Source organism: Magallana gigas, chromosome 7 (genome assembly GCF_963853765.1).
Source record: "Magallana gigas chromosome 7, xbMagGiga1.1, whole genome shotgun sequence".
In the NCBI taxonomy this organism is placed as follows: Eukaryota; Metazoa; Mollusca; class Bivalvia; order Ostreida; family Ostreidae; genus Magallana; species Magallana gigas.
Window position 1 is genome coordinate 38,212,593 of NC_088859.1, and position 144,179 is coordinate 38,356,771.

General features: G+C 33.3%; 12 protein-coding genes and 1 long non-coding RNA gene across 22 annotated transcripts in view; 5 read left to right on the forward strand and 8 right to left on the reverse strand.

Annotated features, from left to right (window-relative positions):
* Positions 1-23,980: 23,980 nt before the first annotated feature.
* LOC105319810 (uncharacterized) lies at positions 23,981-26,344 on the reverse strand. 3 transcript variants are annotated; one of them, XR_004598007.2, is made up of 4 exons: positions 26,187-26,343; positions 26,019-26,091; positions 25,115-25,444; positions 23,981-24,974 (listed from the first exon to the last, which is right to left on the reverse strand). It is a non-coding gene; the product is annotated as an uncharacterized lncRNA (long non-coding RNA). The 3 variants fall into 3 exon arrangements; XR_010707896.1 differs by lacking the exon at positions 26,019-26,091 and having other exon boundaries at positions 26,128-26,344; XR_010707897.1 differs by lacking the exon at positions 26,019-26,091 and having other exon boundaries at positions 26,124-26,344.
* Positions 26,345-27,970: 1,626 nt separating this feature from the next.
* LOC105319807 (uncharacterized) lies at positions 27,971-32,995 on the forward strand. Its single transcript, XM_011417497.4, has 2 exons — positions 27,971-28,775; positions 29,580-32,995. The coding sequence occupies exons 1-2, from the start codon at positions 28,490-28,492 to the stop codon at positions 32,114-32,116; spliced, it is 2,823 nt and encodes a 940-aa protein (XP_011415799.3). The 5' UTR covers positions 27,971-28,489; the 3' UTR covers positions 32,117-32,995.
* LOC105319808 (protein wntless homolog) lies at positions 32,399-44,903 on the reverse strand. Its single transcript, XM_011417498.4, has 13 exons — positions 44,703-44,903; positions 42,255-42,551; positions 41,975-42,093; positions 41,623-41,787; positions 41,155-41,291; positions 40,911-40,951; positions 40,593-40,720; positions 38,969-39,066; positions 38,386-38,449; positions 37,986-38,129; positions 37,703-37,856; positions 37,053-37,133; positions 32,399-34,085 (listed from the first exon to the last, which is right to left on the reverse strand). Exons 1-13 carry the CDS (start codon positions 44,806-44,808, stop codon positions 33,976-33,978), a joined length of 1,644 nt encoding a protein of 547 aa, XP_011415800.3. The 5' UTR covers positions 44,809-44,903; the 3' UTR covers positions 32,399-33,975.
* A 167-nt stretch (positions 44,904-45,070) lies between these two features.
* LOC105319806 (synaptonemal complex central element protein 2-like) lies at positions 45,071-46,813 on the forward strand. Its single transcript, XM_011417496.4, has 4 exons — positions 45,071-45,227; positions 45,860-45,959; positions 46,141-46,345; positions 46,546-46,813. The coding sequence occupies exons 2-4, from the start codon at positions 45,868-45,870 to the stop codon at positions 46,726-46,728; spliced, it is 480 nt and encodes a 159-aa protein (XP_011415798.3). The 5' UTR covers positions 45,071-45,227; positions 45,860-45,867; the 3' UTR covers positions 46,729-46,813.
* A 2,682-nt stretch (positions 46,814-49,495) lies between these two features.
* Positions 49,496-54,692, reverse strand: LOC105319805 (XK-related protein 6). Its single transcript, XM_011417495.4, has 3 exons — positions 53,978-54,692; positions 53,035-53,285; positions 49,496-52,609 (listed from the first exon to the last, which is right to left on the reverse strand). The coding sequence occupies exons 1-3, from the start codon at positions 54,556-54,558 to the stop codon at positions 51,879-51,881; spliced, it is 1,563 nt and encodes a 520-aa protein (XP_011415797.3). The 5' UTR covers positions 54,559-54,692; the 3' UTR covers positions 49,496-51,878.
* Positions 54,693-55,934: 1,242 nt separating this feature from the next.
* LOC105319803 (multiple epidermal growth factor-like domains protein 11) lies at positions 55,935-68,169 on the forward strand. Of its 2 annotated transcripts, XM_011417487.4 has the most exons (14): positions 55,935-56,038; positions 57,311-57,434; positions 57,842-59,586; positions 59,806-59,943; positions 60,137-60,342; positions 60,670-60,738; positions 62,078-62,279; positions 62,600-62,716; positions 62,893-63,068; positions 63,209-63,322; positions 63,576-63,649; positions 64,741-64,848; positions 65,175-65,271; positions 65,892-68,169. In XM_011417487.4, the coding sequence occupies exons 1-14, from the start codon at positions 55,975-55,977 to the stop codon at positions 65,937-65,939; spliced, it is 3,282 nt and encodes a 1,093-aa protein (XP_011415789.3). In that variant the 5' UTR covers positions 55,935-55,974; the 3' UTR covers positions 65,940-68,169. The 2 variants fall into 2 exon arrangements, with proteins under 2 accessions (XP_011415789.3, XP_065921701.1); XM_066065629.1 differs by lacking the exon at positions 60,670-60,738.
* Positions 68,170-68,339: 170 nt separating this feature from the next.
* LOC105319804 (choline transporter-like protein 1) lies at positions 68,340-85,003 on the reverse strand. 6 transcript variants are annotated; one of them, XM_066065630.1, is made up of 17 exons: positions 84,888-85,003; positions 79,236-79,275; positions 77,699-77,800; positions 76,822-76,970; positions 76,064-76,273; positions 74,185-74,351; positions 72,796-72,885; positions 72,389-72,534; positions 71,921-72,107; positions 71,532-71,700; positions 71,200-71,340; positions 70,965-71,080; positions 70,594-70,631; positions 70,336-70,464; positions 70,150-70,242; positions 69,950-70,045; positions 68,340-69,623 (listed from the first exon to the last, which is right to left on the reverse strand). In XM_066065630.1, exons 1-17 carry the CDS (start codon positions 84,953-84,955, stop codon positions 69,537-69,539), a joined length of 2,028 nt encoding a protein of 675 aa, XP_065921702.1. In that variant the 5' UTR covers positions 84,956-85,003; the 3' UTR covers positions 68,340-69,536. The 6 variants fall into 6 exon arrangements, with proteins under 6 accessions (XP_065921702.1, XP_065921703.1, XP_065921705.1 ...); XM_066065631.1 differs by lacking the exon at positions 74,185-74,351 and adding an exon at positions 74,755-74,921; XM_066065633.1 differs by lacking the exon at positions 84,888-85,003 and adding an exon at positions 82,599-82,676.
* Positions 85,004-91,466: 6,463 nt separating this feature from the next.
* LOC105319801 (uncharacterized) lies at positions 91,467-95,056 on the reverse strand. Of its 2 annotated transcripts, none has more exons than XM_011417486.4 (3): positions 94,908-95,056; positions 94,322-94,660; positions 91,467-92,823 (listed from the first exon to the last, which is right to left on the reverse strand). In XM_011417486.4, the coding sequence occupies exons 2-3, from the start codon at positions 94,656-94,658 to the stop codon at positions 91,997-91,999; spliced, it is 1,164 nt and encodes a 387-aa protein (XP_011415788.1). In that variant the 5' UTR covers positions 94,659-94,660; positions 94,908-95,056; the 3' UTR covers positions 91,467-91,996. The 2 variants fall into 2 exon arrangements, with proteins under 2 accessions (XP_011415788.1, XP_011415787.1); XM_011417485.4 differs by having other exon boundaries at positions 94,322-94,663.
* A 2,572-nt stretch (positions 95,057-97,628) lies between these two features.
* LOC105319799 (uncharacterized) lies at positions 97,629-100,452 on the forward strand. The gene is made up of 2 exons (XM_011417482.4): positions 97,629-98,141; positions 98,447-100,452. Exons 1-2 carry the CDS (start codon positions 97,823-97,825, stop codon positions 99,496-99,498), a joined length of 1,371 nt encoding a protein of 456 aa, XP_011415784.3. The 5' UTR covers positions 97,629-97,822; the 3' UTR covers positions 99,499-100,452.
* On the reverse strand, positions 99,993-106,990 carry LOC105319800 (inositol monophosphatase 3). Its single transcript, XM_011417483.4, has 5 exons — positions 106,646-106,990; positions 105,557-105,722; positions 105,306-105,401; positions 104,258-104,431; positions 99,993-103,825 (listed from the first exon to the last, which is right to left on the reverse strand). Exons 1-5 carry the CDS (start codon positions 106,967-106,969, stop codon positions 103,560-103,562), a joined length of 1,026 nt encoding a protein of 341 aa, XP_011415785.3. The 5' UTR covers positions 106,970-106,990; the 3' UTR covers positions 99,993-103,559.
* A 241-nt stretch (positions 106,991-107,231) lies between these two features.
* LOC105319798 (ubiquitin-conjugating enzyme E2 W) lies at positions 107,232-112,700 on the forward strand. Its single transcript, XM_011417481.4, has 6 exons — positions 107,232-107,376; positions 109,045-109,136; positions 109,261-109,363; positions 109,465-109,620; positions 111,284-111,359; positions 111,749-112,700. Exons 1-6 carry the CDS (start codon positions 107,362-107,364, stop codon positions 111,760-111,762), a joined length of 456 nt encoding a protein of 151 aa, XP_011415783.1. The 5' UTR covers positions 107,232-107,361; the 3' UTR covers positions 111,763-112,700.
* A 2,936-nt stretch (positions 112,701-115,636) lies between these two features.
* On the reverse strand, positions 115,637-120,378 carry LOC105319797 (small ribosomal subunit protein eS7). Its single transcript, XM_011417480.4, has 7 exons — positions 120,220-120,378; positions 119,099-119,173; positions 117,713-117,784; positions 117,433-117,573; positions 117,161-117,222; positions 116,547-116,697; positions 115,637-115,748 (listed from the first exon to the last, which is right to left on the reverse strand). The coding sequence occupies exons 1-7, from the start codon at positions 120,361-120,363 to the stop codon at positions 115,671-115,673; spliced, it is 723 nt and encodes a 240-aa protein (XP_011415782.2). The 5' UTR covers positions 120,364-120,378; the 3' UTR covers positions 115,637-115,670.
* Positions 120,379-128,655: 8,277 nt separating this feature from the next.
* LOC105347469 (TBC1 domain family member 2B) overlaps positions 128,656-144,179 on the reverse strand; it is a 16,050-nt gene continuing 526 nt past the window's right edge. The window contains exons 1-19 of the mRNA XM_034455039.2: positions 144,106-144,179; positions 142,533-142,659; positions 141,204-141,453; positions 140,802-141,019; positions 140,315-140,442; positions 139,964-140,095; positions 139,548-139,764; positions 139,088-139,194; positions 138,911-138,996; positions 138,727-138,826; positions 138,311-138,437; positions 137,950-138,095; positions 136,529-136,637; positions 135,390-135,521; positions 133,425-133,562; positions 132,578-132,754; positions 130,723-130,857; positions 130,139-130,216; positions 128,656-129,653 (exon numbers count right to left, since the gene is read on the reverse strand). The exon at positions 144,106-144,179 is cut by the window's right edge and continues 526 nt beyond it. Of these exons, the coding sequence (XP_034310930.2) occupies positions 129,552-129,653; positions 130,139-130,216; positions 130,723-130,857; positions 132,578-132,754; positions 133,425-133,562; positions 135,390-135,521; positions 136,529-136,637; positions 137,950-138,095; positions 138,311-138,437; positions 138,727-138,826; positions 138,911-138,996; positions 139,088-139,194; positions 139,548-139,764; positions 139,964-140,095; positions 140,315-140,442; positions 140,802-141,019; positions 141,204-141,453; positions 142,533-142,659; positions 144,106-144,179 (2,583 nt within the window). The 3' untranslated portion in view covers positions 128,656-129,551. The remainder of the gene's footprint in view (positions 129,654-130,138; positions 130,217-130,722; positions 130,858-132,577; positions 132,755-133,424; positions 133,563-135,389; positions 135,522-136,528; positions 136,638-137,949; positions 138,096-138,310; positions 138,438-138,726; positions 138,827-138,910; positions 138,997-139,087; positions 139,195-139,547; positions 139,765-139,963; positions 140,096-140,314; positions 140,443-140,801; positions 141,020-141,203; positions 141,454-142,532; positions 142,660-144,105) is intronic.

Consider the following 144,179-nt stretch of genomic DNA (forward strand, 5'->3'; position numbering starts at 1 on the left):
ATCTTTAAAGAGACAGTACAGCTGAAAACATGTGTGAATAACGTCTGATTAACCTATTGTATCGTTAGAAATAACGTTGATTGTAATAGTTGAAATACATAAAAATCCCTTTCACATACTTAATTATCGTAATTATGAGCTTCCGGAAATTTAAGGGTCGTACAAACTGGAATAATCTTATATCGTTTATTTGTACCACGTGGATTTTGATTGACAGTAATTGACACGTGCTGAAATCTACAAGATCTTCGTCCGACTACGATCAAATGGTTATACGAGGTTAAAGGGACACTCTAAACGGAACACATCCTCACTATAAATGGTTTACTGATTTCGGTTCATTTTAAAATAAACAGACAAAAGTATGTCAAATAACCCCTCAAGGGCCATCATTTACAAAAATGAATTTAGGTTGTAGCAACTCCTATGATAAACTGGAAATACAAAAAATAATAATTGTGGTTATTTTAAAAACTTTGAACAATTACTCCCTGGGAGAAGTAGAAAAGACGTATTTTTATCAACAAACATGTCCAGGAGAATCTTCGCGAACCCTGCATGTGTTTTGTTTACAGTAAATACGCATGCGTAATAGTATAGAAGGCTGAACCCCGTAACACGTTCCGATGTAAATATGTGATAGGTTATACTAATTATTAATTTCAATGAAAAAATTAGATTTATTTCATGGAGAACTTTGTAATTTTCTAAAAGTTTATACATTCATGAGTAGTAAAAAAATACCGTACCCGATCGGAAATGTTTTTCGGTTTTTGATAAGATGCGCCGTACTGTCTCTTTAAAAATCTTCTTCTCATAAATCAATCATCCAGGAAAGCTGAAACTTGTGTGGAAGCATCGTCAGATTGAGTAGATTCAAGTTTGTTCAAATCATGATCCCCAGGGGTAGGATAGGGTCACAACGGGGTGGGACAAATTTTTACATAGGAATATATAAAGAAAAATCTTAAAATCATCTACACCATTTGCCTAGAAAAAAGCTGTAATTTAATTATGTGAAAGCAACTTCAGAGTTCAGATAGAGTGGATTCAAATTCGTTAAAATCAAAATTTTGAGGAGTTGGATTGGGCCACATTCGGGATCTTGTTGTACAAAGGAAAACATTATATTTATTCACAAAATCTGTAATGTTATCATGTATGGCTTTACTTATATGCAAGCATTTTGACATATTGCTGATTCTTTAAAACAATTTTAACTTTAGCCCCTAACTGATTCTTGGGCCTCACATGGGATTCTGAGCGATGTGGCCCATGGGCCTCTTGCTTATTATTTCAAGCGATAAGTAGATGCAATAAGCATTACAGCTTAATGATTATAGTAGATTTACTTTTCAATGTATTGTTTTTTATGAATAAGATGCAATTAAATATTTGTTAAGATACTGCTTTGACACAAATGAATCGCTATTCCACAATGTAACTATGTTTCCGTTCATCAAATGTTTCGATTGAAGATTTGTAAATTTTTTGTGTAAAATCTTGTTACATTTAGGAATTACTGCGTGGTTTTGACAAAACCAATGTATATGACAAAGTCTATTAAAACATTTATAAATTGAGAATACAGATTGAAATCAAATTAGTGTTGAAAAGTTGCAATTAAACTTACGTTTGATAAGTTTTAGGTTAAAACATATTTTCCCGATCGAACACGGAATATAATTACATGTGTAAGTTCCTGTGCTGTCTCAATATTCTATAACTTTTATAAATACCACAAGAGAAAATTACATTTTAAAAAAAAAAGGTGGAATGCCAAACCAACGTTTTATCTAATGAACAGTATACGTATCATTTCTGAATCATAATTTTGTTGTTGGTAATATTTATTTTAATTTCATCATGTTATTTCATTTTTTTATATTTGCCTAACATTCTTCCTTATTACACAGTTATCTTTTAATGGTTGTATTAATAAATTCCGTTTTCTCATGAAAAAATACACACTCAAAATGTGTATATTCTATCAACAACGATATCAGAGATGATACTTTGGCGTACCATAAAATAAAATTTTGGCGTAGCATTTTACCTTATATCCAAACTATTGCCAAAATAAATATCTTACAATCTTATTTCATTTTATTTGATAAACATTTCTTAGATTCAATGATGTTAATATATAAAGTATGTTTACCTGGTAATGGTCCAAATTTGATCTATGTAGTAAGACAAAGTAATTGTCCCTCTTTATATACATTCATTTTTTTTATCTAATAATGAATGAAATTAAGAATCACGATACAATATGTTTTGCATGATTTGACAAAATACGGCAATGTTCATTAGTCGGAATGAAAGCTATCGTGAAAAACTCATTTGAACTACCATTATATCCTTCCAAATAACCATATACAGGTTAAGAGACCCCTATTAAGCAATTATAAGGATATCATATGTTGTTTTTCATACAATTTATGGCAGAAAATATTTCTTTTGAATATCCATTAAGTTTTATTTATCCATCCAATATGTAACAAAAGCTGTGCGCTATTGAAATACGTTGAAGCGTGTTATAAACTTATCAGTTTGATATAGATTGTATTGCTTATTAGTATTAAGACCTAAACTTTAGTATAGCTATTCCTTAGGATGAAATAGAAAATAAATATTCCTTTGGATGGAGTTTACTTATGCTCTGATACGGTGGGAGAGTTGTAATTTGAGACCGCATGATATACTAGTAGGGATAGAAATGCATTACTTAGTAAAATAGGTATAGAAGCAAGTTTATGCACCCCTTCCAATGTTCTCCGAATGCTGTCTTTATCGTTGTTGAGTTTCTAGCAGATCCTAAATGATATAACCGCCGACTTTGTTCCGTATTTGGCATTTTCCTTATCGAGCTATTACTAAGGAATAAGATAACACTCGCTGCAGAGCAGGGACGAGCAGGGACTCCAGACCTGCTAGAAAACCAATGAAGTTAACCATAGTATTTGTTTATAACATTTCCTTAAATTGTCGATAGATAATCAACATTTTTTTTATTCTTTAATAATGTGATCGATACACATAGAAAGATGTAGGCCTGATAGAAACATAACGAACATTCTGTAATTCAGATGCATATACACTGTATTTTGAATAACGTGTCAAAATACGGCAAAGTTCAATAGTTTAAAAGATACCGGAAGAACCAATCCTAGCTACCAATACATGTATATCCTTTTAATTAAACCATTAAGAGAGCTGGATGGTAGTGGTAATTTTCAAGTCTTCTTGTGAAAAAGAGCTCTATATAAAAATATAGGGAACCGATCAAACTTAAAAGGTACTTAATAATAGCTGATAACTTAACAAAATATTCTCTTGAATTTAAGGTAGATCTGGTGGTTATTTTGTTCACCACCCAACCTCTTTAACAGGGATTGGAATGTCAAATTTTGTTTGCTACAATTCATGGCAGAAAAATATACCCTGCGAATGTCCGTCAGGTTTTATTTATCTATTCAATAAATAGCAAAAGTCATTGACATATGATGGGGCGTGTCGTGAAGTTATCAGGTTGGTGTAGATCGCTTATATGATTGCTTATTAGTGTTCAGAGTCTTGGGATGTGAACGAGTACTCGACTATCGCTCGGTCACACCGATCATCAACTAAAATTGCTCGTAATAAAGTGTAGTAAAAAGTATTAGATGAGAGCCCGCGCAAGCGCGGGATATAACACTTAAAACATTATCACGATATAATAATGCTTAATTTGTTGAACCATTTTTTTGTTCATTTTTGTATATACTTTGTCTCCTTATCTTATATTCTTTAAAATTGAAAAAAAAAACTGCATTGTTGGATATTTAGAGGAGAGGGCATGGATGAAACATTTAAACTGAGATGGATAATATATACATGTACGTGGCAATAATCCTGTTTGTTACAGCTGACTGAGAAAAAAAACAGTATTTATTGCATTTATTTCAAACCAGTGAATAGGTATTTAATCTCTCTTTCTCTCTCTCTAAATTTGGTTCTTTTTTCTACATAATTTCTATTACTGTCCCAAATAAGAATTTCAGATCAAAGACTGGGGGCATTCCCATTAAACTTCCCCGTTTTATGCATACATCATTTATCCATATAGAGGTAGAATACAAACTTAAGTCCATTAATACAAAAAGTTAATAAATAAAATAGAACAATTAATGCGATTTTAGTATTAATAGAAAGAACTCTTCAGAACGGGGTGCCCAGAAACGGGTTGACTAATTAACATTATGGCGGAAAGTGTAGGGCGCTTATGTTATGTAGTCTATCTATACTACTATATTAAAATAAAAGACTCGAATTTGTGGGCTTCAATACTGAGAAATCGGAAGAGTACTGTCTTTTGTTTTATATATTATAAACATCATTGGTACTTGAAAATTACCAATTTTTTTTAATTTTTTCTCAATCAAGCTTCTTTAATTAATAATCAACAAAAAATCCTTTAAAAAATCGGGAAATCATCTGAATTTTTTGGATTTTACAATCTTGCGCATGCGCATTACATGTATGCTAAATCACGGGAGGCTCTTTAGTTTATGCTTCCACAAAATCACATTTGCATGGATAAACTCAGAAACAATAATACAAATACGTGTAAACTTTCATAGAAAATTTGTCTTATATTCTGTTCATCAAAAGAGATACGGGAGATAACACTAACTCAATACATTTAATATGAAAAATCCCAGAGTTCCGAATGTCAACATGGTGTGTAAATTCGTAGCAAGTAAAAGATCTTTAATTCTTCATTAATATGAATTAAATTTATAGATAAAGGGTATTTTTAGCCTCAAAATGGTTTGTTATGAATAATTTAACTGTCATTTTCAATGCAGCTTCATGAATTTTGTCCTAAATCGTTTCGAAGTGATTCTGCAAATTTGTTGCTACATTACGAATATATGGGAGGCATTTTTACTGTGGTGAAGGCCTTTCCCCAGACACAGTTACATTATTCTAACTAAGCAGAGTGTAGTGAAATTAATAGCATTATTGTACGCTTAAAGTTTGATTATGTAAATGTCAACAATAAGGTGTATCGATGTACCTATTTCGTAATTTAATGTCCGATATCATGTGCAATGTCACATCATGAAAAATAGTACGCTTTTAAATTCTACAAAACGGACACCTGATTTGCCTTAAATTTATTATTAGACAAATACCTAGTCATTCTATGATCCTTCGTAGAACTGCATTATAATCAGGTGACGGATTGGACCATTGGGTTCTCGTTTTATTTTCCTATGTGAGACTTAATACTGTTTAAGATTCGTGTCAAGGAGATCGGAAATCTGCTATAATACCCTTTTTCAACATTTTGTTTTTGTTGTATATTCCGCCTTAACTGTAAATATACGGCGCTTTGTTCTTAACGCCTTTCCTGTCTGCATGAAGCAAACCTGTCATTAATGAGAAGTCGCGAAGAAATCCTTTAGATGTACGTGATTTTTCCTGGGCACACAATTAATTTTTTTAATCATCGGGTTCGGAATTTAATAAAACGGATTCGTTTACCATTATGATGGAACTGACACAAAATGATAGAACACTCCTCAATAATCTTCGTTTTAATAATTACAATTCTCTCCAACACAAGTTTAGAGGACTGACTCAATCTCTCTCTCTCTCTCTCTCTCTCTCTCTCTCTCTCTCTCTCTCTCTCTCTCTCTCTCTCTCTCTCTCTCTCTCTGCAATATACAAAACGTTTTATTACGCATTTTTTGTTTTCAACGACTTTCTTTCTCTTCTGATGTGATAAAAATTTAAGTTTCATAGAGTAATGAAGAGTACCCCGCCTTTAATTCTCTTCTTCTTTCTATGTTCTGCTATGGTCGTTGTTTTATCTGCTGTAAGCCTGCAGGGTGCCTAATAAAGTGGATTATTAAGGACGGTTGCATATAGTGTGTCTATAATTTTTTATTTTAGTTTTGAAAATTCTCTTTGGTCCAGACCTATAAAATTACGATTTTGTTATTAAAATAAAAAGACTAGTACTAATATGTGACTAAATGTGTCAAGTTTAAAAATTGGATTTGTCTGTTAAGCCTTGCCTTTGATTACTTTAATAAATCAATTTTGGGATTGAAGCTGATCTTTTTAAATGTCAAACTGAAAACAATTGTAAAAAGTACACCGTTTAATAAATTGTATTATTCTATATTTATAAAATTGACAAAATATTTGGTGTTACAAGTGTTTGTCAAACTAGTGATATATATAATTACTTAAAAGGAGGCTGAGATCTAACTGAATTCATAAAGCTCCACAACATGTTAAAAGGACTCTCTCTCTCTCTCTCTCTCTCTCTCTCTCTCTTTTTCTCTCTCTCTATGTCTCAATGTAAAAATTTTTATCAGAAATGGTGTTCTTTTGTTCCAGAGTGACTGAAATATCAGCTACGGAATTCCAAAACACCTGTGCCATTCCTTAAAATAAGCAATGTTTTTCAAAGACAATGCTAGGTGCGGCAGCAAATTTCAGCTCTTCGACGTATGGATTGATTTATGTAAGCCCAAAAACTCGCCTTTTTATTCAGATTTAACCCAATTCGTTATATCGACACGTTTCTAGTGTGCGGTCTAGAACGATTCGTACTCACCAGTGACCTGCATTGTACCCGTTATACCGAGTTTAATTTCATGAAAAAAGGAAATGTTTCTTTGTTCAATTACACAAGTGCATATGAATTGTGTTACTTTTTTGGTATTTTTTTGTTGTTGTTTCATTATATGGGCATTGCAAAAATAGTATTACATAATATTTCTTCTTTTATTTTAACAAAATAACAAAAAAGGAAATATAAAACTGTTCAATTTCGTTGAAGTGTGCGACAAAAGCGAGTCACTCTAAACGTCATCATTTTAACCTTTTATCTGGTATTAATGCTACTCTGCTTGTTTCCTCATTTTAGCTCACCTGAGCTGAAAGCTCAAGTGAGCTTTTCTGATCACATTTTGTCTGTCGTCCGTCTGTCCGTAAACTTTTTCACATTTTCAACATCTTCTCAAGAACTACTGGGCCAACTTCAACCAAACTTGGCACAAATCATCTCTAGGCAAAGAGGATTCAAAGTTGTGAAAATTAAGGGTCACACCTTTTTTAAGGGGAGATAATTAGAAATTAATGAAAAATTGTGAGAAATTTTTAAAAATCTTTTTCTGAAGAACCATAAAGCCAGAAAAGCTGAAACTTGTGTGGAAGCATCCTCAGGTAATGTAGATTCAAAGTTGTGAAAATCAAGACCCCCAGGGGGTAGGGTGGGGCCACATTGGGGGGTCGAATTCTTACATAGGAATATATTGAGTAAATCTTTAAAAATCTTCTTCCCAGAAACTAATCAGCTAGGAACTCTGAAACTTGTGTGGAAACATCCTAAGGTAGTGTAGAGTCAAAGTTGTGAAAATCATGACCCCTGGGGTTAGGGTGGGGCACAATGGAGGGTCGAAGTTTTACATAGAAATATATAGAGTAAATTTTAAAAAATCTTCTTCTCAGAACCTATCTGCCAGGAAAGCTGAAACTTGTGTGGAAGCATCCTCAGGTAGTGTAGATTCAAAATTGTAAAAATCATGACCCCCAGGGGTAGGTGGGGGCCACATTCGGGGGTCAAAGTTTTACATAGGAATATATTGAGTAAATCTTTAAAAATCTTCTTCTCAGAAACTAATTAGCCAGGAAAGCTGAAACGTGTGTGGAAGTATACTAAGATAGTGTAGATTCAAAGTTATGAAAATCATGACTCCCGGGGGTAGGATGGGGCAACAATGGGGGGGGGTCAAAGTTTTACATAGAAATATATAGAGTAAATTTTTAAAAATCTTCTCAGAAACTAATCAGCCAGGATAGCTGAAACTTGTGTGAAAGCATCCATAGGTAGTGTAGATTCAAAATTGTAAAAATCATGACCCTCAGGGGGTAGGGTGGGACCACAATGGGGGACGAAGTTTTACATAGGAATATTGGAGTAAATATTTAAAAATCTTCTTCCCAGAAACTAATCATCTAGGAAAGCTGAAACTTGTGTGGAAGCATCCTTAGGTAGTGTAGATTCAAAGTTTTGAAAATCATGATCCCTGGTGGTAGATTGGGGCCACATTGGGGGGGGGGAGTTCAAGTTTTACATACGAATATATAGAGTAAATCTTTAAATATCTTCTTCTCAGAAACTAATCAGCCAGATGATTCTTTATAATTGTTACGACTTTGGTTCCTGGACAATTCTTCGGCCTCACAAGAAGGTTCAGAGTTTGATGTAGCTTTATATCCCATATATAAACAATTGTTAAGGATCTTTTTGAGAACTGCAATACTCAACATGTGATATGACTATAAAATCATCCTGTTAGAAAAGGGACTAATGATTATAAACATAAGAATATCCAGGGGGGGAAATGGATTTTATTTATACAGGATCTACATGTATTATTGAACATTGTTCTATTGTTCCTCAGGTGAGCGATGTGGCCCATGGGCCTCTTGTTTTGGTATGTTACCGCCATTAACACCCACTATATTTGCTTTGTTGAATGTTACTTTATTTTATTCGAGTACGTTATGCCCTACAAAGAAAATCAGACATCAATATGCCAATTTTTCCTTTAATTATTTTCTGTATGTAAATTTAATGACACGGCCCCATAAGCCTAGTGTTACTTTTTGAAGTGTTTTCCGTTCATGACTGAAAATTGTATCAAATTCAATTAAAATCAATATTTGTCGGTTGTATTTTAAAAATTAAAGATAGGTGGCGCATTGGGCTTTGCTTGTGAAATCTAGTGTATAAACAAATACAAAGTACTGTTTGCAAGTGTGAAAGGCAAAAAATAACATAGGGCAGTACAACATAGTGATGATGTATCCCCCGGTCTTGGTGGATTTCTGTCTCAAATATATGACTTCTAGAAAATATGAATTTGAATCAAAACGTATATATGCAGTACAAAGAATTTCTAAACAAAAAAGAAAATCAAACAAAATAATGGGATTTTGAAGGGATATGTTTGTCACGTAAAACAAGATATAACCGTACAATTTGTATGTTCCATTACTTACAGTCGCCTTACTAATATGATTACCAAACTTAGTGCCATGTAATACCATTATTTCATGTTTTAAACAGAATACCGATAGGTCCTATGTGACTATGGGTTCTTTGAATATTAACGGTTGTCCCCTACAAAACTGTTGACGTGTGTCGTACACTAGTAAATACCTTTATCTTGTATAGAAGACACAAAACCATCTGAATATGTAGGAGAATTTAACTCCATTTGTAATTTTTAAAAAAAAAACACTCTTATTTGAATACCTAAAACTAATTGAAAACATTACATCATTAGACATCGGGATATCTAAAATTTGTAAAAACTTTTGTAACAATTGCCACTTTACCTGGAAAGAAGAGAGTGATGATAGAAAACATGCGTTTATTCAGTTGGGTACCAGATACTGACTTCTAATGTTCACAGTACTTACATTAGAGTAACTACGGTAATTTCACAAATCAACATTTAAGTAGCCTGTGGCTTATTAGGGTAAATACGGTAATTTCCCAAAAATCAGTCCTACAGCATTTTAGGTATGCAACAATCTCATGAACAAAAATGAATAGATAAAGAATGTTATTCTCTATTTGACAGATAAGTAATAAGTCTAAATTCCAGTTGAAAATGATAAAAACACCAAAAATACCAATGGCGGGAACATGCGCCGCACATGTGCTTGGCCAAACCCAGTAACATCCCAATTAAATAATATTATTGCGCGACACCACAAAATGTGAATGTAAACATTATCCGCTGGATCTTAGATATAATTCTGCAACATTACAAATACATTACAAGTCTCAAAATATGTAATAATTACCTGGAAAGAAGAGAGTGAAGATAGAAAAACATGCGTTTATTCAGTTTATTCTTTCCATCGACAGTAACGGATTGTTTTATGTTCATGTAAAGTACATGTAAGAATCGTCTTACTCTGTTTTACAATGTTTATGTCCTAATATTCAGGAACCTAGTGTACACCAATTTTTGTTACAAATTAAATTATACCAAGCGATATGTAAATTGCGTAGCAGAAACCAAATAATTTTTAAGGGTAACAAAAACATTTATTTTTTTTAATTTAATAATTTATTTCTTTTTCAAAGAACAGACATGCAGAAACAGACAACAAAAACATAAGTGTTCGATTCAATATACTAGTATATGAAACTTTATAATAACAACACCAGTACTAAAGTGTCAAATCTAATACATCAAGATACTTAGCCAGCCATTTAAATATGGAACACAATTAGTACAAGGTACAAACGTAAGCATTATGTATTTGCTGTTTTTATGATTTAGTTTCCTCTGTAGTTTTAGTTTAAGTACTACTTTTTGTGCATTCATCTTATATGATTTTTTGTCACGAGGAAGGGATTTGCATTATTAATAAAATACTAGATTTTGACCCGTGCGTGCACGAGTTGACATAGCATATGATATCGGACATTTATGAAATAGATACATCGATACACCGTATATTGTTTACATTTGCATAACCAAGCTTTAAGCCTACAATAATGCTATTAATTTCACTACACTCTGCAGAGCTTGAATAATGTAACTGTGTTTGGGGAAATGCCTTCACCACAGAAAAAATGCCTTTCATATACCCGTAATGTAGCAGAAAATTGCAGAATCGTCCCAAAACGATTTGGGAGAACATTAACAAAGTTGCATTTAAAATAACAGTCAAATTATTCGTAATAAATCATTTTGAAGCTGTAAATACTTTTCTTCGAAAAGTGTAATTCTTTGATTGCAGAATTCAATATTTCTTCAACAACGTTTTTTACAGACCATGTTGACATTCAAAACTCTCAGGATTTTATTTAGTTAATGCCCTGTATTAGAGTTATCTCCCGTATTTTCTTTGATGAACAGAAGAAAAAAATTCTAATGAAAATTTACACGCATTTGTTTTATCGTCTTTAAGTTGATCCATGCAAATGTGATATTGTGGAAACATAAAATAAAGAGCCTTGATTGAGCGTAAATATAATGCGCATGCGCAAGATTGTAAAATCCAAAAATATTAGATGATTTTCGGAATTTTTTGAGGAATTTTCGTTGATTATTAATCAGCGCAGTTTGATTGAGAAAAAATAAGAATAAATTGGTAATCTTCAAGTATCAATGATTTTTAGAATATATAAAACAAAAGACAGTACTCTTCCGATTTATCGGTATTAAAGCTCAAAAATTCCAATCTATAATTTTAATTTATTAGTATAGATAGTATAGATTCAACCTATGTTAAGAGAGATAACTCCGGGTCTTATTTAAAGAGAATGTGGTCAAGTTGTGTGCATTTCATTTTTCTAAATTATTTTGGGAAAACTTTATCGTTAAGCAAACGAAGGGTTGATTAATCAGAAGTATTGTTAATCAGTGTGCTGATACGGCTCTTTAATATTTAATTTTTACATTCTACTGTGTTTTTCCATTAAATTCCGTGATGTTTAAATGCCTCTAAATGCAACACCTATTCACTGCGTATGAATTTACGAGTAATATACATAAATAGTTCTTAAACTGTGATTTCTATGTTATCAGTTAAAAAATGTATTTCATGAACGTTGTCAAAACACCATGTTTTATAATTATTAAACAAAAAGTGGACTTTATTGTTAAAAGCAACATTTCAAGAGTTATTTATCATGGATTATACTTTCATGCTCGTCGATCTCATCTCAACAGTCTATGTGAAAACCAGTTTAAACCGGTTTTACAAAACAGCTGTTCTTGCTGTTACTTATTCACTCCCTCCGTGATCTGCACTTTATATCGATTTATTTAAGTAAAACGCGCGTTATTCAATTTGTCTGCTCACCTGACGGCAGTTATTGACACGACGACGTCAAAAATAAATCATTCAATGCTATAATATCAAGCACTTCACTGTGTTACACAGTTTAGGACTGCTATGCAAATGGCATGATTGATAGTATCTCCTGAAAATCTAAGAGATCCATGAATCATCAGAATGGGGTTTTTTTAGTGAATGAGTATGCATAAGGTCCTTCTTCTTTTGAAAGTATCAACATTATGCAAAGAACTGTATTACATACTCGTATCAAAATAACAGCAGATTATGAATATGCTTATATATTTTATTTAAGACTAATCAAAATAGCTTAAATACACATGCAAATGCAGTTTTAAAATAGCAAAAACGAGACAAATGATATATTCTTATATTCTGCCATTTTGTTCTATTTGCACAATATTAATTTTTTAAAATCAAATCACATAAAACGAAATCATTGACTTGTTATAAAAAACATCTTGGTTAAAAACCACGATTAATCATTATTTTTTGTATAACATGGTTTACACTCAACCAATTAACAAAAAGAGCAAGGAAAAATAACTATTTCTAGATTTAACTTTTAAGAAAGTTGTTTTTAAAAGATATGCAGTGGAAAGCAATGTTTCTTTAACTTGATACCAATACCGGATGTGCACATAAAGGACTCACACTGATAAAAACGCAAATAATTACCCAAGTATCATGGACAACATCTTGTCCTTGATCCAAAAACACCACAAATAATTGAAAATCTTTGGTTTTGACTGTATTTTTTTTTAAATTTTCTACATGAATCGAAACTCAATGTGAATACTAGTTAAGTTTCGATTCTAATCAAATTAAGTTTAATTAGATTAATTCTATAATAATTAAAAAATAAATTAATTTCTCGCATTATCAACAGTGTGAGATCAGTCTGTCCAGTGTGAGACAGCAGTGTCTTACACTGTGTATTACTACGCCGCTTTAAAACGTTAACAAACGTCTGCTGTAGAAAAATGCAAAATGATGGATTGAGATTATCCAAGTAATTATCAATCCATTGTTTTGCTAATTAATTACAAATTATCATATTTTTATTTTAAAAAATGTTGTATGCTCTCATTTTAACCTCCACTAATTGAAGCACGCGGAGGGATAAACCGAAAGTAATCATTTGAACGTCGTAACAGAAAGTTGTCATAGCCTCGTCGTAGACCATGAATCTTGTCCCTCGGTGGAATTTTACTATCCCACACCTCGTAATAATGAATGATTCTATCAAGCATTTTTATTGATTAAGAATTCAATTGATAACATTCTAGATGTTTTATTTCTAAAAGCTGAACACTGAAAATTTCTTTGGGAGTAAAAAGTGTTAGATTATTGACCGTTGAAATTACATTTCACAATATACTATTTTATGATAAGCCTATACATTACAATATGCAAGAAAACTACTTCTGTTCCAGTGAATCTCGCTCTCCTGATACAGCAAATATAGATATTGAAATTAACTTCATACACTAAATAATTAAGATTATCAGCGACCAAGCATTTGATACATGAAATGTTTCACAATTATATGTTTCGACCACACAGTTTAAAAACTTCTTGACGAAATTGGTTGTCAGTAAAGAAGTAGACGAATGGATTCAGAATTCCATTAAGAATAATGGCGTCCGGAACATATTCATTCACAACATCTTCGACTTTAGAGATTTCCCTGTTTGGAGACACGTATCTTTCAATTCCTTGAGCCAGATGAAAGATATTCAAAGTTACAAAACTTATCACAAGCATGGAGGTAACAATGGAAAAAGTTATCGCAATCCGTCTGTTCTTGGCCGCTTCCTGGTCTTCGACCGATGGTTGCGGCTTTTTCGCTTCTTCCTGATTTGCTGTTCCCGCGACAACTTTTAATGTTGTCGTGTTTTTCAAATTTTTCATCCTCATTTTTGACTTTGCTTTTTGCACGAGAGCATTCCGTATTTTGATTTGAAATATTAATATAGCAACAATATTGAACGAAACAGATATAAACGTGAAGAGAGGAAATACAAAAGGTAGTACCGAATAGTCATACTTGTTTTTAATATCGCATCTTGTTGCCGTGATGTTATCTACCTTGACAAACCTCACCCCGTATATTTCATAGACGGGGGACACTATGGGAATAGACAGCAAAATGGAAACAATGCACATAATTTTTGAACGCTTGATAGTGATTTGGGGCTTGAACGGGGTACAAATTTTTCTGTATCTCTCAAATGCAATGAAAGTAACAATAGGGAGAGCAGGGACTCCTGCTAAGTAACCTATGTAGTTACCTATTGCACAAAGATGTGTTTGTAACACGTCCTCAAATTGTCGATAGATAATGAACATTCTATTTAATTCTTTATTAATGTGATTGATACACATAGAAAGATCTAGACCTGATAGAGACATAACGAACACTCTGTAGTTTGAGGCCGGCATGCGCGTTAGAAATATGTACAAGACTACGGTGTTGCCGACAATTCCTATGATGTTTAGGAGATAACATAGCGCCCCTAGCGGTGCCCGTTCTTCCCTCCAGTGTATGTTGTCTAGTGGTTGCGATAATTCGAAAGGCGAATGTAGATAATCCATCTTTCAAGGATTATAATTGATCTAACAAATTAAAGGTGAACACATATATTGTACATCTGTAGTTGGAAGAATAAATAAAACAATCATAGTAAAGTCAGAAATCAAAATTTTTTCTACAATTCAGTTTTAGCTCACCTGAACTGAAAACTCAAGTGAGCTATTCTGATCACATTTTGTCTGTCGTCCGTACGTCCGTCTGTCTGTCCGTAAACTTTTCACATTTTCAACACCTTCTCCAGAAGTACTTTACCAATTTCAACCAAACTTGGCACAATGCAACCTTAGGCAAAAGGGACTCAAAGTTGGTGAAGCATCCTCGGGTAGTGTAGAATCAAAGTTGTGAAAATTATGACCCCCGGAGGTAGGGAGGGGCCATCATTGGGGGTCGAATTTTTACATAGGAATATATAGAGTAATCTTTAAATAGACAGTACAGCTGAAAACATGTGTGAATAACTTCTGATTAACCTATTGTATCGTTAGAAATAACGTTGATTGTAATAGTTGAAATACATAAAAATCCCTTTCACATACTTAATTATCGTAATTATGAGCTTCCGGAAATTTAAATGTCGTACAAACCGGAATAATCTGATATCGTTTATGTTTTTCCACGTGGATTTTGATTGACAGTAATTGACACGTGCTGAAATCTACAAGATCTTCGTCCGACTACGATCAAACGGTTATACGAGGTTAAAGGGACACTCCAAACGGAACACATCCTCACTATAAATGGTTTACTGATTTCGGTTCATTTTAAAATGAACAGACAAAATTATGTCAAATAACCCCTCAAGGGCCATCATTTACAAATATGAATTTAGGTTGTAGCAACTCCTATGATAAACACGAAATACAAAAAATAATAATTGTGGTTATTTTAAAAACTTTGAACAATTACTCCCTGGGAGAAGTAGAAAAGACATATTTTTATCAACAAACATGTCCAGGAGAATCTTCGCGAGCCCTGCATGTGTTTTGTTTACAGTAAATACGCATGCGTAATAGTATAGAAGGCTGAACCCTGTAACACGTTCCGATGTAAATATGTGATAGGTTATACTAATTATTGATTTCAATGACATAATTAGGTTTATTTCATGGAGAACTTTGTAATTTTCTAAAAGTTTATACATTCATCAGTAGTACAAAAATACCGTGCCCGATCGGAAATTTTGTTCGGTTTTTTTATAAGATGCGCCGTACTCTCTCTTTAAAAATCTTCTTCTCAGAAATCAATCATCCAGGAAAGCTGAAACTTGTGTGGAAGCATCGTCAGATTGTGTAGATTCAAGTTTGTTCAAATCATGGTCCCCAGGGGTAGGATAGGGTCACAACGGGGTGGGACAAATTTTTAGATAGGAATATATAAAGAAAAATCTTAAAATCTTCTACACCATTTGCCTTGAGGAGTTGGATTGGACCACATTCGGGATCTAGTTGTACAAAGGAAAACATATTATTTATTCACAAAATCTGAAATGTTATCATGTATGGTTTTACTTATATGCAAGCATTTTGACATATTGCTGATTCTTTAAAACAATTTAAACTTTATCCCCTAACTGATTCTTGGGCCTCACATGGGATTCAGAGTGTTTTGTAGGTTTATATCCCGTTTATAAACAATTGTTTAGGATCTTTTTGAGAACTGCAATGCTCAACATGTGATATTACTATGAAACCATCTGGGACGGTATCATAAACACAAGGATATCGGGGGGGGGGGGGGGTGGACTTTTATTTATACAGGATCTACATGTAATATACCACATTGTCCACATATTTTTTATTCTGACTCCATTAAGCTGATTTTATCATGCCTATTGCTGCTCAGGTGAGCGATGTGGCCCATGGGCCTCTTGCTTATTATTTCAAGCGATAAGTACATGCAATAAGCATTACAACCTAATGATTACAGTAGATTTACTTTTCTATGTATCGTTTTTTATGAATAAGATACAATTGAATATTTGTTAAGATACTGCTTGACACAAATGAATCGCTATTCCACATTGTAACTATGTTTCCGTTCATCAAATGTTTCAATTAAAGAATTGTAAATTTTTTGTGTAAAATCTTGTTACATTTAGGAATTACTGCGTGGTTTTGACAAAACCAATGTATATGACAAAGTCTATTAAAACATTTATAAATTTAGAATACAGATTGAAATCAAATTAGTGTTGAAAAGTTGCAATTAAACCTACGTTTGATAAGTTTTAGGTTAAAACATATTTTCCCAATCGAACACGGAATATAATTACATGTGTAAGTTCCTGTGCTGTCTCAATATTCTATAACTTTTATAAATACCACAAGAGAAAATTGCATTTTAAAAAAAAAAGGTGGAATGCCAAACCAACGTTTTATCTAATAAACAGTATACGTATCATTTCTGAATCATAATTTTGTTGTTGGTAATATTTATTTTAATTTCATCATGTTATTTCATTTTTTTATATTTGTCTAACATTCTTCCTTATTACACAGTTATATTTTAATGGTTTTATTAATAAATTCCGTTTTCTCATGAAAAAATACACACACAAAATGCGTATATTCTATCAACAACGATATCAGAGATGATACTTTGGCGAACCATAAAATAAAATTTTGGCGTAGCATTTTACCTTATATCCAAACTATTGCCAAAATAAATATCTTACAATCTTATTTCATTTTATTTGATAAACATTTCTTAGAATCAATGATGTTAGAATATAAAGTATGTTTACCTGGTAATGGTCCAAATTTGGTCTATGTAGTAAGACAAAGTAATTGTTTCTCTTTATATACATTCATTTTTTTTTATCTAATAATGAATGAAATTAAGAATCACGATACAATATGTTTTGCATGATTTGACAAAATACGGCAATGTTCATTAGTCGGAATGAAAGCTATCGTGAAAAACTCATTTGAACTACCAATATATCCTTCCAAATAACCATATACAGGTTAAGAGACCCCTATTAAGCAATTATAAGGATATCATATGTTGTTTTTCATACAATTTATGGCAGAAAATATATCCTTTGAATATCCATTAAGTTTTATTTATCCATCCAATATGTAGCAAAAGCTGTGCGTTATTGAAATACGTTGAAGCGTGTTATAAACTTATCAGTTTGATATAGATTGTATTGCTTATTAGTATTAAGACCTAAACTTTAGTATAGCTATTCCTTAGGATGAAATAGAAAATAGATATTCCTTTGGATGGAGTTTACTTATGCTCTGCTACGGTGGGGAGAGTTGTAATTTGAGACCGCATTATATACTAGTACTAGGGATAGAAATGCATTACTTTGTAAAATAGGTATAGAAGCAAGTTTATGCACCCCTTCCAATGTTCTCCGAATGCTGTCTTTATCGTTGTTGAGTCTCTAGCAGATCCTAAATGATATAACCGCCGACTTTGTTCCGTATTTGGCATTTTCCTTATCGAGCAATTACTAAGGAATAAGATAACACTCGCTGCAGAGCAGGGACGAGCAGGGACTCCAGACATGCTAGAAAACCAATGAAGTTAACCATTGTATTTGTTTATAACATTTCCTTAAATTGTCGATAGATAATCAACATTTTTTTATTCTTTAATAATGTGATGGATACACATAGAAAGATGTAGGCCTGATAGAAACATTACGAACATTCTGTAATTCAGATTGTAATAATTTGTATTCTTATACCCTAACCGTACGAATATATCTAAAGAGGATATACACATATTCTGTAAAATAATGTTTCCTATTTTTGTGTTTGCCGTACCTGGTAATGTTCCAACTTAAGTTCCTGCAGTGAGATAAAGCGATTAAATGTCTCTCTTTATATATTTTCTCCATATAACCCCTTCGACTAAAAATGTATGAATGAAATGTAGAGTCACTAGAATTATGATGCATATACACTGTATTTTGAATAACGTGTCAAAATACGGCAAAGTTCAATAGTTAAAAAGATATCGGAAGAACCAATCCTAGCTACCAATACATGTATATCCTTTTAATTAAACCATTAAGAGAGCTGGATGGTTGTGGCAATTTTCAAGTCTTCGTGTGAAAAAGAGCTCTATATAAAAATATAGAGAAACGATCAAACTTAAAAGGTACTTAATAATAGCTTATAACTTAACAAAAAAAATTCTTGAATATAAGGTAGATCTGGTGGTTATTTTGTTCACCACCCAGCCTCTTTAACAGGGACTGGAATGTCAAATTTTGTTTCCTACAATTCATGGCAGAAAAATATACCCTGCGAATGTCCGTCAGGTTTTATTTATCTATTCAATAAATAGCAGAAGTCATTGACATATGATGGGGCGTGTCGTGAAGTTGTCAGGTTGGTGTAGATCGCTTATATGATTGCTTATAAGTGTTCAGAGTCTAGGGATGTGAACGAGTACTCGACTATCGCTCGGTCACACCGATCATCAACTAAAATTGGTCGATTACTCGTAATAAAGTGAATAAAATAGTTTTAATTTCATAATTTTTTATACCACAACAGGTTGGTTGTAAACCTTAGATATTAATTTGTAAACATGAACGACTAATGAACAGATTATTGTATTCTACGTCTATATGGATAAATGATGTATGCATATAACGGGGAAGTTTAATGGGAATGCCCACAGTCTTTTATCTGAAATTCTTTTTTAGGAACAGTAATAGAAATTATGTAGAAAATAGACCTAAAGAACCAAAGGACTAAGTGCGGTTTTATGCAATTTTTGCCCCCCAAAATCAAAGTTTTAGAAAGAGCTTTAAAATTAGGTGAAAGATAGTTAAAATCATATTGAAAATAAAGGTGTAAAAGGTTATCACCACAGTGACGTCATAATGTAGAAATGACGTTATGAACATTGCATTATTTTGATAAATTGATGATTTGTAGCAAAATATGGGTGTTTTCCGATGGTTTTTCGACTGGGAAACATCGAGCGCAGGCTTGCTCAAGTACCATTTTTTAGTATAATATGTATAACTATCTGAAGAAAAACATATGTTAAAATCGCACTTGAGCAGACCTGCGCTCTATACTTCCGAATGCAAAATATAGAGCAAAAATGAGACTATCTTCATTTGTTTGCAAATTTGCGGGAATTAGGTCATTTAAGTGACGTCATAGATAAACAGCGAGTGAGCAATGATGACTAAAATCAAGATTAAAGTTATAGGCATCCTCTTTACAATGATTTGTGTAGATTTCATTTTCAAACGATACTATTTAAAAATTGGTTGAAATCGGGGGCAGATATTTGACCATACCGCACATAGTCCTTTAGAGAGAGAGAGAGAGAGAGAGAGAGAGAGAGAGAGAGAGAGAGAGATTAAATAGCCATTCACTGGTTTGAAATGAATACAATAAAAAAGTTTTTGGTGGGTTTTTTTCAGTCAGCTGCAACAAACAGGATTAAGGCCACATACATGTATAATTATTATCCATTTCAATTTAGATTTTTCATCCCTGCCCTCTCCTCTAAATATCCAACAATGCATTTTTTTTCTCTCAGTTAAAGAATATAAGATAAGGAAAAAATCGGACAAAGTATATACAAAAATGAACCAAAAAAATGGTTCAACATATTAAGCATTATATTATGATAAATTTAATGTCTTAAGTGTTATTTCCCGCGCTTGCGCGGGCTCTCATCTAGTATAAATATAACAAGAGGCCAATAGGCCTTAACGGTCACCTGAGTACCATAGCCCATACACAAAATTGTGGAAGAGTCTCATAAATGCCTTTTATTGAGTTTTCTCCCTGCCTGAATTCTTTTGGAAAGGACTCTTAATCTTATAGTTCAGCACAAGACCTATCACTCGTATCAGAGTGTATGACCTACTGCTGAAAACGTGCACAGCTTCCATACAAAGTATTTTTTCCCAGTTATGTCAACTTTCAAGATAGGTTTTATGTTTATATGTTTGCATTGATAAACCTAAACAAGGTGCTAGTATACTACTTATTACTATAGCATTGAATGATTTATTTTTGACTTCGTCGTGTCAATAACTGCCGTCAGGTGAGCAGACAAATTGAATAACGCGCGTTAGCGCGTTATGATACATGTTATTTGTCTGCTCAACTGACGGCAGTTATTGACACGACGAAGTCAAAAATAAATCCTTTAATGCTTATATTTACATTCCCTTACCAATGAAATCAATTATTTACTTAAATAAATCGATACAAATTGCAGATCACGGAGGGAGTAAATTAGCAAGAGCAAGAACAGCTGTTTTATGAAAAAAAAACGGTTTAAACTGGTTATCACATAGACTGTTGAGTTGAGATCGATGAGAATGAAAATATAATCCATGAAAAACAACTCTTAAATTTTGCTTTGAACAATAAAACCAACTTTTTGTTGAATAATTGTAAAATATGGTGTTTTTACAACATGTATGAATTATATTTTTAACCGATAACATAGAAATCAATGTTTGGGAACTACTTATGTAAAGTACATGTAAATTCATACGCAGTGATTAGTTGTTGCATTTAGAAACATTTAAGGATCACAGAATTTAATGAAAAAACACAGTAGAATGTAAATATTTTACTACTGATAAGTCTACTTGTTTATTTTTAGAAATTTAAAAACTGTTTTTGTTTCTAATGATAAAAAACCTTGCATAACTATTTTGATCATACAACTTCTTAATTACATTATATTTAATGATTAATTACTAATTAAAATATGAACAAGCGAAGGAAGATAACTCGATTTTGAAGAAGCAAGGGACGATAACTCCATTAACCGTTATAATCCTCTTCCCTGAACTCCTTTCAAATGCTTTCACAATATCATATCGATAACTTTGATGGACAACTTTATTATTGTTCTTATCTAAACATGTGAATTAACTCATTTCTTTCATTAAAATTCTTGAGCAGAATAAAATAAGACAAATACATACACCCCCCTTCCCAGCCATAACTCTTGCCTTACATGCTGGTGACAAGAAATATTAATAAAGATGACAGGATAAATTTTTTTCTAAATATGCTGATAGTTTCTATACCGTGTTCTGTGTCCGTAGAGAAGGGGATTTTTAAACCGTATGTGCTTTAACACTATGGCCATAACCCCCTCCCCCACCCCTACGACCTGAACCCCTGACCCAGGGGCCATAAATTTCAAAATTTAGGTAGAGGTGTTTGTGGACATCATAACCATGCATTCAGGTTTTTCCCCAAATGTGTTGTAGCAAAGAAAAAGATTTTCTAAGATTTAATACATTTTCACTATATGGCTAAACTGGCCCCACCCTAGGGCCTAAAGCCCTGTCCCAGTGGTCATGAATTTCACAACTTAGGTAGAGGAGTCCGTGGACATTTTAACCATGCACTCAGTTTTATTCAAATATATATCGGAGTAGAGAAGAAGATTTTCTGAGATTTAATACATTTTCACTATATGGCCAAAGTGGCCCCACCCTGTAACCTGAACCCCTGACCCAGGGGCCATGAATTTCACAATTATGGTATAGGGCTTCATTGACATTATAACCATGCATTCAGTTTTTTCCTAACATGTGTTGGTGTAGAGAAAAAGATTTTTGAAATTTTTGGGAGGGGGGTGCATATTTTGCCCCGCCTATGGCCCCCGGGGAGGTAGAGCCATGAAATTTAGATTTTTTTTACCATAGAGATGCTTCACACCAAAAATGGTAACAATTGGCCTTGGTGGTTTTCAAGAAGAAGTTAAAAATATAAAATTGTTAACGCACGACGACGGACGAAGACCAATTGCAATAGGTCACCTGATTGACTCAGGTGACCTAATAATATATTTGAATATATAAAAATACAATAATAAACAAGTGGTCTTCATATTGCTAATCACCGTCCCTTAATTATAGAAAGCAACCACGTTCGTGACAAGTTTTATTCTGGTTTGGGGCTAAACTTTTTTTAACAAACTACTAGACAGTATATTTGATCGTTAGTATATGTACATGTATACACAAAATGAATTAAAATACATTGAACTTTGATATTTGATTTAATTTGCTGTGGTATTTTAAAAAACTGACATTTTAAGTTAGAATCACCGAGCCTGACTACTTACGGCGCATGACCCGACAAATGTTGGCCATGGTACTGAGGCAGTCGTTGGTGTTCTCTACAGGAAGCTCCTTGTGCGTGGACACTGGCAAACTTGGTAGTGGCTTCACCAAGCACCTTCAGCATTGGTGTGGCGGGGGAAGAACAGAGACATTCAATTGCAGTTATTAGTTTGTTGGGGTTCATACTAAGTTTCTCTTGGTAAACATTAAATTGTAACAGGTGTTAACTATAATTGCAAGTGTGTGACTATTTGAAATCAATAACGGATTGTTTTAACAAATTGCGAATCATATTCAATTCTACGATATATACAATCGTATATACTTTTACAAACGAGTTTTTTGGTCAAGGTCTAGCTGCAAAAATGTAGCCATCTCTCTTCTTGTGAGAATTCATTTCTCAAACAAATTTAGTGGAGATCGTTAATCAACTTACCTTTAAAAATGCATTTCTGGCATAAATTAGGCAAGAATAGTCAATATATCAGTTATATTTCTCATGTTTTTTAACCTTGATGGATTTTTTAACAGCCTATAACACCCCTGCGAATGTGTTCGGAATGTTTTCTTTATCGTTGCTAAGTATGTAATAAATCCAGGGGTGCTCGAATGAAAGTTCACGAGACTTCACCGAGATTTGTTCAGTTCCTGTGAAATTTCGAGCGGAAGTATAAGTGTTCGGATAATATTCTCAAAATACGTAAGTACTGGTCAATTTTCATATCATATCCTACTTTGATTTATGTTAAAACATCAAAATCTTTTAAGATGTATGTCTTATTTCACCATCTAGCGGTTATTTAAATTTAACGATGATATTCAGAACAGAGTTATCGTTCGTGTTCAACCACGTGTAGAGTGGTTGAAAATATAAACATTGGGTTGCTAAATAAAATCATAGCCATGTTTGATGCTTATGGTGTGCAATACTATGTTTTAAAAAAAATAATGGGTGAATGTTTGCATAAAAATTTAGTATACAGAGCAATTTTCAAGGAACATTCTGCATATAATAGTGTAGTCTCTTTCACTATAGATGTTATTACTAGGTCAGGCGCGGATCGAAAATTAATTCCTATGGAGGATCTCTACTACGCATGTTAATTGTTGCAACAGCAGAAAAAAAACTATTTTTGTATTGTCACATTTATTTCTAGAACACATTTTATCCACCAATTAATGAAATTAAAGTTTAAAATCAATATACGTCTAGAATTCATATTTGACAACAAGTACCTAGATTCTATAAAATAGACTATAAACACGAGGCAGGATTTTTACTGCAAAACTGAAAGGGTCAAATAAAACCACGTGGTCTAAAATTTAAATGACAATAACATTCGCAGGGGTGTATAAGAATCTTGTACTAGATGTGAATATTCCCATTTTGAAACATGAAAAGTCGGTGAATCTCGAAAACATTTATTGGTGTTTTTGCTGATAACAAGGCAATATCACTAATCATCATTATCATAAAATATGGCTACTAAAGAAGGTCACTTGTAACATGCTGGTTTATTAACTCTGGTGCTAACTTATAAAGGGTTAGAGATGTTTCGAATATGGGCGAATGAAAAACAATCTAATAGGTCACTGTTTTTCACGGTCGTGCAGTTTTAGATTTCGGTGGTCTAGTCCCTCCCATGGATTTTGATAGCCTTGGTACACCTGGACCATCTGTTATTGGCTGGATATTATAATTATGACGCACTTTCATCTCATTAGCATATGCGTCGGCATTATCCACCAGATGGCGTTCTATTTCCTGATACATCGGATGGCCCTGTATTTCCTCAATGTTCAATGCCTTTACAAATTTTGGTGTTGGTCCAATCGGAAGTTCCAGCAGTTTGCGTGTTCCAGATAGAGTTGCTGCCACAGCTGTATGATCCTTAATTATGTCACAAATTTTAAGTACAGTTGTAAACCCACACGGATTGGCGGGTGGTTTCCCGTGCAACAAGCTCAATATAACATCCTTTGCCAGCCCTGCTTCCATCATACTATGCATGGAATATACGTACCCACACTTCTCAGCGTGAAGTTTTTTAGATGTAGTTTTCCTTGATTCAACAAGATAGAAAACTCCCGTTGATTCAAATGGTAGAAGAAATTCAGTTCCCTCGTTGTCCGAACACCTCAAACACCGTAGTAAACTTTTGATTGTCTTCCTTTTCTCTGTGTACCGTACAAAGTCTTCATGTATGTTCAAAACATTAAAAACACCAGGATTGATTGTCAATTTTTCGAACAGACCATCGGGGTTATTTCTGTTCCCCTGCTGGATGCTCAAAAAACCCGTTATTGGCTTGCAGCAAAGGAATCTGACAGGCATGATGCGAGCAACGTTGGCAACCGTTGTCAGGGGTTTGTCGAGATCATCAATAAGACGAAACCAACCTGAAGAATAAATTAGATTAAAAGTGATTTGTTCTGTTTCGCCAGACTACTTGCGATAATGAAGTGTTCGACGCGCATGCGACTATGCATAATGAGTCACATATCTCTTGTATGCTAATCATTTACGGAACAAACCGTACCTTGGTATGTTTCTGGAATCACAACAATTGGACCATCTTCCCGGCAGACAGCACCTGTCAGAACATCAACGGAAGTGACGTTTTTGCAGTATATCTTTCGTCCCTTTACCTCTTTATAAAGGACTAATGGTTTATGGACATCATTGGATGACTTTGTGCTGGAAGATAGCATGTTCTCAGTACTCAATTTGACCACCAGCGGTAGTTGGTTTTCCTTCAAGATCTCTTGAAGAGTTCGTGGCTTGTTGTCCCACTGTATGCTGGGTCCCCCATCTCCGTTCAGTGCAACGCTTTCAGCCCACGCCATGTTTTTCTTACGTAGTTATGACTCTTTAAAAAGTAGATATTGCGTTGACATTAAATATGTGCCTCTTCTCGACGAATTCAATGCATAAAATTAAAGCATTGAATGTCGTTGAATATTACTTATTGATGTAAATAATCAAAGCATTGAAAGCTTCTCAAGTCTTTGATGCACTGTTGACTTTCTTCCATTTAACAGGTATTTTGCAGTGTTCGTCTGTAAACAATTACCCGCCAAAAACTCCATGCTTCATTGGAGTTTTATAGAACACAAGGAAAAAGGGTTATAATGGAGAACTTTGGGGGCAGTTGATAACATTAAACTGCATTTCGACATTTTGAAATTTTGAAAAAGATTTTGTTGTTTTTCTACATTAAAAGTTGCTATGTAAGCCCTTGATGACGCCTGAGTTTCAGTGGTTAAAAACGACAAATCATGCATTAAAGAAAATAAATTCGTGTTTTCTTATAGCTCCAGAAGTGTCAATGTCCAAACTGTGGGAGAAAGCGGTGTGTCAGTTTTATATGAACGCGTAAAATTATACCCTTCGTGCAAGAGTGTTGGTGAAAACACTGATTGGAAAAATGGTCATGTACTTACGCTTTGAACATCTGCGGAATACCAAGCATTCAAAGAATTCCTCGGCCCTCGGTGTTGTTTAATGAAAAATAATCTGAAATAAAAGACACAAAACGGATTTTGTACCTGCCTTAATAGGTCAATCTGACGGGTCAGTCCCGCACACAGGCGGCGATATTTTGTGCTTACCGTCCATATCATGTTGCATATTCTTGATATAACTGTTTTCATCGTTTTATCCTCGACTTGTCAATCAAAGACCTTTAGAGATTTAAATCTCTCCCCCAAGCTTTTGTGATCCAATGCTTTGTGTCACTTACAACAGAGAGTAGACATTGGGAGAGAAAGCATTTACAGATGCGTCACTCGGATATAATGCAAGGCATGGTGATAGCAAATGCTCTAAATCATTGTAATTTAAAAACAGTGGTTCTGGGAATTTTTTTTTTTATTTGAAATGTAAATCTTAATATCAAAATTATTTAAATATTTCCCAATTTGTTTAATTTCAGTTATATAAATATATTTTATGGTATGTTTTAACTTACGATAGTATACAGGTACATTCATATATTTTATGTATAATATATTGAAAGGTTTGTACAAGTAAAACAAGTATATAAACATAGGTGAGGTTTTCTTTAAAAGTTTTCTCACATTTTGTATAGGATATTTTCCCATGTCAAGGGTTTCTGATGCGTTCTCTCCTAACAAAGAAGACCCTTGACTTGGGGAGGTCATACCAGTTTGAAATGCCCTGTTGTCCATGATTTGGTTCTCCTACGAAGAGGGAACGATAGTGAAGTGACATTTTTTTAACACAATTGTTATTGTTTCTGTAAAGGGTCAGCATGATTTTAGCATTTATAAAACTTTTTTATCTAAGATATTAGAAAAATGTTTAACTTTTTTAGGTCGGCATAAAAAAGAGACTTCATAAGTTAGTCACGTCGTCGACGAGACAACAGAGCAGAAGGAAGATGTACTAGGATTACGGTGTACACTTGCATCGCCAAATGCTGAATAAAAAAGCACCGACTCTTGAGAAGCACTTCTTATGGGTGGAGATATTTCAATGCGTATGAGACTTGATCAGATCAGAGACAATAGATATAAGTCGGAAAGTCTAAGCCTCTTAGCAGACGATTAAGAGACCTCGTGTATTGTTGTCTGCCATAACATACAAATTAGTGAGTGGACCTTGAGTCGTGTTACAGTACTGATGACACATTCAGCAATGTGATAAATAAATTAAGTACTTATGTAATGCGAGAGGTGGTTAGTCATTTTTTTATCTACTTTATGGCATTTATGTACAAGAGCTCTGTTTACAGAACGCTTAAGAACAGTGAATTTACACACCAGTCCCACTACAGATTATTTTATTATTACAGTATTATCTTTCGTCAATAATTGCTTTTATTTATAATTGTTTGAATAAAGCTTTATAATGATAATGCTAGTACTAGCAATCCGTTTCCTTGTTCGGAAGACTCAGGTACAATGCAATTTTTACGAGACACAAACACGGGCAGATATTATTTTTAAAAGTTCTGTTATATATGTACATCCCACATGTATTTACAAGTATTTTTATTACGCTTAAGTTTTCTTCGTTGTAAAGGAGCAGTTTTCAACAATAAGATTATTTGCGGAATAAATTTAGACCCAGTACTTCATCATTTTCAATCTTCCAGCACGTCTTAATTAACAGCAATTAAAACAATGATTTCATTCCTTTTATCACCAAAATCGACCGAAAAGTGCATTTGTCTTGAAAATCCTGATTTTAATTATTCATTTTTATAATACAAGAAATCTTTTTCAAAATATTTTCTCATTATATTATTTTTTTAAACCAATAAAATTGTTCATCCTTTGTGTTTTTCTCTTAATACTTGTATATCCGTTTTACGCACATGTTCAAATTTATCTCATCACGTGATAATACTAACGATACATGTTCATGTTTATAAGGAAATAAAATCAGCAAAATCCAAATTTTAATCATAATAGTTATTTCAGATGTTTGGAGCTCGCGATCTGTCGCACTATACATGTAGTGTTGATGTATATGTTACAGCGTGACACACATCAGTGAAGTCACCGCGTAACAAGTGAACTTTGTGGCCCTGAAACCGTGGACAGGGGAACAAGCAGGGAACGGTGCGTAATTAATTTTTATTGTATCGCTATCACCAGGAATTTCAATATTTGTAATAAATCGCAAAGATAATCGCGAACGAAGGAGAAATTGTTTCAACGGTCTCATTCAACGCACGCCTAGATGTGACTCTCGAAGAGGAAGTTAGCTGGCAACGTTGAGGAGGAAATAGAACTGGCTTATCGAATAACGTGAATCAGGGCTGTATCGGAAAAAGAAGAGCACATTTCCTGAACTAAATCAAGGAATATATTCAGATTATTAGGGAAAAAACATTGTCAAAAAAAGAACGAATTGTTTTCTTCTGGTTAAGGACATCTTGAGAACAATGGAGGAGGAGCATTCGTTCGCAGATTTGAATTACGAGACCGGGAGTTACTCTCTTATGGAAATAATTCAGAAGTTCCCCCTACCCGTGGTTGTGTTTTGTGATGCCTCAAACAGTGCTCTTCCCGTAGACAAGACCAGGTTCAACTTAGACCTGAGACAGCCCCTATTGTTGTACAGGAACAGAAACATCAGAAAGGTTAGTGCCAGGAGTGTACACATTGATCCGGCGACCCGGGCTTTCCAGGATGTCGGAGAACCATTGCTCATCCCCGAGGATTATAAAGGTATAGTTCACAAACTGCACATTGTCTGTACTATTTTTTTTAATTTTCCCCTGCATGTCGGTAAGAAGGAAACAGTTTCTAGTTTAGTTCCTTTATTGTTCGTAATTATTCAATATTTTATTTCACCCACCTTTTAATATATTGTACCCCGAGGTGTAACATGTAAATAAGTGTGCCTGGGAAATCATGCAAATGATAGCATCAGTAATTACACCGTGGTTCGTGAACCACTTAAAACTTTTCACTCATAATTGAATGGTGTAAACCTCATCTAGCAGAGATTTCTCGATGGGTTTTGGTTATGTCAACATTAAAATAACCAACACATGAACAAGGAAAAAATATCATTAATAATAAAATTCCTTTTATAGTTATGTTGACTATCATTTTATTTTGAAAAAAAAACTTGCTCTTTCGCGGTTTGTTTGCACAGAGCGAATTTAACAAACTTCCTCGATCTACATCACAGAAGATAACGTTATCCAATAAGCCAATTGCATGCAATATAATTTCCTTTCAGGAATTAATCACTCGTAAAGGTCTCGACATGGCCTACAAAATGGATTTATCTTCCAAACAACATTTTAGGAAAGAACTATGCTAGGATAAACTATGTAATTTAAAACAAAACCAAGGCATGTAAAAGTAAAAACACTGCATGCCAATGTTAAAGTAAGAACATTTTTCTCTCAACTCAAAAATTGGTCATAAGATTTCATATTCTCTATTTTTAAACCAAGACCACACACAAATCCAAATGTTATCACGTCAGAATGAATGAAAAAGTCAATGTTTTGTTTTCAGGGTACTTTTCTTTGTTGAAAAAGAACTACAATAACGGCCCTGTCGATGACTTTGTGCCCCACTATCAGGAGATCTTGGAAGTCGCAGACACAAACACGGAAACCTTTCTGATCGGCGGGGAACGACGCGTACAGGCCTTACAGATCGTGCGCCGCGAAAATGGAAGCATTATTCACCAACAACGAACTCTATTTCCAGGCGATGTTCTGCGAAAGGGAAAAATATATATCGGTGAAAAGAGGAGGAAAAGCAAGTTATTCAGGAAAACCAAGGTCGTGACAGAAAAGTACCTATTGTGTACAGATGATGCGGATCGAGAAATATTACTACCGTTCGATCAGAAGGGGCTTTTCTACACATTATCTACAAATTCCGGGGACGCTAATCGGCCGGTGATGCAGATGAGTGACGTGGTGAACAAGAAGTGCTTCCCTTGCATTGTTCGGCTTGTTTATGGTCGGATCCCAAACACGCCGTGTTCCTTCACCGGAACTCTGCGCTTGGAGCGAGCAGATTTGGAACAATCAGTCATCGCAGCAACTTTGGTTAACACAAGAAATATTCTTCTCGAAATTCCCACTTCCTGCGACTTGCGTTTTAATGTGGCAGTGTCTAATGACGATCTTTTCCATATGCCGTCATATCACCAAGCTTTAGAACTGTGTAATGAAAAAGGGTCGATTTATATGCGAAACATAAAAGTCTGTCACACGATTGATAGCGACACACACAATAAATGTCCATTCAATTTACCGATGGAACACTCCGAGACCACGGAAGCCGTGAAGCGCCGTAGAGACCTGTCGATGCAACTCTCTGTTGGAACGGATGTATCAGAAGAAAACAGTTTGGGCTCGCAATCTCGCGCCGATAGAACCTCTGATTATGCAGAGATGCGATCCGTCAAAAGTGACTCATTAACTGAGGACAGCATGGACGAAGAACTCAATGGTTTCTCGGTTTTCTCCAAAGAAATCAACTACAACGATGAGATTCCACCCCCGTGTACGTGCACTCCAAAATTTACAAATCCATCATATATGGAGAACTCTGGTGAATCGCAATCGGAGAGCACTAAAGAGACAAATCCGGTCCTTCAAATTTTCTTGGATAACAAATTATTCTCAGTTGAAATCGGAACCAATGAGAGTTCTACCGACCCATCCGGGGAGCTAATAGAGCCAAAACAACCTCAAAACCAAGAACCAGCACCCAAACCCTGCATCGGATGTGGCGGTGACCTTGATAGCGGAATACAAATGGAACTTGATGGACAAGGCGGTAGAAGACCTTCTACGCATGTATTTTCTGAGGTTGCTCATAGTCATAGTGTTGAAGACGACGTCACCTATGACGTACCCCGTTTGGCTACCAGACGTGTAAGTGCTCCACCAGGCTGTAGCGCAGCCTCGTCCTTTGCTGAAGAAAACAATGCAAGTGCAAAAGAGGTCTTTAATCGGCGTTCGTCTACAAGTCCTCGCCGTCCGCCCCCTCCATTGCCAACATCGAACGAAGCTACCGCAGACTTCTCAATAATTGAATTTGCAATTGAGGAGTATGACTCAGAAGAAGACAATACTGAACCGCTTTACCAAAACATCGCGGGTTCGCAAACTAACTTGGAGGAAATGTGCAGACACCGGGGAAATAACTCGAGGCATACACCAGCAAGCTCTCGATGTTCCTCTACACGTGATTCTGGACACCTTTCCGACGAATGTCTGCCATGTCCCTCTAGCAGGAACTATGATAGGGATCAGTTGTCGCCCAATATTTTCAAGTCAGTACCAATCGGTGAAATTCCAAATCTTCCTCGAAGTCGAAGGAATTCTATAAGCCCAAGTATAGACGATTACCAAAACTCTCCTATGAAAGTTCCTGCTCTGCCTGCCCCTAAAGGGATTCGGGGAAACAACAGATGTGATAGCCCTCTTTCAGTCGATTCAACAAAAGACCGTGGACAAAATGGTTCTAACGAAGAAAATAACAATGACAGCAAGTCTTCGGATGTCGACTTGGCGAGAGCCGAGAGTCCGCGAATAAACCCGGAGGACTTTGATAAAACATTACAGCTGAATATTGCAGAGCAAGAAAATGTGGTAACTAAAGAATCTAGAGTTCAAGCAGGATCTGAAGAAAGTCACGAGGAACTGTGTTTAGAGAATGGTGAAATTGGTTCCAGGGAAAGGAATTACTCGGTATCATCATCACAAAGCATTGATGCTTCAGACGATAATATAGACGGAAATGAGGAAAAACAAGTGTCCAGGCGTTACGGGTCTAAAATCAGACCAGAGAAAAAGAAATCAAGACAATCAAAAGATGTGTCCAAGATGTCTGCAGAGGAACTGGCTATTGAATTCCGACGCGTTGGCATAAAACAAACGACAATTGAATTGGTTCTTAGCTTGAATCTTAATGGGATAGCCTTGTTAGAGAAATATCATAACCATGACACCATTGGGGATTTCTTACCAAGTGCAGGACTAATCGATCAGCAAAAAATCTCCTTGTTTATTCAAGGATGTAAATATTGATACTTAATACTACAGTACACTTGTACAATGTACACTCAATTTTATTATTTGTAATCAGGTAGTAAATGTAATAAACATTCTGTATATGCTTTCTTGCATTCTGTGAATTTCTTTCCCGTCCTCAAACTTGTTCATGTATTTTGTTATCAGAGAACTACACTCTCTCAGTTCTTTTTCATTTTTCCCTTGACCTCAGTGGCTCTATTCATTCATTATAGTAGTTTCATTGATCAAAGATCAGCGTACAGTAGTATACTGTTAAGAAATACACAAAGGCCTGTGTACATAGATAACATTTATTACACAGAGCATCACAAAGATTAAACAAAATCAATGTCTTTTCATTGAACTCTTCAACTGTATACAAAAATACGAGACAAAATCTGTAGGCATTAAAATGATATTCTTCCCAAAAATTTTTTATAGAGAATTAATTCCGATTGTTTTCTCACATTTTTAAAATTACAGGAAAAAATGTGTAGTTTCATGTATATAATGAATAATTCCATTGCAATCCAGATTTAGAAAGAGTTTTGTTTTTTTTTGTTTTTTTTTGTGCAAACCAACAAACTCTTTTAGAACATGATTCTAAAAATTTTCAAAAATACATTATCAATTTTTCTTCTTCTTTTTTTCCGCTTTATTTATTTTACAAGGATTAATTAATGTAATTATATTTCAAAAAATAATTTTTAGGTACTAGTTTACCAAGATATTTTAATAACACTAATTTTAGCCCCTCCAAAAAAGCATCAATACAATAAGTACACAAAAAATGATTCAAAGTATGTATATTGAAACAAATTGAATGTTGCGTATAAATATGTAAAATAAACTATATCTTGTAAACGTACCAGCATATAACAAGTAAAATAAGTATCACATTTCAAAAACAAACAAAATTTATCTAAAGTTTTTAAGTAGGCATATTTTTGAGAACATCTGTCAAAAAATTTACATGATTTATCTTGTGTATCACTTAATTGACAACCATATATTGTATACATTGTATATTTTTATGCACTTGATCCAATAGCAGAGACAAAGTTTCTTCCTTTTAATAGAGGCAATTTGATGTTACCTTTTTAAGCTAAACATAAAGGAACGGCAAATATCCAATGCAAGTGTATCTAAATTTGTAAGTAAAATAATTTACAACATTTTTTTTAATCAATACATTGCTTTTTTATAACCATCTTACTAAAATCAGTATGTAATTCATGGTTGCTTTGTTACGATGATTTATTTCAATATTTGGAAAGATTAAGTATTAAAGATATAATTTAGGAACTACCAAAACTTTCGAGGTATCAATAATCAGACTAGCATTTTAATATTTTGGTTTAATCTATATGCAGTTGTTTTTTTTCTAAAATTCTTTGAACAAGGAAGTTGTGGTTGGAAACAACATAAAAGTTACTCAAATCCAGCCCACCTTGGGAAAAACAAGGAAATATATAAAAATTTAGGGCATCAAAATATCATGACAATGTTTTATAAACAATGAAATATTGTAAAAATAATGGGGGACTAAAGGTATAAAGACTATTCACAACTACTATTGTATATCATAACATGTAAAGCATACAAAAAAAAATCAGATCTGTAGCATAATACAATTGAGAACACATATTTCAAAAAAAAAACACAGAATAAATATATTGCTGAAATGAACTATATACAAGCCATTATTTGACTCGGATTAAGTCATTTTATATACTGGAAGCATTGTCAAAACTGCATTCTTGCTCCTTTGAACTAAAAGTGGCAAACCATTTGAAGATTCATCTTCCAATGAACTGTATTTACAACCTATTCCTTTTGCAACTCCATCACTCTGTTTGTTGGACCACGTCCCTTTAGTCCTGGGCAGCTTTGGAGGTCAGAGCCTGCAGTGCTGAGGTTTCTGAGGGGGTGGTTGGCAATTGAGTCAGCTGAACATTTTCTTCAGTGGATCCATCAGCAGAGTCTGGAGACGTAAAATATATTCTATATGTAAAGATTGCATTTTTGTCTTAAAGAACGGATCCATTTATTGGCCCCGTTAAAAGCGAACAAAAATGAAGATTTAAAATATGCATAATTTTTTTATCCCACATCACCTACTGATATTTTTAAAAACAATAAGAATCAACATGTTTTAGTTGCACTGAATTAAGTGTATATAAAAAGCACAAAGCTTTACAACATAGTTGGGGTCAGCCGACATTCATTCAAAGCCTATGTTTACTGTCAGACTAACTGTGTACAAACTTGTGAACAAGTGAAAAGCTGTCAATGTGACAGCAAACCGGGTTTTCTTTTATGTAAACTGTATCCATAATCCATGTCAACCCTTATCCAGTGAAAAGGAGTACCCTACATGTATATGCAACATTTTGCCAAAAAATGACTAAGTTCAAAAGCTAGTATTTTTTTCATAAATTATCAGAAATCAAAATCCTAGCAATATGCACACCTTTGATATATGTACAATTGATCTGCAAAAGGACAACTTCCTATCTTGAGAACTGTAGGAGGAGTTATCCGTACAATGAGGGTACCCTATATGCAATATTTTGCCAAAAAATGACTAAGTTCAAAAGCTGGTATTTTTTCGATAAATTATCGGAAATCAAAATCCTAGCAATATGCACACCTCTGATATATGTACAATTGATCTGCAAAAGAACAACTTCCTATCTTGAGAACTGTAGGAGGAGTTATCCGTACAATGAGGGTTCCTTATATGCAATATTTTGCCGAAAAATGACTAAGTTCAAAAGCTGGTATTTTTTCGATAAATTATCGGAAATCAAAATCCTAGCAATATGCACACCTCTGATATATGTACAATTGATCTGCAAAAGAATAACTTCCTATCTTGAGAACTGTAGGAGGAGTTATCCGTACAATGAGGGTACCCTATATGCAATATTTTGCCAAAAAATGACTAAGTTCAAAAGCTGGTATTTTTTCGATAAATTATCGGAAATCAAAATCCTAGCAATATGCACACCTCTGATATATGTACAATTGATCTGCAAAAGAACAACTTCCTATCTTGAGAACTGTAGGAGGAGATATCCGTACAATGAGGGTTCCTTATATGCAATATTTTGCCGAAAAATGACTAAGTTCAAAAGCTGGTATTTTTTCGATAAATTATCAGAAATCAAAATCCTAGCAATATGCACACCTCTGATATATGTACAATTGATCTGCAAAAGAACAACTTCCTATCTTGAGAACTGTAGGAGGAGTTATCCGTACAATGAGGGTACCCTATATGCAATATTTTGCCAAAAAATGACTAAGTTCAAAAGCTGGTATTTTTTCGATAAATTATCGGAAATCAAAATCCTAGCAATATGCACACCTCTGATATATGTACAATTGATCTGCAAAAGAACAACTTCCTATCTTGAGAACTGTAGGAGGAGTTATCCGTACAATGAGGGTTCCTTATATGCAATATTTTGCCGAAAAATGACTAAGTTCAAAAGCTGGTATTTTTTCGATAAATTATCGGAAATCAAAATCCTAGCAATATGCACACCTCTGATATATGTACAATTGATCTGCAAAAGAACAACTTCCTATCTTGAGAACTGTAGGAGGAGTTATCCGTACAATGAGGGTTCCTTATATGCAATATTTTGCCGAAAAATGACTAAGTTCAAAAGCTGGTATTTTTTCGATAAATTATCAGAAATCAAAATCCTAGCAATATGCACACCTCTGATATATGTACAATTGATCTGCAAAAGAACAACTTCCTATCTTGAGAACTGTAGGAGGAGTTATCCGTACAATGAGGGTACCCTATATGCAATATTTTGCCAAAAAATGACTAAGTTCAAAAGCTGGTATTTTTTCGATAAATTATCGGAAATCAAAATCCTAGCAATATGCACACCTCTGATATATGTACAATTGATCTGCAAAAGAATAACTTCCTATCTTGAGAACTGTAGGAGGAGTTATCCGTACAATGAGGGTACCCTATATGCAATATTTTGCCAAAAAATGACTAAGTTCAAAAGCTGGTATTTTTTCGATAAATTATCGGAAATCAAAATCCTAGCAATATGCACACCTCTGATATATGTACAATTGATCTGCAAAAGAACAACTTCCTATCTTGAGAACTGTAGGAGGAGTTATCCGTACAATGAGGGTTCCTTATATGCAATATTTTGCCGAAAAATGACTAAGTTCAAAAGCTGGTATTTTTTCGATAAATTATCGGAAATCAAAATCCTAGCAATATGCACACCTCTGATATATGTACAATTGATCTGCAAAAGAACAACTTCCTATCTTGAGAACTGTAGGAGGAGTTATCCGTACAATGAGGGTACCCTTTTGGCAGCCGCCCGCCCGCCATTTTCACCATTTTAATAACCGGATTTTTCCGTTGGAAAACCCGGTTAAAAATACAAAAGAGTCATTATACATTAAGAAAACTCCTGTGAAAATAAGAAGTTTGTACAACATTAGGCTGGTACTTAAAGAATGAAAAATATATGAAAATTTCAAGGTTTTTCCTAGAGCAAGTGAGATATTACCTGCATGACCCATGTTACTTTAAATTTTTGAAATTCAAATAAATAAATTACAGTAAAAAACGGCTATTCCAAACACGCTTACAATGAATTGACACTTACAGCGATTTTCATTCCCCATGACTATATTACATTTTGCAAATTTGACGGATATAACGAATTAAGCTTATAACAAACCAAAATCACCCATCCTTGGTGCTTCGTTATAACCATGTTTTACTGCCGTTACTGTATATATTTAATTTATAATTATATTAAAATCATATTAAATCATATTAAATTTATAGTGCAAAAATGCCCACATTGGGCCCTACACTTTATCAGAAGAAAAAAATTATCTATTGCATACTTTTATCCATTCTCTTCTGCAAATGAAAAAAATAACTTACCAATTTCAACAACAGTTTTATGAGATGGTGCATATAAAGACAACAGGCCACATACATAGATGTTCCACATTCCAAACACTCCTACAAAATATAAAAATTTGGAAAAGCATCTTTAGCTATTAACATATCTGGAAAAGCATTAAAAGTAGCATTACTGTAAAACTATTGTAAATAAGATCAAATACTACAGGGAAATATTTGCCCTCATTTTATTATCGCCCTTTTTGCCTTCGTTATCAGTGGGGAATTTTAAAACTAGGTGAATTCAAATTTCTCAAATTCTTTCTCTGTATTCATAAAAACTATGGCTGGGTGAATACAAGATGGGTTGCAATTGTTTGCAAGTGTAGAAGAGCAAAAATTACGTGGGGCAAAAATAACGCTACATACAATAACTCAGTACATGTACCAAGATGACTAAATTGCCTTTCCAATTTGTGATTGCATAATAAAAAGCCCATAGGCCACATTAATTACAGGAATAAAAACTTTTATCCTTTACAATATTTAATTTTCAAAAGAATTGCTCAGGGAGATAGGTCATTATCAAATTAATAAGTGCAGAAAAGTGGGAAAGACTGACAAACAGAGAAGAAATCTGAAGTCCCTTCTTTTCACCAGTATGGAGCTTTTACTGTACTGATACATACCTGTAAAGAAAGCACTAGTGAACTCCAGACTAAGATCTTCATCTCCCCATCTCCATTCTCCCTCGTTCAACTGAGACATGATGAAGAAGACCACAGTGCACGCTGCACACACAAGGGTGGCCATCATCAGAAAACGGAACCGGTAGATAACACCCTATAACAAAGAACACCCATAACTCACCACATGTTGCTAACTCATAGACTAATTCCCGTATTGATTTCAGCTCTCTGTCATACAGATTATAACAAATTAACAAACTGATTAAATTTCTGAGAAACTTACCAAGTAATATTTGCGCCGTAGTTGACTCATGGTTGGAAGAGAGGCTTTCTTTGCGCTTATATTCTTCATAACACAGAAAATCATATAGCACAAGAACAGAAAGTAGCATCCAGCAGCGATTCCGGCCAAAATGATGAAGGCAAGCTTAATAGGGTGTTAAAGAAAATTGATTGGATCACATTAGCCACAACTTTTACTAATTTGATTAAAAAATTAAAGCATGAACTTGAAAAAAGTGCACACATTATTTTTATTTTTTGTATCTTAAATACATGCAATGTCTACCTTAATCAGTTTGTATAAGTTTACATTCTGGATTTTTTTGAAAAATACTTCATAAATAATGGCTTATAATTCCAAAACATTTATTTGGGGAGATGTTTGTTATATAAAAGGATACAGCTAATTTGGTTCCAGCACTGGTGACCCATATACTGAAGAAGGGGTTCTTTAACTGAATTCCTCTGAAAATGGAATTTCAATACATACAAATTACTTCTGTAAGCAAAAATGTAAATGAGTACATGTATCAATAACTTTGGTACAAGTAAAAATATCATAATCCTTTAAGGCATATGAACATGTATTTAAGGAATCATTCTTTGGGTATTATGAGGTGATCAAATATGGTGAGGGATTATTAAATCTATAAAGCCTGAAGGGCTTTATGATAGTTTTGATCATGCCGACTGTATTTGATCACCTTATAATATTTCAAAGAATGATTCCTTATTATTTATATATAGTAAAATAGTCTTTGATGAAATGTATTGGAGTATATGTTACAAAATCAATTGGTTGTAATATCACAGACAAAGACACTGGGAAATGTAAATATTTATATATATAGCATTTTAGTAATTACAGAAATATGCAAGAGTTGGACTTTATCTGTAGAATATGTATATATGCAGATAGTAAGGACTAGCAACATGACATGAAGTGGAGAACACTTGGATTGAAGTATTTTGAAGAGATTGTACCTTTCACACATATCAAAAACAAAGAGACAGATGGACCCAAATATGATGGCGGACAGGTGTTTCCAATACAAACTCAATCGATTCCTCTCCGTTTGATCCTGAAACAGATCATTTTCATTTTCTCAAACAATTTAATATTAATAATGTTTCAGAACATTTAATGAATCAAGAAGACTTTTCACTGGTGAACTATTTTGCATGCAGTTCTCTAAAATGTTTACAATGTATATTGACAGTACAGTAAAATTTGTTTATAAAGAATATGGACACATGGAAATTTTGATTAATAAAAATTGTATCTTTTCTCCATCCATCAAAAGTATCTTTACATATTTCTTAAATTGATATGAAGAATATTTTTAATAGGTAATTAAAATTTTATGACACAATGACTGGCTTACATGTAAAATATAACTTAACTAAATGCGACTTTGACTAGAAGCCAATTGAAGCTTTTAAAATACACATCACACTAGAATTCTAAATGTTATTTTGTTAGGGATTTTGTATGTCCTTTATGTCACATATAAATCAAAAGAATTTTTTTTGCATTTTTTTTTTAAAGTTATAATACTGTTGCCTAGCCAAGTAGTGATTTAAAATATATTTAACACTAGAAGTGTCATAACACCACAAATGCCCCCACAGGCAGTCAAAATTTAAAATGCAAACATTTGTTTGATTTCAGAAGAAGTTATAAATCCCCAAAAACTACTTAATTTTCTTAAGTTCAAGAGGCATGACTTTGTCAAAAATATTGGACCAGAACCAAATCTGAACTTGAATTGTATTTTTCTAGTAAATAACCTATGTTTGAAATATCAGCTTTATATATACAATCCTTCAAAAGTTATCTATCGTAAACTGAGAATTTCTCATTTTTTTTGTAAGTTCAAGAGGCATAACTCTGTCAAAAATCATCGGAGCAGAAACAAATTCAAACTCAACCTAAATATTCATATGACAAATCTATGTATAAAATCTGAGTTGAATGTGTGCAACAGTTGCTGAGATATACTGAGCTGGCCATTTCATGGTAGAGGCATAAAAAGGAGAATTGCATAAAAATTTAGAGATGGACTGGAGGGTAGAACCCAATAACTTAAAAAATAAAGGTAAGAAGTTCTCTATTTTACTAATGAGCTAAGGGCCCTCGTATTGCTTTTTGGGAATAGGGGTGGGGCCATATAGATTGGGAAAATATCTATCTTTTGGGAAGTATTTGGATGACCAGTATGCTTCAAAATCATGATACACTGGGTTTCTGGTCTTTGTTTTGTTTTGCCATACAGATGACTATGAATAGCAAGTTTAGTTATTATATTTCAATCATTTTTGAAAGAAAACTAATACATTCGATTAGAAATGAAATACCTTTTTTGAATTAAGAATGGGGCCATTGAATGGCCTATATAATTGACAATCCAGAGCCCTGGAGATAGTCATTGATGATTACCAACAGGTCATACAAACCCTAATTAACAAGACGCAAACATTTGGTAAAGAAATTTTAAATTGTTTCAAGCTAACAGGCAGTCTGACACCAGACGTCATTTAATCAGAAAAGCTCATTTGAGCCTAGTTCAGTTGAGTTGAAATGTTAAAGTAAATATTCTAAACTGACCATAATGTGTTCTCCAGCAAAAATGACCCAAAATGACATCAACATGGCATAGAAAGCACCCTGTCTGATGTCATTCAGAAGCAACATGAACGGAATATCTACACCCAGCTGCAGCAGTTCAATTGGACCTGTTATCAAAATTAAGCTTGATTATGTGTACTTTACATTTACGTCCAAAAATTTTTTTTACAGAAGAATCAGGTTTATACTAGTATTTCAATAATACATATATACATGTAACCAATAAACAAATGTGTATTTAATTTGGCTCCTTGCAATGCATGTAAAACATATACGTAAATCTAGATAAATACTTACAGTCAAGAATTGACATGACTACTCCCAACGAAAAAAGTGTTCTGAAAGGAAAAAATTGAACAGTCAAAGGAAAGGGTGAACAACTTTGTACAGCACAATCATTTATATATAAAGGATACAAGACTGTATTAACTTATTGGGATAAAATAAACACCAATGCAATTTATGAAAGGAATAGAGTTAGTATAAAACTTAATTACTCCTTTCAATCTCTTCTTTTCTGTGACATAGGTGAGAACAATACCTTTCCAATAGATTGGGTGGTCTTCCTAGCTGCATGATTCTTCTCCAGAACCAGATAAGAAGTGATAAGACCATAACAAACAGCACAGACTTCATACTCATCCACACGATAGTAAAACCTCCATTCTGATGAATCAACTGTGAAAAAAAAACCAACACTTTATGTTAAGCTTTGATGCATTTTTCAGCAATGAATTTACACATACATGTTCTACAACAAATGGAAAGATGTATAGCTATAGGGACATAATGCTACATTGTTGCAATGAGAAATATTTCTGAATATAAAATTCACCGTGCCAAAAAAGTTTATCTGTATTATGTCAGACCAATATCTATATTTTAGGGAATTTTATGATCATTTTAATTGCACTTTTCAATCTATTTCTCAAACATAATCATAATTCAATAATTAAACATATAAGTGGCAAGCCAATATAGGACAAAATGCAGCAGAAAATTTACATACATGAATGGATATATCCACCACTTTTCCAATTCCGACATTGTAGCCTTTCAAGAAATTGACAGGGAGTCTGATGTTGACTAAGTAGTAGTGGTTAGTGATGCTTCCCAGCTCAAACAGCTGCAGGAGTTCACAGTCATACAAGTAACCTTCCCCTTTGCCCTTTTCCTTTAACAAATAAATTGTAGCTAGAGCATGCGTCAGAGAATGTAAGGATTCTAAATTGCAAGTCAACATCAAATGGACACATGGTTCACATGCAAACTAAAAATATGTTAATGACTGTCTCAGACTTGCATCAAATCAACGAATTTTCCTCTTTGTCATTAGGAAATAGTTATACTGAGTTAGTTACCAGTGTACATTGAAGGTTACGGTCTTCTACCGAGCTGGCAATTTGTTTCCAATCATCTTCATCGTCACCTTCATCTCTGGCCCCTAAACGAACATCGAGCTGAAGAACAGGATTCTTAGCTGTGGAAAAAAAAGAATTAAGAAAGCTTAGTTACATGTCCTTTACAATTCTTAATTTACAATTTTTGAAATATATCACACCAGAAGAACTACTTTATACATGTATTTTGTGTCAAAAACGAAAAATATAGAAATATTATATAATGCCCCAGAAAACTTACACAATGGTACTTTATCACTGTGTTCTATATCAACTTGCAGGACAGCTAACATGTTTTGAAACAGAGGGGTCATTTTCCTTTCTTCACCACCTCTTGGACCAGGTAGCCAAAAGGAAAAGACCACCTGCTTCTCTGTGATGCTTTTGTTCACTATCATCTCATCGGTAGGATCAAGATTTTGTAGTTCCTCACACTTGTGAATTCCCCTTGAAACAAACCATTTACTCCTGTTGAGCTTCTTTCCATTGTCATAACATTTGGTACCCAACACTGTGACAACATTTGATGGCTTGGGTGCTGAAAAAATAGTTATCAATACATGTTAATATATTGGTTAAAATGTATTAGCCACAAATTTCAATTTTTTTTGACAGTCGATAAATAATCCTTAAAAACATAAACATGACAAAACAACCAATATTTGACAGGACAATGCTGAGAAAATTCATAATAATCAAAATATAAATCAAAATACAGTTTGGCTTAGGTTCAGCACTATCTCTAGTCTTGATTTTAATAGCTAGAAAACAGCTCAATTCAGCTATATATAAAGTATTTGTATGCTATGTTCTTGTTCTTATTATGCAAGAAATAGACAAAAAGCCCCAGTTCATTTTTTTTCTCATATCTGTGCTGTGCTATGGACTATTCAAATAACACCTGCAATTAAAGTAAGAGATATGCCACCATAGGCTATTGAACATCTTTAAAGATCTGTTTCATGACCATACTGTTACCGAAAAAGGAAGCGGGCCTAATCAAAACAAGCGTTATTTACCTGGATCCTGGAATAAATAGGGATCATCGAGGTGCTAATTAAAACATTATACACATGAATTACATTGATTCATTGTAATCAATATTTGAAACTTGATAATCTTGCATATATATCCATCCATATAAAATTTGATAAAAAAGAAATATTCAGTTCAGTGTACATTTTTCTTCATTTGATTATTTGCTCTATCCACTTCATTCCCGCCCCTATCTGTAGTACTTTTTAAAAACATAAATGGTAATTTGTTTATAAATAATTTTATATTTTGTCTGAATATTTTTATAACTATATAGCTGATAGAATATCAAATTATGTAAAAATTTTGTTTTAAAAGAAGTATCTGTGTGGTCATTAATCAATTGCTTTACATATAGTCTCAAAAGTTTTAGAACTTACAGTACAAAGTCAATGAAGAGGGAATGATTTGGTGAGTGAAATTTACAAAGGTCTTTTGTTTAAAGATACTTTTCAGGAGGCACAGTGGTGAACAACATAACCATCAGATCTACCTAAAATTTTAAAATATGATTTGTTTACCTGTAAACTATTAATAACTTAAGAAAAATCCATAAATTTTAACTTTTAAATTTGGGTATTTTCCTTTATCTTTATATAGGCTCTTAATAATCTTCTACAGGAGATCAATACAGTCTAAATATGGTCATGACCATCGACCTCTCATTAGATCTATAGGTCTATTAAGCTGTAGGTCGGTAGCTCCCAGTCTGGAAAAAATTTGAATAGACGACCTGGGAGTACTGTTCCTTATGTGTAAAAAAGTTTCTATTTATGGCACAAAAAAACTTGCATTAGTTTTGGACGGTTTAGCATGTTTATTCTTATCCTAACAAACTCTGTACAAATGTTGTTTTAAACCATAAAAATCCTCAAGCATTTTAATACACATATCGTCACTTTACTTGCCTTTGATATTCTTTCTTAATCCCCATCACCAGCCCCGTAAAGTGATGATGATCGAAGCAGCGTCTAATTTGTTAAACATTTACAAATAAAATTGGCAACTCTCAACCTGCACGTGATTCTAACATACTTCATTTTCCAAGGTGCGCATGTTAAGAGAAAGTCTGAGGCAAGTTAAGCAAAGACAACAGTGGTAAACTGTCTGAAGAATTTAATGGTACTAGTTATTTCCAGAGAATTTGCATGTAAATACAATTTCAAGTTAATTTGCCAAAACTAGCACAAATTATGTGCGCAGTAAATTGCAACTTTTTAACACATAAGAAACTGTTACTCACAGGTCATCCACCCCATTTTTGTAGACCATGAGCTGTACTGGCCAGGCATGTGATCAGTTCTCACCAAACACCATTTCTCGTCATTGCATTGTTACATCATTTTTGTATATAATTGTATGTGTTAATAAAATGAGAATACAATGCACTGGCGAGAAATGATACTCGGCGAAAACTGATCATACGATAGTAGTCAGTATACAGACCTGCAGCTTTTAAAAGACTTGCCAAAATTAGATTAAAAAACAGATGATCAATGAACATTTAGTTACTGGTTGGTCAATTAAGTAGATTACCTAAAAATTGTTAGAACAATTTAGTAGTGACATTTTCTGTAACAAAACAGTGTTGTTAAATCATGTGCAATTATGTATGGTATTACGAGAAAATTCGAACGATATAAATAATGCTTACCTACGAGGCCTCCAACCAAAAAGAATGTGATCAATAAGACCAAAAGGAATACACCGAGTATTATAAGCTTCTTCCAGCTTAGATTTTCGAGAACGACACCTGCCATGTTATAAAGTTGGCTATTGTTGATCAGTTAGTCATCTCATGAGTGGTCTGCACTCAATTTCACTTGGTTTAAAGCTCTTTCAGGACAAAGATGATGGAACATTCCAATACATGTGGGGTTTAGTTTAAAAGTCTATTAAATATCTCTTGTACTATTAAGCTTTCATACCCTCACGTTTATTTTTAAAATTTTACAATGTATTTGAGAAGTTATTGGTTAAGGTTTATAGTTTAAAAACACAAACACATTAAATTTTCCTATGTGTATCAGTTTTTGCACCCCTACGTGGACAGTTCCAAAAGATCAAATGGCGGTTTTTATTGAAGTAATTTTCCTCGCCGAACGAAATTAGCCTACAGACAACAGAGTTCTGCTAGATGGAAAATAATCTCTTTATGCTGTTCAACTCCGACCAAATTGTAATAACTTTGTTTGCTATAGATTTCTTGTGAGAAATAGACTGCTTATACATTGATTTTGCAATTTGTTGCAAACATTGCCTTTGCGGGATTTTTTTGGAGCAATTGAATAGTCTAAATAGGCCTAACGTTATATTTCGTCGGACAGGAGTGTGAAAATCAATTTCGCAAATTTTTCGTAGAAATGTGATAATTTAATCGATATGAGCATTTTGTTGTGCAGTTATATCTACGTAGCGACAGCGGGCCTGCGGTGGCTGCCCCCCTCCCACACTTTTTGTGTCATATTTCTATTATAAGTTTGGTTTTTTTGGGGTGTTTTTTTTTTTGCTAACTAGCCCATTCACTTTTTAGGGACAATGTAAAGTTAGTATGCAACAGAGTAAAGTAGTATTTGAGGTAGTCCACACCCCCCCCCCCCCCAATTATATTAATGGTTAACAAGTGTTATAGTATAAACTTTTGTTGTTGCTAGTTTGCAAATCTTGTCATGGTTTGTTTGGGTTTTGTTCAACAACAAACCAAAAATCTACCCACTTTCAAAAGACATGTATTTATCATTAAAAATTTCATTCAGATTGTGCTGTATTACATATGAAAAGTTAACATAAAACTTTTCTTATAATATACAGAATGAAAAATGACAGAACCAGCTATAAATGAGGAGACAGAATTTTTTGCTAATGAAATTGAATCTGAGAAAGCTTTGACTGCTGAAGGAGATTTTTCTGAGTAAGGATAAGTTTATGTTTCTTTAAGTTTTCTTTTGTTTATGGAGCATTCAATACCTTTGTAGATTGTATATAACAAAGCATTTTTAATTGTTTGAATGTTTAAACAAAATTAAGTATGTGTAGCAATCCAAGGATGAATCTATCGAAAGTTATACAACTTGTAAACAAATTTGTTGCAGAAAGCCATTAGAAGATGCCAAGGAAATCTGTAATTATCAAAGTGGCGAATTCAGCAGTGAGCATGTGTTTAAAATTCCAGAGAACAAGGGTCTTACAAGGCTAGAAATACAGGATGCAGCCAATAACATCATTGAAGCAACAAATAAGAAACGAAAGAGAGACTCTGATATGTTGAGAGACTTCAAAAAGACAGCAGAATACCAGGTGGAATCTCATTTATAATGTACATCACTGTATTACAGCTATTTTGAATCAAAGAAATAATATTTTGTTTCAAGTTTTTATTAAATGTTTAAACATGATTACATAAATATACACATAGAAAAACAAATACCAATATTAAACTCTAATCACATTCTGGGTACTTAAAACTATTTTAGAAATAATAGTGATTTTTTTCTTAGCTCAGCGCAACCCTTCTTGAAATGCAGCACCATATTCACAAGGTTTATGAAAGACAGGGGAAATTAATGGAGGATAAGATGCAGGAATTGATGGCACGTCTGGAGAAGATTGGAAAGCTGGAGCAAGAACTGGGGGAGTTCAGGAAAGCCCTGCAGCTCCTGTATCATGATATGAACAGTTAACTTATTCAATCAAGCAGGGTTGTTATTCCTTAACTTAATTATTTGTTTTATATATTGATTTAAAAAAAATTGTTGTTTCAGAGAATTTGTTTTATTTTCTTTGACATTCTGAGGCTGTAAAAAAGTGAGCTTTGTAAACTTCATTTGAAAATGATGTGGATACCGTCTTTTTTTTAAATCTAGCTGGTGAATTTTAGTCTCTGTAAAATTGGGAACTGGTATACTGTTCCAAAAAATTATTTCATTTTTATGCCCTCCTTCGAAGAAGGGAGGGCATATTGCTTTGCTGCTGTCTGTCCGTCGGTCTGTTGGTCGGTCGGTCCACCAACAGTTTCCATTCATTTTCTTCGCAGACAATAAACATATTGGAATGAAATTTGGTATACAGGTTTATCATGATAATATCTAAGTCAAGTTCGATATTGGGTACGATCGAGCAATTTTCGACAGAGTTATGTCCCTTGGACGTAGAAAAATTCCAGTTATTTGCAGTTTCCACTCATTTTCTTCGCAGAGGATGAACATATTGGAAGGAGATTCGGTATACAGGTTTATCATGATAATATCTAGGTCAAGTTCTATATTGGGTGCAATCGAGCAATTTTCGACAGAGTTATGACCCTTGGATGTAAAAAAATTCCAGTTATTTGCAGTTTCCACCCATTTTCTTCAGAGGATGAACATATTGGAAGGAGATTTGGTATACCGGTTTATCATGATAATATCTAGGTCAAGTTCTATATTGGGTGCAATCGAGCAATTTTGGACAGAGTTATGTCCCTTGGACGTAGAAAAATTCCAGTTATTTGGAGTTTCCGTTCATTTTCTTCGAAGAGGATGAACATATTGAAATGAAATTTGGTATACAGGTTTATAATGATAATATCTAGGTCAAGTTTTGATATCTTGTATGATAGAGCAATTTTTGACAGAGTTATACCCCTTGGACTTAAAAGAATTCCAGTTATTTGCAGTTTACGTTTATTTTCTTTGTGGAAGTTTCCAAGGGAGGGGGGCATAAGTGTTTTACAAACATCTCTTGTTTTTATTTATCATAGTATGACAATGGAAATACATGTACATAGATACAAATGAAATTTCAATTAATATTTATGCCGGGTGAGGCTATTCAAAGAAGGGAGGGCATATTGCTTGCAGCTGTCCGTTTGTCTGTCGCTCCACCAACAGTTTCTGTTTAGTTTCTTTGCAGAGGTTACACATACTGAAATGAAATTTGCTATATAGATTCATCGTGAGAATATTTAGGTCAAGTTGATTTTGGGTAAATCAAGCAATTTTTAACCGGGTTTTCCAACGGAAAAATCCCGTTATCAAAATGGTGAAAATGCCGGGCGGGTCGCTGCTAAAAGGGTACCCTCATTGTACGGATAACTCATCCTACAGTTTTCAATATAGGAAATTGTTCTTTTGCAGATCAATTGTACATATATCAGAGGTATGCATATTGCTAGGATTTTGATTTCTGATAATTTATAAAAATAATACCAGCTTTTGAACTTTGTCATTTTTTGGCAAAATATTGCAAATAGGGTACCCTTATTGTACGGATAACACCTCCTACAGTTTTCAAGATAGGAAGTTGTTATTTGCAGATAAATTGTACAATGATTTCTGATAATTTATGAAAAAAAATACCAGCTTTTGAATTTGGTTATTTTTTGGCAAAATATTGCATGTACGGTACCTTTAAAAAAGGGCTTATTGTACAGATAACTCCTCCTACAGTTTTTAATTAGGAAGTTGTTCTTTTGAAGATCAATTGTACATATATCAGAGGTGTGCACATTGCTAGGATTTTGATTTCTAATTTACGAAAATAATATCAGTTTTGAACTTGGTCATTTTTGGCAAAATAATTGCATATAATTGCATATGGGTACTCCATTTCTCTGGATACGGTAGGTAGTGTTTATCAATTCAGGGTTGACATGGATTATGGATACAGTTCACATTAAAGAAAACCCGGTTTGCTGTCACATTGACAGCTTTTTACGTGTTGATAGTTATGCTCCTTGGACTTAAAAAAAACAATTCCAATTTTTGGAGGGAAGTTTCCATCCATTTTCTTTGCAGAGGTTTCAAATGGAGGGGGCCATAAGTTTGTGAAACATTTCTCGTTCAAGCTTTCCTTTAGATAGTTTTTAAGTGAACTCTTTATATTTTGGAGTAAAATAGCTATTGGTAATTAAATAAATTTTTGTTAAAATGGATAAGAAAATTCTTTATTGACCAAAGGAGCCATGTGGCTCATAGGCATATAATACACACAATTAGCAGGAGAAAAGATAAGGTGTTTTTAGAATAAAAACAATTAGCTAATGATGAAAGATTACTGAAAACAAATTTTAAATGCTCTCGGATCCTATAAAATTTTAAAGAATTTGTTCACTATTAGCTTATCAATAATGCTCGTAAACAGTCATTTCAAAACAATGTAGGTTAAATACCACAGCACCCCATCCAACACTTGAGATGTGATGAACAACATAACATCTTACATTTCCCTTGCTTCTTTAATTCTTAATTCATTTTTACGTGCTATAATAAAATACTAATTTGAGCAATGTTTGAATCAACAGGATAAAAATCAATGTATGGACGTATCAATATCTATACCAGCAATTGTACTCCACAGACCCGTCACTTGTACCATGCATTCTAAAATTCTTATTTGGGCAATGCAATGTATACTGATAATCTGTATAAATTTATCAAATTTTGTGTAAATGAATGATAATGGAGGAAGTTGAGTGTCAAACAATTTATTTCAAAATCTTTCAGAAAATAAGAAAAAAAGATGCATTAAATATAAATAATGCAAAGAATTAACAAATCCTGAGAAAAGTAATATAACATTTTTACAAAATGTGTGCACCATTCTACAATTAAATTATTCTGAACCATGCAAAGCTTAAAAAGGCACATTTAAGATGGGATAGGTTTAAATCAAGCAACCAGTAACACAGGCCCGCAGTGTAATTACATGTAACATTCAAGAATTAGACTACTAAAGTACATGTAGCAAATAAACTTAAATAGGAAATTATTTAATTTTCATTACTTAAACAGATAAGGTACATGATCTTGTTGAAAATTGATCATGCAGACTTCTAAGCTAATCATAGTACAACTATTAAATTGAATATACCGTACATATATAATATCGTAGTTTCTAAATTTATCATGTCGCACAAAATGTGTAATAGTATGTGAAATGGATGAAAAATTTTGTTCATCACATAAATCTTGTGCATGCATGATTCTGAACACTACTGTATGGGTAGACAACTGGGACTCGAGATATGTATAATAGTCTCCGACTACTTTTGGCAATAATAAAACGGTCACAAACAGCACCTACATGTACCGGTATAGATACAAATGGGAACACTAGGAGTGCACTGGGAACACTAGGAGTGCACTGGGAACACAAGGAGTAAACTGGGACCACTAGCAGTACACTAGGAACACTAGGAGTACACTGGGACCTCTAGGAGTACACTGGGAACATTAGGAGTACATTGGGAACACTAGGAGTAGACTGGGAACACTAGGAGTACACTGGGAACACTAGCAGTACACTGGGAACACTAGGAGTAAACTGGGAACACTAGGAGTAAACTGGGAACACAAGGAGTAAACTGGGACCTCTAGGAGTACACTGGGAACATTAGGAGTACATTGGGAACACTAGCAGTACACTGGGAACATTAGGAGTACATTGGGAACACTAGCAGTACACTGGGAACACAAGGAGTAAACTGGGACCTCTAGGAGTACACTGGGAACACTAGCAGTACACTGGGAACACTAGCAGTACACTGGGAACACTAGGAGTACACTGGGAACACTAGGAGAACACTAGAAGTACACTGGGAGAACACTGGGAACACTAGGAGTAGACTGGGAACACTAGCAGTGGACTGGGAACACTAGTAGAAGACTAGATTGGTGAATGGATCTTTAGACATGTGGCAGCAAGCATGGTAAGCTCCTTATTGTAAGAAAACTATATAATTGAGTAACTATGTAACAAAAAAGTACAACTGGTAATTGAAAATATTTAAAGGAAATTGTTTCTAAAAATATATATGTACCTCCCTTTCATCAGTATCGAAAAGGATGACATTCTGAGCAAACAACCAAATTGTTCTTAGGGACAGAACAAAAGAGGAGCTTGACCTTTGAATCCATGACTAAAGATGGACAAGACTTCTTTTTTTAATGCCAACAGAATAAGGTACCTAAGTACCATTACCAAGTTTGATGCCTGTTCAGCAAAGGGTTCATGATATATTGACCAGAAAACTAGTGTACAGGACAATGTCCAGAACAGTTTCACCCTTGAACAATGACAGTGAGATTTTTATGATTTAAATTTACCATTGATTGTTTTACTCAGATAATTACCGGTAACTTTTGTAATAACAAGTCTACAAGTTTCATTGTGCTACGTCACATACTCCATGTAAAATATCAACAATACAAAATCAACAATATTTTGGTCCATGGAACTATGAAAGATAAATTCATATATATATACACTAACACACATACACACAAATAGGATTCAACATGTTCCCTCTCTAAGTCAATAACAGCACTGTGTATGTGATTGTGCAGTTCATCCAAAATGAGGGATACCACCTCAGTACTGAAGTATGGTACTTGTATAGCTATACAGATCAGCAGTCAAATCTATGTCATGGAGGCTCAAAGTCTTTTCAACTTTTATCATGCTTTTGTGTAACAATGAAATTTAAAAAGTGAATCATGTTAAGAAACTGCTTCCCCTTTTTTCGAAAATGTTTACAAAATGTACTGTTAGAGACTTACAATAAATGTGCAAATTTTTTAAAACAGCACAACAAATATGTAATTCCATACAATGAGAGACTAGAATGCAGAAATGCTGCATTGGTGTGAAGTATGTGCTTTTAAATTATATATTATAAATTAATTATTATAACAGAACAGTAAATTCTAACTGACATGAATAATAATTAATCTTTGTTACTTTAGGGAAATTCATACAAAACTAAAGTCATGTCATTACTGAATTGCGCATGCTGAAACTTGCAACAATGTCTACTGTTATAGTCTGGTTCTTGCGTTGAATCAATAAGGCACTAAATAGCATTTGCTGCACTTGACTGGTCCTCATCTTGGTCTAGTGTATGGCAGATGGACTGGTAGCAATTGTACTGCTCAGTAGGGTGGAGAAAAATCTTGATGTCTGATGCCTTGGGGTGGCAGGTCTTGTAGTAAATAAGTTGAATAACAATATGTAACACACAACCTCCTGCTACTGCTCCAATGGCAGTGAAATAAAGCCAGTCTTCCTTCTCACTCCCAAAATGCAACCACATTCCAAGCATGAAAATGTTTTCAGCATAAAAAAGAATGTAGTAAACAATTGCTCTGTACCTTGTATGACCATCTCTAGCATTCAGGAAACAAAAGATCATGGCATATCCCAGGATAATGTTAAAGATAACCTCATCTCTCCTCTTCTCACCATAAAAACTAGTCTTCTGACAAAGCAGCCACAGAGTCATAATAATCCAATGAATAGCGGCAGCTACAAGTACGAAATAGGTAAATTTTGAAGCAAACAAGGCCAAAATAAGCACCCTTGGTCCAATCTCGCACATCCTCCAAGAGAAATACCCGATGGTAAGCATTAGTGTGGCCAGAAGGCTTTGTTTCTTTGGCTTGTGGTTTTCGTTCTGGTCTTCTTTACTGACGTACTTTTCGTGGAGTTCCGAGTGTTGCATGGCTCTAAGTGCTTTGTGGTAGGAAGTCAGACTGAAGGAAAGGCCTATCCAAGATCCAACCAGTGCAACCACTCGAATGATTTCTGATAAAAGACAAAATTTGCTACCAATTACTTAATTTATCAGACATTTTGTGTCAGATTTTCATTACTTTTTTTTGTGACTTCTGATACTGTAATTCATTGTACATATAAACTGGTCTGTTTATAATGTTTTGAAGCAAAGAAAATAGAACAATCGTACACATACATCATATTAGCATGTATAGTACTTTTCCGACCATCATTTATTATAAGGTTGGCGACAAATTACATATCAGATTACATATCGGATATGTTACAATAATAAGTCACAAGTGTCAAATAAATTTCCAAAAACGACCAAAAATCAAATTATTATCTGGTAAATGAAATTCAGAAAATGAAGCTGTAATTTTCTTCAGGAACATCAGGCAAAGCATTATACAAAAAAATAAAATTTGAAAACAAGCTTAACATAAAATGCTTACTCATATGCCCATGCTCTACTAGATCATTGTTCCCATCCACACCATTCTCAATAATTTCTCTAAACAAGATGAAAAGCTGAAGGACAAGTTGTGGAGCAGCCTCCAGAAAGCATTCAAACATGCGAACCAAGCCAGCATCAGTATCTTCATACAGCATTTGTTTATAATGATGCCATTTCTTCTTTCTTTCTTTTTCTGTTGCATCACTACCTGACTTGCTCTTGATGCCGTGGTAAATGAATTCAGAATGTCTGAAGTGTAAAGTAATTGTTTGTCTTGAGCAATGTTTGGCAATGAGATAGATTTTGCATGTAAAAAAAAAATATACTGTGTATATTAGGGCTTGACAACTTTAAAATGTCAGATCCTATTTGGGCAAGCAAAGCAATAAAGCAAACTTTTTTTTGAATTAATTTTTGTTGAGTGAACTGCCATAACAAGACCAATGTTATTCAATATTATTATATATTTTAAGTGATACTGTATGTCGTTTTAATTCCACATCACTGTGTTGAAATTTTACGATTTCTCAAAAAGTACTAATCGCAATCCAGAATGATTTCATGGTGCAGTGATCAAAGTATGAAGCATTAAAACGTATTTGAGAAGTAATGATAGTATTCACGATGGGTCAATTTTGCGGGAAAATCCCTCACACTGTGAAATTAAGACCCTCGTGATTATGTGCCAATTTACAGTATTTATATACTCTATGGATGCACGATTGGATTTACAGGCTTATATAGTTTGTCATTTTGGTAAAGTATTGCAAGCTCGCAGATATAGTCATCAAGACAGAAGAATGAAGTGACGTCAAGTGCAAGTCTCAAGCCCCAAGTAACGTGATGATGTAGGTTAATAACATACCTCTGAAGAGACAAAGAAGTACAGGTATATAATATTTTTTAACTTTATAGTAAGTACAAAATTAAGTGAAATATACCTTACAACTGGTCCCAACATCAGCGGAAACGTGAAGAAAATTCTTAAAGCCCAGATCCTGAATGGGGTAACCTCAGTCTTTGGTTTCTTTGACAGTTTTTTCTGCTCCTGCTCATAGTCAACCAAATACCACCGAGCACTTTGTCCATTTGATATCAGAGCTGGCAACACAATAAACCCAGTCGTGAATCCAAATGCAACCCATCTATCAAGTGCATAGTAGTGTACAGCCAACAGAACATCTGACACAACATCATAAAAGAACAGAATGATTGAAAACACGGCAAAAATAATGTCATAGTACTGAAATGGGTATTTAATGGTTTTAAAAATCTTTGTTTTCTTTCCCTTTCCTTTGATTTGTACGGCGCAGTCTGGTTGAGATTCCCCTGAATCTCCATTTTCAGGTATGTCTATGTCGTTCTTTTTTAAGTTGTTCTCAATCAATTCGAGTTCCCTGTCAACAGTGTCCAGCCTTTCTGCCTTTTCTTTTTCTGCATAATACACACGGCGAGTGTAAGGCACTTTTCCACTCTTAACTAAAGGCATTAGTTTATGTCTGACAGTATCACCGGAATTCATTTTGATATTTGCTCAAGGCCACAGTATCTATACAACTACGTATTTATTGAATGATAAGAAGTTGATTCACATTTTGAGTCAGTTCGGATTAAAAATTGGAATGTCAGACACCTCGGCCCAACGACACCTCGGCCCCAGGACACCTCGGCCAAGACGGGTCGGCCCAAATTTTGAGACACCCCGGCCCAAGCAAAAGACATCTCGGCTCAAGCAGAATTAAAATAAAATATCAATGATTTTCATGTTTTATTTATATTTTATTGAATATAAATTATATGATATATATAATTTGTAATTAAAAAAATATTTGTGTTAGCTGTATATTTCCAATCTTCCCCCCGCGCACATGGGCACACGACACACCTGTTGAGTATATCTTGTATATTATGTGTTAGTTAGCTGTATATTTCCAATCTTCCCCCCGCGCACATGGGCACACGACACACCTGTTGAATAGATCTTGTATATTCTGTGTTAGTAAGCTGTATATTTCCAATCTTGCCAGTTAATGTTCCACGGTCTTATACGCAAATGAATAAAACCATGTCTAGACAAACAAAGCAGCAATATTCTCACCCTGTTTATTAAACTTAAATCATGAATTATTCAGTTTTTTACTTTGTTTAAGAATGTGATAAACTTAACAAAAATGATCCAAGGTTAAGAAAAAAGGATTGTGTTTACTGTTTATAAATTCTGCTTTTCATTTTCAAAAAAAAAATAATTGACTACAGTCATAATTTAAAAAAATATTGCAATAATTTACACCAGAAACATTAGAAATGCTTCTAGTATATATCCACTTTTAAGAGTCTATTAAATTCATTATTTTTAATGAACTTTTAATTAAATTTTGGGACACGTAATAATAATATAATACATTATCAATTAAGGAACAAAGTAAGTATGTTAGTGTATTAGAAAAATACGTATTGTAAGATACTGGATGAAACTTTTATCATCAAAAAATTGTATTGAATTAATTGTGTCTTTATGAGTACAAGAACATACGTTCGACTGTCTATCAAATATTTTAAGAATCATTGTTTCTTTGGGCCGAGGTGTCTTGTACATATTTTTAAATAAAAATTTCTGTGGGCCGAGGTGTCTTGTACATGGGCCGAGGTGTCAATAGTTTTGGGCCGACCCGTCTGGGCCGAGGTGTCGTTGGGCCGAGATGTCCGTCTACCAAAAATTGTTGACATGTTAACTCGTTCTTAAAAATACACTTGATATTTACTATCAAATTTCATGCCAAAGCATTATTTTAACATTTCTATATATATTTGAAATTCCTTTCTTTTTACAACCATATTTTCATTTTGTTAAAGAGTTTATTACCCAGTAAAAATCAACTTGGAAATGTTCTTGGTACGATTTAATTTTATTGAAAGTAAAAAATGTCAAAACCATGAAATGGGATGTTTGGGGTTATTTTGGTTTTTGCTACTGTTTGCTTTGCTGAAATTCTGCCATGCTGGTAATATATCGTGATATCGTATTTTTGTTAACAGTGATTTCATTTCTATTTTCTTTTACGACACTCCCGTGATATTTTGCTTTTGTAAATAAGTGTAATATTTTGTTAAAGCCAAGAAAGGAAGTTTTATTCTGTCTGAACTGCATTGTAACATTTGTATGTTTTTGTTGCTTTGAAATCATTATTTTATGCCATTACTTAGAAGAGTATCATTTTGACAAGCTTGATTTGCTAAAAAAATGTCAAAACTGCGGTAGTTATTGTTAAAACAGGTGCTTTCTTGAAACTCCACTGTACAATAGGGTTTTTAATCTGTTAATTTCTATCTGTAACCTTATAGGAATATAATGTCAATGTGCATATTTATGTCTACATGCAGACAGATTGCAATACAATGGAAGTTACTAACGATAATTTTTTTTCAGGATTTGATATTTATAATATAAAGGGAAATCTTTACTTACTTACTATCTATATATAGTGATCCGCTAGATCTGCATGCAAGATGCAACATATTTATATCAACATGCAACATATTCATGACGACATGTTTAAATTACATATTTATGTTGATATGCAACATATTTACATGTATGTTGAGAAGCTTGTTAATTAAATAAATACTTAAAATATATATATGAATGTCAGTATAGGCTGGATAAATATGTTGATTTGCAACTTCATTATGTCAGCATGCAATTGACTCGTTTCTTTATAGTAATGAATCACAACATTATTATGGTGCATCTTGCATATAAGATGTCAGATACTAGCTGGTCTTAGTAAGTAGCTTTATTTACATCATCAAAATCAGATTTTATTCAATCTGAGATTTGTAACTTGGATGAAAACTTAATATTTTAAATTACCGGGTATTATCTTGCATGTGACGCACAAACATACAGAATTCTGCCAAAAAATTATCCCTATATTGTGTTTGGTTGAAAGACACACTTTCACAGCTAAAAATTCTTTATGGATTTTGCATATTAAAATGATTTAAAAATAGTTTAAATTATTTAATCAAGAACTTTAAAATTGATAAAAGATAACAGAGTTTTCCTTTATATATTTTTATAAGAAACATGTTTTATGTGTCAATTTTTCTGGGGTATATAGAAAGGACATATTTATTAAGAAATCATGGACCTTTTTTTTCACTGATTTTCATTGGAGTAAATTATTAATAGTTATTTTTTTAAGCACAGAATTGTATGCATTTGTTGGTGTCTTTATTCGAACATGTTATTACTGTTTGTTTGTAAATTACAGAGTCAGAATGCATGGTTGGTGAATGTATGTATGGGAATGACTTCTGCATTAGTGGCAGGGGGTGTCTCTATGGATGCCGGCAGGGGTACTCTGGCAAGAATTGCGATAGAACTTGCTCCTCAGGGTAAAATTTTCTCTTTTTACCATTTTGTTAGATACACAAGCAAGAGTTTAGATAGATTCATATACAGTACTCGTATCAATTTTTTTTTCTCTGTATTTTAAATTTAGCAAAATAAAAAAAAATGCACTAGTATGCGGTACATTTGATACTTTTTGTGTAAGTTACTTAATTTTTGGACATTTTAGGTTCTAAAATTTCATATTTTTCAAATGACCTGCATTAACCAATATTTTATCTAAACCTGAATTTGTTCTTTATATTTGTAATTTAAAAATAATCCTAAAAAGTCTAGAAAGGTTGTTTTGATATAGAAGTGACCGTATGATTGCTCATAGAGACAATGTGCATGTGTTTTAATCTGAAATGCTCTGATAAAGGAACAGTTACATTTTATTTCTTTCAAACAGTTGTGTGGAATGTCTCTGGGATGGTTATAATGAGACCTGCACTATGTGTAAACCTGGTAAATATGGTGCAGGCTGTACAGAATACTGCAGCAAGAACTGCAAAATAAACCAGACGAAATGTGACAGGTTTGGCCACTGCCTTTATGGCTGCAATATTGGCTGGAGAGGAGAAAGATGTGATGAGCAAGATTGTGATTTTGAAAATTGTGTGAGCTGTGGCGTTGCCAATAACTACATTTACTGTTCAAACTGTACTTTGGGAAAGTTCTGGAACATTACCTCCCATTCTTGTGTGAACTGCAGTGATTTCTGTAAAGGAGGAAGTCTTGCCTGCAATACTACAACAGGAGTCTGCTTCAATGGCTGTAAGCATGGATACTTTGGTTACAACTGTGATAAAATATGTACGATAGACCACTGTAATGAATGCAAGGAAAACTACTACCACAGAATGGACTGCTTGTCATGTGATGAAGGGTATTACTCAGAGAATTATCAATGCTTGCCCTGCAGAGGACACTGTGGCAATGGAGAGTTCTGTGATAAAAATACAGGAGTGTGCCATAGTGGTTGTGCACACGGATGGTATGGAAAGTATTGTGACAGAGAGTGTCTGATCGAGAACTGTACAAAATGCTCTGATCAGGATTATCCACAAATGGTTTGTTTGAACTGTGACCAAGGGTTTCATATGTCAATGAATGGATTAATCTGCAAGGAATGTAGCAGTCACTGTAAGGGTGGTCAGTCAGCCTGCAGTAACAGTGATGGCAGGTGTAGAGATGGCTGTGAGTTGGGATTCTATGGGGAAAGTTGTGAGACGAATTGCAGTGCATTCTGTGCTGGTGATGGCTCTTGTTTGATGCAAGATGGTTATTGCACATATGGATGTCTAAAAGGCATGTATGGCAATCAGTGTGATAGGAGGTGTCCCACAGAATGCACACAGTGTCAGGTATATATAGACACAGGGATGTGCTCAGAGTGTTTTTCTGGATGGTATGGAACAGTTTGTGAACAACAATGCAGTCAGTACTGTAAGAGAAATGCTTACAGTAATTTCATTCACTGTGACAAAGACTCTGGAAGCTGTTTGGAAGGTTGCCTGCCTGGGTATTACGGTGATTTTTGCAATTTTACCTGCAGTGAGCATTGTTCATTGAAAGAGTGCTACAGAGAGAATGGAAAATGCAAGTATCCCTGCAGTCCGTTCCGTTTTGGGGACTACTGTGAAAGTACTTGCCCTAAAAACTGTAAATATCAGTCACCTGACAGAAAGGCTTGTAATGAAATCACTATGATGTGTGTGTACGGATGTCAGGATGGGTTTTATGGTGACTACTGCAATAAAACATGCCCTCTTAACTGCGAAAAAAGTCAGTGTGATAGGGTATCTGGGATATGTAAAGACTGCATACCAAAATTCTATGGACCTCAATGCAACATTACATGTCCTGTAAATTGTAATAAAGACATATGTAGTCGTTATGATGGATCTTGCACCCAGGGATGTTCTTCTAATATGTTTGGAAAGAACTGTTCCTCTCGCTGCAGTTCTTGGTGTCAGGGGGGCACCTGCTTCCACCAAAATGGCTTCTGTGACCAGGGGTGTGATGTTGGTAGGTATGGATTGGAGTGTGAAAACACATGCAGCTCAAATTGCCAAGGTGCTTTTTGTGAGCAGATGTCTGGAATATGTACCAATGGATGCTTGGAAGGATGGACAGGAGACAAGTGTGATAAAAGTAAGTCTGGAGACCAATCAGAATTAAGACAATGTTCCTATCATAATGATGAACTTATTAGTGATTGGCAAACTCAGATTGTTGCACATGATGTGTAAGATGTATTGCATAAATACAAATGTAAATGTATTTTGCAATATTCAGTGCAGGTAATAAACTATAAATGACAATGCAAATTGTTTTATAAAATATTAATGAAGATTCTGTTTCCTTTTACAGAATGCATACCTGGCAGTTTTGGACCTAACTGTGATCAGAGGTGTGGAGTGTGTAAGGACAATGAGGCATGTGACTATCGCAATGGAGCGTGTCCCCAGGGCTGTGCTGAGGGGTGGACAGGGTCAACTTGTCAAATGGGTAAACAAATTATCAGGTTGTCAAAGAGGATTTTATATTTATTGTCCCATTCTACTGATTCACCATCGTGTATTAAAAAAAGCAAATGACAACCATATTACCGTATATATGAACATTACAAATATATGTATCAAGCCAGGTATAAACAGGATGTAACATAGCAATGCATATAATAATTTACATCTTTTTCCAGCTCTCAGAAGCTCCAATAGCTTGAAAGATAAAAATGCTGACACCATGGCCATTGCAGGAAGTGTGACAGCAGCCATGTTGTTGACAATTTTGACAATCATCATTGTAACAATTATTGTCAGGCGGAAGCACATGCATCTCTGTGCTTCATGTACAAAACCCCAAAAGAGCACTAATGTCCTTGAAGATGAAAACCACTCTCCAGAGGTAAAAAAAAAGACTATTTCTTAAAATTAAGTTTATGATTTGGTTTGTCTGTACGGTATGTACTGATGTGATTGAATGTTTTGTCGAAGAAGAAGGCAAGCTACATACTTACTTACTTACTGCCTGTGAAGTCTTTGGTGTATAGGGCAGTAAGTAGAAAAAAAGAGCTTCTTCTTAAAACAAGACAGAGAAACTTGAAATAGTGACACACATTTTGTTTTGCATGTACTTTTTATTGTACGTGACATTAATTTTGGGGGAACTCAGTTGGTATTTGGAGGGAGAAGTGGTGTAAGAATTTTTAAATCAGCTTTCTATAACAAATAGGAAGGTGTTCCATTACTTCATACCATCTGCCCTTGGCTCAGGCACCGATCGCAGAATTTGGATGAAAATGTAAGCATCTCACTGAAATAAAGTGTGGAATGTGTAATATATAACTCTTTAATTTTAAAAATGGCTTTAAAGAGTTGAATTTAGCTTTCATAGTTAGAAAATTGGTATTAAATGAGGTGTATATAATGACATTTAACATATCTATGAATATATCATAGATGTTGTTGTTTTTTGACAACTGAATTGAGTAGTCGGACTAAAAGCTAGTGTTTCATTGCTATAATATTTATCTGCTTGTAATACCTATATAAATTCATTAAGCAGTTAGACTTCTTATGATATATTAGATGCATAGATAAAATGAATCAACTTGAGAGCTTTGATGGTCACTCATGTTATAAACTACGGTCTTGTATATAACACACACTATACTAACAATCTGATTATCAGGTTCCAGAAATTTTATTACTTATTCACTACCATGGCTCTGGTGGCCTTTTGTCTGGTATTGTGGCGTGTTGTGCATTATGACTCAGTAGATTCCCTACCTTACTGCATTCAGTTGAACTTCCAATATCTCAAACACCGAATTCTCAAATACCGCTACAATGGATATGTGGAATTGATTTGAGAGTCCCAACCCCTTTTTTTTGAGTATTTTACCCTCGATATCTGGAAGTTTTTAAACAGTCCCATCTAGTTCGTGATAACGAAGTTTGACTGAATGATATTTTATATCCAAGTATTAATTGTTGTTAATTTGATGCACCCAATAGTGTGTTTTTTAAATTATAATAATATTATCATCCCTGTAGCCAACCTGTATTGTTAAATAATTGTTTAACATCTTCAATACTATTTAATTCTACCCCTTAGATATTGATATATCTTCCTATCCATGCATCACAACACATTAAATTACCCACTGGAAAGAACTGTGAATTTCCATGGATTTTTTACAGAGCTTTAACTAAGGTTAAGGTCCATGGGTCTCTTGTTTATTTCGGTCATGGAAATAAATACCTTAGAATCAAGAAAAGAGGGTTGAAAACCTTTCTGTGAGACTTTTAAACTCAGCAATATCTTAAAAGTTTAATGTTGCTAGAAGTTCAATATTTCTGTGCATCTCAGTCTCAAGTAAAGAGATTATCATCTGGAACATTTGAACTGCTAAATTGAATGATAATCCTGAAATTAAAAGCTAAAGTGGTTACCCAGTCACTCAGACTTGGGGTCAGTGTTAATTATTATCTGTCTACTTCTCATTACCGGTAACTGAAAAGTTTTACAGTGTACATGAACAGTATGTGAAATCTTATGGTATTCAGTAAGTACAATCTTTTAGCAACTGTTACAAAATATTTAATTTATTTAATGATAAGAAGAACATGTTTTTCAGACTTTTGGATTCCAAATGGAGGGTGGCACTGCTATAAGAAATGCAGGTAGGGAGTTTTTATCCACTGCTGGTCAGAGAAACTTGGATCTGCATTTTCTACAAGTCTCCTCGGAGGCCTCATTCCTCCAGATGCCACTGGACATATCACTACGCAATGGGGAATACAAGCATCACGCTGTGCTTGTCAAGTGTCTAAACAGAGGTCTGAATTTTGTAATATTTTCATCCTTGGTGCTTTTGGTTCTTTGTAAAAATGAATTTAAATTTATAATTAAAATCTGTGAGTATCAAGGTGCTGGATTTAGCTTTAATTGTAACAAAATATTAAATCAGGAATATATTTCAAGTGTGTGTCTTGTACGTTTTTTGAAACATACATGTGTCATATTATGAATTTGTAAAAAGGAAAATGTCAGGGTTGTTTAGAAGTTGTGTAGTTTGAATTCCTTGATATTCCTTGAATATAATATTTTGTCATTACATGTATTTAACTAATATTGTTAATTTCTTGTATCTTTAAAGAGCGCAATAAAAACCAGAGGGTCAGATTTAAGAATGAAGTGGATATTCTACGGTCTCTGGAAGATGTGAATAGCTGTTCTAATATCTTCTGTTTTTATGGCTATTGTGAGGATGAAAGTAAGAAACAAAATTATCATGAGTATAACCATGTCTTGAGGAAATGGGATGATTATTATATGTTAAAAGTAAATTTAAACATACATTACATGTACTTTTATTTAGTACCATAAATTAATAAGGAAGGATTCAGAATTAGGTTTTAAAATTTTTTGAATTTTAATTTTTTCCAACAGAGTTTGAATACAGTGTCTTTGAGAAGTGTGACCAAGGGGACTTAAAGCAGCATCTGAAACAGCTTCGATACAGCTCTGAGAACCCTCCTAATGTAACCTTCAGCACCAAATCTACTGAACTAATCACACACGCTCTCGACGTTTTAGCTGGAATCATCTACTTGAAGGAGAAAAAGGTATGGTGTATTGTATGCATTTTGAATACCAGTACAAAAAAATTGTTCAACGTATTTGAAATTCTTTATTAGGTATTTAAGAGCATATGCTCTTTTTTATTTTGTGAAATCATATTTCTTTTTTTGCTCCTCTCTCACAGATAATACATAGACTTGTGATTCCAATGAATGTGTACCTGTTTTCTAATGGAAGAGCTAAACTCGCCAACTTTTACTTTGCCATCAGCTCATCCTCAGAATCTCAGTCAGATCCTGTAAGTCAATTGTACTACATGTTATTTACATTGTGATATCGTACAATGTGTACTGAAATGTACAAGTACTTCTGGAAATTTTTGACAATGGAAATTAACTTACGAAGGAGAAAAAAAACCAACTTGTATACAATAGTTTGCTATGGTCTGATATTTAAGAATTTACATGTATATGGCATGTAAAATGTTGCATGGATGTACATGTATATGTACTTGTAGATGTAGATGATTTTGACGGTAATTTTATTGACAGGTTCCTAGAACATATTACCCATGGCTGGCTGTGGAGTCCAAAAGACAATTGATATATTCTAACCAAAGTGAAATGTGAGTTTTACATTTTGCATTGTTTGAGTCATACAATACAGACTTTACACTTAAATATTACAAGATGTTAAACATTGCTGTTTTGAACTTTTCATAGCTTCATAGCCTTGACAAAGAACTATATATGATAAGAGTTAAATTTGGCCCCCATAATTCACCATTTTTTAAAGTGTTTTGGGTACAATAAAATGTTATGTTATAATTTAGAAGAGTTGATATAAAATATATTTTTTACATATTTGCTTGATTTATCTGCACTCACTTGCAGTATATGACCTCAGAAGTGACACTATTTCTATAATTCAATCAAAATTAGTCGAAAATTGACATTTTTCTTATCTTTTTACAAATGGGAAATATAAAGCGCATGCTTGAACCTGGACAAATTTTTTGTCACTTATTAGACTTGGCTAGATACATCTCTGATTAAAATAATTTGTTGGTTCAAGCATGCGCTCTATGTTTCCTGAAAGAAAAACTGCTTGAAAACAAGCTTTTTTATGCTAATATCCAAAAATGGTGCGAAAAGGTTGTCTTTACAATGCCGTTTTTCTAAATTGTGGGCACTTAAATCGAAATGAAAATTACGTTTAAACATCACATATATATCTGTACAAAGAAAACAAAGAATTACAGTAAAATAATGATATTCCTATAAGGGGGCCATTTTAGGCCCATACCATATATTGTCCTTTGAGGAATGAATAAAACTATAGTTATAAAAATTTCACTTCATATAAAATGGAGTCACAATATCCCAAGATCATGTTTAATCACATGTACCTGTATCTATTTAATTTTTTTATGTCAGAATGGTAAGTATACATTGCATATTATTATGCAAGTTCAGTCTCTCTTTGAAAATATTTGATAATTTTAAGGAGGAAGTCAGTTTAATTAAAATCAATTTATGAATAACATACATGCTTTTCTTATTGGTGACATAATTTTTTTGAAATTGAATTGTGTGTTCTTTGATTTGATACTGGGACAAGTTCTGTTGCAGGGTTTTATAGAGTCTCTCCTTGAATATAGCAGTATTTTCAATCACTCTCTGACTTAATTACTAATATGCTAGTGTCTGGTTTCAGATGGACATTTGGGGTCCTTCTGCTGGAGATTGTTAGTCTCGGATACAGTTTTCCTAGAGAAGAAGGGGAATTCTACCTTATACCTCCAAAGTCATGTGACAAGAAGTTGTAAGTTGTAATTAGAGCACAGATCCTTTGATTAAAGCTTGATTGTTATGATATGAAAATCTAGCGAATACTGTTCAAACTGTATTTGTGCTGTTTTAAAATTACCATACTCTCAGTAAAAGCATGCTTGTTCTCAAAGAACTTGCAGTGCTCTATGGACTCTCCTTTTATGTGGATGTAAAATTAAATACATCCAGGAAGTCGGAGCAGTATTCCTTACAGATTTATGGGTTTCTGATGATGAATTTGAATTTGTATGTACATGTATATTCAGTGTGATCTTATTATCGGATGTTAACATCAAAAATAAATTTGTATCCTCTCAGAAATTGGTTGATGGAATCTTGTTGGAGCAAATCTCCTGCTAGCAGACCATCTTGTCAGGAAGTGTACAGTCAACTTCAGGGTATCAGACATCACGTGGTAAGTCTTAGTATCAGACATCACCTGGTAAGTCAGAGTAACTGACACCACCCATAAAGTCAGAGTAACTGACACCACCCATAAAGTCAGAGTAACTGACACCACCCATAAAGTCAGAGTAACTGACACCACCCATAAAGTCAGAGTACCAGTCAACACCAGATCTGTAAAAGTGGTTATTTACGCTTGGGGGGAAATTTACACTAGTTACGCGGTAAGCTGAAAACCGTGTAAATTTCCCCCTCGTGTATGGTAAAATATTAAACACAGAGTGGTAAATCACGTATCTGCGTATTTAATACTCACGTGTATTATTTGACCATAGAAAACGCGTACTTAACCACCAGGGTAAATAACCATTTTTACAGTAAGTCAAAGTATTAGACATCCTGATAAGTCAAGATATAATTCTATAGTGAATATACAGTCCTGTATTTTGAGATGGTCCTTAAAAAGAACCAGATGGTTGTTTTTCTCAAACTGTGCAAATTAAATAGAGTTGGTTTAAATTACCTATGGTTTAAAAATTAAGAGTTTTACTTTTGTAGTTTTCTGCCAAAAAAAAACCAAATCAGCCTCCCTAAACATTATGTATGAATTTTATTTTTTTTTCTTTCCAGGAAGTTAACCAGGAAGATGATTCGATTGTCATGACAACCATGGTGTAAGAGGAAATGCAATTTTTGAAGCTGAATATTCAGACCTTGTTCAGAAATCTACACAGAAACAATTTCTTCCTATTTCCTCTGCATTGCATCATTACATCTGTCCTCCATCTATTTTTTTTTTCTGCTTTAAGTGTGCTTTTAGATACCAGACAGTCCCAAGTCCCATCACTGTTTGGTGTGAAGGCAATATAGGGGACTTCGCCTTTAAATGTGCTAGTACCACATTTCCATTTACCAAAACAAATTCACTATGAGTATTGCCCTGACAATTTGTATTATAATTATTCTTCAACATGTTCAGTATTTAAGTATAGATCAGGAGATGTCCAATGTTGTTATTGTAACCAAAATGTTTCTGTGTTGTTTTTGCTCTGGAAGGAACTATATGTACAATGTACATGCATTCACTGGAACTACATGTATATAATGCAATGCCTGTACATGTATGTAAACTTGATATTGTGTGTGCCCCGGTAATACAGCGCCAAGGGCTTGTGTTCATGTCTTAAAAAAAAACCAGTTTAAAGCATTCCTTTATTGTTTTGTCTGTACATATCATGTATAATCAGGTTAATTTCTTTTTTTACTTTTTTATTGCAGATATTTTATATATGTTCATATCAACAAAAAAGATTTTATTTTTCATAGTTTTATCAATGTGTTATGTGTTTGTCATTTGTTCTGTTTCTTTCTGAATGGTTTGACATTTTGTTGCACCATTTGTTTACTTATATATTTATATATGCTTGATGTTGTGCTTATACATGTAGACACATAGTTACCAAATACAGCATATAAAATTGATATACTGCAAGTGTGTTACATTTGGCTGTGTATTCTAGTAAAGGTCTTTGGCAGGAAGCAGTTTATGCCAAATCATGTACATTGCTAAATACCATGCATATATGTATAATGATAAGTCCATGTTGAAAAAAAAACATGTTAATTCAATTCCTTGCTGATATGTTGAAAAATCAATTTCTGCAAAGTTTTGTACACCTAAATAAAATATGTTCACAGTATATAATTACAAAATGAAATCAGGTTTATATTCCTGACTTAATGTTGACATATGGTGCTTTAATTTACTTGACTAGCATGATGCAAACTACTTGAGCCAATAAGGTATTCATGTTTCAATCTCTTTTATGTGATTACTGTATACAGGAAAATATTCACCCCTGTTTTATTTTTGCCCCTTTGGGCCTTGTCAGGGAGTGAATTCAAAACGATTTTTAAATAACTATGTTAATTAAAATAAGAATTTATCATACGTTTTGTATGGATGAATTCAAAATGGAGCAATATGCAGTTTGCAAAAGTAGAAGGGCAAAAAAAAGGCACGAGGCAAAAAAAATCTGTATACAGTACTGTTGGTTGTTAAATTTTTCTACATGCCTGTATTATAAGTGAATTCCTATCATGTTGTTCAAATACTGATGTTTTCTTGCAAGGTATTATCACTAAATCATATTCATTCTGAGGTTCTTATTTTAAAGGATATATTTTTGTACGACTGTAGATCTGGAGAAGAAAACATTTCTGTTTTAAATAGCACTTTATAATATCAAACTTTGATTGTATAAGATTTATGTAATAGTACTCAAGAATAAATCAATCCAGAGAATTTAATAACTAATGCAATATACTTATATGAAAATGTTTATTTGGGTTAAAAAAAAAAACTTAATTCTGTCGTAAATGTGTTTGGATTTTGTTTTTCAATTACCATAAAAAAGCCTCTAAAATATATTTAAGATGCCATTCTTTTCATTTACATGTCATTTTATATGAATGGTCAATACAAATTTAACACAGTCATTGATGTAGTTTCTGATACATGTACTGGGATAAAACTGGCCATTTTTATTTATCTCCATTTTGCCTCTTTTTCAATGTGAATTCTCCATAGGGTTAATTCAAAGATGGTGTTATCTTTATCTTTATACACACTACATTATGGCCGAGAGATTGGGTAAAAACAACCCTGTATGCAGTATTCTGTTTCTAGTATTTTGTTTTCCTTTTTCCTAGTTCATTTAATTTGTTAATAGACAATCCCGAATTGTCATCATGCCTATCTTGCTCATTAGCTTATTACAAGCATTCCAACAATTATATATATATACATGTATAACAATTTCAATTACAAATGTAATGTGAGTTGTGAATGTAATGGTTGTGACAGAAAGAGAACAGAATAAATATTCAGGAACTGAATTCAAAAGTTTGTGCATTTGGTTTTATTCTTTATCAGAAAAGATTCTATAAAATAGTGTATTACGGTATACGTTTGTTATGAATAAATTGCAATAAAGTTTATAAATGTACAAAAACTTGTACAAAGGCACTTTTTGCTGTATCTAAACAGTGATCCCCTAAAAAAAATAATACACCTGGTATATGTTTATTAAAGCATTTATTTTACTGTTCTGAAAAAAAAATATACAGGACTATATGTGTCATTCTTAAATATTATGTTCATAACAGCTCTTGGTTGAACAGGATAGAGAAAATTTATAAACATTATTACTGCACAGCATAAATAACAAAACTTGCAACTTATGTGAAAGCCATACTCTGAATACATATAAACAGCCTGCTTGCACCAGTAATGTGTACATCATGTAAAATATTGCACATTTATCACATCCGTGCATCATTTAAATCATTTTATGGATGCTGATGTATACATGCAAGACATGAGAAGGAAAAAGATGGTTAATGAGTCCGACAACACTGTTGTGTGTTTGTTGTTTGGAGTAAGCTTACTTGGCAAGCTCTGTTTCATTTAGATTACTTACAAATTCATACATTGCAGCTCTGTATGCTCGAGATTCACAATAAGAGAATCGGAAGAATGTTCCTAATTTTTTTTCACATTTTGTTAAAAAAGAATAACAAAATAGACAAAGTCAAATAAAGGAGGTACATATTCTGTTTAGAAAACAGGTGCCCTTAGCATGAAAATTGTATTGTATTATAAAAACATGTACAGTAACCAAAAATATATCATTTAAAACAAAATCAACTATATCAATTCATAAAATACATGTAAACTATCTATTTTTTCATTATTAAAGGCAACTGCAAAATCTATGGCTATTGTAAGAAAATAAAAAAAAATATACAATAAGCTACTATATGCATGATTCTTACAAAGCTAGAAAATAAGTTCATGATTTAATGCACCAAGAATAAATGTAAAGACAAATCAACAACCTCATATAGACACACCTTTAGGATCATACATTGTTTATGTCAATTCACATACTCAAAGGCACAGTACAATGTAAATGAAGCCTTCGTACATATATTATTTTAAGTACACACAACTTAAGAAGGTCAATGTCAGTCATCTACACGGTGTTTAGTTTTGGATACTATTTTTATAAGAGTTACAAATACCGGTAGTATGGGTGGTGCCACAAGTTTTGTACACATTGATATCTGTACAATCAATGACAAGTATTTTTTTCTTAAATCTAGATGACTGTACTACTCCTTGATGACCAACACATTGTGAGTATTGGATCACAGCACAATACCCCGATCAGTGGCTCTTTCCTTTCACCATCTCTCCTCCTGCTGAGCTGTTTATAGTCTGGCTGCCTCTGGACTGGCCGGTTCTTCGTCTCCTTTAGAGATTGCAGTGATCTGATTACTGCCTTCTTCTATATATTTCTACAAAAAAGAACAATGGAGTGTATATCAACTACTATACCAAAGTTCTTTCCCTTTATAAACAACTCTTACTGGGAGGATCCTGCTCTCTGATTGATTTAGCTGCAGAACATTAGCTCTACAGGAATATCCCAGTTGACAGGCCCTTGAGCTTCAAAATTAGCACATGCCAAAAACTTGGAATTAAAACATGTGCTAGATTTGAACTTTGAATCAAAATTCCTTCACCATTATTTGATAATGGCAGCTATGATTGATTAAATTTTTTTGGCTGTCTTAATCTGTAGATTTTACAAGTATATATATATTAGATACATTGATATTACCTGGAGTGACACGCTAGCATAGTATCGGCGTTCGGGAGAGCCATCGTTGATGTCTGTGTCATGGCAGAAACACAACAGAAGAGCATCAATTACCATCTGTAAAACAAAAACATCCAATAATGTCATTCTCTACAAAAGTTCTGTGTCTTCTACGAAGCCAACTACAGTAAGATTTAATATGAATGGGAGAATTTTCTTACCTCATATGTAGAGAGGAAGCAATGTGCGATGAAGTACGCAAAAATACACACAAGAAGCACTGGAATAGCATAGTAGTTCAGCTCCTCCTTAGACTGCAATGCAAATTTGTTGTGTTTAAATCAAAGTTACAAATGATAAAGTCAAGTGGAGATAAAATTATTAAATGTGAATAAAATGAGGCTGACCTTGAACCAAAAGATGCCCACAGCACCAGTTGCTGCACAGACGCCGATTTTTCCTAGAAACAACACAAAGTCTCCCACACTGTTAATGGCAGCCACACGGAGAGCATTGCTGACTAAGGTCATAAAAGCCTGAAATGTCAAAGTACCATATTTAATTCATCAAAATTTACACTAAAATTTTCATTAAAAAAATTTACAAAATTTAATGATCTATCTGCAGTTTTTCAGGAGATACAATGTCTTATAGTTTATGCCTACCTTTTTAGCTGAGGAACAGAAGTTTGTACCTTGAATTGCTGAAATGAAAAAAATATACCAGGAATGAATTTTTCATTGAGAACTGAATCAACATACATGTACTTAATACTCTTATTACTGATCTATACTCAAAAGGTGACACAAGCAGTAAGTATGGAATTGAAAATTTTATTACAACAGTATTGTGATGAAATTTATGGCAATGATATTTAAATTTTCCAGGGGATCTGAGTCATATTTTTGGTAAATTTACTATGTAAATTTGAAATTTCAGAGGGGGCGGGGGGCAACTCCCCCTCTAAATCTGTGTATGTGTACAGGTATGTATTGGAACAGTATATGATTTTATGCAGTGTATATCATCCGCTTACCTACTACAGTATAAGCATTCTGGTTCAGATATTTCAAGCACTTTTCTAGGCACCACAAACAACAAATACAGCACTTCATTGCGTACTGGACACAAGTGTTCTGGGAACCCTTTGTTCTAAAGAAAACAAGAGAAAATATTATAAAAGTATATGAATACATCCCTACTGTATGGAATATACTGTATTAAAAAAAAATTCTAAAACAAGGGGATAATTATCATCCTGACTGACTCACTTTTTCTGCATATACATCAGAATCCAGCGAGGAAGCTTTACTAAAGTGATGATGAATGCTCCAAATGCTACAGATCCAAGATGGTGGAAAATCAAAAGTTTGGTAGACTTGCATATGGTGCAAGAAAGATTTTTTTTGTCCCTGAAATAGAAATAAATTAACAGTAGAATTCATGATCCAGTGATCTGTTTTGTGCTTTTGAGATCTTGTGGTAAATAAATGATGTGTGATTGTAGTTGAATTATTGTTTTAATTATACCACAAAAAGTCTTCACATGGCAAAAGATACTGACTCAACAAGTGGATCTTAATATCAGTACTATGATTGTTACCTAGTGAAGTACCAGGTGGCCACTGCTCCAGATACCACCAGCTGCTGACATGCAATGATGAACTCACTGGTCCAAATGAGACCAATCAGATGATACCACCACAAGTAGGACACGTTCTCATGTTCTGTGTATCTCACAAAGCCAGTCGTCTTGTCCACAGTTGCTTTTTCTAAGAAAAAAAATTTGATACATATTAATCATATATGGTACATACATATTTACAATACAGCAAACATTTTAGCTCAACAGAAAAACATTCCCATTTTTCTCATTCAAAAATTATTCTAAAACAGAAAGGTAGATTGTGAAGGTGAATCATGTGGTGAAAATAATTGACAAACATCTAGCTTCTACAAACTGGCCAAAAGATGATAAACTAATTGGCTTACCCGCTGTGGCGAGGAAGGCCAGGATGATGATCCAGTAGACAAAGAAGAAGACCAGGATGATGAAGGTCCACAGAGGTTGGAGGAGGAGGATGGGGACATCAGCCAGACACTTGCCCGCCTCGTGGAACAGCGTCACTGTCAGACCGATCCGTTTCCTCATCACCAAGATCACCAGCAGCAAAATTACCTACAAAGTCGTACATACATGTGTACCCACATAACACTACCAGCAGTGGAATTACCTACAAAATCATACATTTATACCCATAAGTAATAGATCTTCAAGCAGAAATCATAAATCACTTGTTGTGATGTGTTAATTATATAAAGTAAAATTTTACACTGCTGTTGACAATAAATTAATAAAATACATGTACTGGCTATTCTAATGTTTAAGGAAAAGGGAAATTGACAATACTCTAACGTGGACATGTAATTCTGGACCTTGACAATTTTACTTGTACATACTGTCAGTACAGTAGCAATGATGGAGTAGATCATGAAGGCTTGTTCACTGTCAATGTCCACGTTCAACAGAGGAATATTGTCATCCTCCTTATCGTCTATGAACCTCTTCTTGTCCATATACGTCCACCACAGGCCCGCAGTGCCAGCTACAAATTGCATGGAATCAGATGTTACATAGGTTCATTAACTTCAACCATGTGATGATTTGTAATAGATAACAATTTATTTTAACTAAAAGATATATGTACCAATAATAAGATATTACAGATAATTTAGTGAATTATAACATGTATTCAACTTTATCATACATGTATTGAGAAATGTAATATTTGCCATATAATGAAAATCTTATAAGATATAAATAATAATTTAAATCAAAACAATTTTAGTAACTACAAGGAACTCACCAATGCTTCCTATTATAGCGATGGTGATGATGAACCAAACAATGACGGACGCCAGGAATCTGATCAGAAGGACCATCAAGGCCCCAAACCCTGCAACACCCAGGCAAAGAATGAAATATGGGTAGTGGACAATCATATTCACAAAATATATTGAGAAGCAGTTTATTATCAAACTGTTACAGTAGTTAAAATAATGTTACCGATGTGTAAATTTGCACTTGCAGATAAATATAGAACAGATTAAAAAGAGAATTAACAATATTGAATATGAGAAAATATTCTTTCTAATTTTTTATCCAATTAGATATGATGAATTCACTGCAAAGTCAATACTCAGAAACCAAGACTTCTCATTTTCTTTGTTACAAAGGACAATTCAAATAAGAGTATTATGTACATCAAACCTAGATAATTGCATTTTTATTGATCTAAATCTTGGTTTCTGCTGGCATTGATTTTTCCACTACCTTTACCTTCTTTCATTATCAAATAAAAGATATTTATTGGAAATTAAATTCAGCATTAGACATTCTGCTACATGTAGGGGTGAAGTGAAATAGGGATAAATTTTCATGCCATTAGAACAATATTGCAGGGAATTGATTATGTGATAGACATTGGAGTGTAACATGCAACAAATCTATGTTATCAGTAGATCCATTACTGATAAAGCCAAGTCTGACTGCCCTGGTACTTTAACAATCTGAATGTGTATCATTGTTTCCCTGTCAACAAGATGCAAATAGTCATGCAAACTGCTTCTACACTCAAACCATCAGCCCTAAACATGCAAACCAGAAGACTTTAAAAATCTACTGCAGTTCAAACAACAGCTTAATGCCTATGTGATATTTAATTTCTTTTAAAAGAGAAAATTTAATTTGGATAGAATCTTCACAATTGTTCATAATGCAACTTTTTACACTCTAAAATTCCACTACAATTAGATCAGATATGATAAATTGTTGGGTTTTTTTTGTAGATAAATTGATAAACGTAAGACTACAATCTACTAGCTAACTGTTCCCATCACAATATTTTTTTGCGTGTATACAACAAAAAACTATCTTAATAATTGGGAAACATCCAATGAAATGACAACTTCAAAACAAAAAGTTAACACTAGTTTGTCTATATATTGAGTCAAGTATTGATATGTATGTGTGTTGTATATAGGAATAAATAAATTAATATGAATGAAATATACAAACAATGTATGCCATTCACCAAACTAGCAAGGATCATAACCATTCCCATGTTAGTCTAGGGCGTTTAGAAATATATAAGACATGTCAACAATAAATACCCGGTACAAGGCTTTTATTATGCTACATAGTATATTATGAATGCATGTCCCCCCATAAAAACTACAAAAAGCCGTTCATTTACCTAACGCAACAAAACACAGGATGAGCATTTCCCGCCAGCCTGTCATTAAATCGTGTAAAACTTTTTGGAATAAGTCACTTGAATTTACGAAATCAAAGAATTTGGCAAAAATGTCACCCGCAGTGCTAAAAATCTGCTTTGGCACACATCTATTCAGAAGCGGTTCACTGAAAAATTGACATCATCCAAATCAATAACAAATAAAACAATGAATATATACAAGAAAAGATTAGTGAAAGGTGTGTCATTAATTCAACACAGGAAAGGTCCACAAAACTAAATCCGCATTATTAGTTAAGTCAGCCTTTGACAAAAAATAAAAATATTACAGTTGAAAATGAAATGATAAAATGGTATGTTTAACATAAAAATTGTGCAATGACAGTCTGAATTAATAGCACCCCTTTCATATCATTGGCAGATCTAGAAGAAGGGTCTAAAACAAATGCATACATTTATGGTGAGTGGCTATCAAACGTGGCACTTTTCTACCTCCTTCTCTTGCTCTAGATCTGCCAACGCAACTTATACATCTACATGAAATCATGGTTAACACACAAATCAAAGTACCTAGTGCTACGAAACAAAGGATTATCATCTCTCGCCATGACTTAATGAGGTCGGTTAAGACTCTATGAAAACTATCAAACTGGTTAAAGAAAACCATAAGAGTGTTGAGTGAGTCGAATCCCAGTCTCTTGAGTGATGAAGGGACACAATAGTTGAGCAATGATTCACTGCAATGCAAAACCCAATTTGACTTTTACTATTGCATAAACTAACAATGATGTTGTTATCCAACTATAAAAGAAAATCATTTTATAGTGATTGTTGTACAGTGTGGCATTACTATATATAAACTTTATCTTGGCATCTTGTTTTCTGAATGACAAACTAAACAATCATTTAAGCCTATTCAGATCTACAGAATTGTTTCATTCAGCAATTTTATATTAAAATACAAGTTACAAGTAGTACAATACAAGACAGTCAATGATGGATCACATTACCGGTACTTTAGGAAAGAGATTGTAGACAAAAAACAGTGGTTTTGGGTTTTATTTGTTTAATGGGGGGGGGGGGGGGGGGGCTTACAGATCTTAGCTAAAACACTAACACTATTTACCGGTACAAAGTACTAGATGTACACAATCAATGCTTATAGGTCAATTTAGTTCTGAATAAATCTATCATAATGATTGTCAAAAAGTATATTGATGCTGCATAATACAACTGCAGCCTCCAAATGAAGTAGCAGTACATCTGCTATCAATACAATATTGGTTTGTTTACATTGATCTACTGGCTATAGTGTCTACCAGGTTAATTAATGGTATAACAACTGCTAGTTCATTACATGAGTATAAAAATTGTCAAATGCAACTCATATAGAGACTAAAATTAGTGCAAAGATTTTAATAGTTGGCCAACACAGTGGATATAAATTCCATTAAGATACTACTTAATACGATACTTGAAAATTCAAGTGAAAATGAATGATATGTATTAGAACTAGACCATTTGAACATGAAAAGTATAAGATTTCATAATTGATCATAATACAGTGTAATGTAATTGAACATACACTTATATTCAGAATGTTGCTAAGAATCTTAAATAAACAATGATCTACTAATAGAATGTAAGCTCATGAATTTCAATGCACTGATAACCATGAATTCCATATATATAAGATATCAAATACAAGTAATTCTAAAACTTTTTAAGTAAACATAAATATTTTTATAAAGAGAAATATAAAATATATGATATCCATGAAAAACTTCATTCCAAGAGAAATTTCAATTAAAATTGACAAAAGTATTTAGACTGGTAAAATGTCTTTACTACTGGTAGTTTTTTTTATAAGAAATCTTACCTGGCAAACACTCTACCAGGACATATTCCTTTCTTCACAAGGTCGTCTGAGTAATCGGTATCTTTGATGTCATATCTACACAGGTACGAGCCCTCTGTCACTGCGAATCTCGCAATATCCACAGTGGTGTTCAGATCCTGGCCCGGGCATTTGTTCACACACAGCTTCATGGAGTTCACAGGATCGAGGATGTCTAGTATGAACACGAACCTACAGAAAAGAAAATAGCATACAACATTTTTAATTTTCAAAACCTTGGTGAAAAGGTGAGAAAAAATGGTATGATAAAGAAATGTATGTTAATGACAAATGTAACCTGTTATACTCTATAGCATAATAAGTACAATCTATTGAAAGTAAAAGCAAAGATACAAATACGCTAAAAGCACATTGTTGTCATACCTACATCTGTACAACCTATGCCCTACCCTTACTGCATTGTTACCATGCCTACAACCTATGCCCTACTTTGACTGCATTGTTGTCATGCCTGCAACCTGTCCTATGCCCTACCCTTACTTCAAAGTTACCATGCTTACAACCTATGCCCTACCCTAACTTCATTGTTACCATGCCTACTGCCTATGCCATACCCTTACTGCATTGTTGTCATGCCAACAACCTGTCCTATGCCCTACCCTTATTGCATTGTTACCATGCCTACAACCTATGATTTACCCTTTGTGCATTGTTACCATGCCTACAACCTATGACTTTCCCTCTTTGCATTGTTACCATGCCTACAACCTATGACCTACCCTTTGCCCTCCATGTTCATCCCTGAGAAGGACACATTCTCCACTGCCTTTCCTGTGTTATCTTCATCACACGTGTTACCAAAGCTGTCGTATCCATACACAAGTCTCCAGGCATCTCCATGTGTGATAGAAAAGGCTGCTATAAATATCTGTCAGTAAACAAAAGAGGAGAATTAAAATCATTCAACACCAATATAAATTCCTATGGGAACCAGTTTAAAATAAACTATCCTTCTTTAGATTACTTCTATAAACCTCTCAAAACATACATCAAATGAAGCTCATCCCTTCAGGTACATTATCTCTTTCTTTAAAATTTATAGATAAAAATGCAACTAAGATTTCAGAAATGGATTCCTTGATTCTCTATGGAATAATTCTATGCAATCAAAGAAGTCAGGTTCTTATGTGTACATTGGGATAAAATGTCCATACAAGAGAAATCTAGTAATTCAGTTATAAAAAAGATATATAACACTTGACCAATTTCTGATCCATAAAATATCAATGTGCAAAGCACATGCATGGAATGTTATGAACTGAAAAACAACTATCATGGTAGATAGATTGATTTTGGTGCTTAATACCGGTACATGTATTGAGCTGTACGTCAGAACTAAGACAAGATTTTAAACATCAAAGAATTTTATAAGAATATTGACTCTCTTTATATACCCGGTAATAATAAATATTTACACTTTTCTTCAGAAATACAAAATCCTGCAGTAATTATAAAGACAGTGTACTCATCTTTATTGCCCTGCCAATACCAATTATTGCCTTGATACTTTGATAATGGCAATTTTGAATGAAAACCCCCATATTCAATATTCATGGAATATAAAATGTCAAATGTAATATCTGTTTGAATACAAACCATGCCAGCCCAGAAGAGAACAAACAAAATCAGAATGATGATGTCTGTGCATCCTCGATTTTTAATCGGATTTGTAAGATCGGCTTTATCTTCCGCAGAATCCTGTAAAAAATTAAAACATGGCATTGACAACTCCAGAGCTGCACAAACACACTGATGCAATACCTTAATGGTCATAAAATGTTCAGCTCTTGTTTAGAAAAACCCCTAAACTCCATAAAATTTACAATATTTGATATGTTTACTGATCTTATAATTAGTTTCCATGGAAACCAGGGACAAACTGGTGTAGATGCAAATTACCTCAGGTTCTGTTGAGACATTAAATGTAATATAAGCAGTGTTCCGGTCTGGCTTTTTAGTGGTGAGTGTGAAGCTTTTAGGTCGTACAAATATAAAATATTGATGAGACAGAGTGCTCTTGTCACAAGGCCCAAGGGAGTAATGATCAAATAATTCCCAATTACCAGAGAGGATGCAGCCCCCAACCACTGAGCTATTTTAACAAAAATTGAGCTTCTCCAAAACCTTGGGGTTAATCGATTGTTTCCTGTTTTAATTGTATGGGTGTAGTTTAAAAGCAGGTTTTAAATGAAATACCACGTTGATTGATGAATTTGAATTTTTAAAGGCATTGAAAATAATTCTTCCACAATTAATATTAAATATTCAATTAGTAATTAGTTAACTTGGAATCATTCAACAATCATGGTTGATTGATTGATTGATTGATAGCTTCTGGCTGATTAAAAAAATACTGTAAACATATTACATTTGGCTGTGTATTCTATTTAGCGATTTTGGTGAGAAAAGGCGTCCGCTATATCAAGTACATCACTTAATCTAAAATATTTAAACATTATTAAGTAGATACATACGTACATGCAGAAATGCTCTAAATCAAATCAACACTATTTTGTTGAAAAATCATATCCAGCCAAATATCATACATGCTAAATATAGTATGTTTACAGTAACCTAGACTCTACAGGGAATTTGACTTAGTTTTCAAAATGCTACATACTGATATAAAGCTTTATTTTTTATTCTTTCTGACCCAACATTTGACTGATCTGATCTTTATATTGATCAAAACCTCAGACATGATGGATGGCTTTATTCCCACATGATTGAAAAAAATATCACAAGCAAGGTAGGATTTATATGCAGTTTTCTATTCAAATGAAAAAGAAGACCAAAAAATAATTCTAAATATCATCCAACGTATTAAGAAAGGAAACAGAAAGCAGTTAAAGGTTGGAGGCTCTCCCAATCCATGTTCAAAAGTGCATAATAAAACTCCAAGATCCATAAAAGCAGGTGACCTCAACATTTAAGTATTAAATGAACAAGTTGGACAACAGTTAATAGTGATACCTGAATAAGGTGTGGCTGAGGCATGAACATTTAATTTGCATGTTTATTTAAACTAATATTCTCTGTAAAACATTACAGTTTACTACCTGGTAGTATGTATGGTATATACTGGACAGGTGAATATTCTGAAGCATAAACCTTCTATTAACACAGAACTTACCTTCCCAGAGCAACAGCCACACATCTCTGTGGTTTTCTTCCTACAAAACAAAACAAAACTATGTCACATTCTTGACACAATTAAGCTCATTGCACATGTTCCACCCTATTACCCATTCAACTGCCAAACTGTTTCCAGTATTTTAATAGAAGGAAAACAAAACCTCGATCACCATACTTGATATGATATAGTGCTTTAATTAGGCAGATAATAAAACTACCTGGCTAAACCAAATTCCCCATCAATCAATTTCCAAGTTTAATATCCATCTAACACAGAAGCTATCAAACTATATGCAGAAAAATCATTTCTTATGATAAAAAACTTTCATACAGAGTTATTCCAAGTGATTCTATTAATGCAAAAAAAAAAACAAAATGGCATAATACCTATATGAGGGTTCAAATTCCTTCTTCTGAATCAAAACAAAACAAACTGGTGTTAGACTGATTCTTGTTACCCACAGGCGTTGTGCACCTTTAACAGGTTTAACCCTCCTTCATTAATTTTCTTCCTCCTTTTAACAATTTCATACACTACTTTTCATTAATATTGCAAATAAGAGTAGCCATTGGAGGCTGTACATGTTTCGTGGTGAGCTTGCTGACTCCTAGCTTTTCCAAGCAGAATTGATTTTCCGAGTCTTTGAACATTATCCTCAAACAATCATTCATTATAATTGTCTCTAGGACCTACTACATGAAGTCATTAAGAGTCATTTACTGTAATCATATTTCGCTGTGAAGTGCAGTGAAAGCAATCAGGGGGAGAATCATTGTGGGTGACAGTAGAACGGTGTCATGTGCCCAAGAAAGTACCCAGGAAAATAACAATATGGAAACATTTATTTCTTATAATAAGATAAGAAATTTGCTATAACATATTGTGGTGATGCATAAAACATGTACCTAAGTAAAAAGTATAAAATGAGGTTGATTTGTAAATACAGTTTTTTCAAATACATATGGACCTCAATGCTATTTAAAACTGATTTTTTTATCAAGAGAATAATTTTGTTATGTCAATACAATCTAACAATAATATACTATATAACAGAGAATTTGAGGGAATAAACCATATTATACATCATATGCATAGTCAGTATATGTACTTGTATGCATCCTTGCTGCAATAACATAGCAGTTTCTTTTTTTTATCTGATGATATTGGGTGGGGAATTCGTTAAATTATTACCGGTATAATGTAGGTAGCCTTCATACAGTAGATGTTTACCAAGGGATGATAAAATTACCAATTTGTACACGTCTACATATGTTATGAATATAGCAGCTGATGGCAGAAGCACCAAATCTCTTACTTCTGAGTGCGACATAGACAATTGATATGTCTGATGACTCTCAGGAAAAGATAAATCAGCGACTTTTTCCAGTCGGAGTCCTGTGACAGTTCCAGTATATTTCTAAGAAAATCAATGCCTATGTAATATAATCAGGACCCAGAGGTGATGATAAAAAGCCAGACCCTGACAAAGGAAACACAGATCTGGCTAATGTAAATCTGGTTAGCCATTCACTTCATAGTTATTCCAGTATTAATGATGGAAACTGGGTGAATGCTTTCCAAGAACATTACCCACGAGAGGAAGGAAAGTGATGAATTTCTCACATCCATGATACAATGACATGAAGAGTATACAACAACGTTAAATCAATTCATTAATTAAAGATCAAAAAACTTTCCTCAGCATGCTTGCAGTTGTTTGCACGTACCTAGATTCTACTTTGGGAAATTCTTAGCTTCAGCAATAAATCTTTGCTAATCATATCTTCAGATCAAAAATTAAGATAAATGGCATTGCTTTTGTTCCTGCTGAGTTAAATTTTGCAGATTTTGCATATTTTGGCACTTACAAGTCAAGACCAATCATAAATGTTATGTAATGAGAAAATTTTCTGCATTGTGATTTCAGTCCAAACACAACTTAAGCATTGTGTATTGATTTCACATGGACCAGAGAAAAATGTCTGCAGCATTGAGGCTTTTAGTCCAACCACAGATGTTTAAAACATTTCAGAAGAATAATGAAATGCTTTTGATCAATGAGGTATGCCAATCTTACATTAACACAGAAATTTTCAAGCAAAACAAAAAAAACCTGGGCACTGACTCATAACTGTTTAGAAATTCAATTATCAATAAACATCCACAACAATGACTCTAATAAATGCAAAAAATAACAACAAGGCAGCTAGCTTACCTCCCAATGAAGAAATGCTTGTAAACTTAATATTTCCTGTTCTCTCCCACTTCACAGTCTATTTCTCTCTGTGTTTACTATACCATAACAACACTGCCCTTAAGAAACATTCCTAGTGCAAATCGCTTGTCATCTTATTGATGGCCCGTGGCTCAGGTTTTTTTATGCCCTGCCCACGTTAATTTTCAGTGTCTTTACCGGTGAGTTCCGATTCAATGAAGCAGTAAATATCATGAGAAGTCAGAAACTTGTTATTCTGAGTCATTCACGATCTTTCCGTCAAACTTGGAGCTACTCAGCCTGAATGACGGTCTATACTTGTATTTCCTTCCATGCAATCATGCTTTTAGGAAGTTATGCAAAAGACTACACTGGTATTGGAGTTTTATCAATTATTTATCTCTTTGTTTACAGTCACTGCAGGTTCCCATCATGTGCTAAAAAATTAATTAAAGCTGGGCCTAAATGATTTTATTGATATTCTGATGCTACAGTCTTGCGATGCAGTTTCAAAACATACAAGAAAATTTTAATTATCTATCTATAAAAGGACCTGCATTTAGACATATTTGTACTGGGTACACTGAGGTAACTTAACACTGAATGAATGAATAAAATACACATAGAGCAGAATCCTTAGAAAACTTAATGATTTTCAAAAACATTGAGGGAAAAAATTCTGTGCTTATATGTAATAAGATGTTTTGGTTCTATATAAAAACATCAGTATCAATAGAATCGTTTTGTTTTAATACTATATAATGATAATCTGGTTTGGAGACACAGCATAAGTTTATTACCCAGAGTGAGGAAGTAAGATATATATTACAAGTAAGTAGGATCTTCTAAATAACACGAGCAACACTTGTATGTATTTATTCTGAGCCTCTTCCCCATTAGTTCCATATATACATATGTATCTCTAAAAAGTTGTTTGTAAAAGTCAGAGGACTCTGTCTCCAATTAGAGTCTATATAAGACAATGCTCTCTAAGAAGATACCATCATTTCTTGTTCTTTAACCATGCTGATTCAATCTTAATGCATTTTGCATAAATCTCAATAATGTTATTTAATCAAAACTCATTAATGTTATCTAATCATATAAACGTTTACTCAAACAATCTTTTAAACATCATTTCCTACCTGGACTTCTATTAGACTGCACTTTTCAGTTAAAAGTTAGTTTCAGTTTCTATTCTTGATCCAAGTCATATCTCAGGGTTTTCCAACGTGCTTACAGGTAGTTCTCCAATTACAAGAAAATTTTAAAAACAATGTAAAATTTGTTTCACAGTTTGTCAAGTTAGCATATATTCAGAATGCCAATATGTACATGTATATAAATGTACATCAAAAATATAATGTTCATATACTGGTATTTATTTCTCATACAAGTTCTGACTCAAGAATAAGATCTGTGCATTGCTGAGTTTATCAAGGTAATTCCAGCCCATAGTCTTTTGTTGTTTAAGAATGAAGAATGAATGGAACATATTTATCACTGTTGATGACATGTTTCTTTAAAAATAAAAAATGAGATCTCTTGTTTTATATTTTATAGCAACCAAATATTGTTTTACATGGATAATGTCAATTTCAGATGAACAGATGAAGTGAATCTGAGTTTATACTAGTACATATGTATTACATGTATTATGTTCATTTTGATAATGTTGATTGTTTCATCTATGAATATTGAATACTAATACGTAATATAAAGGAAAAAAATGTTATTTTCATTCAGATCGATTCTAATCATATCATACAAAGAATTGGTTATGGCAGTTTGTACCTTCTTACTAAATTTTATGAACAAATCAATGCATAAGGATTTAATAGACAGATCTTTACTTTATTTGATAGCCTATACCAAAAGAAAACAATAGGTATAAGTATTAATGTAATAAACTGATTATTTATAATCGATTAAAAAAATCTCAAATTGATAATCATAAATCGACCATCTTTCCCACTATTCATCGATTAAAATTTGATCACCAGGACAACACTATAAATGACATTGTTTGGGGTTTTAAATAACCCCCCCCCCCCCCAAATTCATTCTGGGTAGAAAAAATGACAAGAGTTATACCCCTTTTCTGTGGAAACTGACAGAAATGTTCTATGCACCAAAATGCATATGATACTTTCTTCTCTTCTATATTCATTGACTTCTTACTTCACACATTACAGAAAAGTATTTCTCTTGCAATTAGTTTTACATTATTTCAGTAAACAATAAAATGATTAGACTAATTTTTCTTAAATTGCCCTTTAAGGTTCTCTCTCTCTCTCTCTCTCTCTCTCTCTCTCTCTCTCTCTCTCAATTATAGACTAGACAGTATTGAGTAGTCAATGACTATTGCTTCTAACTGTTGTTGTTGAACTTGATAAATACTGTACAATACCTCGACTTACCAGTAATCAATTTTCAGCACTTAATGATGAGAAAATACATGTACGACTTGATTGACTCATGTTTTAGCAAATTCTTGCATTTCGCCAAGAAGAATAAATGCTTGAACATAAAAATCAATCTTCTGAGAACTGTATAACAATCAAAGTTTGTTTCATAAACTAAAATATCTGGCTAGGTCCATTTGCAAAAAGTTCAACATGTTGTGAATAACCATCTTGCAACCACTCTGTCAGAAAACACCCTAACATTACTTCTGATTCATCTCTTGCAAATTCAACTTTGCAAAGTAGCCATTGCACTAACACAACTTTGCACAACATGCTACTGCATTAAGCAAATTTGCACAACTCACCATGACACAAACACAACTTTGCAAAACCATAGCCATCACGCTATACTCTGTCCCAAGATATTCTGGATTCACATTTGGCTTAATTGCTTGATATTTATAAATACCTCAGGGTTCAAACGATGTTCACTCAAAAGTATGAAAAATTTCCAAGATTTCTCAGTCGAAACCACAAGTTGTTTGATGGAACTCATTTTGAACATACTATTGGCTTTTGAAATGGCCCTATCTGGACCCCATAATAAACAAATATTTTTTGGTAAGTTTTGCATACTAAAAAAAAACTCTAAATCACATTTGTTTGACTTGAATATTCCATAGCTATTATTTAATGTATGCACGTACAACCGAATTAGCTTGATGGTGCAGGGACTTATGTTATTATACTATAACTTTAAAAGTATATACGTCCCTGGGTTGACAATCTTTGCACTCCTTTCCTATACTATAATAGCGGAACGAAGACCCCTTGGCAAGGGAAGATGTGGGTTGACATACGATTCTAAAAAAATATTTTCACTTTCGTTTGTTTCTGGGGAATATGTCACTGTTAAGTATTTAGCGCAATTTCTCAATTTGGTTTCCTGTTCTCATAATACATTAGGCCTACATACAATAAATTTACAAAATGCACGCAAAATTAAAAAGGCGTTAGCTAACTTACCACTGATAATATGACTGCTTTCGCTGTTTTCGTTCTTTTAAATAGTTTACCGTTGTCGTAAAAATCATAAATTATTAGTTTAAATCTATGCTTTAATAAAAGTCATCTAATAAAATAAATGCACTGATATGAACAATAACATGTAGATATTATGAAACTGACATAATCGCGATGCGTCTCAACGTTACACTTTACGACATTAACTTCAAATACGGAGTTGGCCAAAAGTCAAACCCAATGTCGATCAAATAGAGTGAACTGACAAATATAGAAAAAGCGGCTTATTTTTCGAGTTTAATGGACCAGTTTACCACAGGAATAGTTTTTTTGTTCATATAAAATATATCACTCTCTTCAAACAAGTTTATCCGGTCGTTGAGTTTTCTCAAGTCAAATAAGGTTTTATTGGTTTTTAGCTCACCTGAGGTATTCATAAATATCAAGCAATTAAGCAAAATGTGAATCCAAGATATCTTGGGACAGACTATAGGTGAGCTATTCTAATCACTTTTTGTCTGGCGTACGTCTGTCTGGTTGTCCGTCCGTCTGTAAACTTTTTACACTTTCGACTTCCACTGGACTGGCCACTTCAACCACACTTGGCACAAAACATTCTTAGATGAAGCTAGGGGATTCTAGTTTATCAAAACGATGGGCCACGCCGTCTTTCAAAGGAAAATAATTACGAATTGAAAATTTGTTGGTATTTTTCAAAAATCTTTTCAAAGGCAGATCGGCTAAAAAAGCCGAAATTTGTGTGAAAGCATCCCCAGGTAGTGTGCCGGATTGAAATTTGTTTAATTCATGATCCCCTGGGGTAGGGTTGGCCACAATGGGGGATATAAATTTTTACATGGGAATATATCATGTATATAGAGAAAAATCTTTTTAAAAACTTCTTTTCAAATAGGCCAAAAAAAGCTGAAACCTGTGTGGAAACATCCTCAGGTAGTGTAGATTGAAGTTTGTTCAAATAATGATCCCCGGTTGTATGATGGGGCTGCATGGGGGTGGGGATAGTATTTTTACACAAGAATATAAAGAGAAAAACCTTTAACAATTTTATCAAAATCCAATTGGTCAGAGAAGCTGTAACTTTAGTGAAAGCAACATTAATAGATAATGTAAATTCAAGTATGTTCAAAACATGTCTGCACTTAACGCCGCTTTTTGGGTCCTTTTACGATCACTATTATTACGTTTATTCCTCGCTCAGTTATACTTCAAGCCATTTGTAATATAGTTGGTCAATTTCCAATAATAAAAAATATTGTCGTAATGGTTTCAAACTGCGATGCAATAAAATAAAATCTCTTAATAATGAGATCTTTTCTTGTAATTACGAGATAAAAATATTTTTGTGTGTTCTTATTCGTCTTTCGTAACAATTTAATAAATGTAATAATTCCTGGAATTGGTGTTTGATATTTCTTATCCCATACGAAGAAGAAAAGCAAACAATTCCGTACTATTGGTTCGCTGGCTACGATTTATAAAAAAAATGATAAAACTATAATCAGTTTGATACATTGGTTCTGATTTGTTACGTTATTAAAGAGTTCTTAAACAATCAGAATATATTTGAATCTCTGCTAATTATGATCTGTTGTTATGGATACTGCACTAAGCTAAATGTAATGAAGTATAATCAACAAATACCGGTATGAGGAAGGAAATATCAGTTTCACAAGTTTTTCTTCATAAATCATGATTGATCTAGTGGGGAAAGCTTTGTTTTTGTTAGAATCAATCTCTGTGTGTGTAACAGACGTGCGAATAAAGTACAGTATGAGGCCCATTGCATATGACAATATGTCAATAAGATAGTTTTTTTTTAAATGGCATACTTAATTGAAAATTTTAATTTTACTTATGACTATATATTTTTACAGATTAACATTTGCATATATACAAGTGTCATTCGTGATTTTCAGTTTGATAATAATGACAAAATGCATCCTATAAACACCTTTAATTTAGCTTTTACATTGCAGTGTTGCAAAAAATCATTAATTTTCTAGCATATTTCACTGATTGCAGACTCTAAGTAATACATTACATATCAACATTTTACACATTCATTACTCATTATTGCATGAAATATCATTCTTGTTCAAAGTTTGCTCTGTGACCAGTACGGTTAAACGTCAAGAAAACGTATTATTCTATTGACATTTGAAGTTAAAAACGAAATATGCAGTACCATTGTCATACACATCACACTTTGGAAAGCTTCGCCACAAACGTTTGATAATGCAAATATAGTCCAGGCTTTTTTTCAGCAGCATGTGACCAGTGTCCATATTTGACATGAAAATGATAAAAAAATCCTGGACATAGCTTATTTATTTATAAGTCAAACTTTAATTAGGGCTGTTCCTGACTGTCTATGGAACAATTTCAGTTCGTTAAAGTATATAGAAGGCAGTGTAGAGATGAACTTTAACAAAAATCTCAACACTGTAAGTTATTCAGAATCACAGGGGCTCATACAGGCATGATTTTATATTTATAAACAAATATTAAAACACTTCAAAGGAAGTAGTATGTTGTTGCAAAATATTGAACGTTTATGATTCACAGAATCTGTTCCCATCGTGTACGTAGGAAATACTTAGACAAAAGTTTTAATAATAATATCCTCTTTTATGCATCTATTTGTGGCTGTAAAAATCTCCTGAGTGTACGTAGCATCAAGGGCTTTTATACACTTTATATTGAAAATTGAAATTGAAAGTTACTCTGTCATATATAAACTATAGATTATAATTATAATCTTTTTATTAATTATCGTAATGGGATTTTGATTTAATTATAATCGCCCGCTCCCCGAGTTACGGGCGACACAATATTCGAAAGAACTTTGCCCGGTGGGCGTTTATTATTTCTACATTTTTAAAACATACTTTTTGATTAATGATGGTGAACCATAGTTTTTGTGTTTTATCCATTACTTTAAAAATGACATGAACAAAAAATATATATCATAAAGCTGTATAAGTTAAAATTTAAATAAAACAGGTGTAATTGTATTGTTTTAACCTAGGTGACTTATTTATTGGTGTCTATACTTGTAATGAGTAAATTGTTTCTGTGATGGTTCAATTTGCATATTTCAACCCCACCCTCAAACTTGATCAAAGCACGTACGGTTCCAACTCGATTTTTGGGAGTTGATTTTAATCAACTCTCCTATGCAATCACGCAGACAAACCGAAAGTGAAACAGTGTTTGGACCTCAGCACAAATCATTGCTGCTGACAAGACTTAGTTCTTGAAAATAATTGATGAATTTGATGTAATGTGTGCTAAAGCATTGTTTTTCAAGGAAACTTATGTATAAATACCTTCAAAATAGTCAGATTTTAAATGGTACGAACAATTTAAATATTTTTTGTAGTCGTATGTATTCCTACGTCAGAGTCCAACTCGACGCTCGGCTGTCTCCGTAAATTCTTGTCGGAGATTTACGGTGTCAGCCAAGCGTTTGGTTGAACGAGACTAGAGTTCAATATTGCTTGGATCCATACAATTTTCAAGAAATATTTCTATCACTGATATACATAGTTTGATTGAATTAATTTTATCTTTAAATATTATTTAACATGATTCATATGGGGGGTTCTCGACATTCTTGTCGAAAAAGTCCAAAACTCCATATAATAAAAATGTGCGTAATTCAAATTAGAAACAACTATAGAAATTGTATATGTACTTGTCATGCAAAATAACATATCATTGATTTTAAAATAAATAAACATCGACAAAATCAACTCCCGTCAGTTCTTCAGTACTTTGATTAATTCAGGGTTTTAAGCTTAGTAAAAGTATAAGTGCCTATATATAGATTTACATCTTCCTTGTGATAGATCTAAGTGGGTTTGTCCTGTAACAATTCTGTAGTTAGAGAGAGAATATGTTGGGGAACAAAAAAAATTAACTATATTGTTGGGGTAAAAAAAAAGTTTTTTTCATTCGAAGTAGTAGGGAAAAGTCTTTTCCGAAGCACTCATTCACTTAAGGTCAGACGACACGTTCCTCGAGAATCTTTTTTGTATCTCCTCGTAATAAAGAGTTCCAACAAAAAATTTTAATTTTATAATTACTTTTAAAATGATCAAAATTTACTTGCATTTGGTTATATGCCTAGATGGTCGAGTGGTTAGAACCGTGGCCGCTCACTGCCAGTTGCGTATAGGTTCTAGAGGTCGTGAGTTCAAAGCCCGCCCCGGCGGAAATATAGGTCTATTTTAGAGAATTTAGCTTTGCTGTAGATGTATTTATTTTCATATCAGCAATTCAAGTGTATCTTCAAGAAGATTATATAGGAAATTGCATATTCTAGTATTTTGCAGAAATGCCTGGTAAGGTACCCTAATTTTTTGCAAGAAAGCTTGTCAAAGTAGTTGTAAACCAGTAACAAATTCCCGGAAAAAGTTATCTAAAATTGAGGAACGTGTCGTCTGAACTTAACATGCACCCATCCGGAATATTTTTTCCAGAAGGGTCCGAGGGATCGATCATTTTATTCAAAGGAGAATAGAGTGATTTAAGGTCTAATTTTGATTCCCTCCCCAGTCCTGTTTATCAGAATTTCGGAGCGTAAAAAAATCTTATTTATCAGATTTTATTGTGTCGTTTTTATTTTTTATATGTAGTATATAATGTGTAACGTTTACAAATGAATACATATATATTTTCATTGTGATACATGTACTTACATATGATACTGGGCATGCATAATATATACAGCTCTCAAAACTTTTCTTTATCAATTATGTATTATAAAAACACGTAACCGGCAAAAATACAATTGAATACGACACGGTGTTTTCTTGAGCTAGGAATTCTTAAAGACTTTTTATCGCTCTTCCTCAAACATGTTTGTTGGTCATTCTACAAAACGCTATGAATTTATATCCAAGTTGCATCCAAGAGATTTCTTGTAAGTCATACCATAGTGAATAACAGTTTCGGCAACAGTGATTTTGAGATTAAATCCATGTTTAGCCAAAATCGGCCTAACGTCAAAAGCAATTAATATTGTATTAGAAATATTCTAAAACATTTTTTCATTCGTTATGTAACTTTTTTTCATGTTTAAGGATTCAGAAATTATATTTCTGATGTTTATCTAAGACGCTATAATAGCGAAAAACGGGTGCTTTTTATAGCGTCAAGCATGGTCATTTAAGGAAGAACGTTTCATTTAATCTTACAAAAATATATATAAACTCAAAACACGTGGTGACGTTTATATTTGTGCTCAAGGCGCATGCATTAGCAAGGTGTATTCATAGAAAATTGAACGCCGTAGATTTCCAATGCAAACATAAGGGGAAATGTACACTGAATGTAAATATCAAACAATATGCAACTTTAAACATGAGTATCTCCATTTTCAACTGTCTTTGTCTGTGATAACATTACGAATTAAATTTGAAGCCTATAGCCCAATAGTTTCATATTAAAAGATGAAATTGGCGTGTCTTATAGCATAACCGAAAAACGGTATTGGCCGCGCCTAATACATACGTCTAGCATGTGCTACATGAAAAAAAAATAAGGCTTCATTGGATTTGACCACGGCCCGATCAAAATTATCACCTCATAGGCCTAATGCTCAAAGAATGATTCCTTATAAGTGATTCCTTAACTTTGCTTGACCTTGACCTTTCCGGAGACATCTTTTTTCACTCAACATTTACAAGTAGCTCCGTTTCAATGACATATTTTTTAAACGGGATGCTTACACTATATAAATAGTGCCTGTTTGGGAGGGTAACAGTTGAAATTGACACCCTAAGAAAACCATTGTCAATTGACACCCTAAGAAAACCATTGTCAACCGACGCTTCGCGTCGGTTGACAATGGTTTTCTCGGGGTGTCAATTTCAACTGTTACCCTCCCAAACAGGCACTATTTATATAGTGTTACCCGTTGCTAAGTGTGTTGCTAACGCTGATGGTAATAGAACGGATTATTAACTGCGTCTAAACCAATCAGATTTCAGCATTTAACATGAAAGTATATCAAAATAAAATGCTTTCTTTGGTTATTCACGCGGGATATGAAGGTAGCGGTATTGCAGAAAAAATACAAAACCATCGTTAGCGGTTTATGTAAAAAAAAAATCCGCAATGATCACTACCTTCATAGTCCGAAAAAATCATCAAAGATATAATTCTGTTGTTTATATTTACATTCTTCTTTTGACAAATTAATGACTTGATCGTAAAAAGTAAGTAAAAATAACATAATTATTTTAATGTACAGCAGTAAGGTAGGTAAAAGAAATAGTCAATATATATATTCCGAATCTGACATCATCATGATTATTTCGTGCAGTCCGTGATTTTCTTGGGCTGCTGTATGTTTCGACTCATCGATTATTTCGTTAGATCTCAACCGTGTAGATTTCGGTCCTGTCAGTTTCTATAGAGCCGTGAATTACAATCATTTTACATAAGAAATGGAGGGAATAATATTAAGTGGATGTAAATATTCTATCATGATTTTTGCCATGTTCATCAAAATGATGGTTGAGATTATTTGTCTTTCAATACATCGTGAATCAGTTTTGTATACGATTTGCTTTTCAGCAATTTATTAACCAACAGAGATGAATACATGTATGCCAATCATTTAAGTCCAACAATTTATGTCAGTATACAACGATTCAGTAGAAATTTAAAGGATTTGAATAAATAAATGTTATACAAACTGTAACGTTAGGTGTATAAACCATAATGCTATCAACTTTTAAAATGCATCAAACTATACATGTGTATCTGTGGGGGGTTTTCCACTCGTCACAGCACACATTATATGCTGAACTTATAATTCAACACATATAATATACTGTATACATAAATACTGAGAATAGATGTCCATGTAACTTAGTTATATACATGTAAATTTAAGTACACAGTACTTTATAGTAAAGTGTAATTAGTTACATTTATTTTGTACATGCATACGACGTATGTGGTTTCAAAAAATAGATGATTATTAATTTACATTATTGCACGATATATATACCAGTAGTAGCATCAAAAGAAATACTAGGTTGATTTTTGAGAATGATAACAGTCTACAAGAACAATGTCTACAGGTAGATGTAGGTGGTGGTCACTCCAAATTTTGCGGAGTTTGCAGCACTTGGTGGATCCCCGGGATCGTTCTCATCTTCCGGTTCAATTCTCCTACCACTGATCTGAAGAATTCGTTGAGCAAATTTAAACTTATACTTTAGTTCTCTGAAATACGCATGTCCTTTGGCGTCACACAAACGCAAAGCTTTCTTCACAACAGGATGTGAATATAGATCATGCGTATTGAGGGCTAGTTGGAAGGTCAGAGGTGAAGAAACCGGAAGTTCCAGCATCGTGAATCCGTGTGGGTCAAGAATGCAGCCAAAGAGGGTAGTTTCTTCAAACGAGTCCAATAGCGTGAAAAGCCCAGAAAATGACGTCAATCGCGGTCGGTTTCTGCCGCTTATGAACCTGACAACGATAGGGAATTTTTGCGAAGCAATTAAACTGTCAGCGTTGACAGACATTCGCCCGTTACCCACAGGACTGGGAAGAGCCTCAATGAACTCCCCTGGTTGGGACATGGGGATAAGGACTTCCACGTCTTTCTCGTCTCTGCATTTCAAGTACTTAATTTGTTGAATCTGTGTTGATTTGCGTGAGAGAATGGATTCCGATTTGACCCGAGCCGTTCCCATGAACACCTTATCCACCAGAAAAACGTTCCCCGATGTGTATGTAATTTGTTGATAGTCATTGGACTGGGGATTTTTGGAGATTTGAAAAGCTGCCATTTTGCTGAGATTCAGAAAAGCCCTGGCCTTGTACTTTGCAAGTGACTCGATGCTTCTGTGACAGGTGTGGTCCTTTGCAGTTCTTGATTGCAAGCGGAGGAAAAGGCCTGTTGGAAAGACAATGAATAGAGAAATCAGGATAGTTCAAGTCTGGTTATGATGTTTTGCATAAAACTGGCTTCATAGGAATCAAATTCGTTGATAATTGTTAGTTAAACGAGTAGCACTATAAGCGACACCCTCACTGGAACAACCCACACCTCTCGTTCTCTTTATCACGCAAGGCGAATCGACTGACTTTTGATTTATGGAAAATGGTCACTTTTGTCATTGGTACATAGGGGTATGACTGTTAACGAATCTCTTTACCTTTAATGTTGATCTACGGGGAGGACATTATTGAAAATCAAATAAGTAAATTATGGTGGGGGGGGGGGGGTAGAAATAATGTAATTCTAGTTAGTGGAGCGTGATCTTTAATTATGTGTATATTCATGTTAAGACTGTAGTATATAACGCCTACACATCAAATCAGAGAGAAAACCCAATGGCGCAAAGTTTGTAAAGCGATTAAGTGGTCGTGAAAGTTAAAAGTATGTGGTTATATTTTAAACATTACAAATATGCATTTGCCTTAAGGTGCATTCTAATGGGGGATTTGTAAATTCTTTCAAGGGTATTTCAGTTAATACGGTGAGGATATTGGCAGTTTAGTACTTCGAAGAGGACCTTTTTCTCGCACAAATAAGCATAAATACAAATAAGCATAAATACAAATAAATAGACAAAATCAAAATTATCTTACATGAACATTTTGAAGTTTGAAATGTGAAAAGTTGTTTTGTTATACAAGTATTCAAACTGCAAAATGACCTATTTTATAAAAATTGACAAAATACAGGAAGATGATAACAAACGGGTTGAATTCCGCTTGAATCGCATTAATTCCTAATTGTTTAATGTCGTTTAACCAGAAGCTTGATAATGATAGAGATAGTTTAAAAAGAATTCAAGCTAAACAATCCTACTTGCACAATTTCCAGGAATTTAATTGAAACCCGAAACTCATGTCGTTCGTAAACTTAGTAATTCTATATTTTCCCCGTACTGAAAAAAAAATACCCGATTTTCATTGAAACTGTCTGGCTTGAACAATGTTGTCTAACTGGTTTTGGCGATCAAAAATATACTGCAGGAACAATGGCCCGTCTCCCTACACTGGGGAGCAGGCTGTTGTTGACATGGATGAAAGCATTGAATTGGTTTAAATAAATATCTACATTACTTATAAGTTGCTTTGAAAAGAACCAGGACCGGTCTGGTTTAGGTCACAAGAGATTGTAGAGCAGCTGCCCTACTTTGATGCATTAATTGAGATGCACCAAAAAGAACAAAAGAACATTACACAATATTTTGGTTTATTGTCAAACTGAGATAATAATAAACATTGTTTAAAACAATGCAGATCCGTTTTCTTTGTATTTAGCATATGATTGTACGAAATACATGCAATTTATTTTGAGTAGACTTCATACGATTTTCTACCTTAAAACCAAATATTATTGCTATGCTTGACTATTGCAGCGTTCCTAAAGACTGACTTACCGTCATAATCTGCCGGAATAACGACGGTTTCGTCATTTTCGCTGTAACGATGTGTTGTAGGGTCCAAAACAACGTTCCTGGCCAGGAGTTTCCGGATTGTGCGTTTGTCGTGAAGCAGGATCGGTTGCGCCAGGTTAATTGGTAGAGGGACCTCCCGTTTCACCAAAATGGCTTGCTGGTTACATTTGACAATTTGCGGCAAGGCGAACTGTTGTACGATGTCCTCCGCGGTAAATGACTGTGTACTCCATTGCGCCCTGGACTGCTCGGCCCCCGATTCACTCCCGTTCTTCTCCCGCCAGGAATTGGTCCGGCTGTGTGTGGATCCGTTCATCATGTCTGCTGGAAAATGGAAAACATTTAACAGTGTTTAAGGGCTTTAGCAATATTCAAACAAACTACCCACGTCTGAAAGTTTCGCTTCAATAGACGCGTTCTTTTCAAGTGTCCCCGTTGGATCGATGCCTTGTTTAAAAAGCAGGGATCTATTAATGTTCCAAGAGAATGCCAAATAAAATTCTTTCCAATCCGCAGTTATAAATAGTAAAGCAAATTAAGAGAAAGAGAGCTAGAGAGAGGCACTAACCACGTCCTTCCAGTTTGCGCTTGAGACTGTAAACACACAACGAGCGATCTTTTCATGAACCGGTTCAATAGATTATGAAAAGAATTCAGGACGAATCCAGTTCACGCTGTTGAGGCCACTGTTTGGTTGCATAATACGCTTGAGATTACTGGCCACAATACAATAGACACAAATTCACTTGATATAATCAAATGGCCCGAAGAAAGGAAAGTTTAGAATAGTTAAGTTCTCAAAATAATTGTGTCACAAATTAATCATAACATAGACATAGATGAAAGATTCCGTGATAATGGCCATTTAAAATTGAAAAGTAAGCAATTCATACTCGTCCCTCTTTAAAACAATATGACAAGCTTGCTTACTGACTAAAGAATAAAGGCACAGATAAAGATATTGTTAACTGTTAGCTGTTGTTGTTTACTTTAACTTCCCTTTGTTGGATTTGTAAGCTCGTAAAAAAAGAAATAATGTACTTTTAAGCTCCTTGTCTTGAATGTCCACAAACGGGGCAAACACAAATCTCGGATCTCTGCAAAAAGCTCACTATAATGACCAACGGCATATCATAGGATACACAGATTAATAAAGTACAGAAATTGTGCACTTAAATTTTACATTAGAAGTTGTCTTTAAAAACATTTGTATGAAAGAAATTGTGCTCAACCAAGAAGTCAATGTCACCTTTTCAGAATAAATATATATTCATAATATTTCATACTCCAGGTGCAGTTTAGAAATGATGTACCTTTGCTGGTGGTTTATGTGAGTATGAATTTAGCAAACACGGTAGTACATATTTTTAATTTGCAACAGCGGATTTTAGAATTTATTGCAGTAATGAATATTCTTGAACCGAAATCGAACCAACAAAAGAAAAGAAAAAAAGGTGTATTTTACATCTGTTAGAATATTTCTATAATTAAAAGACGAATAATCTTTATTTTTGATCACTACATGTCAAGTAGGAGCCATTTCTCAATATTTGCAGACTACTAAAACAAATTTGGAAGTCTGACGTGGGTCAGAGCATTCCGTGTTTCAGAGTGACCAAACCTTCTTTGATTGAGAGTTTGAAACAAGCATAATTTCACAATGTGAATATTGTTCATTATAAACCCTAGACTTGAGTAAATAAATTTATACGCTGAGAAGTGGTTTACTCTTCATCAGTTAAATCTAGATACGGTTTGGCAGTGGCTGCATGAACCCAATGGTATTTCTTTTCTTTTTTGTCCATTTTTTTAACGAGAATTATTCACTGGATGTGTACGTTGCAATGTGTCTGTTGAAGAAAACTTTAAACTTTTATAAAATAAGATGCAGAAAGGTTTCAATGGTTTTTTTTCTATTAAAATCCACTAGATCACTGGCAACATAAAGCATACAGTACATGCCAGCCGCATCCCCTGCACATAGGATATTTAAACGAGTTATGTACATCCCTTATATAAGATAATCTTACATTTGAATGTGTGCGGCATTGCAGTTATAATATAGAACTGCATTGCATGACCATTAATAAATATAGAGCTGTACTTCTTCTCTTTGTTTCATTAGTGAGTAACCATATTACAGCTTGATCTCAAGTATTATTGTCACGTGACATTATTCGTACTGAGCATGATCGTTGTCTATTTGTGGTCTTTGTCTTAAAGATTTTGAGTATTTCTCAAAATAATTCCATGTTGAAAAAACTGTTTTAATTACCTAGAACGGGAAGAAGAAACGCAGATATGATAAAGAAAATGTCTGCTATGATTCGAACAACCTCTCAACCGAAAGCGAGTGTCTACAATCCTCCGCCATTCACAATGGGCTACGATGACATATTACAGACATAGTTAATAAACTTTTATAGTTGGACAATTATTGATAGTTGAAATTTTTTTTTGGGGGGGGGGGGGGGGAGGGGGGGATAAAATACTAGGAATGACCCAGTAGGAGTCTCGACGCCACTTTAATAATTCAATTATAAAACTGAAAGAAGACTAATCCTTAAAATAAAAGTACTTTTAGGATGGAGTTAAGACCAATTCATACCAAAATTTTGCAATTTAGCACAGTAAATGGTGAAGATTTTGGCATAAAAGACCGTATGGAGGGGGGAGGGGGTAGTGGGTAGTGTACCTTTGTACCTTTAACTTCAATGTTCAATTTTAATTTGTATTTCCTTCCTGCAGTCGTACGAATAATAGCTATACTTCTTTTTTTTTTATAGTGATCAATTTACTATCAACATCATAAAAAGAAATAAGCAATTTAGAACAAATGATCGAATTATTACAAAAATGATAAGACGAGGATTATTATAATTAAAAATAAACAGTGAGCGGAATTGACACCCCAAAGATGTACATGCGTGTTAACACATAGAAAATAGTATTAATTGATGTATGCATCCTCTGTATTCAGTGAGAAGATATTGTTGATAAGTCTTCAAGACTACGACTGATAAGCCAAGGTGACTTTTTCAAAAGATGGTCTGTCACACAACTAGTTTCTGTAGCACACCTCAGAACTCAGTATTATATACCAATTTGCTCCTCATAAATCTACCACAACATGATAGCGTAAAGGTTGAATAAATTGTCAAATAATTGTCACTCTCCTCGTTTTATCTCCACCAAATCTTCAAATAAATGCCCCCTGAAAAGGTGATCTGAAAGCGGTTATAGAAAAGCAGAGTTTGTGCGATATGGCATCCGTTTATTTGAACTCCGACGGCGGATGGAATGTTTACATATGTTTGTCTCAGTCTATTTGCTTTTAAAAATGCATGAAAAATTACATGTTTATTCAGGCGTTTCGAACGAATGATTTCATCCAAAGAGTGAATTAAAAAGACGTTAACTGCGCAGAGGAGACCCCAAGGTTTGTTTATTTTGTGTGGGACAAATGAACAGCTAAACAGTGCAATGTTTAAACGAAAACTGACCAATATCCTGAAAAGGACAGACAACCAAGCGGCCGATCTATCGAGCATGCAATGGAGTTCCCAGAGTTACACGTTAAAGGATATTGTGGACAACTTCAAACTGCCCCTGGTTGTGAAATGTAGCGACACTACATGCACGGTGAATCATGGAGACTTTCAGTTTGATCTCGGGGAATCTATTTTACTTCATTCCAGGAAATGGACGCGGAAAATCAAAGTGAGCTGTCTCCAGAGAGATGCTGCCTCAGGACAAATCACAGAAATCCAACCCCACTACATCATACCAGAGGAACATGAGGGTAACTACAGGTTTTTTTTTAAGTTTTGCAATTTGTCTTTTTACTACGACTTAGCTTTGGAAATGCATATAATTGACAGATTTTTGCCGTTGTAAACCGCGAGGCATTGCAGCAAACTGTCTTCTCTTTTTCAACCTGAATATTGGTGATGGTTTGGATAAATATTTCAATTCAAAATAAAATCACTTCAATTCCTCCACGCCTGAAGAGATAAGAATAACTTTAAAATGCACAATCATTCAGTGAAACCTTTTGTTAAGTTATGTATACATCATAATTATGAATAAATCATTTTCTCTATGTAGGCTGGTTTCAAATAATAGACAGCCCGGTGGAAAAGGCGACACCCGATACCACTCTGGAAACAGTGGTGGAAAGCACAGCCGAACAGTTCCTGTCTGCCAAGAGTCTGAGCTGTTTGTCTTTGGTAACTTCAGACAAAGAGTCTCCTTCATTTGTCAGACGACACATAGACAGTGGTGAAGTATTCACTGTAAGGGGGTTATATCAGGAGGAAGGTGAACAGAGGGCCCAAATACGGAATGTTTACAAAGAAATTCAAAACCATGGACACGCTCAATCAACCCCTAAATTTCTTGTGTGCACTGACGAGAAAGATGATCATGTTTTGATTGACACTTCACAGAAAGGATGTTTTTACAGAATATTTGAAAGGGAAGAAAATGGCCGGGGACTTCTGGGGGCTGAAGATTTGATTGATAAATCAGACAAGTTTCCTTTGTTAATTAGACATGTTTTCGGTGAATTGCCAATTGTGACGTCTTCATATTCAAGTGTCATGAAATGCATCGACGTTGTCCAAGAGGAGTCAGCGTTGGCGGCAACTTTACTTTCACAATCCCCTACTCTTTTAGAACTTCAGTGCAAAAGCCCAATTCGTTTTAAAATTTGCTTGAACGAAGCACTATTGAAAAATTCAGAATCTTGTACCGAGGCGTTGCAGATGTGCCAAACTGAAGGCAATGATTTTTTGTCAGGTATAAAAATAGCCTTTACAATACAAAAACAGTGTAGTGGGTCCTTAGAAAATATCGAAAACATAGCATGCATGGAAGAGAAAATAAGCAATTCTCTATCCGAGACACAGACGACAGCAGCAACCGATACGGAGGAAGTGACGTCAGTGTATGACTCGATCAGTGAGTACGGTGAAGAGGACGCTAACTCGGAATTTTCGTTCGCGTGGACACCGGAACCCTTGATTAAAAACAAAAATAATGTCAAGGAGGACAGGAAAACAACCGGCCCAAAGTTTTTCAATAGTAGTCTAAACAGTCCGATGGCGTCCAAGGAAAGCAAGCTTAACGCCTGGAACGAACAACCCGATGTTGTTTGAATGCAACACGAGCCCATTCATCGTCTCAAACCATGATCCGGAGTCTCCTATATGGGAGAGGATCGTACATTTTGGACGTGGTTTGCGACGATGAAGTCAATTCCATCTTAATGACATATGTTTCCCAAATGACCCAAAATTTATCTATTGGAAATTTTGTGGGAATGGAAATTTTAACATTCTATATAGTATACAGTTTTTTTTACTTTTGCCGAGGCTTCAACATTATTTTTTAATATTATAGCAAAATAACAACATTGGTATTTCTGTATTTGGAGTAACGTATTATATTCGTTTGATGGCACCGAAACCTAAAACGATTATGATCCCTTTTTTATGTTTTTTTCCCGTTGGTTCGTTTTTTATCTGTTTTTTTTTGTTGTGTGCATCAATAATTTGATTTACCATTATGAAATATCCTTATATTCTCACACACAATATAACAGTATAATATTTAACTTCAACCTTTTATAAAGTGAAAAAAAAAGGAATCCTGTGCATTTTGTTTGGTTTATTTTCTAACTCCAGCTCCCTTATAACAAGAACACAATAAATAAATGTCAATTCTTTGTTCACCAACAACATGAGCATATAAAAGTCAATGACCTCTGATAAAAAGATGATCACCAATCAAGAGACATACTCACTACATACTAGTTCTGTCAACCCCTTGCATACTTACATAATGGAGACATATACGTGTTAAATGGAGACATATACGTGTTAAATGGAGACATATAGTGTTAATGAAGTAAACACGTGACCAACTGAGATCAAAGAACAGCAAACAAATGTAAATAAATCCACACAACTCTTGAAACCCATTGATTAATACTGAATTATAATCCATGATTATGATCGAAATTAAGCTTTTCTGTAACCTTATATGAAATTAATTCTTTTATATCATCTTCATTTATTTTCATATAAAAAGAATAAACGAATCGAACCCTTGGCTTGCTTACATCATTCAGAAGTAGATCTATTGATGCGATCTCATAGCCCCCCCCCCCCCCCCTCCTTCCGATAAAGTCGACCATTCAGACCTTGAAATTACTAATTTGATTTGTTTAACACCACCCCTTCTTTATAAGAAAATAACGCTCCTGCAGATTAATATTGATATGGTTACAGATACAGACATTTATATGAAAACGGAGTTATTTTTAAGGAACGAATTAATTGATGATTTTAATTACCGGTACACATATAGATATTTGTTTGGTTCAGTAATTATCACACACAGACAATGCCCAATGTGTACAGTGTATTCAAAAAGTCATGCACTAGTAATATGACAAAACGGAATACAATTTGAAATTTAATTTGAAATCGTTTCATACAATTTGTCTGATATCTATCTCCATTTAAACATTATGCTAATTTGTTTCAGAGAAAAAAAGCAATTATAAACCAAATTTCACTGTCCTTAATCAAGTTGCAATCATTTAACCTGACAAAAGAAAATATTTACATGTACTAACATCACACGTGTGAAATCTGTTAATTTTTCAAATTCAACTATTCATGCCCATTCCACTGGTCACATTTGTTTCAACTAGAATTGAAACTTTTCAAAGTAAAACTAGACTAACCACTACAAATATAAAGATTAAAACAAAAGGCCAAGTATCCGGTACTCTTCACAAAGCACTAGCCTTACTCTGGCAGTCACAGGTTCCAAACCATCAGGTCATCAATAACTTTGAACTCTTCTATGAAACCAATATTTTGTGGACTGTCTATGATGTACGGGTACACTGGGACATGATATTTCAGAGAATGATAGATACTTTTTTGGTATAAAAAAACCCATATAAACACCAATAATAGAATACCTGGTAAATGATTTTTTGTCCACTAGATGAAATGATTTCAGATGATATAAAAAGACTGTTATTAATCAGGATATTTCCTGTTATTTACATTCAACAATTTAAAAAAACTCAAGAAATGGAATGTAAAAATAAACATCTGAAGTAATGAAGAAACAATGTTCAAACTGAACCCTTTTATAGACATAAAACTGTTTAAACGTTCAATACCCATATGAATCATTTTGCAAAAATGCACATCTTGCATTTGAGAGGAACATCTTCATATACATGTATAAACATATTGATGCAATTCTGCAGGGTGAAACGGCACTTCAGTTTGAAATGATAATACTTCTGCTATAAAAAATGACTACCAGATCAAAAGTATACATAAAATGTGAAAAAAAGGTTAAAAACACCATACCCTTAAAATCACACAACTCAATAACTGTGGAATGAGAATTAAATATATTTTAATGAAAATGAACTCTGTTGATCAAAACAGAGATGTTGATTAAACTATATAAAGAAAAAACTGCAACTGTATAAAAAAAATTGTTGTTTTAAAGAACTTCATACACCGATGCGCTATTAGACTAGATTTCACATCCTGTGTTCAGATACGATGAGGGAAGAAATTACAGCATTTTTCTGATATTGCAATGGATTATAGAATTAAACACAATGCTGAAGTTTCATCAATATTTGTTGAATACCAATTTTCATGGATTTCTTTGTTGACACCATCCATAAAATTACATGTTCATTAAAGTGCAATTTCTACTGTATATTGTATTGAGAGGATCACTGAAATCCTTGAAACTGTAATTTTCACCAAATCCATGTAAATTGATACCAACGAATAAATAAAAGCAAAGTACTAACAAGAATTAATTTGGCTTTGAAAACCAGTTTTTGGAAAACAGGTTTTAAAAATGGCACTTTATATCATTCTCAATATCAAAAGCATGTGATAAAATGTTGTTTTTGACACCTAATGTTTGTTGACCATACAATAGGAACCTTTGTGAAATAAACAGTTGTTAACACTGTTTTCCAAGAGAGACTGATTAAAACCCATACATGACTAGTTTAAAATCAAACAAAATTCAACAAATGAAGGTCTAACACAAACAATCAAATGTAATAAAATCTAGCACCTTATATAAATATATGTACATATATAAATGCACACTAGCATTTCATTGAACGAAATTACTAATGAACAAATAACAAAACAACGTTTTGAAATAAAATACATGTAGTAAAGATAGTCTTTTTAAATAGAAACAGGTTTTTGTTCATTTGATTACCAGTCATAAAATTCATATTTCTAAAGAGCATGAATATGTTATAAAACTATGATACTGTATCACATGCCCTACTATTAAACACAACCTCTGTACAGCAGTAAAGCTTACTCATTTAACTCTTAATTCACTGGTTACAGAGGGGGAAACAGATGTTAATGTATAAACATTTACAAATTTACAAGTATTACACAGTATGTAGTTAAAGGTATATACAATTCTAAAAGACAGCACCACAATTAAAATTATTAAACTTCTGCTCTGCAGATTTATAAATCATAATTGAAATATTTATAGGTATAATATTAGTATGAAAACAAGAAGTTACATACTGCCTCATTTATAAGATTGTCCAATCAGGATGTTTGTTTCAAACACTGTAAAAATTATGAATCCCCAAATTCTGTACATTTTTCACCACTAGAACCTGATTTAACATTTGGCATAATAATAAAACTAATAAATCAATCTATCAAAAATTCAAAAAAATATTTACTGGTTAGCAAAATTACTTGTTATATAAAAGTTGCGTACAATTTTTTTTCTTGGAAAAAAATTTCTGCTTCCAACACACACATTGAAATGAATACCGGGCAAAAATATACAAAAAAAAATCTTTTAAAATCCAGTGCAATAATACTTTGTACAATATTTCCAAACATTCTAATGAAGAAGTTTTTATATAGGCTCCCTAAAAAACCGATTTTCTATACATACATGTATTAAATATGATAATGTAACCAACTCAAAATATATACCGGTACATAAGGCAAATACTGCAATAACAAATAATACTAGCTTCTTCTCAAAACTGATATATGCTTTTACAGTGACACCTTTTCCTAGAATTAGTAACTGGATATTCATCTTTTGCATATTATAAAGGTACATGTAATGACATCCTTCACATCTCTAGAATAATTCCCATCCTGCACTACCTCTTCTCTTTGTTATGTTCCATTGGTTTGGCAATGTGCTGTTCTAAATATTTGTAATGATCAAACAGAGTTGCTAATAGACCATTGTTGTTCACAACTTCTCTCCTTGAGGAGTAGTCTATAAAGGCTCCCTCTAGTGTAGTCATTTTCCCATGAAATGCGGATAAAATGGCATTTCCGGCACAGATATCCCATTTCTTTATTCTAGTTGTGTGAACATACGCATCGGCTCTACCTTCAATCACTTCCAGGGTTTTGTATCCTAAAATACATAATACCCATAAAATATAATCAATATACATGTATTCAAAAATTTCTATCAAGAAACTCTCACTATCCCCTAGTGACATTTTCAATTGTTTTCTTTCCTTCTAATTAAACTTTGTATATTTCACAATCTTATTATTATGACTTTAACTGCATAAAAAGTAAATATATACAGTTAATCATGGTCGACCTGTAAGTAAAGTTTAATTTGCTCTCAAGATTTTGGTTGGATATCATATGAACTTCCACCCAGCAAACCAAACGATAGACATTTGCAAACAAAATGCCCAATTCTTAAAAGGAGAAAATAAAATTATCAGAATCTATTATAACAGTCAAATTAGTTTATTCATAAGATATACCCGATTGTATGAATTGAAATCATATTCATTTCAAGTCAAACATTAAATTGCTGATTATGAGTTACCTGCTCCCCCAGCTTTGACGATATTGGTGTTGTTTCCCAGACTTTTTATGACACTCTCCATCACATCCCCCGTGTGAGAGCGAGATATGATGATGTTGTAAGGATCACCATCTTTCCTTTTGTTCTCTACCATTTGGAAATTGGATGAATGTCCAGAGCCAACCCAAGCCCATACTGAAAAACATATTTAGTATACAATACACAAAAAATAAGGAAAAATGTCATAGAATTAAATTAGATCTCTTTATTCAACTCTCTTTTCAAGAGGGCAGAATGCTTCATAAGCCTTTTAACCATGTACAAGCACCAGAGTAAATTTTGTACAAGACACAGTAAAATATTTTATAGTTCTAAAGTAAAATTTAAGGCAACTCAGTTGGATTCACCACTATTACAAGTTCTGCAACAAGATCAGAGGTAATTGTACACGAAAATGAATGCAAAGTAATACAATCAAAACTTTGAATATATTTTTGTTTTTTATTCAAAAGATTCATTCCATCTATCTCAATGTTGACAAAATTTCATTGATGTCAAAAATGTCCATCTAGGCATTTAGTATTATTTTGACAATTTGAGAACCCTGAGAGAGAGCAAAATAATATCTGCTAAAAATGTTTACTGTAAATGATAAATTTTCACTTATACTTGAAAAAGTTTTTTAAGTTGAAAAAGGAAAACCCCAGAATAACATTAAAACTGCTATATTATTTTCTGTTGAGTGAACTCATAAATTTTGAGTTAAATAATTGTTCATGATTAAGAATAATAATTACATGGCTTTACAATGTTAATTTAATATACAAAAAAATATATATATATATAAAATGGGAATTTTTACATAAAAACTAGATTAAAACCTGATAATAAAAAAATCTCTCATTTTTTTGTGATGCTTTATAGTTTTTATTTGAATTGTGTGTTTTAATTCTTCACCATTGCCAAGGTTTATGAATACAGTACACACAACTTAATGGATAAAAACCATATATCACAAATCATAAGAGATCCTATATCCATCTACCGGTACTTTTATTTTAAATATTACCTGTTTTTTGTTCAAACGGTTTGTGAATTACTCCAATGGTTGGCTGGCCATTGACAGCTACACATATCATCACAGTCACATACTGCTTCAAATTCTCTGTAACATAATCAATGAAACCTTACTTTAAAGCATTGTTTTACCGGTACTTGTAATTTATAAACTAACTGCAAATACACTACATATAAAAACACCAAATGCAAAACGATTATTACCTAGATGCTGACTAGTTTATCAAAGATTTGAGATCTTACCTTTATACTCTTGTGTAGCATCTAAAGGGTCCACCCATACAGTCACTTTGTTGAATGGAACAGACATATCATTTTTAATTAACTTATCCACTTCATCATTTTTGGAGTTTACATTGTCTATCAGCTTAAAGCTAATTGGCCTGATGTCAGATTCTTCTGAAATAACCTAGAAAAAAAAATTTAAAATCTAATTTAGATGTTTGGGCAATCATATTAAGATGATATTACATTTATGTTCAAATGTACCAGTAAGTCATCTTATATGTATTTACTCAAAAGATATTCATCAATAAAATCAATATCATAACAGAGTTAAACTCTATTTGATACAGTATAAATGGCTTTTAATTGAAAACAATTGTTCAATGTTGTTTTAATATTTATCAATTCAAAACTGCCTTGTGGTTTTTGGTAAATACTGATTTGACTAAAATCAAATACGAAAAGCATCTTGTAATAAGGGCAAGCAAAAGTAATTGCTGCAGCAGCTCACGGTATGCCAATAAAACTAGCTCTAGCTCAATATAATGAATCTTATGCAAATGTGTGATCTTAATAGTTATGGCTGGGTATTGGTCAGAATTTTTCGTTTGCCATATACTGCGATTTTTTCAATTGTATTGCAATATTTTCAATAAAAATAAAATTGTCTTATTTTATCAACTGGAATTTACAGATTTGCAGAAATGTAATTACCTATTTGAAAAAAAAAATTGCACATTTAGTGATTTACATTTATGCATTGAAATAAACTATTACAACATCTTCCGCTATACTCTTTGGCACAATCTTAAAAGTTTCAGACACTTAATCTTTATATTTTTGCTTAGATTTCTTAAAATTATTTTTATTTTTTGGCATTTGTTGGTTTTAAGAAAAAAAAATTGCAGTACGATATTTTTCAACAAACCACATTTAATATGGAATATCTGTATCACTGTGCACCCCTTTTTATAGAACAGGTACGAAAGATAAGATAAATACAGGAGACTATTGTTTCTATTACGTAATCATGTCAGCTGCAACATGAAACATTGAAATCAATCAAATCATACAGAAAATATATTAAACAGACTTTTTCAGTTATACCTGAAGTCCTGGAAAGGTTTTGGCGAATCCATATACAATGGCTCTGTGTGATTCTATATCACCTTCGGTGAGTACTTCATCAGCACCTTCCTTCGTTTTGCCTTTAGATTTTTCTGCCAACGTGTTACCCTCGCGTATATCACGCACCCGATTTCCACCTCGTTCAACTAGCGCTATGCTTACAGACAGGAGTTCTTTCAAACTAATTTTCTGCTCCTTTTGAAACCAGTCGGGAAAACCAAATATGTAAATAACCATACAAAGTCCAAATGCAAAGCAGGCAGCAGCCCCGATGGGATTCAACCTCGCGTTCGCTGGACCCATTTTGGTTTGGCTAATAAACGAACCCTATAATTAAATATCGCCCAAAACGCCAAACTGTTTTCTGTTTATATTTTTCCGTTTTACATATATAATATAACTAATTTTGTTCATATAAATTGAATTACTTTTTTAAATAATATTTTATTTCTGTTATCAATTATTTTTTAAATTAAAATTGTGAAAGTTTTAGTAATTTTCACTTTACGTTATTTAGATTACCTTTTAGCTATTTTCGGATTTATAATTGGTTTTCTGTATATTTCACAGTTTTCGTTTAAAACTTCAAACGAGTAAATCTAAACACATTCTAGATTGGACTTTCATCTAAACATGTTTGAATTTCAATTAAAACCATTCAAGAAAATGTACGAAACTAAATGTAAACAGAAAATATGGCTTCAATGGAGGTAAATTGACAGATTGTGCCAAGTATTCTATTTTCCTGATTCATTATTTGTTGAAACTGTGTGCTATACAGTAGTTTTCAGTTTTCAAATACTTTTTTATCAAATGATTTTTTAGTTTTGAATAAATCTAATTGATAAATTATTGAAAGTAACACTAAAGATAGGACTGATATGGGGAAATCCTAAGATCCAAATGCAAATTGTGTTGTTAACCCGATTCATTCATGACACAAGAACCTGCAGATTGATTTTCTTTAAATAACAGCTAAATGATGAAAGCCACACATTTACTCACACAACTTTTACTAACTGTAATCTTCAATATAGGTTTTTATACTCATGTGTTAGTTTTAAATCTAAAATAATTTTCTATAGAAGCAAAAATGCTATAACATGATTAAATAATCCAGAATTTAGTATATTGTGGTTGGAGCAAATAATTTTTTCAAATCTTTAGTTATCAAATTACTGAATAAATTAAAATTTGAAATTGAAAAGGTTGGTTGAAATAATTTTGTTGTCAAAAAAATTAATGACATTTGACTTAGGTAATTAATTTAAACCCATCAGGTTAAATCAGTGAAACAATAAACATGGAGCAGGCTCTCTGAACATGATTTAAACATGACTCTACTTGGTTGCCATTCATCTAATCAGTTGTACATCCTTTTGCATGAAGAATTTTCCTCTTGAACATGCATGCGCAGCCCACATATACCGGTACAAAAAGAACTCTTCTCTATCATACAGAGAGATAGGTTATTACATATAGAACAGTTGCCTCCCTCTCCTACCCTATATCTGAGTTGTCTTCTATTTTCCATGCTTGCTGATTTTCTGTAATTCATGAGTTTGTATTTTGATCATGTCATATAATCTCCCCAGGGAGGAAATAAAGTATGCCGGATTTAGGGATGTTTAATCTTCTATAAAACTAAAACCTACTGACGTGACAAACATACTGGTACATGTAATACATTTTCCCTTATAAACACTGCATAAAAATTTGAACCCCAAAACACTCTCCAATATTTTATATCTAACAATTGAAATTGAAAATATATACCAAAACTAACAAATTACTGCCAATTGCTTTGAACACGATTATGATCCGTCTAGATAGTAAACTATTGCATATCATCTAAATTAGTAACGAGAACAAGTAGTGTAGGATTACGGTATAGGGACAGAGCTTTCTTTACACTCTTTATCATATGCATAGTTATAATTCATCTGTAAAACCATATGTAACGGTTGTAATTGAACATATAGTGTATGAAAGCTTATCTTAGTTTTTCTTTCTTTAAATAAACATTGAATAATAAATTTTTCTGATGAAAATATAAAGATGTACATTTATAAACTATAATTTGCATTTGTTAATTATGATTAAGAGTTTTTAATCATAGTTTCACAAATCATGAAACTATATAAATCAGATAAACTATGTTTTGCAATCAGAGATGGTTGTTTTCAATGTTAATGCTTCTGAAACATAGTTAGAATATTAACAGATGTGAAATATAGATTAACAGTATTAACTATTATATAATTACACAGATGATAAACTAGGTTTGTCATTGGACTTCATCCAAAATAAACACAATTTCTATTTAGAGTAACTATTACTAGCATCCGTACTAATTTATCATTTTTCTGTTTGTACAGAAAAGACTACAAAAGGAGTTGCAAGCTTTGTTAAAAGACCCGCCTAGTGGGGTGAAGGTGGATGCTCAAAGTATTTATAGAAACCTCTCTGAGTAAGTATATTTAATGAATCTACACTAGAGAAGTCTAGAGAAAATATTAGATAATTTTATCTTAATATGAATTTTATTTTAAAAAATCTATTAAAAAATGTATATTCACTATTTTTATTTGCAGATGGATTGTTGATTTAGATGGAGCCCCAGGTACTTTATTTGAAGGGGAGAAGTTTCAACTTGCTTTTAAATTTGGTTCAAGATATCCCTTTGACTCCCCACAGGTTAGGGTTATTACATTAATTTAAATTACGATTGATTAAAATAGAAAATATCAGTGTTATAGACATTCCGGTAATTCTTGGTGATTTTTTTTAAATTTTAGGTGATGTTCATTGGAGGAAACATACCTTTACATCCACATGTTTACAGTAATGGTCATATATGTCTGTCCATACTGACAGACGATTGGTCCCCTGCTCTCTCTGTTCAGTCTGTCTGCTTGAGCGTAGTCAGTATGCTATCTAGTTGCAAAGAAAAGGTGAGTGCCAGTATTTAATATCAGTAAAAATCTGAAAAGACAAAAAGTATTAATATATACTAATAAATAAAAATTGTCTCTACAGTGTAGTTACGTGGGGAAAGTGCTTGCCAACTAAGTTTTCAAATGATATACAGGTGTATGTTGGTCTTATCTAAAGTTCAGACAGAAAACACTTGATTCAATTACCCTACAATTATAACATAAACTGTAGATTTTTTACATCAGATGCAAGATCATCTTACTTACCAAAAAGTATACTAAGTCAGTATGCAGTGCAGGGTCCTAAAAATATTGTTATTTAGGGCCCTACTCTGCAGTGATCAGTCCATCTGTGTAACTGACATTACTGTACTGAGCATATTCTCTCTCTCCTTTGCTTAATCTGGTTCATACTTGAACCCGAGACTAGTACATGCCTTTGGATAAAAGGTGCAGTAACCCTGAACAAAATGTGTAAGTCAAAGCAAACCTATATGTAAAACCCTTGTGGGTAACCATGCATATGTTATTCTCATCCACTGGCCCTACTGTATCTCGCTAATACTTCTCCTAGGATGTGCATTGATCTTGAACCAAAATTATGTATCACAGGTCAAGGTCATATCTTGGTGAGTTCCATATTTTGATCATGATTTCTCTTTCCTTGGCCCAATCTGGCTCAAACTTTACCAAACTTCTGCCGGAAGGTAAGGAGTGTGACCTTGAACAAAGTATCCATGTCAGATATCAGGGTGATAGCAAGCTGAAGGTATTTCGATCCATCCACTTGGAGCTATAGACCTGCAGCTAGGTGATATAGCCAACCTCTGTGTAAACTTCAGACACATTTTCCCCTTGGCCATAAATGCCTTACACTACACCCATTCAGTGCCTATTGGATGAAGAATGTGCATGCAACTAAACTTTCAAGTCAGAGGATTATAGGTCAATGTATTTTAAAAGTCCTCTAAAATGCTTTTTAATCTAAAGCAGAGCCCTTTGAGATAAGTCACTATCTTAATGATGTTTAGTGTATACATAGTGTTAGGCATTTTTTTTTCAAAATCAGTGTAATATCTTTGTTATACTGCTATGACCTCATTTCGACATAAATGTAATTTACTTCCATTCATTCATTCAAATTTAATAAATTGGGTTGAGGCTGGGTTATTATTGAAATGGAACTTTGATTTTATAAACAGTGTGAAATAAAAGACTACTGGTATTATGCTTGTGGGAAGTATCATATATATTGTATTACTGTATACAGTAAGTATTATATATATTGTATTACTGTATACAGTCGTTTTGTCACTGATGGATAAATATTTGCAGTAAAATATCTAAGATTTGATAAATTTGAAAATCATTGAAAAATCTCTAATGATATTGTAGTAAAATTACACTCAGGCTGGTCATTAAATTTGACACATAAAGCAGATATCTGCATGCAGGACTTCAATGAAAAAAAAACTTTTTGTAATTTTATAAAAGGACAGGGTCAATCTTCAAATCAAAAGTGTATATTATCATTTGAAAGAAATAGTAAAAATCACTTTCTGCAAAGTCAAATTAAGCTGTATGCAGCACTCTGTATAATTTTATATGTGAATATTGATGTATTTCTAGTCATCATGGTATGTATTGGTAGTAGATTCAATTGGAATTTTTTTTTTTGTAGAAAAGACCTCCAGATGACTCCTTTTATGTAAAAACTTGTAGCAAAAACCCCAAGAAAACAAGATGGTGGTATCATGGTAAGGAACAGCATTCAATAACTGTCATCATCTTATTTTGACAATACATATATCTCTCTGCTAAATTTGTCTATAGAACTATCAATGAGAACTCTTAATTATTTTAACCTTCTATGAAGAGGGTATAGTAACGGTATAGATAATATGGAATTGTTAAATTACGCTGTTTTATGTTGTGCACTACGTGACAGTCGTCATGACAAGTGAATGACTGTGTATATATACATGTATTGATTTTCAGGTCAAAAGGTCAAATGCCAGCAGTATTTTGCTATGCCAGTTTTATTTTTTTTAACCAGATATCTTGATCAAGAGGGCATTTATACATGTATATATATCAAACATTTCTTGTTTCATGTATCTATTGTATCATTCAATTTCATTTTCAGATGACACAGTCTGACAGATAGTTAATTTGGAAAAAAAACTGCTAAGGCAATATATACATGTGTGAATGGAGAGCACCTGAAAAAAAATCATAGAAGAAAACTGGTGTATTTTTTGTAGTTCAGTTACATTGTCATAAATTGTTTAAGTAACTTTTCTCATGAGATATTTTTATATAAAGCACTGTTTACTATATATGTCTGGGTTTTGCAACACACAATTTTTCATTTAAAATATTTAAGGTATCTCACTCCTCAATGTGATTGTGTCAAGAATTTATTGAGAAGTTTATTATTGAAATGTAGAGACAAAACAATACTCTAAAAAGTACAAAGAAAAAGGGGGGGGGGGGGGGGGGGGTCAGTGTTCATCCCTCTGTTCATCCCTCTGAGTTAGGGTGAATTTGATTTGACCTTTTTGCACTTAAAATGCTGGGTTTGCTATTTTGCAGCCAGTAATTTTAACTAACCAGAACAATTCATCAAATGTATTGTTTTTAATCATTCACAACAACTCAGAATATGTTTCAAACTTACAGTACTACAAGTTTTAAATTTCTGCATTCATAAAGAGGATATATTAAATGTTTAGCACAAATAAATTTTCAATATTTGCATGATACTGATCATGTGTGAGTGAACCTAATGATGAGCAGGATACCTTAAAGGCAAGTTGGGGTTTTTTTTGCAATCGACATTCATTTATATTTTAGGAGAAAAAAATTTACTAGTAGATGTTGAATGGGTATCATCCGCGCAATATATTCTGTTAAGATCAATGAATGATATATTGTTTCTCCTTAGCTATGGTTTTTAAATAGCATGATTTTTGAAATATTGTCTGATACAACTTAATAGTATATGTGTTTTTCAGTATAGTAAGAGCAAATGTACACTATCATACAGTACAGGTAGCTAGTGTTCACAAAGTCTGTTTGCTTCATTTTACTTTTAAAGGGACTTGGACACGATTTGACTTAAACATTTCAAATTTTATTTTTCCATTTTCAATGTTTATACTGATAAATATAGACGTTTATAATGCCATGTCAAAATTTGAAACTCAAATATTAATTTATAAGCAAGATACAGAGTTTATAATTCTTTGTTTGTAAACAAAACTTGAATATTGTCATTTTTTACATATTCGTTGTATTGGTGTAAATTTCAATCCAATGTAACTTTCTTTTGTTGAAAATATTATTTAAGAAGATATTGAATTAGTTTAAATTGTTATTTACATGCCAAGTTGTCTAAGAAATGGTAATTCTCTACATTACTTTTTTGTAAGCAACTATAAGACTCGAGCTTTGTTTACATAACAATCAATTCTTACCTCGTTATCTCGCTTGTAACTTGACTTTAACATTTAATATTTTGGTCAATCATTTAAAATGCACCAATAAACCATTTTATACATAAAAAATAAAAATATAATTTTTGATCTCAAATCGTGTCCAAGTCCCTTTAAGAAACAATAAACCTATTAAGTTAGCTATAACTGAAGTCATGTTTTAAGGTAAATTTAATGTTGTACATGTATGCTTTCAAATACTGGTACATTTTCATTTCAAATTAAAAATTGCTTTTGTAAATAGTCATTTAGATTTTTAGTAAATACCACGCAGTTATTTATTTGTAGGCTCTGGAAATGCATCTTGATCCTTAATAATAAGACTTTAGGCATCATTTTAATCAAGGTTTTCCTTCTTTATAGTGGAAACCATGTTAGTTTGCTTATAGTATAGAGTTCTTTGTGCCAATTTAATCTACTTTTCACCCAGGGCTGCCCCGAGAGGGTCAAGTTCTTGATGCCTGCTATGAGATAGTTTCCTGTTCATATCAGAGAAAATTTCTTTGGTTTCTATCTTCTGTATTTTTCCCCTGTTGTAGTATTTACCTTTTTGGGGCACATATTGGACCAATTAAACATCTAAAGACTTTTGGCAACTAAATACTAGGATGTTATCTAAAATCCACACAAGTAGTACTAACAATTTTTTTTTTTAGAACTGTACAAACCCTATGGTACATGCACTGTAGTATGGTTACATATTATTATAGAATTAGTACTATTACATGTATATCATGGAATTTTTAAAAATGATACATGCTGAAAATCTTTTTTTTTCTCTCAAATACATGCATGTTTATGCAAGGTAACAAGAGGAATACCGGTAGTTGTGTTTTTATAGTCATTTATGACGGGAGTTGCAACAGCAAAGTCTGAATTCATGTACTGTCATACATTCTTTATGTACCATATCTGTATTATTAAATGCTTTATTTAAGGCATTTTTCTTTGTTTTTTCACATTTTCATTTTAGTACAACCATTCAGTCAGTTGCTAAAAATTTGAATGCCATAAATAAGATGGAATCTCCTATGTCCATACGCTGTGTTACAGTAGTTTTGTAGTTATGGTAGCATGACAAGGTTTGTCATAAATAGGTATACAGCCTAAGAATGGTTAGATTTGCTTGTTATGAAGATTATTTACTTCAATTGCTGTCATTTTTTCTTTTTGTTTTTTTTTAAACATGTTCATATGATATATGAGAAGCATGTTAAGTAAATTGGTTTTGCTATATTTAAATTCATTCGACAAAATGCTGTACTGAAAGTTTTATTTATATCAAGTTATTCAAATTTATATACTAAAGTAAAATCATGTCCTTTTATTGACGTGAAGTTCTACAACCTCCCTTTTAATCCCAGTTTGGTACTGTTAAATAATATTGTTGCATCAAGTACCAATACGATTTTAGTTGTCAACGTTATTTGTTCTTTACATTTCCTGGGATTTGTTTGATGTATAAATTTTAATGAATAAAAATGTCTTTCATCACTTTATTCGAGTTTTTGTTGTAGCTACCTCTAGTACACTTAACTCCTAAACAGTGCAGGACACCTCAACACAAAACTTATACATGTACTGCATGATCTGATCTAGAGGGGTTGAGAAAATTCAAACTTGCTGAATTTACTTGAAGCCCTAGACGACTTCTCCCCAAACAAGGAAATTATTTTGAAACTGCCCCTTTTGATTGAAATATCCATCACTGTAGCTTGACCTTTCAATGAAACTGCATCGATGATTAAGGGTAAAGTAGATAAAGATCACGATACGTCCCTATAAATTGGGACATGGCCTTCTTATTCTATTCACTGCTTTTTCAAAGTTTTGCTCAAATCAAACTTACAGGACAAGAAGTTTCAAGCTTATTTGCAAGAATCTTATTTCATTTGTATTACAGGTTAGTAATTATAACCACATTCATTGGCCAATAGTGATTAGTGAAGAACTGCTCCTTCTCTTGAATAGAGAAAGGAACAGAACATTAATTTATGGCAACTTCAAAAATCTAAATATTTTGATACTCGGACCACACCAATATAATTTCTTGTTTGTCAGACCTCACGTGCCCATATTTAAATAAAATTATACAAATATAAATTATTTTCCACATCCAGGAAATTCTACACTGTTTACTGTTCTATTTTTCGCATTTTAAATAGTTTTAATTTATAAATCAGAGAGAAGTAGCAAAATATAACAGTCCGCAAATTTATTTATGTACTGCCTAAAAATTTTGGCTCCAAAAAATAATTTATTACTTAATCGCTCGCCCGCTCATATCTTATTTCACTGGATGTCCGACAAACAAGAAATTATATTGGTGGGGCCTAATTAGTTTTGATATAAGTACAAACAATTCTATATTTTTTTTAATTCAAGTGACCTTTCAATGTTATAAGAAGCATTTGATGATTTAAACCAAAAAGTTTAACCATAGGGTAGAATTATAAAGCAACATGTACTTGTATAACAGCGTTCACTGAAGATCAAAAGATATTACGGTACTGCTTCATGAACCAACAAGAGCACTATTATTGCATTGAAATTCACATTTTATTGATGAATTTACAACACAAATTCAGGAAACTCAAAAACAACGTCTTTTCCTGTAAGTTTTTTGTACACAGCAGAAAATGTATCCACCTGAAAAAAGAATTTTTTGAAATCATTAACAAGTAAAAGTATGTCATATACAGATTGTTGTGATTGTTAATGCATGATTTGGAAGCAAAAGCACTGTTTTATAATAATAGTAGTTTAAATTGGGAAAAATTATAACTTGTGGGAATATAGGGTATACAATAAAATAAAATTTATTATATTTTTGGTTTCTCATGTTTATCTACTTTACTTCTGTTTTGCAATACACAAGAGCATTTGAACATGTTTTAAACGAAGACACCCTAATTTATATCTTCCTATGTTGGGGCCCAGAGTTATGACCATTGGTAAAACGTTTAGTTGGTGAAAAAAGTAATTTTTTTTAAAAATAAGTATGGGGTCTTTCAACAATCCAAATTGAAGACAATCAAAAGCTCTGGCATTATTTCACATTGTCAATAGACAGCTAAAATAACATTCAGTGCTTATATACAGAGTGTGTACATAGAAGACCCAATGCATGATGTATTCTTCTATTTAAAACTAGCATCATTTTACATTTTCATGGTTCATACAAATTTATGCTACACTGACAGGTTCAAGATTTCAAATCGACTTCCTGAAATGTTTGTTTGGTCTTGTCATAGTAACATATCTATATTTTTTTGATTTGTTGGTCTAGAGAATGCTCAGCAAAATTGCAAATCAGAAAAAATGTTCAGCAATACTTTCGGTTCCCAACAAAACAACACTGAACTAAAATGGTAAAATTCTTACAATTTTGTCCAAACACTGAACCTGATAAATTGGACAGTATTACATACAAGTGCTTGCCCTTACTTTGTGTTCAATATTTGTCTGTTGGTTCTTGTCCAGGTGTACTTTAATGAGTCGTGATCCATCCAGCTTGATTCTGATTCTTTTGCCGACAATTTCAGCAGGGAAAGCTAGATCCTCAAGCATGGCATCATGGACTGCAGTCAGTGTACGTCTGCAATACAAATTGTTGAACATTTAGGAAATAAAAAAATTGTTGAACATTTAGAAACTATAAATTTTACTATTTATATATTAGTCCGATATTGCCGAATTAGGCATAGTTCATTCATACATTTAAGAATATCATGAACAAGAGTATAATTAAATTACAATCGTCAGCACTGTTATTTCTCTTATTTTTTCCATAAACAATTTGAAGACAAAGGCTAAATTTACTACTGATATGTATAGTGTTAGCATGAATTGTTCACATAATATTACCAGAATTAATGGCAAGATGTCGAGAAATTTTTCTCGATCCAAAATGCCTAACAAATACATTTCCAAGTAATACCCATCATTGAACTTGAATTTTGTATTCAAGAATGGCTAATACTTTAATAATAATAAATTTAGAACCTGATAATAATATCAATAGCCTAGATGAAGTTTTAACCCAGTGGTTCAATACGTACGATCTAGGTCTCTTCTGCTTGCTCTTTCTTGTCTTTCTGGTAGGTTTGGGAAGGATTCTCCTCTACAAAAAACAGAGTTAGAATAGTGAAATATTTTCAGAACATTTCATAGTAAAAACTCGTATTCAAAGGTCATTTACATAAAATCAGAAACTAGAAATATCAAAATCCAAGACTTTCGTTTGACTAGCTCTACTGATCTCCATGCATCTAATGCAGTAAAAAGAACTAAGCATAATTATATGAAAGGAAAAGAAAACCCCACAACCAACCTGTGCAATAAATACTACATGTTTTCCACTGAATTTCTTTTCAAGCTCCCTCACTAGTCTTGTCTGGATTTTCTGGTAGGCTCTGAGCTGGGGGACAGGTACAAAGATCATGATAGCCTTCTTTCCCTGAACATCAATTTCCTGAAAAATGACAGAATAAAACCTTTAAATGAAATTATTTTCTTAGAATGTAAATCACGAAAAGACCCTTCAAACTTTAGAAATCATTCCCAGAGATAATATATCGGAGTAGACAACATAAATGGCATTCAATTGTTACCTTGGCTCCAGTGATGTACAGTTCTCTCAGCTGTGCCTTGAGGTCACTGTTCATTTCTAGCTCCAGAAGAGCCTGCAACATTTGTTATAAGAAAAATTTACATTTATTACGGACTAAAAAATTAAACAAATTATCAATTTCTTTTTGGTACAGATTTTTTTAAATCATTGTCCCCCCCCCCCCCCCCCCCCCATATACCGTATTTCACGGAATTTAGGTCGATACGGTTTATTGGGCGAAGGAGGCCGTTTTTAGCCATAAAATAAAAAAAAGTATAAATAGGTCGACTTCGAAGAATTGGTCGAAAAATTACCGCTAGTTCTAATGAATAAATGGTTTAAGCCAATAACGTTATCATATAGTAGCCTTTAATCTTATTTCACAGTTTTAAACAAAAGGGAAATAAAATGTATTTCTTGAAAACATCGTAAGAAAATGTCTGAAATTGCGTCAAAATTTTCAAACCAAATAATTCAGTACGGCCGGTTTTAATTTAAGATCGTTTTTTATTACTTCCCTGCCATGTGTACAAACTGGTGTTAACCGGGGGATAGTTACCTAGCCTGGAGGCATGACTACGGTAGCACATGCCACCCTGTGTCTCTATGTGACTTTTTACTGTGTATATACACACGAGTCAACCTCTGATCTTATTGAAGCCTGCAGGCATGAGTAGCACGTGCCGAGAGTTCAACTGTGTATAAATAAAGTCAGCGCTACCCAGACTGATTTCAGAGATACCTGGCTAAAATTTCATCGAAAGTTTTATGTTGAATATACAGAAAAAGACTTGTTCATGTATTCTATTATGAAAACAAATTGTTTTCTTTTTTATTTCTACCCGACGATATTTCCCCCCGTAATTACCCTTTGTACGGTTCTCATTTTACTTTAACCGCGCAAAATCGATTTCCTGTTTATCGTAAGCACACGATCAAAATGCATGACAGCATTTAATGATTCAGTCAGTGATCTAAGTAAGAAATGTAAGAAGAAATAAATCTATTTACATTTAATTTTGTTTAAATGATAAATTACTACAATATATTGATTAAAATCCATACGATTTTTACACAGAAATTCAAGCAGTATTACAGTAAACACTCATGATTTTATTGGAGGGTTGCATAAATTTTTGCAAAATTCCAACCAAAAAAAAAAACATAAATTGGGCGAAGCGATGAATAGGGCGAGGTCCACATGTCAGAGGGAAAAAGTATCGACCTAAATTCCGTGAAATACGGTACTCAATGCCATAGACAATCCTATCACATTTAGTAAATTAGTTATTTCTATGTCACACAAAGAAGTTTGCAAATTAAAACAAATCTGTATACGACTATTCAAAACAAATGATATAGCTTAAAGATGAACATTTAAACTCACCTGAGAAATTGATGATTCAAACTCATCTGGCTTTTCGCCTTGCGGCTTCATAATTTTAGCGCTCGCCGAATACATCTAAAAAGGAAAATAAAATAAAAACATTACATAGATATCATTACCCGTACAATACAATCAACACGCAATTATTATAAATAACTTGAACAGTCACAAACATACACTTTGTAGGCTTAATTCATTAGTAGAGCTAACAAGAGAGTACAATAAATAATAATTATGACCCATGGACCTGGCTTAAGGATAGAAATTTTCCTTTAAAACCATACTGCAGTAAAATGATATTAGAACACTTGTTTACTCAAGAAAATTCTGGTACCCCATACTCTGGAGTATCAGTGTTTATGGTGTCAAATGAATATAATTTTTAGTGTAACAACACAAACAATTACACATGTTCATTACTAGACAATGAAGCTAGGTGAGCACTTTTTGTCTTTTATCATATAATTGCATTTAATTTCTGAAAGATAGTTGATGTAGAAGGATGTTTTTAGCGACTGTTTCATCGCTGTTTTAAGGGAGGGACCTGAGAATATCCTGTCAGTGACTGCGCGAGATTATTATTTCAACGACATTACCCTAATGGAACAGTTCATACATTAGCCAAAGAATTGTGATTACATTGTAATTATAATAGATCATACGTGTAAATATAATTTTATATTTATTTGCATTCTGTTATTATTTGATATAAAAGTTCAAGACTATAACATCCTGACAACCAAGACGAGTTCAGGTTCGATGATAGTCGTATTGTAAATGTAAACAACTTCCTTAACAGTATGTAAACTGAGATTTCTACGATTTATTTTGCACAGTTGTGTAAGGCAGAGTATATAGTAAAAGTTCATAACTGTTATTTGGAAATATAGCGCGACACTTGGCTGTAAACAAGCATGTAAGGCCAGAGAAAATTCGTGTCGCTCTCATTTTCCCTTCACAATCTATGTTATATCACATTTCTTCTTCATCATCTACCACTAACAAATGACTGAATGAACATGACGAATAACAATCTCTTTAATTTCAAAGTTTAACAATGATTGACCATCAATTTCTTGAGATATTCGATGATTTCTAATACACATTGCATATTATCGCACCTTGTCAATGGCGGCGACGGAAGAAAGGATTATTCCGGAGAAGTTCGTCGGTTTCTTCCTTTTCGTGTTCGAAAGAATTTCCTTTTTGGTTAACTCGTACAACAATTCATAGGCGCATATGTACAAAAATAAGAAATTCAACATATCTGAGTGAAAGGGCCGCGGCAATATCTTAAATAAAGGATACTGCTGCAGCTCTGAAACTTACAAATTAAACAAAATTATCTATTTATAGTGATTAGCCATAACAAATTATCATAATTATAAATTCTAAATTGATTTGTAATGATATTTTTTGTTCTGTCAAATTGATAATTTGTTATAAAGATGGGGGAACAAGATAGCGCAAATGCCCATTTGGTTTTGTCGTAAAAAACAATTTCAAATTAATTTTTTTTCCAACTAAATATAATAGATGATGTTATATTACAAGTTACAAAAGTACAAATTCCAACAATATTCAGTTTTTGAAAATATATTATAACAAAAGATAAGAAAAAAAATATATTCTAAAGAAAGTTGGCGCTTAAGAATTACATTCGGCAGGAATTTGGGCGCACAAGGATAGTGAAAATTTCATCAATTAATTTTGAATATTTTTCGAATTATAACCGTCATTTGGTTTCTGTTTGATGTGGAATGAGTGGGAAAATATTTGAAATGCAAAGAGTTTATCATAATATGGGTCTAAATATAGCAACACGATGCAATTCATGCAAAATCCTACTTATTTACAGCTGTTTTTAAATGAGTTTGTTGTCTCTGGGTCTTCTCTCCACAAATTTGAAACGTGTAAAGATAACATATTTCAACATTGAAAATGTCGCTTTTTAAAAAAAGATGGAGAGATGACCCAGAGATGACTAATTATGTACTTTTTCAAATTATTTTTTGAAGGATAAAAAACAAAGTCCATTTATATGACAATGTTGTTTCAAACAGTACTTTATAGAGCATATATTGACAAGTCTTGCATGGCTCAGTAGTTTCGTCCTGGATTAGTGAATACAAACATACAATCTTTTGAGTTCAAATCCAACTGGTGGTCTTTTTTTTTTTTTAAATTCAACTTTTTTGTTTTAAATGTTTGTTATTATACCATGATGTTGTATTATATAATACCGGTATATTTTAATTTGTTGTTATTGATTTCTAAATCTGCCGTATGAACATTATTTTCTTTCTTTTCTTATTACTAGTTTTTTTTAGGATATACACAATATAACTTCATTAAAATATGTTTGCATTAACATTTCCAACTAGTTATCGGTTTAACTCTCATTTCCATTTTTTAAAAGCTTGTGTGTTTTTAATAACCGCCCGGAATAGCCATGAACTTCGACTCTCAATTTAATATATATATGTACATAGCCTTTCGAGGTTATAGACATATATTTAAACAATAAAATGCTTTCTTTGGGGATTCATTCGGGATATGAAGGTAGCGACATTGCAGAAAAAATACATAACCCGCTAGCGCGGGTTATGTAATTTTTTCTTGCAATGATCGCTACCTTCATAACCCGCATGAATCATCAAAGAAAGCATTTTATTGTTTAAATTAATATCTCTCTTTTAACTAATTAATAAATTGATTATGAAAAATAAGTAAAAATCACTAAATTACTGTTAATGTACATTAGTACGTTAGTTAGAAGAAACAGCCAAATCGTATCCTGTGAGACTTTGAGTCTGACATCATCATGATTACTTCGTGCAGTCCGTGATATTTTGTAGGTCGCTGAAGGTTTAGACCAATCGATAAACAGGGCGTGTCAATTTCAGACCTGTCAATATCTTCTCAGTTTCAGCCGCTGTAGATTTCGACCAATCGATAAACGGGGCATGTATATTTCAGTCTGGCTGTTTCTATAGAGCTATGAATTAACTATAAGTTTTCGTAAGAAATAGAGGGAATAATACTTGGTAGATGTTAATAATTAAATCCCAATCGATTAGTGTCGATGATTCCTGCAAACTTACAAACTTACAATCTTGTGCGCTCACTTTCTTTTGGTGGTATCGAACCCACAACCTAAAAACCCTAGCTCTCTAAAGTTACCAAATGTCTGGTGCTTTAACCACTTAGCCATTTCAGTCACTTAATTGTTAATTGCGAAATACAACTTCAGCCACGAATATATACGGACTTGTAGTATTTCTCTAAAACGTTCAATTGTTTGGATACAAAATAACATTTTTAAAGTATAGTGGGTCATCTCTCCATGTTTTTTTGTTGATTGAAATCGGTTTGGTATTCTTTAAACCTTATATAGACTATGAAAAAAAATGGAGCCTAGACCCACTCTATAAAAGAAAAGGCATTGAAGTTTTAAAAACGACAATATTTGGAGGTTTTGACACGCATACGCCAGTTTAAATCAACCTGTTCCAAATATTTAACATATTTAAAGGTTATAAATCGATGTTATGAGATTTGTTCATATTTTAATGTTATAGTATCTTATCTATCCTCATATAGGCAGTTTACACGCCTTATTCACCCATCTTCTTACTAATATGTTTAAACAAAATTGATTGAACACACTGTTGCTGCTTTTGCTCAAAGCAGTTTTTCTGAGGAAGATTAATTATTAAGTAAAACTTTTGCATCCCTCAATATAAAACAATCGAATTTATTAAGATATATTTTTTTGATATTTTCCAGTGTCTTTGTCATCTATTACTATTTTAATGTTTAATCGTGCAATTATTGAAAATTATATAGATATACATGTAAGTAATAAGGAATCATTCCTTGAATATTAGAATATTAGTTGTGGGAATAAGATAAACAAGCAATTGAAAAAAAGGTATATTATTGTACAACATTCTACGTGAAATTATGGTACTGAATCTTTTACTCTTAAGTATAAATCTTTGTACGGCGTGAAACTCTTTTTAGCTCATATTTTTGTGAATTTGGCGTGCCATATAGTTTTCATATGGAAAACCACATTTAACGATAGTAAACTATATTTTTTGAATGCTAATCCAAGTTAATCTGATCATAAATGAACGCTAACAATAGATAATGCTGATAAATATAGATTTACGTCTGTAACCCAAAACTATGTATTTACATTCGTTAACAAAACATGAAATTAAAAGTTGTTAATCATAGTTTTACATTCTTGAAACTATATTAATCAGATAAGCTATGTTTTGAAATCGCAAATGGTTGTTTTCAATGTTAAAATTAGAGTTTACACTTCTAAAACAACATAGATTATTGCGTTATCTACGACATACAGATGTGAAATTTAGAGTAAACTCAATAAACCTAGTTTAATTTTCGACTGTGAAACCATGTTCAGCTCAATTTGTTTGTTTTGGGGTTTTTTTGTTTATTTATTTATGTATTTATTTATTTTTTGTGAATTTGTAACTATGTGCATGGCATGTGGCATCGATTGCTTGGAATGTTATATAAGCAATGGCATCGAAAATTAAGTCAAGACATGTATACAAACATCAATGCAAAATACCTGTTACTATTAGAAGTTTATTACTCTGTTTATTGCACGGATTTCCGTGTCGCATATATCTACTTGCACATTATGCATTTGTTGCAAGTAAAATCAGAATGGTCCCCCAGGGCAATGAAATTAATATTTCAAATTCAGCTATTTTACTCCCGATTTCAAGGCCGACTTCATGGCAAACACTGCTCATACTCCAAGACCCTATTATTAATGTTAATTATTGATACAAAAGCTCTGTAATTGATTTCAATTTTCCTCATAATATAAAGTGTATGTTGTGATTTTTTTTCGTTCTTTTGGTCTTTTATAAAAATATGTAATAACAAGAGGCCCATGGGCCACATCGCTCACCTGAGGAACAATAGGTATGATAAAATCAGCTTAATGGAGTCATAATACAAACTATCTGGACAATGTACAATAATACATGTTGATCCTGTATAAATAAAATCCATTTTCCCCCTGGATATTCTTATGTTTATAATCATCTTTTCTAACAGGATGATTTTATAGTCATATCATATGTTGAGTATTGCAGTTCTCAAAAAGATCCTTAACAATTGTTTATATATGGGATATAAACGTAAAACTTTGACCTTCCATTGTGGCCCCACCCTACCCTCGGGGGTAATGATTTTCACAACTATGAATCTACACTACCTGATAATGCTTCCACACAAGTGTCAGCTTTACTGGCTGATTAGTTTCTGAGACGAAGATTTTTAAAGATTTACTATATATATTCCTATGTAAAACTTCGACCCCCATTGTGGCCCCACCCTACCCCCGGGGATCATGATTTTCACAACTATGAATTTACACTAACTGAGGATGCTTCCACACAAGTTTCAGCTTTCCTGGCTGATTAGTTTCTGAGAAGAAGATTTTTAAAGATTTACTCTATATATTCCTATGTAAAACTTCGACCACCCATTGTGGCCCCACCCTACCCCTGGGGATCATGATTTTCACAACATTGAATCTACACTACCTGAGGATGCTTCCACACAAGTTTCAGCTTTCCTGACTGATTAGTTTCTGAGAAGAAGATTTTTAAAGATTTACTCTGTATATTCCTATGTAAAATTTCGCCCCCATATTGTGGCCCCACCCTACCCCCGGGGATCATGATTTTCACAACTATGAATCTACACTACCTGAGGATGCTTCCACACAAGTTTCAGCTTTTCTGGCTGATGAGTTTCTGAGAAGAAGATTTTTAAAGATTTACTCTATATATTCCTATGTAAAACTTCGACCACCCATTAAGGCCCCACCCTACCCTCGGGGGTCATGATTTTCACAACTATGAATCTACACTACCTGAGGATGCTTCCACACAAGTTTCAGCTTTCCTGGTCTTATGGTTCATGAGAAGAAGATTTTTAAAGATTTACTCTGTATATTCCTATGTTAAATTTCGACCCCCAATTGTGGCCCCACCCTACCCCCAGGGGTCATGATTTTCACAAATTAGAATCTACACTACCTGAGGATGCTTCCACACAAGTTTCAGCTTTCCTGGTCTTATGGTTCATGAGAAGAAGATTTTTAAAGATTTACTCTATATATTCCTATGTAAAACTTCGACCACCCATTATGGCCCCACCCTACCTCGGGGGTCATGATTTTCACAACTATGAATCTACACTACCTGAGGATGCTTCCACACAAGTTTCAGCTTTCCTGGTCTTATGGTTCATGAGAAGAAGATTTTTAAAGATTTACTCTGTATATTCCTATGTTAAATTTCGACCCCCAATTGTGGCCCCACCCTACCCCCGGGGGTCATGATTTTCACAACTATGAATCTACACTACCTGATAATGCTTCCACACAAGTTTCAGCTTTCCTGGTCTTATGGTTCATGAGAAGAAGATTTTTAAAGATTTACTCTATATATTCCTATGTAAAACTTCGACCCCCCATTGTGGCCCCACCCTACCCTCGGGGGTCATGATTTTCACAAATTAGAATCTACACTACCTGAGGATGCTTCCACACAAGTTTCAGCTTTCCTGGTCTTATGGTTCATGAGAAGAAGATTTTTAAAGATTTACTCTATATATTCCTATGTAAAACTTCGACCCCCCATTGTGGCCCCACCCTACCCTCAGGGGTCATGATTTTCACAAATTAGAATCTACACTACCTGATGATGCTTCCACACAAGTTTCAGCTTTCCTGGTCTTATGGTTCATGAGAAGAAGATTTTCAAAGATTTACTCTGTATATTCCTATGTAAAACTTCGACCCCCCATTGTGGCCCCACCCTACCCCCGGGGGTCATGATTTTCACAAATTAGAATCTACACTACCTGATGATGCTTCCACACAAGTTTCAGCTTTCCTGGTTATATGGTTCATGAGAAGAAGATTTTTGAAAATTTCTCGAAAATTTTCATAAATTCCTAATTATCTCCCTTTGCAAAAGGGCGTGATCCTTAATTTTCACAAATTTTAATCCCCTTAGGCTAAGGATGCTTTGTGCCAAGTTTGGTTGAAATTGGTCCAGTGGTTCTTGAGAAGATGTTGAAAATGTGAAAAGTTTACAGACAGACGGACGGACAGACGGACAGACGAACAGACAGACAGACGGACGACAGACAAAATGTGATCAGAATAGCTCACTTGAGCTTTCAGCTCAGGTGAGCTAAAAAGACATACATATGATTTTATGTGATGCATGTATATGAACCAGTTGATACATTTTTGTTTATAATTTGTGAATATTTTTTCTAAGCTGTTCCTAGCCACGTTGTTTCTTTTAAGTTTATCAGCTGTTCATTTTAATTAAATAATTAACACATAAAATCAACTGTTTTAATTGGAAATTTTTTTTAAAGGTGAATATGTATATATAGCTGACACTATCTGCGGTTAAATTAAGACATATTCATGAACAAGACGGCCATGGGCCACATCGTTCACCTGAGCAACCACAGCCATAACTCTGATCAAATCAACTTCAAGGTAACAGAACAAAATATCCTGACAATTTAAAAGAGTTGTTCTTGTTGAAAAAGATCTTCAATTTTTTCTGCACATACTCTCATGTTAAACATTAACCCTCTTTATGAAAAAAAAAAGATTTTCGAAGATAATCTCTCTATTTATTACTACGTAAAAGTTTACCATCACCATTCCTAATTGTGGGCCCTACCCTGGGGAGCATGATTTAAACAAACTTGAGTAAACACTATCCGAAGGTACTTCCACACAAGTTACAGCTTTTTGGGCCACATGGATTTTAAGAAGATTAAACAAAAATTCTCTATTCCCATGTTAAAAAATTAAACCCCCATTGTGACCCTATCCTATTCCCTAGGAATCATGTTTTGAACAAACTTGAATCTACACTACCTAATAATACCTACCAGCAAGTCGCAGCTTTTATATATGGCCAAATGGTTTTTGAAAAGAAGCTTTTTAAAGATTTTCCAATATTTATAAGTACGCAATATTTAATCCCCCAGCCCCATCAGGACCCCATCCTAACCTCAGGGATCTTTACTATCCAAGGAAGCTTCCACACAAATTTCGGCTTTTCTGACCAAATAATTTTTACAGATTTTTCACAATTTATAACAATGTTAATATTCAACCCCCATTATCCCCCCCCCCCCCCCCCCCCCCCCCCCAGTTTCAGCATTTTGGCCTAATGGTTTTCGAGAAAAAGTTTTTTTTAAATGCCAACAAATTTTCAATAACTCTCATGCAATTATCTCCATTTGAAAGAGGGTGGTGCACAGGTGAGGTAAAAACTAAAGTGAACAACTTCTGAGTCAACCACACAAAATACATACAACACTGTACAATCAGGAACAACACCATCTCAACAAAGTTGTAATACCCTGATTATTCTACATTATTTTCTTTCTTTCATTCATCCAATCTTTAATCATTATTTCTTTTAGCACTGTAGCTTATCAGATAACAGAAATTTCATATTACATAATTATCTTTTATTTTAAGATATCAAAATGAATCATGAGGCATTCCACTAACATGAGTATAAAGGTGTATAAACATGATAAATAAATTCATAAACAACAAATAAACTATACCAAGTCATTTGTACATTGCATGTGTTGCATAGATTCTAAAATTTGTCAACATATAAAACTTTATAATATTAATAGAGTATATACATATGATTAATTCCTACATAATTTGATTTCAACCATTTAGTGTCAATGCTGTTCAACTGCCATGTTGAATAAAACAATAAGTTGATAGTTGTGATATAAATCATATTCTCCCCTCACTTATTTCTAACTATCATGTAAAATCAAAATATTTTCATAGAGGTGTCAACTTTAAAGCTTTGTTCCATGGAGGCTCTATAAACTTTCATTTTCATGATTTTTAAACCATCCTACAATATAAGTACTTGTATATCTAAAAAAAATACATGTATTTGCTATTAAACAAGCAAATAATTTTAGAAAAATTCATTTAAGTAGAAACACCTTGCCGTACCCTTTTTGTTATGTATACGGGGATTTAATGAGAACATATTTTTTAACAATTAATGAAAATCAAGACATTCAATGAAATAATAACTTACTGTACAATGTTACATTTAACTTTATAGCACTTATTTCTTCGGAATATGGTTTGTAAAAACCAACAATATTGCACAATACCATTGATATCTTGAAATGCATAGATGTATATCAGTAAAGCACCAAATTTTTAAAAATCTAAATATTGTAGAAAAACTTGCATGTTTTATCTTCAACATAGAATACATGTTTTAATTTCAACATAGAATACATGTTCTGATTTTAATGACTAGATAGCTGATATACTGACAATACATGTACAATATTTTATACATAATTAAACAAAAAACAAAAACAACCAAAATCAGTGTACATGTGTGATCAAAAGTGAAAAATGTTTCTTTTTCACATGTTGTCTTTAGATTTTTTTTTTGGGGGGGGGGGGTTTGGTGGGGGGGATGATTATAAATTTGAAATGTATATGTATAAAATAAAACTGTATAAAATAATTGTTCAATTGATCAGAGTTGATGACTCTTGGAATGGATGTTGCATTCAAGACATAGAAAAGATTGAGACTTTGGCACATGTATAATATATAGGATATGCAACAAAACCATATTTCAAAACTAGTCCGAAAATTATAAGATAGTCAAACCAGCTCTTTCTAGCTTTATATTCTTTAGTTGTATGTATATCAGTAAGTTACTCTGGGTATTTATGATGCAAGAGTTTAAACCATATACAAAGTTGATGCATCATTGGAGGGAAATCTTCTCTGAGGAATGGCAATATGACAGAATATAGAGATCCAAGGGCGCATAAAAATCTGTCTTTTAAAATCATAATCAGAGGACTGAACAGCATGGATATCAACATACAGTACAACTCATATAAAAGGAACACTGATATAGCGAATTCCAGGATACAGCAAAAATTTCCAAATATCTTTTCATTCGGAGCCATAAACAATGAAAATATCACCATTTATAGCAAATTTTTGACAGTTCCAATAAAGCCTAAATATAATAACCTGACATTAATTTGACATATATAATTCATACAGATTTTGTTAATATTTTTAACTTGTACAGTCATTTATTTACTATTCAAAAACTTCAGTTCTCCAAGATAGGGTTTGAATTTTATACATACATGTACTTCAACTAGTTATTCAATGATCACAAGATGGAAACCATTTGTTAATATTGTATACAGTCATATTTTTTAATTCATTAAATGCAAAAAATGAATTGCTGATACATAACCAAGTAAATCCACAGGTCCCTAGAACTTCACTATAACTGAGTTTTACTGTTCACCTATAAGCCACTGATTTTTAATCTAGCAGATCATCATCACTGAAGTCTTCATGAGTTTTGGTCAGTGAATGTTTGGAATATAAATCTTTCCGAATTTTATCTAGTTCTGCAAGTTCTCCCTGCAATAAAAAAAAAAAAAAATTATGAGAAATGCCCATTGAGATGTTGGATATAATGTCATGGGAAAGCAAAGTATACGTATAATTTAATACCTGAATAAAACCAACGTTAATATTACATATATTAGTAAATTTTAATATTAATTTTACATTGCATTTCAACTTTTGTTTCAGGACTTTGTAGATTTATTGGGTTGACCAATCTCATACATGTAGATGTATCAGATTCGCCTCACTGTCTATGAGATTGATCTGTCAACCTGATTTATTTCCATAAACAATCAGTGACAAACCTAATTAGTAATAATAATACTAGATCTACCGGGTACATATATTATAAGTATATGTTGTAGAGGTATTACTAATAGGTAATATCAATTACCCTTATACAGGTTCACACATGAACTTGATAGAATCCAAACTTTTCTTCCATTCAGTACAAGAATGGATTTTCACTTTAAAATTATCAAAGTAACTCAACTGACCTTGACCTGAAGTAGATAGAACTGTCGTTTACTGGCAATGCCTCTCATTGGGAATGGATTCACTGTGTGGAATGCAATCTGTAAACAAATCATGAAAATTTTTTAAATTTTCTACATTGAACCAACAATATTAGAATTTTTATTAAATAAAATTTACAGGAGTAATTAAACTTCTACACTCTACAGCAACCAACGTTCCTCTTCTTACATTCTTTCTCATAAGTGAATTCAAACAAAATAGTAATATTGTAAAATGTACAAGTATCTGCAAAAAATTACCTAATACTCATTTTAACCAAATCATAAGAGTTAATTATTGCCCTTAGAATGGTACATATATCAGTGTTTCATTGGATTCAGTTTGTAATTTCATTGGATTCCTAATCAAATGCGAGGAATCCAGGTAAAATCCTGAGAGGAAGTCCTCGTTGATTTTAAAATCACGCTTTTATATATCAGATAATTGTGTTTTTATATTCATACCATTTGATAGAAAACAGAGGAATTATTTAGCAATCGCTTAACTCAGGACTCTAGATTACTGAGGATGTATAAGTTATGACTTATGTAGAATGTTTGCTCACTTGGGCTACTCGCTGCACATCTGTAATTTTCTCCCCCATGATCCTCATAAAGTGATTCAGTTCTAAAGTGTTTTTCTTTCTCATTATATCCTCTTCTACATATTTAAAGAATGCCACAGCAAATCTAAAAAGTACCTATAAAACACACAAAAAAAAGAACTGGATATTGAAATAGGCAAATATGTACGGTGATATCTTTTGTATATATAAAATATTCCTATGTATGTGCTTTTGGATAGATTCATCTTCGCTAGCCAAGGGTTTTCGGTTCACTCCACTCTGCCAAGGGTTTATGGGAAGCACTGAGTGGACCGAGACCCTTGGCTAGCAAAGATGGGATGTATTAATTTAAGATACAGACCAAAATGAGCATGTGCAAAGTACTCTACAATACATGTACTTAATAATTAATTTTAGATTATTTACTGATGATGATTCTAGTTGCAATGTGCTAAACATATACCAGTAACATAAACTGTAGGACACACATTGCAATTGCTTTTTAACTTAAAGGATTCATAAACATTTATCCAAATGAGAGTTATCTCTCTTGTATGAGAAACAATGAATCTAAAGAGATTTCCACATACAATGTAAGGTAGAATAATTGATGTATTCTGTAAATAAGGCACAAAACTTTCATCATGCAAACATGTACCGCCCCCTGAATCTCTAGTCAGGTGCTCTACTGAGCTACCTGGCACCAGTATTCAAATAGGTCTGACGTCACATTCCTCCCCCTTAAAGGATCTTCGACCTCAGAGATCAATCCAGCCTCTGACAGTCTGAGTTCACCTAGCTGTCAGTTCCAGGGGTTGGTCATGGCACCAAATGTAACTGGATAGGAGAAATAACGATGGACCGGACCAGGGTTCGAACCCAGGCCCCCTGAATCTCTAAGTCAGGCGCTCTACCAGTTGAGTTATCTGGTACCGGTATTTGAACAAGTCTGACTGTCACATTTTTTAAACAAGACTCTTGCCATGTTTTTGTTTACATTGGTTCAAAATACTGGAAAAAGTTTTTTCATTCTGATTTTTCTATCTGCTGATTATAGTTATGAACATAAATTAACAGTTCCTAGCATTTGTTGCATTCATTTTAGGTCTAAACCTGGAAAATTCAAAATGTTAACAAAAAATGACTTGAGCTTTGTTTACATTAAAAAGAATTGTGACCTCTGTATCTCACTTATAAGTCAACGAATGACACTCAAATTTTGGTTTACTATTAGAAATGCCTTACTGAAGCACTGTGAACATTAAAAACAGAAAAATAAAATTTGACCAAAATCGTGACCATGCCCATTTAAGGGAAGACGAAGATCTCTATCATAAATTTTTGAAATATATGAGATATGCATATGCAAATATACAAGATATGTCCTTTACACCTGTAGCTAAAAAGTTTAATAAAATTCTATTTAACTGCTTTCAGAAGAGTTGGGCTGGCAATTTACATCAATAATATTAAATTGAGCGATTTTTTGCTAAACTTCTGCTTTCAAAAGGTAGAGCATAACTTCTACCAAAAATAATTGAGACAGGATTTTCTGAGAATAGGCAAATTTTCCTTCATAACTACAAAGTTTTTTTTTGAAAATCTGTCAAATGGCTTTTTACAAGTTGCACTGACAATCTTTCTTTAGTATCTTTAATTTTGGCCAAACTTTCAAAGTGGCAAAACAGTACTGATGAACAGATGAAATCACACCAACTCCTTGCATTGGGTATGAAAAAGAAGAATTTTAAAAAATAGTTTAAAACTTTTTAAAAATTTGTTTTAAAATTTTCCTAAAGATTTTTTTCCCCTAGCTAGAACCTACATGATCCTAATTTATGTTTCTTGATTTTACCTTGCTTCCCTCAAAAAGAAATGCATCCCAGATCCTAAGGAATGTCTCTATTGGAATGTTGTCAACAAAAACAGTCAGGAACCAGTTAAAGGTGAACAAGGAAAGGTCAACTGAATACTGCTCAAGATGAGAGGCCACCCGCGGGAGTTTCTCCTGGATCAGGTCTTTCAAAACCCGCTGTAAAGGTTAAAAACGCCACATGCCTTCTTTATGCAACAAACATTTTAGTATACAAAAAATTCAATAATAAGTGTGGTATATATTTTCTTATTTTGAAGTAAAATGTAACACTTACATCAGGTAATTATTTGTTCGCATAATATTTTTTAAAGCTTCTATGTTGGAAAATGTGTATATATCTCCTGTATAAAGGGTTATTTTTGCCCCGTGTAATTTTCGCTCATTTACACTTGCAAACAATTTTGCCCCTGAATTCATCCAGACACAGTTGTATTTAAAGAGAAATGATTTGAGACATTCATGGTGTTTGCCCAGTCTTATAATTCGCTGCTGACAACGAGGGCGAAGGGGCAAAAATAAAACGGGGACAAATATTTCCCTGTATACATTATTGAATGATGCAAATAAACAATGACTGTATCTTTGGATCAAAGTTGGGTGTTTTTGGAAAATTCCAACTTATCATCTCATAGTCAAATTTCTGAAAACTAACCTCTGAACCCCCCCCCCCCCCCCCCCTTAGGAAACACAATTATCCCTTGGACCCCCTTGAAAAAAAAATTTCTGTGCTTAAATATTTATTCACCAAAGCTGCATGAAAAAAGGAGACAACGTTAAAGACACTTCTGATTTGTTCAATTTAAGATGTTGAGCCATTGGTTTTGACCTGATCAGCCTGCGCTGCCAGCATGGTCTTGCTGTAGTAGTCTGCAGGCATGATATAGTCGATGATGGCCACCAGACACCAGAACGCCTCCTCCTCACTCAGAAACAGCAGGATGATGGCTGCTATACGGTTCATGCCCTGTCAATAAACCAGGTCATTTCTTTCAATATTTTATCTGTTAATTGTGTCTGTAATATTAATGAAATCGCTAGTTTTATAAATGTTGTTCTTGTGGCTTTTATTATTATTTTTAAATGGGTTCTATTTACATTTAAAAAAAAGAAGAAGATATTTCTGGAAGAGTGTCATTTTAATTTTTGACATCTTCTTAGATACATACCCTTAGCATGAATTCAAATCCAATATATTTACAATTTTCAGTGTCCTTGTCTGTGATAACACTACATATCAATTTTGTTCTATACAGTCCAATAAATTCAAATGATGTATTACTGGGGTGCAAGTGGGGTTTGCTTATTCATATTCAAATATTTGATCGTACAATTGCTGAAAATTTTATACAATCAAATAAGTAATAAGGAATCAATCTTTGAATATTAATTATGAGGTCATAATTTCAGCCCCTCCAAAATTATTACCTCATAATACTCAAAGAATGATTCCTTAAATAACAAAAGGAAGTTTATGCTGTATAGATATCTATAGATTCTCACTACAATATTAATTTTGGGATACATTAGAATTTGTTTTGAGTAGGTAGAGATCTACAAAATACGGCTAAACTACAGAAAAGTGAAGTGAATTCAAAGAATATCTTATATATCATTTTAACTGTACCCGCGCAACACCTCAAAATACATTGTTCTTTTATTAAACATATTATGTAAAATCCCATTCTAGATAAACTAATATCTCAATAATCTCTTAATCAGCAATCTGCAAAACAAAAGGCCATCACTATAATACAATTTATTTTGTGTCATGTGATAACAGTTTATCAACCAAAAGTCAGTGGGTACAAAGCCCAGACAGAGTCTTTTTCCCAGACCCACAAGGAATCTCCACATCATGAAATGTGATCCATCATTTACGTGGCATAAATTACATAGTGCATGAAAATGTGACAGGATAGGGTCGACAAGTAACAATTACAGATAGAAACATCAATCTATCATATGGTAGTTACATCATTTTGATTTTATTTCTTTCTTGAATTTACATGTATTTTCATACAAAACCTTTTGGTCCTTGACAAAACAAAACATGTATTAGGTTAATTTGCTACTGACTGTTTTCTAAAATATGTCAAGTTCGCCTCGCCTTCTATGAACTTAAACAATCCAGCATATATTTCGATAGACAATCAGTAACAAAACTTATACAAACCTAATTAATACATGTAATAATTTATATATGAAGTTCATGAAGTAAACATGTACCGGTATATGAAAGTAATTTTCTACTGTTACTGATTTAGAGAGATACATGTATGTAGAAAAACAGATACAGGTAGATTACACAAAAGAGACACCAAGATTAAGCTGTTCCCATAACACAACCTGGATATACAATGCAGTTGAATCAAGCATTAAACTAGAGAATGGACTACGGTAAGTTAAGTAATATCCTTACCATAAATTGGAAGCATTTCTTACTGAGACCTGAAATCACCTATTTATGTATATTTGTATTTCCAAGCATAAAACCCCACCAATTGATAAAGAATGTCCATGAAAATAAAACTTACTACATGTACTATTAAGACAAGACTATACACATGCTTCAGAAGTTATCTGGAGAAGTAAAACAGATAAACTAAAACACTATGGACTCATTTATCAAACCTTGTGTATTTTTGCCAAATTGAGTTGAAATGGGATGAGGAACACATCGCATGTAACTACTGAATTTGGCAAACAAGTAAAGGAGGACTGACAAATAATCAGAATAGCTGTCTAAAGCATTCGACCTTGAGTATCTATACCGTGTCAAGGCCACACCTACCTGACAGTATCCTATGGAGGGGTTGTGCCAGCTGTAGGCCAAAAGAACATTCCTCAACTTGCAAATTCCCGGGGAGTCAACAGTGGCGTAGTGTCGATTGTTGGGGAGTGTACGTAACAGATCCAGCTCAATCTGATGCAACACAAATACCATACATATAACAATTTCATTTTGAAATGTACTATATATGATATGAGTCAAATTCGGCCCCCATTATTTGCAATTTTTTAAAGTGTTTCAAATACGTTAAATTGTTATTTTATTTTAAAGAAGATTTGATATAATATATACTTTTCACCTTTTTGTTTGATTTATTTGCACTCACTGGTAGTATATGACGTCAGAAGCTTTGAACAAGCAAAATCTTTTTGTCACTTATTTAAGTCTTGAATAGATGCATCTCTAATGAAAATATTTTGTTTGTTCAAGGATGCGCTCAATACTTTCTGAAAGAAAAACTGCTTAAAAACAAGCCGTTTTATGCTAAATCTGCGAAAAATGGCGGGAAACGGTTATCTTTATGATGTCATATTTCTAAATTTTGAGCACTTGAATCAAAATGGAAATTATGAAAAAACTTCATATGTATATCTGTACAAAGAAAAGAAAGAATTACAGCAAAATGATGTTGTTCATTTTAGGGGGCCATTTTAGGCTCAAATCATATATAGTCCTTTAAGAGATGTTTCAGTGCATTCAATTTCTTTTTACATTCATACTTGGTTTCAGTAACAAATTTGAAATTCCTTAAATGTAGATGAAATATAAAATTACATACAAAAAACTTAACAGCATTTCAAAGCACAGGAGCTGTATCATTGAGTTATTCATAATTATCATTTGTGATGTTTATCAATTATTTGCTTTTATATCATTGCTTGTGTAATATCTTATACACTAATACAGGCTAGCTATGTAGCTTACGAGCCTTTTGGTCTGTTAGATTGGGGATCATAGACAGGAAGGAAGGGGTCAAGTGGGAAACAGGAAGGAATAAGGAAGTGTTAACAGTGATAACAGGAAGTAAAAAGCTACATCTGTGATGTTAGACTGAATATGGAATATAAGGGAAGATAATGATTGAACATCAGGCACTACATATCGCCAATAAGTGTCAATTAAATATGTAAAATCATTACTTGTTTTGAAGAAGGATCATGTGAAGAGGAATTGGATTTGGACACTAGTTGTTTATAGTAATGTGGTCCTAGTTTGTCCCGGTCAGCTCCAATGTGAAAATTTGAACACCTTTAATAAATGACACAGACATTTCAATCAGTAGCAGGTTATGCAATGTATGCTTTTAAAACCTAGCACTCAGTTGTAAACAAAAACATTTATATAGTTTCTAGCTCCCTGGATCTAAAGATAGAATATTCTCCATAAAAAGAGGCTTACTATATAATTTGATTTAATTAGTGAAAACAAAATTACTGTCACTTGAAACCCATTTTTGTATTGGAATACATGTATGATTATACAAATGCTACAGAGAACTTCAAAATAAATGATAATGTATAGGATAGAGATAGGCAAATCTGACTAAAATAAGATCTCTGATCTGCTCCGACAAATTCATTGTCGCTACATTCGACCCACTTCAAAAAATTCACTTCTGGTAATGAGGGAAGGTCTTTTTTTATTGTAATATATTTTTCTTTCTTAGTTGTTTTTCAAGATCAACCAACTCAGATTTTCAAGAAGCCACTTATCGCGTAGTGACATTGAATTTGTTGGAGTGGACCAAGATCAAAGATCTGATTGAATCAAATTGAAGCTAGGCTCTCTGGTGTCTTTTTAAAATGACTTCCGGCCAGTACTCAAGATGAAGAGGTGTCATTCAAGTAACATATTTCATAAAATGTAACAAAAACAAATTTCATAAAATGTACCTTTCATAAATAAGAGGGGGAGAATGAGAAATTTTGTGCATAATAATATGTAGCTTCCTCATTTTGATGACATTTTGTCAGCTTTAAGTATAACCATTCAATTGTAGGGCGAATTATAAACTGCCAATTAAATTCATATCATATTAAACACTTTGTATACGGAACATCCTGTGTAATTTGTTAATATATAATCATACATCTGTTCTAAAAAATTTCCTGGACCGAAAAGTGAAATAAATTTTTCTAAAGGTTAAATTATTACATTTTTATTATTTGTTTTTTTTAAGATCAGAAATTGAGACAATACCACCTCCCACCTCCACCTTAAACTAAAAAAGATTGAGAGCCAATCCAAAAAATTCCATCTTTTCAAACTTGTTCAAATCTTGTTATATTTATTCTGCTTTTTTTAGTGAATGTGATAGTTTGGCTAAATTCATTCACCTGAATCCATACACCAAATTTTACTTTTTATTCCAGATTGTTGAAAACCAGTGTCGTTTAATATTGTAAAAAACTAATAGCCTAATGTAAAATATATAACAATAAAAATACACCTCTACAAGCCAATTAATTATTGACTTGAGAGATTTAATAGATATAAGAATGACTTTATCCTAATTTTGCTATAGTTGCCTATTTCAAAGTTTGTAGATGCATGGACTTACTCTTTCCAAACAACCTCTTTGTACTCATGTGGGACCCCTGATCGGACCATAGCTTTGAGTTCCTGTGAGCGCACCAAAGGTTTCCCTGCCTGGGCCATCATGTAATTCTCCCACTTTACCTGGTGGGACAATTCCTCATCCTGTCTCTATCACATAACAAGTAACTTTTTATTAAACATGGTCAACGGCTAGAAAGTGGTAAACCAATGTATCTGCATGTTTAGTTCAAATTAAAATAATACAAGCTGCCAGGATATGTTCAAATTTTTGCACTCTAGGCTTGTTCCTCTAAACTACAAGAGTTTTAGTCTGACAGTGTGATGTCCAGTGCATTTAAAGACTGGTACTGTTTTAAATTTACCTTGGCTTTATCGCTCATTTCTGTTGACTTTCTTTCTAATTTCTGAGCTTCCAGTGTCACTGGGTCAAATTCTCCACTCTCAAAGTCATACTTCTTCACAAAACCATATATATCATATTCTTGTCCACTACAACATTATACATGTATACAGAATAGTTATAAATACCCTCAGCATAATTCTGCAAATCCAACAAATAGTTTACAACAGTGAATTAATAAAAATACAGTAAAACATGGTTATTGCAATCAGACTTAAAACAAATTCACACTTAAAAGAGAATTCCATTTCTTTCCTTTAATCTAAGAATTTCTAACTTATTGGATACAACAAATTGCATTTATAAAGAATCAAAATCACAATTCCCTGGTTGCCCAATTTAACTGTGTTTTACTGTACATAGAAAAATTTCTCCAACCTTGATGTTAAGAAATGTTCGTGTTCATCCAAGTCATCATCTGATTGAATGGCATCTGTCAACAGCTGGGAGATGATGGTCTGTGAACTACTCTCTCCATCTAAACAATAAAAATGCCTTAATGCAAACATATATATTTTTTAATTACAATTTTTAAAACATTTAGAATTTAATCTCTCGATACCTCTGACAGGCTGTTTCATCTCTTGAAGTAGATAGAGGTATTTACTTTTGGTCTGCAGATACTTGGCTTCTAGTTTTGCATTCTCCCTGGAAATTACCACAAGATTATCAAATTAGCGTACAGATATGGCTGACTTTGCTGATTCATGCAACAAATAAACACTTAGCATGTCCTTACATTGAGAGATGCTTGTGTTGTTCATTGTCTCTTTGTCTCAATTCATTCAGCTCAAGAATTTCCTTGGTTAAAAATTTGTGCTGAAGTTCATATGCACTGCACATATCCTGACAATAAATTACAAATTATTGTTAAAACTTGCAAAGGGTAAATGAAAATTTATAAGGATGAAGAAGAATTACATTGTCAATAACAAAAAATTAATTTTACAGTAATTTATTTTCCTGTCATCTAGTGTTAATTAGAGGCATGTTCGGCAGAGAGGGTGCTCACAACTGCTCTCCAAAATTTCCTTTTAACACTTTAAGTAAGCACTGAATAGACCCGCTCTGCTGAACACGCCTAAACTTACATAAATAATTCTCTTCACACTGACATGAAACACCTGTCACAACAAATACTGGAACATTAAGGATTTACCTTATTTTTTAAACTGAATTAACAATTTAAATTGAATTACCCGAAGTTTTTCTAGCTCCCTTGTGTCGGTGTCAAACACGACAGATTTCCTGATGGTGGGGCTGGAGGGTTTGGGGGAGGAGTGGGGGTCGTTGTTATTCTTCTCCAGCTCATACATGTCATTGGTCAGTTTCACAATGACCTCATCTTTGGCCTGCAGCATATGTTGGAGCATGGTCACCTGATCCTTTAGTGACTTGACCTCTTCTTCCAACATTCTGTTAATCAAGCACTCAATACTTATAAGAGTTAAAATTAAGTTGTAAACCCAAATTTTCCAGTAAAGCTTTGTAAAGTTATCAGATATTTTTACAACTCGTAAGACATATATCTTATCAACTAAAGTCAAAACATAATTCATTATCCGTTACTGTTATTTATGACAGATTTTGCATTATGTTGTAGTCCAGAACAAACCTCTGTTTCTGTAAAGCATGTGCTTTTTCTTCATTAGCTGAAGTTAAGCAATATTCCAGTTCCACAATGTGCTTATCTCTCTCTTTCAGCATTTGATGAAGTCCATCTTCAGACTGCTCAGTCTCAGCAAACCTTCACCATACACATTCAAAAGTGAACATAAATAAGTGCACTGAAATCATCATCATCATCATCATCAATACATTATTCAACATTATCCCCATTATCACTACCACATTAACCATCATCATCATCATCATCATCATCATCATCATCATCATCATCATCATCATCATCATCATCATCATCATCATCATCATCGCTTCTACCTGCTACCTTAACTACTAGTACCTGGTTTGGAGCTCTCTTCTTAGATAATCTACTTCTTTTTGATGCAGTCGGATTATTTCCCTGTGGGCCAGCAGTTCATCTTCTGTGCTGGACTGTTCCTCTTGTAGGACGCAAACCTCATTCTGAAGCTGTAACAACAATTAAACACCTGCATATATCTTCTACATACCTGTATGGTTATCTTGAAAGAAAATAGTTGCTGTTCAATTATTTTCTCCATTATATTTAATATAAGGTACCGGTATACTCTCTTCAATTCAATTGTTAATGTGGCATCCTCTGTTAATAACTTAACATTCTTACACCTGATAAAAGTTCATACAAGTATGTTCCAATGTTAAATATGCTAAAACAAAGCCATCTATGTCATTCATAATGAAAAGTGTGTCATTCTTTACGGTAATTTATTTGTGACTGTTTTTTCCATTAAAATCATGATAAATGCACTTAAAAATTTGCTACCAATGAAATAACTTTAAAATTTTACCTGTTTACACTTAAAGCAAACTCCTGGTTGACACACTGGTTCATCGATCTGTTTGGAACGTCGAACACCTACTTTCAATTTGTTAAATGCTGTGACTATTTTCCCCGACCTAATTGGGGGTGAAAGGTCACCAGATGACCTTTGTCTAGAGGGTTGGTCTAATAATGTCCAATCCTCTGCTGAAGGTGAAGGTGAAGAGGAAATAACTGACCTTCTACCTGTTCAAGAAAATTAAGCTTTAAAAACAAGGTCCCAAGCATTAAATTGTATTGCTAATTGCAAAGATCTGTAATTTATTTTATCTGCAACAGGATGCATGATGCACATTGAACAAAATCTTCACATTCTGAACACAAAAAAATTTCAATTTTTAACACACGTTATTTGCAATATTTGTTTAACCTTGATTTGATTGTTTCTTGATGTTGCTCATGACATCTTGAATGTCCGACTTGAGACTTGATTGTGTCAACAAAGAGGGTTTCCCTGACGATGACCTCCATTCATCCAGTGAAGCTCGCCTGACCCCCATATTTTCTGAGGTAGGAATTTCGGGGATTTCTGAATTGTCTTTCTTTGGCTCACACTGATCAGGTGCTCCTGCTCTGGATTTGGCTTGTGATAATCCTCCAATAGAACTTGGTCTCTGTGACTGCAATAAAATCAAATTTCTATCAGTATTGCATGTATAAACCTGATAAGTGAATATGTATAGAGCCAATATCTGAATAAAAGCATATGCTTTGAGGCCAGTCCTGTTTGAATAATTTATTTCAAAGCGAATAGAAAATAAGCCTCATAAAATACAAAACTTTTCCTTATTAAACCATAATATGAAGTCACAAACCATGATTTAATTGATGTTACATGTGATTATAATGAAGTAGGAAGAACTTGTTGTAAAATTGTTAATCTCAACACATAATGGTCTAATTGTCTTTATTATATAATAAACCAAACATTTTGACTTTGATATTTTAGAAAGGCCAATGAAGAGGAAGCTTAATGTAACAGACGTAAGAAATTTATTTTTAGTGGACTAGGAATTTTTAACTCTGAATCTTATTTAAGTACATATGTAATGTATATAAATATCTTTTATATATCACGTAATGACAATAAAATGATCATACAGAATTTCATCATAAGTAATATAATCATATAATTTGTACTGAAATATTTCATCACATTAAATTTGCCTTAATTTAATTCATTATGAGGTAGATAATCCTAGATCCTCAATAAAATAAAATTTAGACATTTACCGGTACATGTATACTGTGACAATATCACAAGAAATTTTGCACTGCAGTACTGTCCATATCATGATCAGTCTGAATAAACCGTCCCCCCCCCCCCCCCTTTCCTACAATGACGATCCTAGGAGAAGGAGGGTGGTTTTAATCAGACTGTGTTGAAATGTATTAGGAAGTATTGCTTCTCAAAGATTTAATCATAATAATTTATATTAAACATGTAATAGATAAACAATCCCCAATACACTATGATGAGATATGTCAATTGATTTTCTATCCACAAACGGTGACATGTATGAATCTCATCAAAATTCATGCATTGAAATAGGCTGCAAGGAAGTGTTTCACTTTCCAAAGGAAAGGTAATTTTTACAAGACCCCCAGATGAAAGAATTTTAGTTGTATAAATGTTAAATATCTGGTTTCATATATATGCTAAAGAGCTATAGTACAGTTTATAAATATCAATCCATACTTTGTATGGAAGAAAATCAGAGTTCCTCTGGGTGGCATGACTTCTTCTCCTTTTCTGTAGTTCCTGCAGCCAAAACATCATCACAGCGCGATCAGGCGCCTCCAAATAGTAGTCTTTGTTCTCTGATCTAAAAAACATTACATGAAATTAAGAACGTTAAAAACTTTAGGTGCTTTAATGTAACTCTAATATTTCTTGTTTAAAGTTAAACAGCATGGTTGATGATGCATGGCCAATGAATATTTAACACTTAATTCTTGATTTTACCTTTTCCACCAGTCATAAATTGATTTCTGTCAATCATGCAATAAATTTATCAAAAAAAGAATTCTAATTATGTAACAGAAACAACAAGAGAAAAGCTGTCAATGTAGCAGCAAACCAGGTTTCTTTTATGTGAACATTTGTCATTTGTCAACCGTGAATTGACAAACACGACATGTTCTGAGAAATGGGGTACTCTAGCTAAATTTAATATTTTGCCAAAAAATAAGTAAATTCAACAGCTGGTATTTTTTTCCCCATATATTATCAAAATCCAAGTAATATACACATCTCTGATATATGTACAATTGATCTGCAAATCAACAACTTCCTAACTTAAAAACTGTAAAAGGAAATATCCATACAATAGGGGTACTGGCCCATATAAGCAATACTATTTGAAAAAATTAACATATTTGAACAGCTGGTTTTTTTTCATAAATTATCAAAAATCAAAATTCATGGAATATGCATATCTCTGATATACGTACAATTGATCAGCAAAACAATTTTAACAACTTTGTATCTTGAAAACTGTAGGAGGAGTACAATAAGGGTATACTCTTTTGGCAGCATCCCGCTCGCATGCCTGCCATCTTTCAATAACAGGATTTTTTCTTTGGAAAATCCATTTAAAAATTGTCTCTGCTGGGGTTTGAACCACATGGTCTTCTGGCATACAAATCAAGCACTCTACCGATTGACCTAGAAGCTTGAAGGAATGCCATATACTGTAAATTCCTTATTTTAAGCGACTACTTAATTCCGCCATCCTGCTGTTTTGTATCAAATCGCGACAATATAAAATAGCAAACGCAGAACATTTATCCTTATTTCCTAAAGTTCCCAACTCTAAGAAAATATATGAGAGATTTTAAAATCTGCGATGGGTGCTTCTCGCAATTTCACGTGGATATAAATTACTCACGTTTAATTAGGAATTTACAGTACGTCCTAACTCAACCACATTTATTCTGATGATATGGTTCATTCAACAACCGCACTTATCAATATGAAATGTTAAATAATTGAAGGACTAAGAGAGAAAAATTTTAGAAATACATGTAATATATATTTAAATTTGAATTGGCCAAGATAACAATTCTAACATAATTATGATTGGCTAATATCATGCTGTATGAAATATAAAATTTTGCTATCAACATATGAATATATATTAATTGGTGTAGATAGTTAGATTTAAATTTAATCAATCGTGTTCTTGGATTCAGATTCAAGATTAACAAAACCATGCAATTTATTTCCACATCATTTGGTTTCATTTTCACTTTATTTCTTTTATACTGACCTTATTTCAAATCCTCCAGGTTTATCAGTTTTACTGGGATCAAAATAAAAAGTCGCATGAGAAATGTCTATTTC

Bases quoted from the DNA above. Each gene is read 5' to 3' on its own strand.
- LOC105319807 (XM_011417497.4), top strand. From the start codon at position 28,490: ATGGAGGAGGAGCATTCGTTCGCAGATTTGAATTACGAGACCGGGAGT. The intron at 28,776-29,579 runs GTATAGTTCACA...TTTTGTTTTCAG, and splicing joins CATCCCCGAGGATTATAAAG to GGTACTTTTCTTTGTTGAAA.
- LOC105319804 (XM_066065630.1), bottom strand. From the start codon at position 84,955: ATGATTTTTACGACAACGGTAAACTATTTAAAAGAACGAAAACAGCGA. The intron at 79,276-84,887 runs GTAAGTTAGCTA...TTTGTTTTGTAG, and splicing joins AAGCAGTCATATTATCAGTG to GAAGAAAACCACAGAGATGT. The intron at 69,624-69,949 runs GTAATATCAATG...TCTTTTTTGTAG, and splicing joins ATGCTAGCGTGTCACTCCAG to AAATATATAGAAGAAGGCAG.
- LOC105319805 (XM_011417495.4), bottom strand. From the start codon at position 54,558: ATGAATTCCGGTGATACTGTCAGACATAAACTAATGCCTTTAGTTAAG. The intron at 53,286-53,977 runs GTATATTTCACT...TTTACACTTCAG, and splicing joins ATGTTGGGACCAGTTGTAAG to ACATTCTGAATTCATTTACC. The intron at 52,610-53,034 runs GTAAGCATTTTA...GTCTTTTATCAG, and splicing joins AGTAGAGCATGGGCATATGA to AAATCATTCGAGTGGTTGCA.
- LOC105319806 (XM_011417496.4), top strand. From the start codon at position 45,868: ATGACAGAACCAGCTATAAATGAGGAGACAGAATTTTTTGCTAATGAA. The intron at 45,960-46,140 runs GTAAGGATAAGT...AATTTGTTGCAG, and splicing joins GCTGAAGGAGATTTTTCTGA to AAAGCCATTAGAAGATGCCA. The intron at 46,346-46,545 runs GTGGAATCTCAT...TTTTTTTCTTAG, and splicing joins AAAAGACAGCAGAATACCAG to CTCAGCGCAACCCTTCTTGA.
- LOC105319797 (XM_011417480.4), bottom strand. From the start codon at position 120,363: ATGTTGAATTTCTTATTTTTGTACATATGCGCCTATGAATTGTTGTAC. The intron at 116,698-117,160 runs GTACGTATTGAA...TTTGTATTGCAG, and splicing joins AAGCAGAAGAGACCTAGATC to ACGTACACTGACTGCAGTCC. The intron at 115,749-116,546 runs GTAAGGGCAAGC...TTCTTTTTTCAG, and splicing joins AGACAAATATTGAACACAAA to GTGGATACATTTTCTGCTGT.
- LOC105319808 (XM_011417498.4), bottom strand. From the start codon at position 44,808: ATGGCAGGTGTCGTTCTCGAAAATCTAAGCTGGAAGAAGCTTATAATA. The intron at 40,721-40,910 runs GTAAGTATTTAT...TTTTGATAACAG, and splicing joins AGTCATGTCAATTCTTGACT to GTCCAATTGAACTGCTGCAG. The intron at 37,134-37,702 runs GTATGTATCAGT...TATATTTTGTAG, and splicing joins CACTAGTGCTTTCTTTACAG to GAGTGTTTGGAATGTGGAAC.
- LOC105319803 (XM_011417487.4), top strand. From the start codon at position 55,975: ATGGGATGTTTGGGGTTATTTTGGTTTTTGCTACTGTTTGCTTTGCTG. The intron at 62,717-62,892 runs GTAAGAAACAAA...TTTTTCCAACAG, and splicing joins TGGCTATTGTGAGGATGAAA to AGTTTGAATACAGTGTCTTT. The intron at 64,849-65,174 runs GTAAGTTGTAAT...GTATCCTCTCAG, and splicing joins AAGTCATGTGACAAGAAGTT to AAATTGGTTGATGGAATCTT.
- LOC105319798 (XM_011417481.4), top strand. The intron at 109,137-109,260 runs GTAAGTATATTT...TTTTATTTGCAG, and splicing joins ATTTATAGAAACCTCTCTGA to ATGGATTGTTGATTTAGATG. The intron at 109,621-111,283 runs GTGAGTGCCAGT...TTTTTTTTGTAG, and splicing joins TATCTAGTTGCAAAGAAAAG to AAAAGACCTCCAGATGACTC.
- LOC105319801 (XM_011417486.4), bottom strand. From the start codon at position 94,658: ATGATGAACGGATCCACACACAGCCGGACCAATTCCTGGCGGGAGAAG. The intron at 92,824-94,321 runs GTAAGTCAGTCT...TCTTTCCAACAG, and splicing joins TATTCCGGCAGATTATGACG to GCCTTTTCCTCCGCTTGCAA.
- LOC105319799 (XM_011417482.4), top strand. From the start codon at position 97,823: ATGTTTAAACGAAAACTGACCAATATCCTGAAAAGGACAGACAACCAA. The intron at 98,142-98,446 runs GTAACTACAGGT...TTCTCTATGTAG, and splicing joins CATACCAGAGGAACATGAGG to GCTGGTTTCAAATAATAGAC.
- LOC105319800 (XM_011417483.4), bottom strand. From the start codon at position 106,969: ATGGGTCCAGCGAACGCGAGGTTGAATCCCATCGGGGCTGCTGCCTGC. The intron at 105,723-106,645 runs GTATAACTGAAA...TTTTTTTTCTAG, and splicing joins AAACCTTTCCAGGACTTCAG to GTTATTTCAGAAGAATCTGA. The intron at 104,432-105,305 runs GTAATATTTAAA...TATGTTTTTCAG, and splicing joins ACCGTTTGAACAAAAAACAG to TATGGGCTTGGGTTGGCTCT.